General features: G+C 40.0%; 4 protein-coding genes across 8 annotated transcripts; 3 read left to right on the forward strand and 1 right to left on the reverse strand.

The window, feature by feature from the left end:
* The first annotated feature begins 10,687 nt into the window (after window positions 1-10,687).
* On the forward strand, window positions 10,688-45,064 carry bdh1 (3-hydroxybutyrate dehydrogenase, type 1). Its single transcript, XM_069897260.1, has 5 exons — window positions 10,688-10,991; window positions 31,680-31,790; window positions 33,327-33,468; window positions 38,042-38,194; window positions 44,293-45,064. Exons 1-5 carry the CDS (start codon window positions 10,779-10,781, stop codon window positions 44,760-44,762), a joined length of 1,089 nt encoding a protein of 362 aa, XP_069753361.1. The 5' UTR covers window positions 10,688-10,778; the 3' UTR covers window positions 44,763-45,064.
* A 10,600-nt stretch (window positions 45,065-55,664) lies between these two features.
* Window positions 55,665-61,415, reverse strand: LOC138742612 (leucine-rich alpha-2-glycoprotein-like). The gene is made up of 2 exons (XM_069897261.1): window positions 61,269-61,415; window positions 55,665-56,765 (listed from the first exon to the last, which is right to left on the reverse strand). The coding sequence occupies exon 2, from the start codon at window positions 56,758-56,760 to the stop codon at window positions 55,744-55,746; it is 1,017 nt and encodes a 338-aa protein (XP_069753362.1). The 5' UTR covers window positions 56,761-56,765; window positions 61,269-61,415; the 3' UTR covers window positions 55,665-55,743.
* On the forward strand, window positions 60,370-110,128 carry LOC138742613 (apolipoprotein D-like). Of its 5 annotated transcripts, none has more exons than XM_069897266.1 (10): window positions 60,370-60,696; window positions 72,348-72,447; window positions 78,177-78,308; window positions 81,543-81,681; window positions 93,334-93,469; window positions 95,247-95,379; window positions 101,286-101,407; window positions 107,346-107,425; window positions 108,067-108,102; window positions 109,153-110,128. In XM_069897266.1, the coding sequence occupies exons 6-10, from the start codon at window positions 95,266-95,268 to the stop codon at window positions 109,383-109,385; spliced, it is 585 nt and encodes a 194-aa protein (XP_069753367.1). In that variant the 5' UTR covers window positions 60,370-60,696; window positions 72,348-72,447; window positions 78,177-78,308; window positions 81,543-81,681; window positions 93,334-93,469; window positions 95,247-95,265; the 3' UTR covers window positions 109,386-110,128. The 5 variants fall into 5 exon arrangements, with proteins under 5 accessions (XP_069753367.1, XP_069753363.1, XP_069753365.1 ...); XM_069897262.1 differs by having other exon boundaries at window positions 78,177-78,286; XM_069897264.1 differs by having other exon boundaries at window positions 78,191-78,286.
* Window positions 110,129-130,611: 20,483 nt separating this feature from the next.
* LOC138743603 (apolipoprotein D-like) lies at window positions 130,612-140,753 on the forward strand. The gene is made up of 5 exons (XM_069899117.1): window positions 130,612-130,722; window positions 133,689-133,810; window positions 136,180-136,271; window positions 138,722-138,754; window positions 140,518-140,753. The coding sequence occupies exons 1-5, from the start codon at window positions 130,612-130,614 to the stop codon at window positions 140,751-140,753; spliced, it is 594 nt and encodes a 197-aa protein (XP_069755218.1).
* Window positions 140,754-144,179: the final 3,426 nt, after the last annotated feature.

Below are 144,179 nucleotides of genomic sequence, written 5' to 3' on the forward strand. Positions count from 1 at the left end.
AGATTTATGTTGTACCATCCAAACAAAATTCAGTCAAAACATTGCAAAACTTGATAACTAGAATTTTTATATTGACTTTGGTAGCTGAGATACTCATTGTAGATTTGTAATGGAATGGGGAAGGTGGTTTGAAGATGAACATCTGCAGACACTGATTGTAGTAAAAACACATAGAAATGCTGAAGGAACTCAGCTGGTCTCATAGTGTTCATAAGTAAAGATATGTTAGCTACATTTTGGGCCTGAGCTCTTCTTCAAGGTACCTTTCTGTGTGTTTTTGAACTTAACAGAAGCATTTTTTGAGAAAAAAATTACAACAATAATAATAAGGTGTTACCTTCTGATCAATACCTTAACAACAATTTTCTTATAGAACAATTTTTGTTGCCTTGCTTATACCAGGTTGGTGCATTAATTAAACAAAGTCAAATTCTCTGAATGAAATGACATGTCAATAGCCCTGTTAATGTTTGAAAATATCTCAAGGCTTTTTGCAGGATTTACTCAAATATAATATGACATACCAAACTCGACCAAGTTCAATTTTAAATTTATTGTCATGTGTGCTAAGGTATAGTGAGAATGTTTATTTTGTGAGCCGCTCAACTGGTCAACCTATGCATAGTACAGCAGTTAAAACACACCGTACGGAGTGCAGGGTTTCAGAGACAGGTCAGTTAGAACAGATCAAAGACAACATGACTTTGCTTGTCTGAAGTTCATTCAGGAGTCTGATAAGGCAGGAAAGAAACCATCCATGAGTCTTGAAGTGCATGATCTTATCCTCATGAGCTTCTTTCCGAGGGAGAAGAGAGAATGGCCAGGGCAAGATGAGTTCCCTAATATGTTAGCTACTTTTCTGAGTCAGCAAGAAGTGTAGCTGAGCTGAAGTTCTTTTTCTACAATACCTGATACAGTGAGAAGAGTTTTCCATGAGCAAGTCAACTCTCACACGAACACAGCCATACAATATAGAGCAAGAGCACAATTACATAGTATAGAAAAAAAAAAGAGGATGTTTGTGAAATAGTCTGAGCTGTGTTCATAACTCCGCAGCTTCTTGTAGTTTTAGTGGAACAGTTCCTGTACTATAATTTGATGGAGCATCTGTCTGTTGAATTTGCTCAGAGTTTTGAGAAAGTAGAGGTGATGGTTCACTTTCTTGACCATTTCATTGATGTGGTTGGACCAGAGCAGACTATTGTAGATGTTTACCATCAGCTCTCTAGTATCTCCACCTGATCAAAGAGCATTTTAAACGTGGAAAGAATGGCAGATTTAGAGAGGAAATTCCAGAGTTGGGAATTTAAATTAAGATTGCCAGTGGGAGAAGGGTGAAAATCAGAAATGCCAATGAAGGCATAGTAGAAGGAAATATTGTAGACGGAAGGGTATGGAGAAATTAGAAAACATAGGGAGCATCAAGGGTCCTATTTTTAGGAATTTATAATCTGAAGTTATATACATATGTGGTGAACTTTGGAGACTTTTGGCATAATGTGCAGATGAATGAATAATGGAAGTATGTCATTCTCATTTCTACTATTCTGATAATTGTTTATGTCTTGAAATCGTTCTGATTCACGATAAACAACTAAAGAAGATGCTGAAAATTAACCGAGAAAATGCTGGAAATTGGTAGCAAGTATGTCAATAAAAAAAAGATTAGTTAATGTTTCTGATGTAGGCCTTTTTTTGGAACCCAGTCGAATAACATCACAGATGACTCATTTGTTCAGCAAATACATAATATGAGACTGTATTTACTTAGTTAGATTTGGACTCTAGAACTGGCTCAAAGCCTGAATTAACAAGCAATGCAAATGGAACATAAAACAGTACAGCAGAGGACCAGGTTCTTTGGCCCACATATTCACAATGAACGTGATGCCCAAACTAAGGTTCTGGCACTTGGACATAACACATATCCTTCTTCTTCTTTGGCTTGGCTTCACGGATGAAGATTTACGGAGGGGTATGTCCACGTCTGCTGCAGGCTCATTGGTGACTGACAAGTCCGATGTGGGACAGGCAGGCACGGTTGCAAGGGAAAATTGGTGGGTTGGGGTTGGGTGTTTTCTCCTTTGTCTTTTGTCAGTGAGGTGGGCTCTGCGGACTTCTTCAAAGGAGGTTGCTGCCCGCCGAACTGTGAAGCGCCAAGATGCACAATTGGAGGCGATATCAGGCCACTGGCGGTGGTCATTGTGGCAGGCACCAAGAGATTTCTTTAAGCAGTCCTTGTACCTCTTCTTTGGTGCACCTCTGTCTCGGTGGCCAGTGGAGAGCTCGCCATAGAACACGATATTTGGAAGGCGATGGTCCTCCATTCTGGAGACGTGACCCTTCTATTACCTGCATATTCACGTGTCTATTGAGAAGCCTTTTAAATGCTATTCATTATTCTAGTTACCCAACTCTCTCTGTGTGAACAAAAAAACTTGCCTTGCACATCTCCTTTAAGCTTTTCCCTTCTCACGTTAAACAGAAATTATCTAGTATTGACATTTTTTTCCCTGGGAAAATAATGACATCATCAATATCTCTCATACTATAAATTTCTATCAGGTTTCTCCTCAGCTTCTAACACACCAGAGAAAACATCCCAAGTTTGTCTTACTTCTCCCATAGCTTATACCTTCTAATCCAGCTAACATCCTTGTAAATCTCTTCTGTTCCCTTTCTAAAGCCTCCACATCCTTCCTGTAATGGGCAACCAAAATTGTCCACTATATTTCAAGTGCAGCCTAACCAAAGGTTTATATAGCTGCAACATACTTCTATACTCAATGCCTTGTCCATTGAAGGCAAGAATACCAAGCACCTTCTTTACCATGCCCTCTGCTTGTATAGGTACTTTCAAAAATCAATGGATTAGAACCCTCAGATCCCTTTCACATCAATGCTTTTTAAAGTCCTGCTGGTAACTGTACATGATCTCTTTACATTTGTCCTTCCAAAGTGTAACACCTCACATCAGATTGAACACTATCGGTAGCTTTCGCTGAGATTGCAGGGGAAATTATATTTTCTGAGGAACTTAGCAGTTCAAAACACTGAACACCTATTGGTCTAAACTTGACGGTCTAAACTTGACTGTCCTATTGGCAACCTTTTTTATTAAAACTTTGCCAACCATTCTTAGAACAATATGTCTGACTTTGGCCTCATCCATTGGTGAGGACAATGGTAAACTTTTAAAAAAAAATTTATTTTTCACACTATAAACCATATCAATCAAAATATATACAAACATTTCCCTCTTAAATATACACAGTGGCATTTTCTCCCCTTTGGACAATGGTAAACTTGAGGAACAATACATCACATTCCTCAAGGGGAGCCTTGAAGCTAAAGGCATATGCATTAATTTTTCTAATTTCACATAATCTCTATTACACTGTTTCCTTATCTTCTTTATCCAGTCCTCTCTCTCTCTAACTTTTCTTCCTTCCTCCTTTTCTAGTGGTGTCTGCTTCTATCTGTCTCTTCACCTCTTACACATGCTGACATTACCTTGGGGCCTCTCCCCAACCTTCTTTCTCCTTTATAAGCATAACATCACCCCTTCCCTTTAGTCTCAAGAAAGGATCCAGACCAGATACATTGACTGACCATTTCTACCCATAGACGTTGTCTGGCTTTCTGAGTTCCTCCAGCAATTCTATGTTTGCTCAAGATTTCAGCATTTGCAGATTTTGTGTTTCTCTTTTGTGCAGGGGTATCGTTTTGCTTTTGCTAAATTTGAACTTCTTTAGGAAACATTTTTACCTTCCAACTTTTCCAGATGCTTTCAATTCACCCCTCTGAATGGGAAGGAAAGAATGTGTGTAAACCAGAAACACCTTTGCGATCACAGTCTATGATAAGCAAATGGGCAAGATGATTCAAGACGTACCATTTTCTTATCACCCAGATAAAACAGTTCACTTGTGCAACAATGCCCTGTCCAATTTTATGCAAATATGAGAAAAAAGTAACCCCTTATTAAAAATTATCAGAAAAAAACATCCTTTTAGTAAAAAGGCATTAAAGCCAAAATGAATTTCATTCAGTATGGGCGATCATGTCTCTCCATTCAACACAATCTCTGACCCTCCAAATTGTAGTTGTTCTTTCCCCTGTCCTCCTTTGGTGAAGGCTCCTTCTTTGAGCTGAGTTCATGATTATACATCAGAAAAATACTGAGGTGGTTTCCCATTGCCTTCTTCAGTTGCAGTGTCCACACTGGACAAGTAATCCTGGCAGATCCTTCACTTTAAATTGCTTATCGATTTAGAATCAAAAAAGATAGAGATGGCTGATTTACCCAACCTGTGCTGCTTCTTTAAAAGAAGTACTGCTTAATTCCAGTTCTTTTCATAACCTCCTAAGATATTATTTGTTTTTCTTTGGAATTTATTATTGAATCTGTTTCGAATTCCCTTTCAGGCAATGCAATTTGGATTCTAATAATTCATGGAATGGGTAAACACAATTGTTCTCATCTTCCCATGCCAATAATTGGAAATTATTTAAAATTTATCACATCTGATCACTGATCATTATTTATTTTCTTTAATTTAGAAATAAAGCACAGTTATAGACCCTTTCGGCCCACGAGCCCAATTACACCCGATTGACCTACATCCCTTGGTATGTTTTGATTGGGTGGGAGGAAACTGGAGCCCCTAGGGAAAAATAAGAATAAAGTACAAACTTCTTGAGCGCGGACTGTGCAGGATTCGAACTTTGGTCCCAATCGCTGGTGCTGTAATGCTGGTGTGGCATAAACTCCAATGCTAACCGTGGTGTTTCCATCCCTCCAGGTCTAGTACATCAACTTCTACTGGCAATCCAAGAGAAAGCTACAGATTGATTTTTTTTTTATTTATTCCTGCACACACGTTTCTAAAACATGCCTACTTGCTTTACAAATATCACCTTCTATGAGTAAAAGCCAAATTCTTGGTTAGCATCGGGTTTGAAGTAACAAATTATCAAGGCTGGAAAAACTGACAGCTTCTCTTCAAAGCTTTCCATCGTACCTAGTCAACAAAAGCAATACATTACAGAGAATGGAACTATGAAGTAAAAATACTGCAAACATATGCTAGTTCAGATATTTCTGCGGACAAAGAAATCTGTTAGCTTTATTAAGCTAACCAGATCATCACCACATAAACCTTCGAAAACTGCTGGTTGTCCAGAGCAAGCTAGAATGATTTCTTTAGCAATCTGCTGGATAAATTATATCATACATATGAAATTTCTCTTTTATTAAGGGAAAATCAACAGATGGATGTTCATCAAGACTAAGATTTCCTTGATGGGAGTTTAAAGTGGCTACATTTCATTTACAATAAACATTTGTGCTGTCAAGAAAGAAAATCCCCAACACAGAAACACTTTTCTGAACTCTGAATGCATTTTGAATGATGTTGGAAAGGCAAAGGTAGATCAGGAAAGATGAATGAATGAATGCTGGTGCAACATAACTTCTTTTAAAGTAGAAGAGAACAGTAGTTGAATTACTGTGATCATATCAAAGCACCTGAAGGGTCAGCCACCATGGATGAGATAAAGGAAAGGATGGGCAAGAGGCAGAGTTAAGAATGCAGATAGAGGTGAAAAATGATTAGTATTATTGAAGGAGAAAGAGGTTGGACATTCAGTCTACGATGCAAATGCACTAAAATGCTGAATTTGTACAGTTTGGTCCATCAGAGATTATGGTCAAATCCTTGGACTGTCTTTTAGCGTGTTAATTGAATTATTCATGACTAATTTTGAATAGGCAGTTCAACAGAACTGAAGTAATTGTAGAGCAAAGAATAGCAGGTCAGATACCGTCTGCTCAAGATTCCATCATCTGTGGCTTTTGTGTTTCTCTGCAATGGTTGGTGTAGAAAGGGGCAAGTAGTGGAGAGTTTGAATAAATATTTTCAGTACTCATTCAGAACCTATGGATGATGGTACCAATTAGAATAAGGAAAATCATTAGAGACAGTAGCACAGAGAAATTAAATTACAGTGGAAAGGAAATGATAAAATATTAATTATATGAAAAAGGAATAAAACAATATTTAGCAATGAAGGTTTTTAAGATCGAAGAGTAGATTTCTTTCCACTCTTAATTAAAACTCTATATCCGCAGCTGCATTTTCAGATAAAATAAGGATTTGTGATGTTTTAGTCTCAAATTCCTTTTGTTCTTTGGTTTCAAGCAATCAAACGTGTTATAAGAAATCATGCCTTTCTCAGCTGTATTGCCTGTGGAGTTGAGATGTGTTGACAGAATTTCATTCCCCTCTTGTACTTGTTGTTTCACTTCTACTCTTTCATATTTAAAAAAAAATCACGATTGAGAGGGCGCACAAAATCAGTGAACCGGGGCGGACTCAAAAGGCCAACATGGCCTGTTTCTGCTCTGTAAATGGTTATATGGTTTCTCTAAACACAAGACAAATTTTCATAGAACAGTTAATGTTGTCTAAGAAAGAAATATCAAAACAGCAGAGAAGAGAGATTATAAAACCAATAATCAAAAAAAAAATGCAGAAAGAAGGATTAAAGAGCACAGAAAGCACAGAGAAGTAGAGCCATCGATGCAAGGGCAGCAAATAAGCAGCAAAATTCCACCATATGATTTGGTGCTGATAACACAGAATTTGTGATAGATTTTGGAAGGTAATGCAGTATTTTTTGAAAAGTTATGTGTAGATTCATGTGGGTTACATGATATGTGGGAATAAAGCAGCTGGATATTAAAAATTATTTTCTAAAATCTATGGTAGTGAAATGGTTACCTTTACACATACAGACATGTAGCAAGTAAACAGGAGGGCTGAAATATTCAAAGTCCAATTTTTCTTGCCACATTAAAGCATATGCTTCTTTTTACGCAATTTGATGCATTTTGGAGCAGGTCTTCAGAGCACACTTCAGTACCATAAGATATCTTGCAGAGTGTTAAGTTTGGTTTTTGTCCATTCATCTTATTTATGAATCAATAGGAATTTTCCATGGATCATCATCATCTTCAACAGTGGTAGAGCTGGATTCTGCCAGAATTTGCCTTCAGGCCACAAACCTATCACGATGCTTAAGATTTCAGACAAATAGATAGAACTGTGGAAAATTTTATGAAATAGATTATTCCTCATCACACAGATTAATAAGAGAATGACCATGCAGCAACCTGACAGTAAAAACCCATTCCATTTATGTGTAACCTTCTTAACACCACAAAACCTTCAGAGGCACTTCATGGCAGTCAATCAAAATTACACAATTAGTCAGGTAAAGAAATACAAGTCAGGTGACTTGATCAAGGAGGTCTGGGGTGAGTTCATGTGGATCAGGGACATGAAACTCTTCCATAAATCATTCTCCTGTCAAAGAACCACATGCACACAACAATTATTGTCATGCCTACCATGCCTCTCTGAAAACAAATTTTAATCCTTGTGGGCATCCTGAAAGATAAATATTATAACACTAATAAGGACTAGTGGTAACACTGATCAAAGTTGTCCTCGTATACTGTGCAGAAAAGCCCCTTAGAATCAGGCACAGTTTATTTTTTGGTTATACTATTATTTATTTATTTCCTTTTATGTTATGATATACTTGTAGGGTTAACAGTATGGAAATAGCCTGTCTTGTTTATGCTGAACAAGTTATTCCCATTTGCCTTCATCAGCCCATATCATTCTAAAACTTTTTTATCCATATATCTGTCTAAATTTCCCCAGTATTGAGTACATCTACAGGGAACTCTGCCGTCAGAGAGCAGCAGCAATCATCGAAGCCCCATACCACCCAGCACATGCTCTGTTCTTGCTGCTGCCATCAGGAAAGAGATATAGGTGCCACAAGACTCACACTACCAGGTTCAGGAAAAGCTGCTCCCCCTCCTCAACAACGGACTCACTCAGAGACTCGTTTAAGGACTCTTACTTGTGCACTTTATTGATTTTCTTTTGTTCTCTCTGTATTGCATAGTTTGTTTAAATTCATTATCTGCTGACAGTTCTTTGTTTGTTTGCATGTTTTACGCTATGTACAGTTTATATTTTGCACTACCAAAATGTGCTAACTCTGCCGCACTCTCAGGAAAAAGGAATCTCAGGGTTTTATGTGATGTCATGTATGTACTCTGACAATAAATCTGAATGTAGCAATGGTCTCTGCTTCCAATTGGAGTAACAACCCTCCTCTACTCAAGATTGGTCTGGGACTGCAAAATCTGTTCAGTTTGAAATAATAGCCAACTCATCTGTGATGAGACGAAGATTTGTGACAAAAGCCAACAGCAATGGGTTTAACCTTCTCTACATATTGGCCAAGACTGAACTTGAAACCATATTTTGTTAAGGAGTAAAATATGAAAGTCTGCAGACACTGTGGTTGAAGTAAAACCACAATGCTGGAGAAACTCAACAGGTCAAACAGTGTACTTTATATAGCAAAGGTAAAGATACTTAACCAACATTTCAGGCTTGAGGCCTTCATCAAGGTATGGAAAAATATCAGCAGGTGCCCAAACAAAATGGTTGGGGGGGGGGGGTGTGAGGAGGGTTAGGGGGCGGAGCAATAGGGGGAGGAGCAAGGTCCAAAAGCAGGAGGTAATAGGTGGATAAAGTAGGGACGGCACAGCAGCAAGCAGGGATTGTGAAAGAATACACTTTACGAATATACTTAAGAAAGGGTTAATGGATTAGTTAAGGATACAATAACTGCTGCTTGTGCAAATGTGGGAATTGCCTTTTTAACAAGGAAATATAATGGCCTTCTTAACATCTGTGCTGTGGTGAGATAATAGATAACTTCACAAGTATGTCAATAGCCTTGAGTTCAAAGCATACTGACTTTCCCAGAACATTTGTCAACATTACATGGTACCATGTAATAGTAAACACAAAATGCAGGTGTGTGAAACTTGTAAGGGTGTCATGCAGACCCCACCTAAATTGTGTATAAATGTACGACAAATGCTCCAATGCTTTGAGTGTCTGGGACTCAGTCAGAGAACGAGTCACTGAACTTGTTTTTGAATCCCCTCACACCCGCTAGCATCACAAAGGATTAAATAAAGAAGCTGTTGTACTTTTACTTGGTTCTGTTACGTTTCTGCTATTTGTTTTCTGACAGTGCGGGGTGACTTTAACAGGATGGCTCAGTGAATTACAAGGGAAGGGGGTGGCGCTCAGTGAAAGAAAACAAGAGTCGCTTTCAGGTGCATTCTCCGCCAAGAATGCGCCTGCAGGGAGCCTCTCCAAGAGGTGGCAACAAATCTCAGCAAGAAGAACTTCAAGATTCCAAACCGACGTCCCGGTCCGGGGAGGTGGAGAAGCTGCTACCGGCGCCCAGACAACCTACTACAAGTCTGCAGTCGTCTCCTCGCTTTGTCAGTTGGGACCAGTCCAGGCATTGATAAGTATAATTGGGAAGGGCTTGCATGTTGTAGTGTGAATTCAGCTTTAGATTTAGTAATAAAGACTTGTATAAACTGAAAAAAAAAGAATGCGCCTGCAAGAGCGGATGCAGAGCTTTGGAATCGTCATTCAGGTGGCAACCCTGAAAGCACTGCGCTGTCCACCCGAAAGGGACAGCTGCACGGGAGGCGCCTCGGAGCCCACTTCGGCTCCTGTCCACTGTAGCTGGACTCCCGCCCACTGACGTGACGTCGTTTGAAGAGCGACGAAGGAGAAGCAGAAGGAACACAGGATTATGGCGGACCCGGAGCAGGCAAGAGAAATCCTGATGATGGTTTCAGCCTTCCTCAGCATTCAGAATGAAATCCTTGGCAATACCCTGCCTGCACACTGTGTTTCCAAATTCCCGCCAAGCGTCTTGGGCTGACGACGCCACTGCGACATCATCAGCCCGCCTCTTAGCAGCCGCTTTCAGGTGCCTGGGGTGGGGTGGTGGGGAACTTCAGTGCTCTGGCGATTATCCCTCCAGGAGGAGGGTTTGAAAGTGCGCCTCGGAGGCGCCTCAGGCTCTTTCAGGTGGGTTCCCCGAGAGCCGCACGCCCGCCTGAAAGAGCCTAAAAAGAAAGGGATGCCAATGTTAATGCCATCCAGCTGGAGAGTCTCCAACCGAAAATGAAGTGTTGTTCCTCCTCTAACTTTTGTTTGTGACTTTTCTGAAATTGTCACTAGTTTGAAATTCTTGGTTGGTTCTCATTTTTTTTAAATTGGCGAGGTCTGCCACAAGAAACCATTTTAGTTTTCAGGCGTAGTCCGTGATATAGATATTTAAAGCAACAGTAGGTGCAGACAGGACCTCAAACCCCCTTCTGCTTGAAGCCTCATCCCTTCCCGACCTCGTGTGCAAGGAGTCCGCTTCTCACCTTGCTCGTGACGTCAGGCACCCAGGTCCTCGCCGGGTACAGGCGAGCGGATGTGACCTCATTCCACATCCGGGGGGGGGCGGGACGGGCAGACGGAAAGAAACCGGATGATCCCGAGGCGGGCGGGGGAGTAGGACCATTAAGCAGTTCGGCTGGGGCTGTTGGACGCAGGCGAGCGGATGTGACCTCATTCCACATCCGGGGGGGGGGCGGGACGGGCAGACGGAAAGAAACCGGATGATCCCGAGGCGGGCGGGGGAGTAGGACCATTAAGCAGTTCGGCTGGGGCTGTTGGACGCAGGCGAGCGGATGTGACCTCATTCCACATCCGGGGGGGGCGGGACGGGCAGACGGAAAGAAACCGGATGATCTCGAGGCGGGCGGGGGAGTAGGACCATTAAGCAGTTCGGCTGGGGCTGGAGGCTTTGGCGCTGGTCGAACCATGGCCAAGTTCTCTCATTTGCAGGTGGCCGCCATGGTACTCTTTTCTTTCCTGCTGACCTTGAGCTTGGGCTGGTGGTTGCCGGAGATACTTCTGCAGTTGGTCAAGGTGTTCGGATGCCCGGAGGAGTTGGTGTCCCACTGCATCGTGCTGATGTACCTGGTGTTTGTCCTGTGTCTGGTAACGCCTGCTCTACCCCGTGGCTCTGTCAAGGTATGGCTCGCCACAGTAGTCTCACTCAGCACAGCCTTGCTCTGTTTAAACCCCCCCTTCACTCCGTCTCACTCAGCACAGCCTTGCTCTGTTTAAACCCCCCCCACATCACTCCGTCTCACTCAGCACAGCCTTGCTCTGTTTAAACCCCCCCTTCACTCCGTCTCACTCAGCACAGCCTTGCTCTGTTTAAACCCCCCCCCCCACATCACTCCGTCTCACTCAGCACAGCCTTGCTCTGTTTAAACCCCCCCTTCACTCCGTCTCACTCAGCACAGCCTTGCTCTGTTTAAACCCCCCCCTTCACTCCGTCTCACTCAACACAGCCTTGCTCTGTTTAAACTCCCCCCACATCACTGTCTCACTCAGCACAGCCTTGCTGTTTAAACCCCCCCTTCACTCTGTCTCACTCAGCACAGCCTTGCTCTGTTTAAACCCCCTTCACTCTCTCACTCAGCACAGCCTTGCTCTGTTTAAACCCCCCTTCACTCTCTCACTCAACACAGCCTTGCTCTGTTTAAACCCCCCTTCACTCTCTCACTCAGCCTTGCTCTGTTTAAACCTCCCCTTCACTCTGTCTCACTCAGCACAGCCTTGCTCTGTTTAAACCCCCCCCACATCACTCCGTCTCACTCAGCACAGCCTTGCTCTGTTTAAACCCCCCCTTCACTCCGTCTCACTCAGCACAGCCTTGCTCTGTTTAAATCCCCCTTCACTCTATCACTCAACACAGCCTTGCTCTGTTTAAACCCCCCCTTCACTCCGTCTCACTCAGCACAGCCTTGCTCTGTTTAAACCCTCCCTTCATTCTGTCTCACTCAGCACAGCCTTGCTCTGTTTAAATCCCGCTTCACTCTGTCTCACTCAACACAGCCTTGCTCTGTTTAAACCCCCCCCTTCACTCTGTCTCACTCAGCACAGCCTTGCTCTGTTTAAACCCCCCCTTCATTCTGTCTCACTCAGCACAGCCTTGCTCTGTTTAACCCCCCCTTCACTCCATCTCACTCAGCACAGCCTTGCTTTGTTTAAACCCTCTCTTCACTCCGTCTCACTCAGCATAGCCTTGCTCTGTTTAAACCTCCCCTTCACTCCATTTCATTCAGCACAGCCTTGCTCTGTTTAAACCCCCTCTTCACTCCGTCTCACTCAGCACAGCCTTGCTCTGTTTAAACCTCCCCTTCACTCTGTCTCACTCAGCACAGCCTTGCTCTGTTTAAAACCTCCCTCCCTTTCACTCCCTCCTATAAACGAACGTGTCACGTGAAGTGTAATTCAGAGTAGTGACTCGTAGAAGTCCGATTGTTTATCTTACTTTCTGTTCTGCTTTCCCACAGCTGAATTGCTTTGTGAAAATACAATACTGGAGAAACTCAGCAGGCTAAAGATAAAGATATGCCTTTAACAATCAGTTAAAGTACTCTATAAAGTACACTGAGATTTTCCCAGCTTTGTGTTTTCACGTCAACCATGGTGTCTTCAGACTTTCTTGTTCTACTTCTGAATTGCTTTGTTTTGCTCTGGGATGAGGGGGAATCAATAACTCTTTCTTCCCCCCCCCCCCCCCCGAACTTTTAAATATCTGTCATTGGGGTCATTTTCTTCACGTGCCGAATTATGATGCTGAATGGCTTTTTTAAAAATTGCCATTACATTCCCTGGAAGGCCAGTGATTTATTTTAGCATGAGGAATCAATTTAAAATGTTTATTCGACAGTTTGTTATCGTAAAAGGCCCAGCATCTACAGCATTGGGGGAAAGATGATCTTTCCATCGAAATCTACTTTCTGCATTTTAATTTTTTTACTTTCAGAAGCAAAAGGCTAAGTTACTAATCACCCCAAAATGTCTTGAGTCAACAATTTCCCCTGTGTGTAACAACAAAATAAACTAAATGGAAACAAACTATTTGCCTAATATTTATGTTTTACCTTGACAGTCATGATAGCCTTGGAACTTAAGATAAATATATTACTTGTCTTGTTTTAACTTCAAACTATTTTCTTTCATCTCTCCAATTCAATGGAGAATTTGGAGAATAGCCCAAACCACTGGATAAGAATTCCAATGCTTGACTTTCGTGAGTGAAAATGCTTCTAACAATTTCTGAAAGAAATCTACTTTCTGTACTACTTCTTAATTTTAAGGTTTGAAATTTATACTGTTGTAACAAAGGAAAATGTATACAATTTTCAACATTTGTTCTTTCATGTACATTCAAGCTGGTACCCTAGTGAATTTGTATTTTCTTCAAGTTTCAGTTTCTTCCTTGCATCATAGAGCCAAATGATTCATGCATTACTCTGCTATCTTGATAAAGGTCTGTGTAATGCTATCGTTATTTATTGATTATAAAACTTTGTGATGAAATAGAATTTTTTTTAGACATATTAAAGTATTATCTACCTTTTTGAACTTGTTTCTCAAAGTTATAGATGTTAAACTTGGAAGAGGTCCAATAATTTCAATATGTATATGCTGGTCAAAAATGAGCTACCTGAGCTCAATACCTTTTTTCTGTATCGGGTGTAGATGACACTTTCCAGCTTCTAATATTTCTCAATCTCAAAATGTGTTGCCTTCCAAGAGAAGTAGGCCTTTATATTCTGAATTGTATCCTATTCATCCAAATAAATCAAACTTCGTATTTTCAGCTGTAAATAGCTGTAATTTTTCATTGATTAAAGCAAATAAACATTTTCATAGCTTTGCACTTCATAAGATAAAGCATATTGTAAATGATAATGATACTCGACTTCAAACAAATGTAAACAAATTTTTCTCTTTGGCTTGGCTTCACGGACAAAGATTTACGGAGGGGTAATGTCCACGTCAGCTGCAGGCTCGTTTGTGACTGACAAGTCCGATGCTGGACAGGCAGACATGGTTGCAGCGGTTGCAAGGGAAAATTGGTTGGTTGGGGTTGGGTGTTGGGTTTTTCCTCCTTTGTCTTTTGTCAGTGAGGTAGGCTCTGCAGTCTTCTTCAAAGGAGGTTGCTGCCCGCCGAACTGTGAGGCGCCAAGATGCACGGTTTGAGGTGATATCAGCCCACTGGCGGTGGTCAATGTGGCAGGCACCAAGAGATTTCTTTAGGCAGTCCTTGAACCTCTTCTTTGGTGCACCTCTGTCTCGGTGGCCAGTGGAGAGCTCGCCATAGAACATGATCTTGGGAAGATGATGCTCCTCCATTCTGGAGACGTGACCTACCCAGCGCAGTTTGATCTTCAGCAGCATGGATTCGATGCTGTTGGCCTTTGCCATCTCGAGTACTTCGATGTTGGTGATGAAGTCACTCCAATGAATGTTGAGGATGGAGCGGAGACAACGCTGGTGGAAGCGTTCTAGGAGCCGTAGGTGATGCCGGTAGAGGACCCATGATTCGGAGCCGAACAGGAGTGTGGGTATGACAACGGCTCTGTATACGCTAATCTTTGAGGTTTTTCATTTGGTTGTTTTTCCAGACTCTTTTGTGTAGTCTTCCAAAGGCGCTATTTGCCTTGGCGAGTCTGTTGTCTATCTCGTTGTCGATCCTTGCATCCGATGAAATAGTGCAGCCGAGATGGGTAAACTGGTTTACCATTTTGAGTTTTGTGTGCCCGATGGAGATGTGGGGGGGGGGCTGGTCGTCATGGTGGGGTGCTGGCTGATGGAGGACCTCAGTTTTCTTCAGGCTGACTTCCAGGCCAAACAGTTTGGCAGTTTCCGCAAAACAGGATGTCAAGCGCTGAAGAGCTGGCTCTGAATGGGCAACTAAAGCGGCATCGTCTGCAAAGAGTAGTTCACGGACAAGTTGCTCTTGTGCCTTGGTGTGAGCTTGCAGGCACCTCAGATTGAAGAGATTGCCATCTGTGCGGTACCAGATGTAAACAGCGTCTTCATTTCATGGCTTGTTTCAGCATCATGCTGAAGAATAATAAATAATTAATGATAATGAATAATAAGGATAAATTCAAATAAAAAGTTTTTCGAGAACTCACGTTTCTTCCATGGTCATTCCAAGAATGAAAAGAGAACTCCTGGACCGTTTGGATATTACAATGTATGACATCATAGTATGTACAGTAACTCTACAAAAACAATTAATCCGTAAAGAAAAAGTCATAACACAATCATAAATCATAAGCACAAGGTTTAACCCCTACAATGGATCATGTGTAGATCCAAATACATTGAAATATGATGAAGATCTTTGTCATCTTCCTTGCCTTTGAGGGGAAAAACATCTCTTCTTTCTGAAGCCTTATTGATTACTTCAAATTTGTGGCTTCTGGTTAATTGACCACTCTGCAGTAGATAATAATTCCCTTTTTATTGAGGTGCTTTAAAATGCACCCAATTAATTTTCTGCTAAACACCCTTTGTGCCAATGGAAATAACTGTAACTGGAAAATCTGGAAAAGCCACTGCACAATTTACTGGTCCTGGCAACCACAATCTCTTTTGTACTCCCTTAAGTCTTATAATACATATACAAATGTGAAGGCTGAAATTATCTGAAGTACACAAACAGTGGCCTAACTATTGTGTACAATTCTAGCATGGCCTTCCTTCTCTCCTGTTCCATTCGCCATCAAATAAAGAATTGTGTCTTGTCTGTCTTTTTACTCTCTGATTGACTTCTTTGAGGATCTGTGTAGGATTCCCCAACTTCCCCACATTACATGATATCCTTCAACATGTTCAGTTCCTTGATTTGACTCCCCAAATACACTTGTGATTCAATTTCACTTTAAGTTTTGATGCCTAACTCACAATGGCATTTATAACTTCCTGTATATTAAAGGAACATAACCAATTTTTGTATTATCAGTGAACAATTCTTTTTATTGTGACCCCTATTTTTGGGAATTCATTAGAAAAAAGACATGGGTACTAATCCGAGTGAAACCTCGTCTGTTATGACTGATCACAAAAATACTCCAGAGTCCATCTTTGCTCCAGTTTGCCACACTTATTTGGATCCCTTGAAAATTCACTTTTTTGACTCATGTACTTAACATTGAAGGATTTTGTCTAACACCTTGATAAAATCTGTGCAAACTTCATTGAATGTACAGCACTCATTTAATCTTTATTATTTTCTCAAAGAATTTAATTATTCAGACATTTCCCTTGCAAATTCTTGGTGACTGTCTTGATTAATCTATATCGTCTTAATTAAAGGTTTATACAGTTCTGAAAATGGATTCTGACAAGTTACCACCATTGTTTTTAATTGCAGTTTATTCTTCTCTCTTTTTAAAATATATATACAACATTAGATTCCTCCATTCAACTGGAGATAAACAGGAAATCTGCAGATGCTGGACCTGGACTGCCAAAATTCAAGCCTTTGTAGTTTCCTTCCTTTTAACAGCTGGTATGGGCTTAGAAATTAATCATATTTAGATGTCTTAAGCCCCTTAATTCGTACTTCTTAGACACAAGAGTCTGCAGTTGCTGGAATCTAGAGCAAAAAAAAAACTGCTGAGGAACTTGTCAGGTTCGGCAGAGTCCATGGAGGATAATGGACAGTTGACATTTCATTTTGAAATCCTTCAAGACTGAGAAAGACAGGAAATATTGAAGAGGAGGAGGGGTCAGTATGTGAAAGGTGGACCAAGGTGATGGATGATGGGTGAAGCTAGATATGATGGATGGTGATAGTGGAAAAGACAAAGGGAGGAAAAAAGAACAAATGATACTAGGAGGGGAGGTGAAGGTAGAGACAGCTGCTGAAGGAAGGAGATTGGTTGAACTATATAATGAAGGGGAGCAGATGTGATGGGAAGATGAAGTGGAAAATAATTGGTTGATGGGAATATTGTCAATCTAATCATCTGTGTGAGAAGGCCTAGTTGGATTAGAAGACGGGAGGGAAAGGGATTACAAGGGGAGTGGGTTGCTTGAACCTGAAGAATTCAATGTTCACGCTGTTGGGTTGTTGAAGTTCTGCTTCTTCAAACTTGCCTTCTGCCTCACTCTGGCAATGGAAATGGCTGAGGATAAACAGGTCAATGTGGGAATATGGAGTGGAATCAAAATGGCTGGCAATTGGAGCTCCAGTTGGCATGTGAAGACAGCTGTGATGTTTATCATCACTGATGTTTGCACTCAGTTGCATTAGCTACACTATTGCTGCCCCTTCGTGTAGATAATTCCAGAGAATTCATTTCTAAATCTACCTACCCATGTTATTCTTTTTGGTTCCCTTGGTTGTTAACTTCCTCTTTGTGTATTTGCAAAATATCTTGGGTTTTTTATTTGCTTTCCAATGTTTTTTGATATTGTCTCGATGCTTTCCTAATTTCTGTTCTAATTTCACTTCCACATGTTCAAATCTTGCTGCTATATTATGCAATGATGTCTAACACATAGTAGATATCAATTTTCTTTTTCCGACACCCTACTTTTTAGGTAATGTTATCCATTTTGCAGTCATTCGCCACCCCTTTTTGGCAAAGCACATATTGAATCTCCTCGAATGTTTCTTATTGATGTGGGACTGATTAATCTCCAGAAGCGGTTTCAGTCAGCAGACTAATAAATTTGGCAGAATGGCATAGCTAGTCGAGTTGCTGCCTGCACTTCAGTGCCTCAGATTTGATCATGTCCTTTGCTGTTGTCTATGTTCTCTCTGGAACTAAGATGTTCCTGTTGTGGGAACGTAATGTCATCACGCAAGTTACGCGGATGACGGGATTACGTAGGTGACGCGGAAAGGGTGCGGGTTAGTTTTTGTGTGCATTATTTTGTTTGTGAATAAAATACTAACTGCTCCACAAGAAGAGTCTGAATTAATATGGATATGATAAACTGGTGATGAGGATTTTTTAAAAAAATCCAAACTCCAGATGACAGAAGCAACAGGATTTCAGCTAAAAAGAAATCAGAAGTGAAAGAACTTCATCGGAGTTAAGGTCAGAAGATGACTGAAGAAAAGCAAGTATTCAGCAGCAAGACAAAATGGCAGAGGTGTAGCGGCGGCTACTCTGCTTACTGAATAACTCCACAACCAAACAGGTTGAGCTCAGTGAGCAAAAACTTGTCTATTGAGGTCTGCCTGGCTGGTCTTATGCTCCCAGCCCGGACCTGGCTGAGAACTGCGCCGGGGGCCCTGACGTAGACAGGGTGTCACGTGGGCCGCAGAGCACGGGCTTCTGAGCCTGGTGCTGAGGTCGGGAAGAAACCCCTGACGGCGCCATTTTGGCTGGCTGCCACCACAGAGGGATGTTTTGGAGAATATAAGGAGATTGAAGACTGGCTTGATTATGTGGACTGATTTTATATGTACTGTGAGGCCCATGATGTGATTGATACTGAGCTCCATGAGGAAAAAAAAGGCACTATTTTTAAGTGAAGTGGGAAGCAGAACATAGAGTCTGATCAAGACTTTCGTGGCACCAGAAAAACCAAATTCCAAGTCTTGTAAATAATTTTTTGATCTGGTTGGAGAACGTTCACAAGTTAAAAGTGCAGAAGCAGGCCATTAGGCCCATTGAGTATATTCTGTATCTCTACACTAAGCTGAATTATGCTTACACCTAGTTGATACCCTTACTAATGAGATACTATCCATTTCTTGTTTAAATACTCCCACTGATCTGGCCTCCACTGCTTTGTGTGGCAGTGAGTTCCACAGATCCATGACCCTCTGACTAAAGAAGTTCTTCCTCCTCTATCCTAATTGGTCAACTTATAATTTGAAGACTATGTGACCCCTTGTACTCGATTCACCCATCAAGGAAAACATTCACTCTATCAAAACATCTGTAACCAAAACTGTCAGCATTCGCCGAAAGATTCAAATTTTGTACCAAAAGCAAAAATCCAGGGAAACAGTTAGCCAATATCTGGCTGAACTGCAAAATCTATCCAGAACCTGTAATTTTGGTTCATTTTAGGAGGAAGTGTTGAGAGATGTATTTGTGATCAAATTAGGGAAATGGTCAGGCCCAACAAAGTTTGTTAAGTGCAAAGGAAATAGATATCAAGTCCACTTATAACATAGCATTAGGTTTCAAAATTGACCAATATAATACCGAGATTTGGAGTGGGGTGCAGGGGGCTGTGAACACGTGATCAAGAAAATTAACCAATGAGAATGTTTTCGATGTGGAAAGAACAACCATAGCCTTAATGACTTTTTACAAAAATGTTAAATGTTTCTTGTGAGATAAGGTGGGTGGGGCACTCCGGGGCAAGGTGACCAGGACAGAACGGGGAAAAAAAAGCAAGACGACCACATAAGGATGAAACCCCCACCATTGAGGTATAAGAAACGATCTTCCAAGGTTAAAAGCCTTAGGGGAGATGAAAAGAGTGAGCCAGAGTCCCAAGATTAATCTGAAGAAGAAGAAATGGTGTCAGTCAGTTCATTATATTCTCAGTTCAAGTTCATTTATATTGTATGTTTTTCAAATTGCATTGACCAAAATGCTGTTCAAACCAAGACAATCAATTGAAACTAGTACAATTATTTACAGAGCAATGGATTAAGCCATTATAAGTAGACCACAATTGCAGTGAATAGTGCAATGCTGTCTGAGGTTAGGAATGTACAAAGGGTTTCAGATGTTAATCACTAACGACAGAAGGTACATTTTTAAGTAATTGCAAGTCAGGAGTTCTTGTTTGAATGAAAATCAATTATGAACCGTCCACATGGAACTTGACACAGAAGCTCTTGTATCCTTAATGTCAGAAAATCTGAAAGAAAAACTAATGCCAAAGCTTGACATAAAACCATCCAACATTTTTTTCCTCTTGCAATTGTCTTTAAAAGATCAAAGTGCTAGGGAAATGCAAAATAAACATTGAATATGAAGGAAGTACTAAGAAGGGATTAACTCTATATTGTAAGGACAACAGGACCCACATTGTTGGAAAGAGATTGGTTTACATGTTCCACTAGATTGACTAGATTGGAAGGAAATTTGGGCTGTGAAGAAGGTCCAAACATTGGATGACAAGAAATCAAAGTTACAACGAGTGCTTTTGAAATACCAAACTGTGTTTGGGAAAAATTTGGAGTCCAAGTCAAATTACGTAAAACCTGAGGCAAAAGCTATTTTTTTTTTATAAAACCAAGGCCAGTACCTTTTGCAATAAAGAGAGGAATTTAGTTGGAACTTAATAGACTTTAAGCTGAAGGAATAATCGAAAAGCTTCAGTATAATGATGAGGCTGCTCCTATCGTACCGGTCAGAAAACCCAGAGGTGAAATAAGAATTTGTGGTGATTACAAGGCCGTAATAAACCAACTCCTAACAAGTGCCTGGACATCCAATTCCGAGAGCGGAAGAACTATTTCAAGCCCAGAATAAAGGAAAAAAAGTTCATTAAGTTAGACTTATCGCAACCGTACGAACAAGTTGAACTGGATCCGGAATTAACAAAAGATGTGGCTATCAACACACATCTACGATTGTTTACATATATGAGAATGCCATATGGGATATCATCTGCCCCAGTGATATTTCAGTAATTGATGGATAAATTATAAGGAATAAGTGTTGAACTTAGATGACATTATCATTACAGGTCAGGACAACACAGAATACCTAACTACCCTGGAAAAGGTCCTTGTGAGGTTAGAAGGCTAAGGTTTGACTGCGTCAAGATAAGTGTGTCTTTATGGGACCCTAGTAGCCTATTTGGGATTTACAATTGACCACAAAGGGGTCAGAATGGATATTGTGGGCACTGAAGCCATTCGCAGAGCTCCCTGCCCATCAAACCAAGCGGAGTTACTATCATAATTGTAATTACAAGCACATTCCTAATACGTCCACCCTTTGCTGGAATGATGAAACACAAAGCTTTTAATCAGTTGAAGGAACTGTTGACCTCAAGTGATGACGTTCTTGTCCACCATGAGCCATACAAAGAAGTGACTTTAGCTGTCAGTGCTTCACCAGTTGGTCTGGGGGTAGTGTTATCACAAACCACAGAAAAAGGGGAGCAGGCAGTAGCATATGCATTGCACTCCTTAATGGCTTGCAAAAGAAATTATGCATAATTAGAAAAGGAAGGACTGGCCATTATATTTGGCCTTGAATGGTTTCACCAATGCTTATACAGTAGAAAGTTCATTTTGGTGATGAATAACAAAACCACTGAGTTTAATTTTTGGACCAAAGAAAGGTATCCCTGTATTAGCAGCAGCAAGAATCCAAAGGTGGGTGATTGAGCTGGTGGTGTAAAATTAATGATACAAAACATGGCTCTGCAAACAAGAATGGGCATGTGGACACATTATCACGCTTACCTCTGCCTACGTCAGAACAGATGGAAGGAATATCAATTGGACGGCAGATGTCACGGCCATTAACCATCAGTTACCAATCACATCTAAGGCCATCAGCCAAGAAGTAAGAAAGGAGACTACGTTGTCAAAAGTTTATGTACCTCACCTTAAATGGATGGCCAGATGTCAAGTGTCACCCCCGAACTAAGGCCGTTTTACAAAAGGCAAAATGAAATATCCATTGAAGAGGGTTGCCTGTTGTGGGGGACAAGAACGATCATTCCAAAAAAATCGGCAGGAAGCTTTGTTGCAGAAGCTCCACACTCATCATCGTGGAATAGTACGGATCAAGCCGCTGGCACATAAAGCTCCTCCGGTGGGATATTGGAACAGAGGTACAGCAGATACGGAGGAGCATCATTTGTCAAGAAATGCAGCCAAAGGCACCGCAAGCAGAAGTAAATCCATGAAAATGGCTATCGCAACCACCACATAAGATTTGCATTAAGTTTGCTGGGCCATTTATGGGAGAAACCTTCCTAATTATTGTAGATCCATGCTTCTATTGTGTGGTGATACAATCAACAACAAAAGAAAAGACCATTGAGAAAGTTGTGCAATGGGTTCACAGAATATGGGTTGCCGTTACAGCTGGTCTCGGACAATGAAACTCTAATTGTATTGGATGCTTTCAAGTGATTCCTAACAAAACAACAATGTGAAACATTGGCCCATACCACCCTAGTGCCAATGGGAAAGCCAAGCATTTTGTACAGACTTTTAAAAGGACAGTGAAGGCTAGAAAGTCAAATGGAGCACCCTGGAGCCATGACCTTGCAAATTTTCTGCTGTCACATAGAACAACACCGCACTCCACCACAAAACTGATGTTTGGACGGAACTTAAGAACATGACTTAACTGTAGTACACCCAAATATCGGACTCCAGATCCAGCAATCAACGTAATCAAACAAATCAACCAGATCTCGAGAATGAGGAACCAGTAGTTATAAGAGACTACAGACAAAATAAAGAGATTTGGGTAAGAGCTGTGCTCTCTTTTTAAAAAAAAAAACTACGCCCATGTTCATATTCTATACTGGTCGGAGACAACGTGGAAATGACAAAGACCAGCGAAGAGCAGTCAAAGATGACAGTTTCAATTCGGCCCCGGAAGAACTCTTAGACATTCCAGTTTGGACACAGCCAGATTTTGTGGCCCCTTGGAAAGCCTCGGTACCAGTTACAGAAATACCTGCAGGGAAGGCTGTGCCAGGGCAGGAAGCTAGCCAAGCATCCAAAAGCATCCTTGTGCCAAGGAACAAGAAGAATTTAGCTTCTCCGGAAAGATCAGAAACTGTTTGGTGTTCTCCACTCCCAAGGAAATCCCAAAGAGAAAGACACCCCACAGCATATCTTAAGGATTATGTGGAATGATTTAAAAACATAAGGGAGTGAAATATGATGGTAATAATAGTTTTGGTAGAATCACAAAAAAAACTGAACATGAAATTTGGTTAAGTTAATTTAGTTAGACTTGTTATCTATGTACTGGTATTTGTGGGGGTAAAAGTGTTGTGGGAATGCATTACGTCATCACGCAAGTTACATGGGAGATGGGATTGTGCAAGCAGCGTGGTAAAGGCGGGGGTTAGTTTTTGTGTGTGCCATTTTGTTTGAATAAAGTATACCAACTGCTACACAAGAAGAGTCTGAATTAATGTGGATATGACAGTTCTCTCACATAGCAAATCACTAGGTCAATTGACCACTGTAGATCCCCTTGATGGAGAGGTGAGTGGTGGAGTCTGAAAACATTGGGACCATAAAATGGGAATAGTGCAAGCGAGTGAATGATGAGCAGCATGGTGACTGCACAAATGGGACCGATTCCATGTTCTATCTCACTGAGTGCAATTGGTCTTGCCCCACTTTAGAATTTTTACCTCGTGTCTTTTTTTTCTGTAGCAATGTAAAATTTAACTGAATTATGAATCACTGATACTCCTATCTGCCCATTTTAACTTTCCCTGAAGTTAAGTGCAGGGTTAACACCCCTTTCCCTTGTGTGGGGTTGCTGCATTATGTCTTAAAGTGCTTGTGAGAAAATTTTTAAAATTTTCTTGTACTACATCTACTGAAGTAAGGCATTTATTAACATTTCTCTTGTGTAGACATTAAATATTGTAGATTGCATTTGAGATATTTGATGAGACATTATATCCATATGGTAAGCAATCCCTTCCAGCACAGTAAAAATAGAGTTCAGTCCGGATTCCAGTGCCACATCTTGAGACCCACCTTCTACAAGCACCTCTTCCAATTGTTCCTGTGAACTGGCCATGAAAGGTAAGTCTTCTTCTTGTTCCAGCGTTGTCAGGGCATTTCCCGTCCGGCTGCGGGTCTGGATACCCGACGACGGCACCCCAACCACATCAGGGCGCTGCCGCTCGGGGCACCCCCCCCCCCCCAAGACCACACACACTCCAATAAATTGCGGACACTAGAAGCACTGCACATGCCTGGCAGGGCCAGGGGCTGCGCAGGGGCGATCTCCAGCACCTTCCTGCGTGCCCCCGACGGCAGCGCGGGCCCAACGGCTCTTTGGTCGCCCGCGCGCCTGACATCGCGAACACGCGGGTCAACATCGGTCGATTTCGTCAAGAAGCCGGCGCCATCTTGCGGAGACAAGACCGGTGCCGGCGTAATACTTAGCCTAGCTGGGGTTCTCTGTGGCTTGGAAGTTCCCGAAGGCAACTCTGTGGTTCCAAATGAACAGGTAGGCCTCAGTTCTTCAGCACTTTTATAAAGTAGTTTTTTCTGTAGTTGAGTCTTAGGTTTTTTAATATTAGCCGCCATTATAGACAAATAATGTACTTAGAAGCAAAAATAAAATGTTTATATACTTAGATTAAAGTTTAAAAACAGGCGTTTACCTGGCTGGGGAGGATTAGAACCGCAGGTCTGCCCTCTACGCCATCTTGCCACGCCCCCTTTCAACCCATTTCTATACTCACCCACCTGTGTAATCCAGAGATTACTACCTTTTTATGTTTTGCTTTTTAATCTCATTCCTAACTCCTTAAAATGTATCTTTTTATCATTGGTGCAGATGTTGACCACATTCTCTTGCTGCACATTCTTCTCTTCCAAAATATTGTGCAACTGGTCATCAATGACCTTGACCCAAGAGAGGCAGTATATTGTTCTGGAATTATATCTGCAACCATTGATAGATTGTCTGCTCTTTTCACTTGTATCTTTTATAACCGTTATTCTTTTGACTTTGCCTCTTCCTCTCTTTACAGTTGAGCCACCTTTGGTTAAACAGTATTAGTTCTTGGTAAGAGAGAAGATGCCATTGGAGAGGAGTCTCCTGAATGAAATGTCTACCTTTATTCTGTGTGTCATGATCACCCATTCCCTCTCTGACTGCAGTGTTTCAGTTCTGACACCAATTTCCACATGTTGGCTTCTTGGTAGCTTTTTGTCAATTTCTTTTGTCCTCAAAAGACACGAGTTAAATCTAATGTATTTGTTACAGTTCATAATGTATTCATATTGGTCTCTTGCATTGCCAGACTGAGACCACCTGCAAATCAGAGGATCAAAACCACATCATCCTCTGGGAACCCTCCAACCGGGTGGCATCAACTTCTCTGGTTTTCATTAGCAACCCTCCTTCCCCATAGCTCTGTCTATCTCCCTTTTCCCTCTGTCTCCTTTCACACAGACTAAATCGATTCTCATTTCTCCCTTTATCATATCCAGATAACGCTTTTTGTTGATCTGGACTCCTCCCAGCCAGCACTATCTCTTTTCTGAGATATCCTGTTTTTGCTTATTTCTTTAAGAACTCAGGCCCAAAAAGTGAGCAATACACCTTTATGTCCTATGGATGCTGCAAGACCAGCTGTTCCTTCAGCATTTCAGTGCGTTTTTAGTACAAAACAGCGTCTGCTGCAGTCTTTCATGTTCCACTTGTATTAATCCTCCTGACCTCTGAGCCTCTCCTCTCCTCTTTATACTAGTCATTCGTTTTCCCTCTCTACTCTCAGTCCTATGCAAAGCCTCAACCCAAAACTTTGATTATTCCTTCCTTCCTACCCCCCCCCCCCCAGCAAGATGTTGCTCAACATGCTGAATTTCCCCATCAGTTTTATTGATCCGCAGACCAGTATCTGCAATTTCTTGTGTCTCAAATAAATCAAGTGGTATGAGTTTATTTATATATCTGGAAACAAAGAATGCAGTTCATACATTTTGTAAGAAACAAGGAGAAATTATACAAAGATAATCAGCTGTCATTAGTAACAAACAAATCATCATTAAAAAGGAAGTTGCGAATTATTAAGCCACTATGCATGAAATTGAAAAATCTGTAATGACAGAAAGACAGTTACCTACAGACAAGGATTGGAAACTTGAAGTCACAAGAATGTTTGGCAGGAATTGGAGAAGTGTGTGGTTCTGAGAGTTCTAGAGTAATTATCATAATCCATGTTTTCCAAAGCACAATAAAACTTAGCCGAATTCAAAGATATACAATAAATTTGGTAGACATTATCAGGAACAATCTTGAAAACATTTTGGTTGTCACTGTATGTTTTGGAGTGCTGCCGGGCTTATATATAAATGTCTTTTAAAGAGATAGATTGTGGGGGTTTAGTGCAGGTCACCACATCTCATTTAAAATGTAAGAGCTTTGATGAAACTAGACATTCAGGCACCAGTGATTTTGCAAAGACAGTGGAACGGCTTTGGGAAAGAACTTCAGAAGCAGGTGCAAATGAAAAGTCTGGGCTCAAGTGCTGATAAAGATCTTTCAAAGATTGGGTTTGGAGCCCTGAAAGAAGTTTTGGTCTTTACAAGCAGAAGGAGAGGAAAGAACAAACAGGATTCTTGGAGGGAGAGAAGTCAGTTCTACAATAGCAATTGAGGCTGCAACATGGAAAGCTAGCAGCCTTGTTGAAAACCCCATTTTGAAGACTATTGTGATTTTTGAGTTCAGCCTATTCAAAACCCTTGTAGTCCTTTTAAGAGGAAATGTCTGGCTAGAGTGTTTCTCCTGAAATAAGGGAAACAAGAGGAACTCGCTGGTGACCTGGAAGAAGGGGTTATCATTTGGAAAATCCATGATGGGGCAAGTTTCTTCAGCAAGACACTGAAGTGACTGATTGAAGGAAATCATTTTGTGTGTGTCCAACAAGTAACAAATCTCTCTCTGAAACCAACAAGAACCTTCCTGAGCAGTAACCATTTAACTTTAAGCATCAGAGCCTAGTGAAAATTCATAAATGTTAAATTCTGTGCACGGTATAAAAATTGCCTGATACCGGTGAACTTGGAGAAGTGAAAAGCGAATGATTGGATTATGAAACAAAGAACTTTCCATTACATTACATACTTGTGCACTTAGCATTAGAAGGGGGTTAAGTTAATAGTAATAAGTTAAAGTTTGATCCTGTTTTTATGTTTAAAGAAAATTAAAAGCAACCATTGACTTGGTGAATTTCTATTGCTGCTGGGTTTTAGAGTCATCTGGGCTTGTAACAGTTGTAATGGAGTGGGATATTGTTTCGAATTTCAAAGGAAACACTTTTTATTGATGGACAATCTTAATATTAGGAACAGGTAGTAGTTTATTAATTTGGCTAGAGGATAACATGGAGTAGTGATTCATGAGGAACAACCTATGTGGTTTTGTGTGCAGCAAGGATTTGTGCTGGGAATACTTATGTTTATAATTTTCTGTTAATCATTTAGAAGACAGGACAACTTGCATGCTAAGCAACAAAACAGCATGTTCTTCTTTCTTTGGCTTGGCTTCGCGGACGAAGATTTATGGAGGGGGTAAAAAGTCCACGTCAGCTGCAGGCTCGTTTGTGGCTGACAAGTCCGATGCGGGACAGGCAGACACGATTGCAGCGGTTGCAAGGGAAAATTGGTTGGTTGGGGTTGGGTGTTGGGTTTTTCCTCTTTTGCCTTTTGTCAGTGAGGTGGGCTCTGCGGTCTTCTTCAAAGGAGGTTGCTGCCCGCCAAACTGTGAGGCGCCAAGATGCACGGTTTGAGCATGTAAGAGTGAAGTATTTCACAATCAATGGTTCTGAGTGTTGTTCTGCAGTCCTACTATTTTTCGTCAAGATTAACAGTAGGCAACTAAACAGAAAATTGCAGGATGCTGCTCCAAGAAATTCAGCTCAACTATTTATCATCCATTGAATCTATTCTCAATTATCAGTGAAGTCATAGAGGCTGTTGTGACACCTCTCTCATTTTGGATTTTGCCTTGGATGTTTGTTTCCAGATCTCCAGAGTTTTGGGCCAAATATTGATCCAAAAGAATTGAATTCTAGAAGTGAGGCAAGATTGACAACTGAATAATGTTTGACCATGTTGCATCTATGTGCTTTGTTAAACTGAAGTCAATTAAACCTCGTACAATTGAATGGTTATAGTTGTCAATCATCCCACCCAGAGGCAATCAAAGTACAGTAATATTTCACAAAGCAGTGTCTGAGGTTCAACCATTTTCATCTGCTTCATCAAAGACTTTTCTTCCATCATAAAGTCTAAATTGGTGATGTTTGCTGTTGATTGAATGCAGTAGGATTGAGACAAGATTTAGGCATGGGCTCACAAGTGTAAAGAAAAATTATCTTCAACATTTCCCCTAAACTTTCCTCCACTTGCCTTAAAACAGATGTCCTTTGATTCAGATAACTTTTAAAGACCACTCCTGTGAATAACTTTGTAGACTATATTGGAAGATGTAAAAGCTATTTAGAACAGCTGGACTAAATCCTTCACTATAAAAAGATCTGAAGCTATGAAAATAATTTAGCTGTATTGGGATTTTTAAAATTGAGAAGTGATTTAGATCATTAAAGAAGAAATAAAATAGTATTGCCAACTCGATTAACGGTTGTTTCAACTGTGAATGGTGCTTAGAGGGAAATGTGGAAATTTAAGTAAAAACATCAGAAACTTGCCATCGACAAAAGTAACAATAAAAACTGTGAAAACATTCAAATTAAGTTTGTGAACTAGATTGGATCCATTATTGTTGCATTTTCTTTATAAGCTTAATGGGAACTACTTTTAGCTCCTCACTGGTGTTATTGACGAACTGAAACTAACTGAAAGCTCAAACTAGAAGTAGTCTGACTTCTGCTCATCGTGTTCTTCTCCATTATATTTGTGTTGGCACTCTGGATTTAATTTCACCTTAACTAAAGGATAAATACAAAGTAAAATAACTGACCTCCGCAAAGCGGTTATGTGAATGTACTTCAAATCAACTTTGTGTAATGTAGGATAAATGTTACTGTGTGTGAAGGTTTCATCACATTGTCACTTGAGGGGTTTTTAATCAGTCATTAATGTACATTAGGAACATTAGAGGTTGCTACCGTGAATGCCAACAGCCCTCTTTGGTATATTTCCAACCATTAATTCATAGTTTAATTCATGGTAGTGGTTTCTGAATTTCTCTGCCTCTTAATTAATTGAAAGCATGCATGAGGCTAGATATGCTGTTTTCTTTCCAATCCCACTGCTCTCTGATTTGAGTTGTTATAACAACCTTTGTTAAATCCTTAATGAAAAGGAGTATTACTTATAATACTTTTCACTTGAAATTGGAGAATATGTACCATTATTTTTGTTTATAAATTAAATTATTGTTAGGGTAAAAGGTTTGTTCAGATCAGTCTGGATTATTTAAAATGTATTTGTAGATTTTTTTTTACACAAAGCAATTCACTTATTGAGCTTGAAATGGATAATTTGGCAAGAAACTACATTTTCTGAGCTATTTAATTTCCTTGGGAAAAGTTAAAGCGTCGTCTTGCGAAACATTTTATTTGAGGCGTTGGATCTCTTATTTTGATTTGCCTTGTTGATCAGTGACTCTCCAAGTGAAAATGTAACATTATGTAATGCTTCTCTGAAATACAAAAGATTCAGTTTAATGTAATTTCTCAATACTCAGCTGACCAGTACCATGGATCTGAGAGTCTGTAGCACTCATGATAATCAGCAATGCATACATTCTTGAAATGTCGCCACATGACAAAAACAGTCTTCAAGTGAATCAAGGAAGATAAATTCCTGGCAAGTGTAACATTGGATGTTTGGGAAGCTAGGGAAGACATTGCTGGAGTGCAGAAAGAGATGGTTATATCATAATTTGTTAAACTTGAGGATGATCAGTGTTGTGCCTTCATTTAAGAGTGGCAGCCAGGACAAGCTAAACATCAGTGATGGGAAATTTACTGGAAGGGTTACTGAGACAGAAGATCAACCAGCATTTGGAAAGGCAAGGATTGATTGGGGATAGTCTGCATGGTTCTGTCCATGGAAAATTGTCTTCCAAATTTGATTGAGTTATTTTGAAGAGGCTGTGATATCTATAGATATGTTTTTGGGAGATAAATTGGGAAAGGTTTGTTAGAGTAAGTTACATACAAACACTTTAAAACAGATCTTATTTGAAACCCTGGAGCTTGTCGGAGCCGCCTTCTGTCTGGAAGAGAACTGCTGTTCTAAGAGGGTCGTGTGATTTTGCAAGCAGAGAGAGTCAAATAGGCGCACGCACACACGCACCACTTCGACAATGTTACAGTCAGCAACAGCAGCTGGGACTGGAATAGGACAAGCTGGCAAGCTTGTGGAAGACCTCGTATGGAAAACTGATCAAGGCCCTTGTGGTTCATGCAAGAGGAGCAGCCTGGCTGTTTAATGTTTCATTTGGAATAAGAGAAAGAAAAAGGAACTTCGTGGTGACCTGAAAGAAAGAGGTTATCATCTGGAGAACCCTGAGGGGGCAAGTTTCGTCAGCAAGACACTGAAGTGGCTGATTAAAGGGAATCAGTTGTGGATGTCCTGGAACAACAAATCTCTCTGAAAACCAACAAGAACCTTCCTTAGCGATAACCATTTACTTTTCAAGCACCAAAACCTGGTGAATTTCTGTGCACAGTATAAGAATTGCCTGCAACCAGAGAACTTAGAGGAATGAGAAGTGAGATTGGACTGTAAACCAAAGAGCTTTTCTGAATTTACACACACATTACATACACGTGCGCTTAGAATTAGAAGGGGGTTAAGTTAGGTAAAGTAAATCAATAGAGATAAGTTAAAATTTGATTCTATTTTCATGTTTAAACATAATTAAAAGCAACTTTTGTTAAGTAACCATTTGTCTTGGTGAGTATCTATTGCTGCTGGTTGGTGGGGTCCTCTGGGCTCGTTACAAGGTAACCAAGAGGATTGAAGAGAGCAAGGTGGTAGATGTGGCAACATGATTTGACAAAATCATGTTTGCCTTTGAGAAAATCCCTCATTGGTCAGTTAATCCAGAAGGTTAGGTCACATGAGTTCTCAGGTCATTTGCATACTAAATTGGCTTGGTAGTAGTGGAGGGTTTTTTTTTCAGATTTAAGCCTCCAGATAGTGGTGCATTGCAAGGATCAGTCATTTGTGTTAACAACTTGAATTACAATAGAATTAATATGGTTGGTAAATTTGTGGATGACACCTATGGAATTTAACTTGATCATGCACAAGGTATTGCATATTGGTGAGATAAATCAGGACGGGACATGCACAGTAAATGGGAGGGTCCTGAAGATGTTGTACTTGTAGTTCTTTGTTCCACAAGTAAATAGTTCCCTGAAAGTTGTGAAAGAGGGAGAGAAGATGGCGAAGGTGTCTGATGCTTTTACCTTCATTAGTCAGGGCACTGAGTGCAAGAGTTAGGATGTCATATTACCCACTCCTCTTGGAAAATTGTGTGCAATTCTAGTCGTCTAGCAATTGGAAGGAAATCAATACACTGGAAAGTGTTTAGAAAACATTCATTGGCTATTATAGAGATGAGAGTTCTTCCAGAAGAATCTAGATAGGTGGAGGCTTATTTCAGGAAAGACTGGACAGGCTGGGATTCATTTCTTTACATCATAGCACACTGATGGTTGATCATATCAAAGTATATAAAATAATGAGGGGCAGAGATATGATGAATAGTCTGTCCTTTCCTCAAGGTAGGGGTGTTAAAATAAGGAGATGGAAACTTCAGTTGAGAGGAGAAGGAGTTGAGGGGTGGTGACGCAACCTTTTCATGCAGCATTGATGAAATGTGGAGTTACCAGATGAAGTTGTAGAAGTGGGTACAATTAAAATGTTCAAAGTGCATTTAGACAAGACTGCACTGTCTCAAGGATTTGGAGGGATCTTGGCCACGTGGAAGCAGATGGGTCAGGAAGTCAACCCTACCAGCAGGTACAAGTTGGGCTGAAGTGCTTGTTTCTATTCTGTGTAACTCTATAAGTGTCATTACATTTTTTTTGTAGGCAAAAAGATTGTTTTATTGACCTTACTGTCCAATATGCCAAAGGTGAATTATCCATTTTCATGAGGCAATATAAAACAAATACATCAATATTATTTATTATTTCTAGGTTGAGGATAAAACCATCTTGATCACAGGATGTGATACAGGAATTGGCTTTGCTTTGGCCAAGCATCTGCATGCCAAGGGGTTTTCTGTTTTTGCCGGCTGCCTCTTAAAAGTGAGTCTATGATATCTTCTAAACACATTGAATTGAAGATGTTTTGTATTTCCTTATCATCTTTTTCCTTAATCCAGAATTGTGTGGTAATGGAAAAATATAAACCCCTCTAGACTGGAAAGGATGGGGAAAATTTGAACATTTAAATACAAATTGTGAACAAAACTATAGGAATGGATTTTTACATCTATTGAAGTGTCTTGTGAATATTAATACCAATTCAGCTGCCAGAGAGAGAGAGAGAAGCTTTGCAATTGCTCTGATTAGATTTGCACACCAATTGCAAAGAAGGTCTGCATTCCAATACATTTTGATATACAATTTATTTTTTGCCTGTGCATGATTCATTCAGCATATGGGTTTAAAAACAGTTTGTGCTGAAAACGGCATCTGATTAACAGAGCACGTTGATCAACATAACTTGGTTACGAGAAGGTGATTTACTATGTAAACTAGTAACGTCATGTTGAACTCATAAAGTGAGAAACAATGATCTTAGAACGTAATCATGAATTTTATTCAGTTTTCTGCCACATTTAAAATGGACCAGCAAAAAATCTTAAATTTTATGAACATTAAGAAAACTGAAGGTAACCTGTCCATTTTTAAATCTTTATGATCTTTTTAATATGCACTTTGCAAAATATTTTTACAGGAGCAAGGAAGACAGTCGTAGTAGATCTTGTGCCACTATTTCTAATGTCAACTGGAGTAGACAGAAATATGATTGACTGTTGCTGTTGAACTTTATTAAACTTTGGCATCTGTTACCTAAATTGTAAAATTGTTATTATATTTTGGATGCATCGTAAGTGCTCTGGATGAGTAAGGGATACCAATGAGGAAAAGTCATTAGTTTATTTATTTCTAATGACTTGAAGATGCAGAATGGATTATTCATTTTACCGAAGTGCAATTTTTAAAAAGAAAATGGGTCAAATTAGTGTTTATTCATTTAAAAAGAGAAGTTGAAGAATTGCTGGTGTGAAATTTTTAAAGGTAAAATTTTTAAGATGTTTCTCACTTAAGGCAATGTTTGAACAACTAACATAGGCTTCCTGTGCACAGTGAAAATGCAGAATGGTGTTTTTGGAAAAAGTGGACGTTACATACAGCATTTGTACAAAACCATTCAGGTGTAAATCCTCCAAGTAGGATATTTTCATGTGTGGTCTTGATCAGGTATTTTTTTGTATTTTATCCATCTGAACTGTTAAGATAAGCCTAATCCAGTTTAAAACTTCACCTAATGATCATAACCATGTACGTTTTTGCAGGGTCAATGATGCTGTTAGTATGAGTTGGCAATCCATACTAAGAATTCCAAAAGAGCTTTTTGTTTTCTACAATCTTCATCTTGGCATCTCTCAGAACAAATGTTGCATTCCATTGCTGTGCCGGACTGATTGGGTAATGTGATTGGCACCTACTGGAATGCTACTCCTTGGGCTACATTTGTCCATTGATTCATGAGGAGAAATTGTCTTAATTTTGACTGTTATTGGAAAAGTATAGTAATTGTATTTTCTTTGGAAGGATAAAAATGGAGAAGGTGCTCAAATTCTTGAGAAGAATAAATGTGAGCGACTAAAGGTTCTTCAAATGAACACATGCTCAGATGAAGAAGTGCTGCAGGCGGTGGAATTTGTAAGGAGACATTTGAGGGATCCGGAGAAGGGTATGCTGTGGGTTCAAATTTACACTGAACCATGTCAAATCAACAGGATAATTTAACAAAATGTGTTTAAATTAATACTGTTTTTCAACAATTTATACTTTTCCAAAATCCATTTTAAAAACTGGAAAACAAGAAATCTGAAGTAGAAGTAGGAATTGCAGGAAGTGCTCAACAGATCAGGTTGCAACTATGGAGAGACAAACAGATCAACCTTTTGGTTGGTTAAACGCGAGACAATTTTTTTAAAAAGGTTTGCTTCTTGAAAACAAAATCCGGGATTATGGTAGACAGCTTAAAGCTAAACACAAAAAAATTCAGATTTAGTGTATCACATAGGAAGTTGGAGAAATATTAAATGAACTTTTATTGAATTTAATGTGTTTAATTGTGTTATGATAACGTATGGCGTTAGTTCAACTGTGCATGTTTCTCAACAAATGTGAGGAGCCCAGGGTTTGTCTTGGTCACTAATTTTACAACCGAAGTAGAGCTCATAGACTTTCTCAGTAGGTGCAGTCATGCTGCATCTTTGAGCCATAAGCGTATACTCGCCACAAATGTAACAGACTGTATGGTAGCTGCTGTGACATTGATGAGACATTTCTGGTGTATTGCATCTTCTCGAAGACAATAAATGCTATTGTTAAGTACACTCACTCTGCTGTTGCCCAAATAATATGTGTATCAAGTGCATTCAATCTGTATCAGTGTCATGCAGAACATCTGCATATGTGAGCTGCTTTTATGGCCTGTTTGTATCTATCCTGTGAAAGCATGCCCAGCCCTAAGACAACATTATATAGCACCTGCATTGAGTGCATGCTTGGACTGACCAAAACAGCTTGCTTTGTGGGCAATATACTGGTAAAATAAAATATGACAAGAAATTTTAAAGGTTGAATCTAAAAATTAGTGCATGAAGGGAAATTTTTAAGGTGATTTTTGCGATCAACAGCCCAAAATTCATAAAATGTACCCAAAAGTTAATGAAGCAAAATTTTCATTGTCCAGTCTAATCTTCCATCAAAATATGAAATATAAACAATCTGTAATGTATACACATGCTGTTTTCCTGCTGAACATTTTCTGTTTTTGCATGTTTTAATTTTGGAAGTCATTGAGTGGATGATGATATACCCACATAGCCGAGATGATCTCCTTGAATTTTTTTGTACTACTGGAACACCTGTCCTTTTACTTGTTAATCTTGCAACCATTCAGGACTGACCAAGGATTTCCAGATGAAGCAGTTCACTTTCTCAAGTATTGCATTTGGTCTTCACAGTGTTGCACCTTACATTTGAGATCTGGAATGTAAATTTGGTGATTGCTTTGTGGAATGCCTCTATTCAGCTTCCTGCTGCTTGTCACTTTCAATCTTTTTCCCAGTCCTATCTATCTGATCTCCTGCACTGTTGTGAGAAAGATCCACTGTAAACTAAAAGGACCTCATCTTCAATCTGGGTATGTTCCAAGATTCCTTTATTGCCATGTAATAGTACTGGCCTTCTGCCTGCTGTCTATTGCAGCCTTTTAGACTTCTATCAAACTGAGCAATTCTTTTTCTCCTTGTACAAGAACTTGGCCATTTTGGCTCAGTTTTTCCTCTTGTTTCTCTTCCTCTCCATCAATCAGATAACTCCCAACATTTTTCCCCCATTGCAACCCTGCATTCATTCAGATTGAGGTATTTCCTTTTTCCTATCTATTCCTTTTCTTTGCAACTTAACACTAACTTTTTTTTTTCTTTTCTAATTTGGACAGAGTCTTCAATCTGAAACATTCATTCTCTATCTCATTCCACTAATGCACCTTGATCTTCCAGCATTTTCAAGATTTCAGGTTTCCAGAATCTGGAGCTTTTGTATGTTTCACTTCTGTAACTGATAAAGGTTTCTTTAGTTTTCACTAGCTGGTGCATGCTTTGCATAATTTTAACCTCATGTGAGTCTTTTCTCTGCTGAGTCCCATGCTGGGCTGTTGCTATGGTTCTCTACTCTTTAGGATTCTCCTTTTTTAGCAGGGGTGGGTAGGGAGTGTTCTCCCACTATCATATCCAGTGCTAGACTGCTGCTTGCCCAGAGCCCCTCGAGGTTGGAGTTGCTGATTATAGACATCACCATCTTGTGCATGGACCTTCATGGGTTCTTCAAGGTGAAAAATAACAGTGCTGGCCCCATTCTATAAACTTGTACGGGCTCATCAGGCAGGAAGGCTGATGAGTGGGATACTGTGGAGGAGTGCTGAAAAATGTATCTCTGCTCTCTTGCTCTTCCTGGCTTCGCACCAACACTGTCACTTGGCCAGCTGCAGCAGTGCCGCTATTTTAATCTCTTATTGAGGTTGTCGGCTGAGGTGTCATTCCAGAAACTTAAATATGAAACCCTGCACGGACACTCCATTTAAATACTGAGTGGTTCCTGTACTCTTTTAGATGTTAAACCGTGGTTCTATTTTCTCTCTCTGGTGAAAAGTTCCAAAGTTAATATTTATCTTTTAAGTAATATTTCTCAATCTGATTATCTGGACATTATTACATTGCAATTGGTAGAAATTTACCATGAATTTTTCAGTCCAAATGGTGATTATCCTTCAATATAATTAATTGACTTCAATATACAATGGGATATCCTGCAAACAAATGCTGAAGGTGCTTCTTCCATGCAAGCATATATTTCCTTTCATTTTCTATTGAAAAATGTCTGAACTTCACTTGCAGAATAGTCTTTAGTTAGTTGTGAAATCTATAGAGATAGAGATTTACAGGAAGGGGGCATCTTGTAGCTCACTTTGAAACCCTATACAGTTTGCACATGGGCCCTTTTCCTGGAAGTTTGGGGTTGATTATTGGCACATAAAGGGGCAATATTGTGATTACTGCAGTTAATTCATTTGATCCTCGCTCTAATATTTCAAGAAAACATCTCAATGGATGTTTTGAAAATCATGGTGGAATGGAATGGAGATGGATCTTATGAGTTAGGGTCATCTAAATCAGTCTTTGTTGACCTTCTTTTGGCTTTGCCCTCCCCTCCCCCCAGGACTCTCTGCTCAAAGTTTTTGGGCCCCATTTCCTGAGAAGCAGTCGCTTAGTTGGTTTCTTCCATATTTCTCCTACAGGCTGCATAAAAACACATAAAAATATTTTATGATTTCAGTCTGTGGCTCCCTTTGAATGTGATGTGATCCCCATTGAGAATGGCTGTTCTAAACAATTCAATTTCTTTCTGTTTTAATGTGAAATGCAGACATACAGGCACTTTGTGTGGGAGTGGTAAAGTTTGGTAGGTTCAAAGGATAGTGGGCCTGAACACAGGTGAATGCATGGAATTTCCCATTGTGTGGGAGTGGTAAAGTTTGGTAGGTTCAAAGGATAGTGGGCCTGAACACAGGCGAATGCATGGAATTTCCCATTGTGTGGGAGTGGTAAAGTTTTAATGTGAAATGCAGACATACAGGCACTTTTATTTAAAGTTTGGTAGGTTCAAAGGATAGTGGGCCTGAACCCAGGTGAAACAGTGAAATCAGTCACTTCAGTCTTAATGCTACCAATGCCAGCAACTGTCTACACTCTTACAAGCACAGTACAATCCAGTTACGTCAAACTTAATACTACTGATATTATCAACTGCTTATTGCAGGCTTATCACAACCAAGAACTACAATATACTGTACCTTGTCTAACCTGGACATGGCTCAGATGCTATCTAGAATTACAACAGTCCCGATCCCTCTGCATTTGATCTTAGCCAAAAGGCCGAGAAGCGATGATCTCTCTGTAGTGCACACCTTACCGGCAACTCCTCCAGGGTTCATCTCAGGGCCGAAGATCAAAAGAGGAAGATCTCCTGCACGTGGTGGAATTGAGAGTGCAGTGAGCTGGAGGGTCTGTCCCAGGTAATCATTTGGGTGGTTAAAGGGGCTAATGGTCAGGTGTGCACTCACGGGTGGGCAGAGTCCAACCTTAATTGGCAGGTGATGCAACTTCCAACTTGGTTCCAGATGGAAAGGTAATGTGACCTTCCACAGGTCACATTCCCACCAGGTTCTAGACGGAGAGGAGGTCACATGACCCTCTGCAATCCACACTGCAAGAGATCCTTCATGAAATTTTTATCATGTTTGAGAAGTTGAATATTATTGTATTTGAGACAGATGAAAATTCTATTGGTTGTGAAGGAAGGTAATTGGCCCTTAAAAAGAGCATGATAACCAACATTATGGCTTTTCAAGATCCTACTCAAATTGATGCTCAATTTTTCTTTTGCCATAATTTTCCTCTAATTTCAAATTAAGCCTTTATTTGTCTTTAAATTGTAAGCCCCAAGGAATGGAATCCCCGAATATAGTTCAGTAAGTAATGTAAAATTTTCAAATAACCAGAGGTGACATTTTGATTTGATCAGGAAATGGTGAAAATCCGATTCGTTTTTCCTCCAGAAATCTTTAGAAATGGTAGTATCAAGATGTAGGAAGGCGATAGTAATTTTAATTTTTTTTAAATTCCCATTCTTTCATGCATGAAGAATTTGTACATCCGTATTGCACTGATCATGCTGTATCCTTTATTTAGGACTTTGGGGTGTGGTGAACAATGCTGGCATTTCCACTTTTGGAGAGGTGGAATTCACAAGTGTGGCACATTACAAGGAAATTGCAGATGTTAATTTATGGGGGACTATTCGAGCCACTAAGGCCTTCCTCCCACTTATTCGGCGGGCTAATGGTGAGTAAAATTGTTCGAAATCACATAGATATTAACTAGTCTTGCAGGGAAACCCGCACAGTATTCAATTAAAAAATTTAAGCAAGTATTATTTGAAGTAATGAAATCCTGATTTGATTTGATATTTAATTCCAATTGCAGGTGTCTTATTTTCCTAGCACTACTTTACTAATAATGCAGGTTGATGTGCATATATTTTGTAAAACTTAGTGATTTGTTTTTCTCCATTAGAAAATCAGATCTGTAACATTGTCTCACTCCTTTTGCCAAATCTGTATTTTAAAAAAAATTTAAAAAAAAAAGCAGGATTTTCACAAAGTTTTTGGTATTGGTGGATTATTGTTTAATGTTGCAACAACTATTTTGTGAGGCCTAATGTCTCGGCCAGATGCATGAAAAAATATTCAACTAGATAGATACATGTGTCTGCTGGTACTTATTGGTAAGTTGTGGCTGCTTGGCATTCTTCGAAGCTGATGGGCATGACGCTCAGTAAACAGTAACATGTGTGGAAAGCCGTGTAAGTGAACCTCACTTGATGTTAGCATTAAAGCTACTGTCACCTCCAACAACATTTTTTCCAAGTTTCCAGAAACCTGCAGGTGAAGGTACAGACCTGCTGCAACAAGTGTAAGTTGGATTCTGTCAATTTCATTAACTATCATCAAAATGTTAACGATCAGTTTGGTGCTTTCCCTTTACTCAGAACATCATTTCTGTTAATTCAAACAGCCCCACTATCTTCCATTTCCCGGATAAACCAGATACCTGATTGATTTTTCTTCCTTTCAGTCTGAGGCTTTGGCTATCCAACTGCATTTAAAAATACTGACCGATCACTGAATGAAAATGTTGCCCACTGGAGTGCGCCAGGAAATTAAGCTGTCTGTGATATGTTGAGGAATTGGTTTGGTGCTTCGATAAATCAGTAGATCAATGATTGCCCAGGAGACTCCCTCAGTCTAACAACTTTTCAATGTACTGGCAATCTCTGGTACTTCTGATCTGATAGTTGAATGAAGTAACCCATGAATTTTGAGATTCTCTTCAGAGGCCACTCAGCTTAGAACCATGGAACACTACAGCACAGAAAACAGGCCATTTGGCCTGTCTTGTCTGTGCCAAAACATTATTCCACTAATCCCATTGACCTGCACCTAGTTCATTACCCCCCAGACCTCTTCCATCCATGTATCTATTCAATTTATTCTTAAAATTTAAGATTGAGCCTGAATTAACCATGACAGATGACAGCTTATTCCACACTCCAACCACTCTAAATGAAGAAGGTCCCCCTAATGTTCCCGTAAGCCTTTTCCTTTCACCCTAAAGCCATGTGCTCTCGAATTTGTCTCCTCTCATAATTTTGTAAACCTCTATCAAATCTCCACTCATTTCTATGCTTCAAGGAATAAAGTCCTAACTTGTTTAATCATTCCTTGTAACTTAACTCCTGAGACCTGCCAACATCCAAGTAAATCTTTTCTGCACTCTTTCAATCTTACTGATCTCCTTCCTGTAGTTGGATGATCAGAACTGCACATGATATTCCAAATTTGGCTTCACCAATGTCTTGTACAACCTCACCATTACATCCCAACTCCTATACTCAGTACTTTGATTTATGAAGGCCAAGATGACATGACAAAAGCTTTCTTTACAACCCTGTCTACTTGTGACACCACTTTCAGGGAATTATATATCTGTATTCCCAGATCCTTTTCTTCCTCTAAACTCCTCAGTGCCCTACCATTTACTGTGCATGTCCTACCTAGGTTTGTCCTTCCAAAATGCAACACCTCACACTTGTCTGCATTAAATTCCATCTGCCATTCACTGGCTCATTTTTCCACTTGGTCCAGATCCCTCTGCAAGCTTTGAAAGCCTTCCTTGCAATCCACAATGCCTCCATTCTTAGTGTCATCAGCAAACTTGCTGATCCAATTTCCCACATTATCATCCAGATCATTGATAAAGACAACAAACAAATGGTCCTAGCACCAATCCCTGAGCCACACCACGAATCACAGGCCTCTAGTCTGAGAAGCAATCATCCTTTACCACTCTCCGTCTTCTCCCATTCAGCCAATTTTGAATCCATTTTACATCCTCTCAATAGTTACTTAGTGTCTGAACCTTCTGATTTAGCCTCCCATGTGGGACCTTGTCAAAGGCTTTACTAAAGTCCATGTAGACAACATCTACAGCCTTTCCTAATTTCTTGGCAAGTTCCTCAAAAACTCTAAAAATTTGTTAAACATAAATCCATGCTGTCTATTCTTAATCAGCTCTTGGCTGTCCATATACATGTATATCCAATCTCTCAGAATAACCTCCAATAATGAACCTACTATTGACGTCAGGTTCATGAGCCTGTAATTTCCGGTTTACTTTCGGAGTCTTTTTTAAACAACAGAACAACATGAGCTACCCTTCAATCCTCCGGCACCTCACCCATGGCCAAGGACATTTAAGATATTTCTGCCAGGGCCCTTGCAATTTCTACACTAGCCTTCCTCAAGGTCTGAGGGGATATCATGTCAGGCTTGGGGAATTTATCTGTTTATTTGCTGTAAGGCAGCATACACCTCCTCTTTAATTTCTATATGTTCCATGACATTACTGCTTGTTTTCCTTCCTTGCTTGTACACTGTGCCAATTTCCTGAATAAATACTGATGCAACAAAGACTATTTAAGATCTCCCCCATCTCGTGAAACTCTACACATGGACATGCACTCTGATCTCTATGGGAGATCTTAAATACTTGTAGAAACCATAAGGGTTTACCTTCATATTATGTGCCAAAGCAACCTCGTGTCATCTTTTTGCCACCTTGATTTCTTCTTAAGTATTTTTTTACATTTTCCATACTTTTCTAGTACCTCATTTGCTCCTTGTTGCCTTTACCTGCCACACACCTCTCTCTTCTTAACCAGATTGCCAATATCCCATGAAAACCAATGTTCCCTATGCCTGTTAAATTTGCCTTTAATCCTGATAGGAACATGCAAAATCTGCAATTTCAAAATTTCACCTTTGAAGGCCTTCCACTTACTGAACACATTCTTGCCAGAAAACAACTTATCCCAATCCACTCTTCCTAGATCCTTTCTCATTTCTACCAAATAGGCATTTCTCAAGTTTAGGACCAGACCTATCCTTATCCATAATTAACTTGAACTAATGATATTATGGTCACTGGACCCAAAATGTTTGCTGACACATACATCTGTCACCTGACCTGTCTGGTTCTCTAATAGGAGATTAAATATTACGTCTTCTCTCATTGGTAGCTCTATATATTGATTTAGAAAACTTTCCTGAACATATTTGACTAACTCCACGTCATCCAGCCCTTTGACTATATGGGAGTCCCAGTCAATACGTGAGAAGTTAAAAAATCTCCTACTATCACAACTTTCTGTTTCTTACATGATTCTGCTATCTCTCTACAGATTTGCACCTCCAGTTGCAAATTTGTCAGTCTATAATACAAACCTATCAGTGTGGTCACACCTTTCCTGTCCCTCAGCTCCACCCATATGGCCTCTGTAGAGGAATCCTCTGGGCTGTCCTATCTAAGCACACTGATATTTTCCCTGACTAGCAATTCTACTTCTCTCCTTTTCATCCCTCCCCCTCTATCTCGTTTGAAACAATGGAACCCCGGAACATTGAGATGCCAATCCTGAAACCAAATCTCACTAATAGCAATTATGCCAATCCACGCTCTAAGCTTGTCTGCCTTTCTGACAATGCTCCTTGCATTGAAATTGATGCACCTTAGAACATTCCCACCACGTTCAACCCGTTGTCATAACAGTGCATGCAATTTTAACTATCTTTTCCCTCCTCCACTCCTCTATCTATTCTGGCACTCTGGTTCCCTTCCCATTGCAAATCTAGTTTAAATCCACTGGAGCAGCATTAGCAAACCTGCCCGTAAGGATATTTGTCCCCCTCCAGTTCAGATGCAAACTGTCCTGTCAGAACAGGTCCCACCTTCCCTGGAAGAGAGCCCATGTCTTTACTCATGTGTTAAGCTCTTTCTAACCTCACCAGCACAAGGCACTTCTCAGACATGAACCATGAAAGGCCAATGAGTCACCTGGGGTTGTCAAACTGGCAGGAGCTTTTCAGACACTTCTGAGGTTAGTAAGTTTACAGCTGACTTCAAACATTCATGGCAGCATTTCACTCAATATTTCAAATCAGTCTGGAAACTTGGTTAACTTGTGTGGTTAATATATGCAATTGAAGTTCCATAAATTGAATTTGTCTTTAGAAACACTAAAGGATCTATTTTCCTTTGAGTCATCAAGTCTGTAAATTCATATTGAGAGTAGGTTTGTGTACTTGTTGTTTTCACAGCACATTTCTAGCCTCACTACTGTTGACCAGTGTCTGTTTTCCAAGCAATTCAATCAAAAGTCTTGAGCCTTGTCCTTTTGTTCTCATTAGGTGTGATGCAGAAAATATTTGCACATGTCTTGGAATAGTAATACAACCTGTATTAAATTGAAAAGTTTATAATGATGAATACAGCAGAGATTGCAATATTGAATAGTTATGGGACTGTGGTCAGGAAATGTGCAAGGACATTAACGATACACTCTCTCTTATTTCAAAGCTGCCATCGTTATCTGTCCAATCAAAAATTCATCGTCACCAGCTTCCTTCAAAGCAGTAACATGAGTTCATGTCCCAATTAAGGTGGATGGAGAATTTAAATTCAGTTAATTAAATATTATAAATCTTGATTACAGAAACCTTTGGTGTTAATGGTGACCATGAATCCACTGTTATGATTTACCAGTGCCCTAAGATTCTGGATGAATATCAGTTGTTTTTACCCATTCTGATCATTCTGTTGTCCAGACTCTCAGCAATGTAATTACTATTTAATGGTTCTTAATGGCCTCCCATTGGTTATAGGCATCTCAATTATAAACTAAGAGCATTCAATCCCCCATCAATATCTGGAGTGTGTGATGGGAATTGCTATTAACTAGAAATTGAGTTGATATCTGCCCATTGTGACTACGTGGCCAGGCCAGAGCCTGGGTAACCTCTGGCAAGTGACTGGCACCTAACTATCCACAAGGCACGTTAGAATAGTGATTAAATATTGCCCAGTTTGCTGAATGAGTGCAAGTCGATCAGTTGCTAAGAAGCTTAATGCCATTAAGCATAATGCGTCCCTTTTGATTGGCACTCTATTGATTATCCTAATGATCTGTTCAGTCTGTCACGAGAAATATGTGGGTGTACTATGTATCATCTGCAGAAAATTGTCACTATTTTAATGACCGAATATTCCACACCTACAAACCACTCAGGATAAAGTCATCATGCAAATGAAACCTACCACTTAATCTCTTATGTTGCAACTACTTTAACATGGCAGTTGTTCTCTGGTTGGAATTGCCAACCTCACAGCACTGTGAAAATACCTTCCCCACAAAGACATATACAGATCAGGATGATGAAGTCCAACGGTCTCAGCAATGGGCAATAGCAATACTCACAACCAAGGAATGAATATAGAGAAACTAGTTACAACTGGGGAGGGCATAATATTTGAAACAATAATAATGAAAATTTTGCAAAGCTATGACAAAAGAGGTCGAGATGTATTTTGTATCTTCTACCAGTAATATTTAGACAGGCCGCACAGTAACAGCTCAAAGATACCAATTCACTTACATTTTTGAAGGGTGGGAAGAAACTGGAGCACCAGGGCGACTGGGAGAACCTAAAATCTCCTTCCACACAGTGCCGGATTCAAACTTGGGTTGCTGGTGCTGTGGTAGGTTTGAGCTAACATCCATGCTAACCATGCCCTGCACTAACTGCCATCCTGAGATGTTTTGTAATTAGATATCTGAAATATCTGGGCTATTTTGTAATTGTGCAAAATTCTGTGAATAAAATGGGTGCTTCCCAGTAATAATTTTGTAATTCTAGAATGAAATTCAGAACACAACTGTGAGACCATAACTTTGACCGGATTTAATACTGCAACTACAGAAAAAAAATCAATAATTCATCGATCAGTTTAATTCTTTGAATTTAATTTAAATGTTTGTTTCACAGGTCGTATCGTGAATGTGGCCAGCATGTTTGGACGCTTTGGTATCGCTGGCCTGTCTGCATACTGTATTTCAAATTATGGAATGGAGGCTTTCTCAGACTGTCTGCGTTATGAACAACGCCGATGGGGTGTTAAAGTCAGCATAATTGAGCCAGGAAACTATTTAGCTGCCACCGACATCCTTACTCATAGCCACATTGAAAGCACAGCTCACAGACTGTGGAATGAAACTTCTGAAATTGTTAAAGATGATTATGGGAAAGCATATTTTGATCGACAGACAATAACAATGAAATCTTTCAATAGCAGCAGTTCAAAAGATATTTCCCCTATTATTAATGCCATCACTGATGCACTAACTTCCAGATATCCATACTGTCGTTATGAACCAATGGATGCCTATTGGTGGGTTAGATTCCACATTTTGACCTACTTGCCTACTCCAATAGCTGACTGGTTATACAATAATTAACCAACCTGCCAATGTATTACCTGAATGATCTGGATCCAACATATTGTGCCAATTTCTTCATGTGGTTGGCTCTGTTATTTTGTGTCTCTTAACTATTGTCCTCACCCAAAGTTACTTAATGAATTTTATAAAAATTAATATAGCGGTTCGGTACTTTATAGGTTTTATATTGACTTGAATGCAATTATTTTTACATGATGCATTATGCAGCAGAAATAATTTTCAGTTTTGGTGTATTGCAGTTCACTTATAAAATTTGGTTCCAAATGAGGAGCAGATTAAAACTTACTGCCATAATTATACACAGGGTTTTCTTTGATTTGCAAATTTTTGCTATATAGTCATTGACTCTGCAGCATGTCTCGATTATGAAGTTATTTTTTCTACAATAATCATTGTCGAAGTATTCTGTTCATTTGAAAAATTTGTCAGCCTATTTGATCCATGAATTTTTGCCCAAGTTTTCCCCAGATTGCATCCAATTTTGATGTTGAGGAATGACACTGTTTTGGGCAAGCTGTTCAGTTCAATCCTGACTTGCACAGACTCCCTGTGACTGTGTAGGTTTTCCTCAGGTTCCAGTTTTCTTGCATGTGCTGAAGATGTGCAAATTTGATAGATTAATGGGGATCCCCAATGTAGGTGGGTTACAATAAAATTGGACTGGGGGGATGATTATGGTGAAAAGGTTTTTAAAAATATTTATAATTTTTAAAATCATAACATCAATTATAATATTTATACAGAAAGTATATAATTGAATAAACCACCCCCCAATCTCCCTCATCCACCCCACTAACACCCACCCACCTCCCCCTACCACCTACTAAAAGAAGAAAAGAAGTTATGAGCCCAGAGGACCCCAAATCCCAGCAGCAATAGATATTCTCCAAGACAAATGGTTACTTAAACAAAAGTTGCTTTTAATTATGTTTAAACATGAAAATAGAATCAAACTTATCACTATTGACTTACTTTACCTAACTTAACCCCCTTCTAATTCTAAGCGCACGTGTATGTAATGTGTGTAAGTTCAGAAAAGTTCTTTGGTTCACAGTCCAATCTCCCTTCTCATTCCTCCAAGTTCACTGGTTGCAAGCAATTCTTCTACTGTGCACAGAAGTTCACCAGGTTTTGGTGCTTGAAAGGTAAATGGTTACTGCTAAGGAAGGTTCTTGTCTATTTTCAGAGAGAGATTTGTTGTTCACTGGACACTTCAGCGTCTTGCCGAAGAAATTTGCCCCCTCAGGATTCTCCAGATGATGGCCTCTTTCTTTCAGGGCACCACAGAGTTCCTTTTTCTTTCCCTTATTTCAAGTGAAACATTAGACAGTCAGTCCTTTCCTCTTGCATGAACCACAGGGCTTTGACCAGGCTGAACTAAGCACTCACAACCCGTCTTCGAAATGGGGTTTTCCACAAGCTTGCCAGCTTGTCCTGACTAAAACTGCAGAACTGCTCGCTCTCGCTCTTTCTTCTAGGCACTGACATGTCTAGTATGAGCAGAGCTCCAGTATTTTAAATGAGATCTGTTTTAGTGTTTGTATGTCACCTATACTAAAAAAAACCTGCCCCAATTTATCTCCCAAAAACATATCTATATACAATACAAACACAACATAATCTGTCACAAGACCATCACTTAAAACAACAATATTCAACTTTTTAGCTCTGGAAACCAAGACACCACGCTGGAGCGGATTGAGAGATTAAATCTTCAAACCAAATTTTTTTAGATATGGGCTCCATACTTTTACAAAAAAATGATATTTATCCCTCAAATTATACATGATCTTTTCTAAAGGAATACAGGATTTCATTTCAGTATGCTATCATTGCATTCCTAAAACTAAATCAGATTTCCAGGTAATGCCCAAATGTTTTTTTTAGAAACAACCAAAGCTAAATGTAGAAATTCAATTTGATACACAGTCAATCTTAATACTAAAGCAATTGACTTAATATCTCCTAATAAAAACAACATTGGATCAAATGGAAGACTCATTTTAACATTTTCTCCAAAAATATTTAACTTGTATCAGAAAGTCTTAACATTAGAACAGGTCCAATTCAAATATGAAAAAAGTACCTATCCTCCACATCGAAAACACAAATCTGAAGAAATTAAATTAAATGTCTTTAATTTTTCAGGGGTTAAGTATAATTGATTTAGAAAATTATATTGTATTAATCTATATCTTACATTTATAAACTTAGTCATACTGTCCTTACATAAATTTGTCCAAACATTTTCATCTATCTTCCTATTTAAATCAGATTCCCATTTTAATCTTGATTTATGAACATTTAACCTAGACATTTTATTTTGAAATGATTTATCCATTTCAGAAATAAACTTACTTGTTTCTTCCTTAGTAAGTAATAATTCCAAGGAAGATTGTTTAGATAATTTTAAACTATGACACTGGTGTTGATACAGATAGAGCAAGCAGCAAATAAAAAGAAGGAAAGCTCAAGTGGAGTAGCTCAGTGCAGCAGTGGAGATCGGAGGCTTTGGGGAGCAGAAGCTTCGAACATGCTCCAAGCCAGGTAAGATCTTTTCAGATTAACCCTGAGAAAGCAGTAGGAATGGCAACTAGGGCATGATATGCTCTAATTTGAGGATGTGGGAATTCTGGGGACAGCACCAGTGTCCTGGATGACTATATCTACAGGAAGTGCATCCAACTGTGGCACTTTGGGAAAAATGAAGCTGGATGAACTCCGGATCATTCAGGAGGCAGGGTGGATGATTGAGAGGAGCCATAGGGAGATGGTCACACCCAAGAAGTAAGAGGCAAATAAATGGGTAACTGTTAGAAGAGAGGAGGGAAATTGGCGCATAGCGTGGAGCTCCCCTGTGGCTGTTCCCTTCAACGATGTATAGTGTTTTGTATACTGTGGAAGAAGACAATTTACTCAGGGTAAGTTATAGTGGTCATATCTCTGGTACAGAGTCTGGCCCTTGGACTCAAAAGGGAAGGTATGGGTGGGGGGGGGGGGGTGGGTAGAGGAGGAGAACTGTAATGATAGGAGATGTGATTAAGGTTTTGTGGACAAGACTGAGATTCCCGATAGAGTCCACCAGATTCTCAAGTGGGACATGATCAGCCAGATTTCATCGTGCGTGTTGGTACCAATGACACGGAGAGAAAAATGATGAGGTCCTGAAGAGGGGTTTATAGGAAGTTAGGAAGGAACTGAAAACCAGGACTTCAAGTGTGGTAATCTCTGGATTTCAGTGAAGGCAGCAAAAGGAAGTTATGGCAGATGAATACGAGGCTGAAGAGTTGGTGCAGGGGCAGAGATTCAGACTTGAAGATCATTGGGATCTCTTTTGGGGAAGGTATGACATGTATAAAAATGCCAAATTGCACCTGAACTTTGGCGGGGGTGAGGGAGGGGGGGCGGGTGGCAATATCCTGGTGAGCCAGTTTGCTTGAGCTGTTGGGGAGAGTTTAAGCTAGTTTGGCAGAAAGATGGAAATCAGAATGAGATGACAGTGAATAGGGCAGCTGATACACAAGTAGCTGCACTATGAAGTGAGATTGTGAGGAAGGAGAGGTAGTCGATAGGGAAAAATTTCAAGTGTTAGATTAAGGATTTAACTTGTACTTAGGAATACAATTGAAAAGGGTGGTGAATACAGCATTGAAGGTCTCAGCGTGGTGTCCATAGAATAAGAAATAAGGTTGATTAGCGTAGCTGGAAATTGGCAGGTCTGAAGTTGTGGGCATCACTGAGTCATGGCTGAAAGATCATAGCTGGGAACTAAACATCCAAGGATACGCAGTGTATCAAAAGAACAAGCAGGTGGGAAATCGAATGGGGTGAAGGGTGGATGGGGTGGTTCTGTTGGTTTAAAAAAAAATCTTTGGAAAGAGGAGAGAATGGATGGGAAGATACAAAATTCAAAGTTCAGATTTATTATCAGAGTACATACATGACATCACATAATGCTGAGATTCTTTTTTCCTGCGGGCCAGGTGGAATTTCTTATTGATGGTGCAAAAATCTACTAAAAAAATACGTATGCAAAAGAGAAATGTAAACAAACAATGCAATACAGAAAATAAATATTCAATAATAAAAAATGTGCAAAATAAGAGTCCTTAAATGTGTTTCTGGTTGAGTGTGGAAAGGTAGTCTCTGTTCCTGAGAATTAGTCTTGTGGTACTTAGGCCTCTTTCCCGATGGCAGCAAAGAGAACAGAGTGTATCCTGGGTTGTGTGGATCCTTGATTGCTGCTGGTTTCTGACAGCAACATTCCATGTACATTTTCTTGATCATAGGGAGAGTTTTGCCTGTGATATTCTCGGGTGTGTCCACTACCTTTTGCAGGGCTTTCCACTCAGAGGTATTGGTGCCCCCAGACCATTGGTGATGCAGCCTGTCGGCACATTTTCCATTACACATCTGGAGAAGTTTGCCAAGGTTTTCAATGCCTGAGAAAGTAAAGACGCAGATGTGCTTTCTTCATGATAACATTAGTGTTTTGAGTCCAGGGAAGATCCTCTGAAATGGTGACTCCCAGGAATTTAAATTTGCTCATTATCTTCAACTCTGATACCTCCCCCAGGCATGGGGTGCGTCGGGTGGGCGATCAGGTATGCGTCCATGTTGACCACGTTGTCTCATCAATGTGCCATCAGGACCTGGCTGGCCCAAGATGGCGGCGCCCGGCGGATGACCGTGCGTCAGTACGGTCAGGCAACCCAACCGGCTGTGAAGCTGGCAGTGATGTCTTCGGAACTGGTGGTGACGTCTTCAGTGCGGGTGGAACGTGTCTGGGGGGAAAATGGCGGCGCCTGGGGTGACCACACTGCAGCGGTGCTGGTCGGTGGCTGGGCCGAAAGTGAAGTCAGCGGTGCGGGCAGAAGTGGTGGGGTGAGTGATGGCGTCGCCCGGTCCTCGCATGGCAATGTTCGGGAGAGCTCCCAACTGGTCGCAGAAGGCCGCAGTGCTTCTAACGGGTCGCATAGTGGCCTTTCTTCCCACATTGGAAGCAGTACAAGTTCTTCGCTGGACAGGCTTTGTGGGATTGCCTGTCTGTCCCACACCAGGACCTACAGTACTTAGAGGTGTGAGGCGCCGGCAGCAGCGATAGTCTCCTCCTCATAAGGCCCTTTGGCTACGGTGGTCATCTGCATCTGCCAGACCAGAGATTGGGGGAGTCGGGCATCGAAAGCCTCCGCATGAAGAGCTGCAGCCTCCACGGAGCGTATCACCTCCATTTTCCTGGCAAGAGAGGCGATGTTTTCTTCTAGCAATTTCTGCCGGGTGCTCCTTGAGCACAGCCCTCGCACGCAGGCACCCCAGATCAATCTTTCCACTTCCCCTTTGGTCACCCTGGTCTCAGTCAGGCATGGGCAAGTTAGCTCCCGCAGGGCCCCCAGATAGCATCTGCCATCTCACCTGGCTGATGATACCTGATGCTGGGCAGGTACCTGGTGCAGACCATGTTTGTCGGGGGCTCGTACATGCTCTCCAGGATGGCCATTGCAGGTTCATAGTCTGTGTAGTCCTTGATGGCCTGGAATGCTCGTGGGCCCTGCTTGGTGTAGAGCACCATGAGCCGTTTCTGGTTCGTATTGATCACCTCCACTTGTGTTTGGACGATTGCCTCAATCGCATGCCTCCAGATCTTGAAGTGTGTCTGGGTTTCCGTGTGTTGATGGTCGATCTCCAAGCTCCCGATCGACAGGAACTTCTCCAGGGTCATTCTTTAAAATTTTACTGGAATAAATTGTGGTGCACCAAGGTAGCAGCAAGCAAGCACAAAACTTGAAAGACCGTACAACAGGCTTTATTCCAGTAAAAGTCTGAACACCATTTCATGCCTCAGTGGCTCCCGTGTGACTGGCTCAGGAGGGGCCAGCTCGTCTATATTTGGGTCGGTGGAGTCAGCCCCCTAGAGGGTCTATTCAGGTTGGCTGATTGACAACCAGCCAGGTGGAGTCAGCCCCTTAGGTGGTCTTCCTGCAGTTATAAAGATCGCCCCCTGCAGAAGGCTGGTGGTCGTATCACCACATGCATCATAAGCTCTACACTTTGCATTAATTTTCATGTCTATCGGTTTTATTTTTCTCCTCTGAAACAGCATGATAATGATTTGCCTTCCAGTATTTGTAGCTTAATTTCTTCCATGACCTCCTGTCCTGTTTTAAAGTTTAACATTTCAAATGTAAAACAATTTAGGACTGAGATTATGATTCTCAGTAACTGAAGAATCTTACTCTTCTGACATGTGTCTTTTGGGAGATATTGGCAGTGTGGAGTGTGATTTGATATGATTTTTGATGTATCTGCATTTCTAATAGCTTCCTTTTTTAAAGTTGAAATCTAATTGAGTCATACAGCATGGAAACAGGCCCTTTGGCCCAACTTGCCCTCGCTAACCAAGATGTCCCACCCACACTTTCCCCAGCTGCCTGCATTTGGCCCATATCCTTCTCAACCTATCCTATCCATGTATCCATCTAAATTTTTCTAAACATTGCAATAGTTCTTGCCTTAATGACCTCCTCCCACAGTCCTTTCCATGCACTCATCACCATCTGTATAAAAATTCCATCATTTGTTAAAATTGGCATAAAGGAGAATTTTAAAAAGCATTTTTTAAGAAAAAAGAAACATTAAAAAAAAAATTCCACTCTGAGGCGATATTAAATAAATAAATAGAACCACAATTTAGCCGAGAATCAACTTGATTGAATTGACTTGACAGATCCAGTGCTCTTCATTCTTCTACAGTTGGTGTGAAAATTTTATTTCAGAGTTGACCCTCAACCTTTTTAAAGAATCCACATTTAATATATTTTCTATGAGGGTCTGACTTGGTTTTGAATCAGCTTCAAACAAGAGGAGTTATAATCTTTCTAATCATTCACGAATCAGTCAGTAAACAACAGAATTGATTCACTGACTGGAGGAGATGTCTACATACTGAAGGCTACGAGATACAGGTTATTGACTTCTTTTGGGGCTCTAACCTTGAATAGGGTAAAAGTGCACCTCTGCAGATTAGTCATGACATATCTGCTGACATTAGATCAAAGTGAACTGTGAAGTTCAATGATGTACATCAGGGTTTGGTAGTTTACACAAAAAAAAAACAATTTGCACATGATTTGAGGATTTATTTCACAATTCTATTTTTCTAGTACATTGGCAAAATCCATGCAAAATTGTACATCACTTTCTGATGAAAGCATTTTTAAATTGACAAACTGAAGTATGCAGCCTGTACTACTTGCAGACAAGGATACAGTCAAGAAAGTCAGAACTTTTCTCTATATTCCCAACTGGATTTGGATGAAATAAGAATGGAAATTTTGGGAGAGGTTGTGGTTGATTTGGAAAGTCCTCTTAGTTAATTATTCCTTGAAAGTTTGCATACCAGAAATTTTCTCTTCAACTCACTGTTTCTCCTGATATAACCCTTTTCCAATCAAATGGTAATTACTGGGGCTGACATTCCTTTTCTAAAAGCAGTGCACTTTTTAAAATTCTCCCATGCATCTGGATTTATAGATTTAATCATTATGCGGATGCTGTTACTGGAAACTCAAAAGATTTAGCTTTTACTTTTCATCAGGTGATATTTGCCTCGATTCCTTTACCTTCTAATATTATCATTTGTTTTATGATCTCTGGCATTTTGTTCATTTTGTTCCTGGTTAATCTTAAATATTATGACCTCTATTGTACTGGAGTTTTTAATCTACCTGCACTGATTTTTTAAAGAGCCATAACAAAATTTGTTCCCATGACTAAACTGTAATAATACACTTCTCATATTTTTCTGGCTTTCCATTTTTTTGATTGATATCTGAAATCATCCAGGGATAACTTTATGTCAAGATGCCACAAAAAAAAGCAAATTGTTAGTCACCTGTTTTTGTTTAAGTTTGCTGTCTTAGCCTTGCTGGATGCAAGTGGTCAAAATTCCCATGAGATTCACTTTGTCTGCAGGTTATGCAAGTATGAAGTATATTTGTGTTAGGGTGAGGGTGGATGGATAAATGTATATCCGGACCACCCTTTTTTATTATTTTATTTATAAATTTTAAACCACAGCAATAATTGCATTACAATCAATTCAAAAATTATTTCAAAAAATTATGTGATAAATAATTTCCCACCACCTCCCCTCCCCCAACCCCCAAAGGGGGAAAAATAGAAAAAGAAAAACCATAAGAAGCCAAGAGAATAAAACATTTAATCCTTAAAGTCTATATTAGAGGTTTCCAAAAAGTGAGGTCTTCAGAGAGTCTATTAAACATGCAAACCCAGATTTGTAACTCTGAGAGCCATATTTTCCAAAATGCATGATATTTATCTCACAGAATATAAGTAATCTTTTATAATAGTAGACAACTATAAAGTTATGCATGCTGTCTTTCCATACCCAAATCTATTTCTGACTTCCACGATATTGTTATGCATTTCCATAGAATCTGGACCTTGAAAACTCTCAAACTTTTTTAATTTAGCAGGCTTTTGTGTGTGCATGCAGGTGTAAGCATCACAGATGCACAGGGTGATGGAATATTTGGGAATGTTTGATGGAATATTTGGGAATGTTTTTGGGAGATAAATTGGTAAAATTAGAGAAGGTTATACACACACACACACACACACACACACACACACACACCTTATTTGAAATACTGAAGAATTCATATTCCGTGACTTTACAGAAACTATGGAGAATGCTATGCGCATTTCACAAGTAGGTGCTAATTAAAATGATGTCATGAAATGAATGGACTATTGTCTTGGAAGAACAACCAGAGCTAGGTTGTCTCTTTTGGACCTTTTTGCAAGGCTTTTGACCTCTCTGCAAAGTGTTCACTCAGAGGTCATTGAGAGGTTATTACCTTAAACAACAAATGGAGCAGAAGACTAACTCCTATTGGAAATGAATGATTTTTTTTGTACTTTGTATTTTTATAGGAAAATATTTTGTTAATAAACTTTCAAAATTTACCAGTTCATCTCTTCTTTATTCTCAAATTTTAATTTTAAAAGTACTGCCCGAGAATCCAGAAAATACAAATATCCAGACCAACCAATCCACGAGCAGTCTGGGTTTTAGGACTTTTACTGTAACTGCAGCTCTGAAATAATTATAGGGTTGGGTGTAGTCCATGTGGATTTACAAATTTCACAAATTTGTTAAGAATTTTCTTAGGTTCCAACAAGCAAAGTAATTAAGGGCAAAACAGTAGACATTTTAGATATTCTTGAGGCCTTTGATAAGGAGCCACAAAGGAGGTTATCAAACAAAATTAGAGCATGTGGGATAGGACAATATATCCTGTCAATTAAGGCCTCCCCTTTCTAAAGTCCAAAGTAAGTTTTTCAGACTTGTTGATGTTGAGAGCAAGATTGAGAATCTGGTTATGTGATGTCAAAACCACAATCTCCATCCTATATCCTGACTTATCGTATCCTGCTATTCAGACAACCATTTGCCATCAGCAAATTTATAGATTGCTTTGGAACAAAGCAGGGGAAATAAATGTGCAGACTTGAGGTATTGAGCAAGTGAATCTTCAGATGCTGGAGTCAAGTGCAACATGTATATTAAAGGTGCTAGAGGAGCTCAGCAGTTCCTGTGGCATCCAATAGGAAGTAAAAGATAGACAATGATTTGAGCTTGGGCTCTTCATCAGGAATCTGGGAAAAACAGCTAGACACCTGACTTTAAAAGGTGGGGGAGGAGGAGATGCTGGAGCAAGGGTGAAAAGCACAGTATGGCAGTGGAAACGTTAGCATATTTAAGTTTCTGGAAGTCCACATATCAGAGGACTTCTGGAAGCACCTCATATTCCATCTGGACACCCTCCAGTTTATGTTAGCCCCCCTCCCCTCCATGTCGCTTGTAGCTCTTTACCCCAGGTTGCATTCACAGACTAAAACCCCACCCCTTCCCCAAGCACTTCTCACCTTTCCTCTCTCCTGGCCTCTTCTTCATATCAAATGATTACCTTTCATCTGTTGATCTGAATTTCACCCCCAACACTTTATTTTGACACTGCCTGCTTTTTCCGTACCTTGAAAGATGGGCTCAGGCCCAAAACATCAGCAATCTATCTTTACCTACTATGGACTCTATGAGACCTGCTGAGTTCTTCCAGCATTTCTGTGTTTTTACTCTCCTGTCACCAGTACATCGAGGCAACCAGGAAGAAAGCAAACCAGCACTTCAATTTTCCAAGAGATTTGAGACGATTTGGCATGTTGTTGAATACTCCATCAAACTCCCATAGGTATATTGGTGAAAGTAGATTGACTGGTTGAGTTGTGGCCTGGTGTGGTAAGTTCAGTTCCCAGGATCACACAAGGCTGCAAAAAAATGGGGAATCATCCAAATCCATCAGGAATACTGACCTCCCATTCATTGAAAACATTTATGTGTGAGGGTGTCTCAAGAAAGGAGCCAGCATCATAAAGGACTTTCATCACCTTGATCACAACCTCTTCTCATTGCTACCTTTAGGCAGAAGCCTGAAGTCCAACACGTCTGGAGGTGCTTTTTATCCAATAGCTATCAGGCTCTTGATCCTCCCCCTATGATCTTAACCCAAACCACTTTGGAAACACCAAAAGATCTGTCCACACTACTGAGATGCCATGATTTTTTTTCTTTTTGCACTAACGGCAACTATTATTCTTTCATATTTATTATCTCTCTGTCTTGTCATATTGTGGTAATTTGTACTATTGTAGTATCTTGCTTATCTGTTGGGCTGCAGTAAGAAAGAATTTGGTGCATCTTTATACTTTCTTTGTGGGTGTTGGTTGCAATAGTGGTTGTGTTTGGGTAGCAGAGTTCATTTGCAAATTGGACAAATTGTCACAGGATAATCAGGAATTAGAAAATTGGATGCTAGATAAAAGGGAACATTTAAATTTTATTTCTTTTGCATAATTCACATTAAGTACAATTTGAATGTAGTCAGAAGTAATTATTTTAACACATAAGATCATCCTTGGAGAGTGCTGTAATTCCTTTCTCACTGAGTGATTCAGGTTCAACACATACCGTTGTGCTAAGAGAGTACACTTTTTCGGAGTTCACAGTCAGCCAGTTCCACAGATATTGAAGATCACAATTACAAACCCAAGGATTCTGTGAGAGATCTAAACCCTGTTGCCATTTTCCCCCAATTTGCAGGAGATTATCAAATATTCTTGGAGGCAATGATGTTAACTTGTTCTCTGAAAGATCCAGAGTATCTAATTGTAGTAATTTATTGAACAATCCCTCTGGAATCTTCTTAATCTTATTTTTATTAAGAAACAAATATTCTAAATTGATTACATGGTCAAAGGTACCAGGGGCAAACATAGTCAAATGATTTTCTCCCAGGTTTAACCCCTCCAGATTGGGCATTTTGTTAAATAAATTGGCTGATAAAAATCCAAGTTTATTACTGGATAAATCAAGTGTTTGTAGATTGGTCAAATTGTAAAATGAATTGGAAATTAAGGATGTCAACATATTGTTTGATAAATCCAGCCATTTAAGATTCTGAAGCTGAAAAAACCAAGAAGGATCGACTGAATGCAATCTATTTCCCTGTAAAACCAGAGAGGTTAGATTGAAAGCTGTGCTGAATAAATTTGGTGGCAATGTTGTCAGCAAGTTGTTGGTTAAATCCAGTATTTTCAGCTGATGAAGATCCTTTAGAACTCCTGAAGAAATGTTATTCAACAAGTTATTTGAAAGATGAAGTTCTTGAAGTTGGAAAAGTCCATCAAAATCTTGGTCGGTTAGGGCACTGATGTTAGTGAATTCAAACGATATGGTGGTTACCAGAGTTGGAATGTTGTTTGGTATTTTGAAAAGAGTTTCAACTGAAACACAAGTAATGGATGAGATATTGCTGGAGAAGTAGCAGGTGCAATAATTTGGGCAAGTATTCTCAGAAGATGAAGAGGAAAAATAGCTCAGGATCAGCATCAGTCTAATTTTCATTGCATCCATTATACCTGAATTTTGAGAGAAATACAAAAACATTCATATTTATAGTTAGAGTGAAGTACAAAATGACAAGAATTTTTTAATGGGTTATTTTTTTTCTTGAGTCCCTTCATTCTCTCCCCCCCCCCCAACTCCACAAAATATTTTTAAATGAAATATCGCAAGATGTAGGAGTGCAAGTAGACCATTCTAATCATGAGCTGATGCATTCTCTCACTCAGCCCCACTCCCCAGCTTTTCCTCTGTGAACCTTGATACCCTGAGTAATCAAATACCTGTCAATCTCTGCCTTAAATACACCCAACGGTCTCACTTCTACAGCTGCCTGTGGCAACAAATTCCACAGACTTGCGACCATCTGTCTGAAGAATATTGGACGCGTCTCTGTTTTAAGTTGATTCCCTTTTATCCTGAAGTTTTACCCTCTTGTCCTAGCATCCCCTATCATGGGAAACATCCTTTCCACATCTACTTTGTCCAGCATTCAAAATTCTTCTAGGAGGTCCCCCCCTCATCCTCTGTGCTCCAACAAGTACAGTCCAAGAGCTGACAATCGTTCCTCATGTGCTAACCCTTTCATTTTTGGTATCATTCTAGTAAATTTTCTCTGAACCCTCTTCAATGCCAGCATGGCTTTTCTCAAATAAGGTGCCCAAAACTGTACACGGTACTCCAAGTGAGGTCTCAAGAGCTTTATAGAGTCTCAACATGACATCCCTGCTCTTATATGCTATTACTGTAGAAATGAATGCCAATATTGCATTCCCCTTCTTCACCATCGACTCATCCTGGAAGTTGACCTTTAAGGTATCCTGCACAAGGGTTTCCAGTTCCTTTGCACCTTCAAATTTTGAATTTTCTTCCCATCTAAATAATGGACTGTCCATTTATTTCTTCTATCAAAGTGTGTGATCATACACTTTCCAACATTGTTCAGGTATTCCCCAACTTACCACCTATGTGACTTACAACCATCTGTACATACAGCCAAATATTTTTTTTAAATAAAGAAAAAAAACATAAAAATTACGTGTCCTCGGATAAAAGTCAGGCCTATATATGGAAATTAATGCCTCTTGCGAGAGATTGCCAGCGGTGGCCTTGTTGTATTTAATGAATGATAACACGGATACAGTGCACTTCTGACATACGTCCATTGTGAAATATGACCGGTCAGCCAGAACAGAACATGGATGTAAGTTGAGGTGTACCTGTATTTCTTCTGCCACCGCTTTGCCTATTCTCCTAATCTATCTGAGTCTCTCTACAGCCTTTGGTATCCTTAACACCACCTGCCCTACCACCTATTTGGGTATCAGCTGCAAATTTAGCCACAGAGCCATAATCCAAATTATTTATATACAAAGTGAAAAGAAGTGTCCCCAACACCGACCCCTGCAAAACACCACTGGTAACTGTTAGCCAACCAAAGTAAATATCTTCATTCCTACTCTCTGTTTCCTGCCAATAATCTACCCATCTTTCCTATAATTCCATGGGCTCTTGTTTTTCAGCCTTATGTGTGGCACCTTGTCAAAGGCCCTTTGAAAGTCCAAATACACAACATTCACTGCATATTCCCTGTCTGTCCTACTTGTGATCTCTTCAAAAAATTGCAATAGGTTTGTCAGGCATGATTTTCCTTTCAGGAACCATGTTGACTTGGGCCTATCTTTTCATGCACCTCCATTTATTCCATAACCTCAACCTTAACAATAGTAATTGACTCCCAACAGCTTTCCAACCACCAATGTCAGGCTAATAAGACTATAATTTCCTTTCTGTTGCCTCACTCCCTTCTTAAATATTCGTGGTTCTCCAGTGCACCGGATCCATACCAGAATCCATTGATTTCTGGAAGATCATTGCCAATGGCTCCACAATCTCTACAGCTACCTCATTCAGAACCCAAGGGTGCATTCTATCTAAATATTCTGTTGACAAGGGGGATTAACAAAAATCCTCTCAATAAGAGCTTGCATTTTTTTTTAGGTCCCATTCAAACAAGGCATGAGGTTTGTTTGATAAGAATATATCCTGAGAATCAGTCATCGAGATCAGAATGCCTGGTTCAACTATGCCAAGTTGTCAGCAAAATATGAAATGGGCAAGACTACCTTTGTCCCTAGTTCTTGTTGAGTAAAGATTTCTTGTTGTAAATAGCTTCAGAAAATTTATAAATTATAGCATATATTTTAAGTTCAGATATAAGGCATTTTGCCTTAAAAATATCAATCTTAAAAAACCAGTCCAAAGAATTGGACTCCAATTTTTTTTCTGAATTCCCTTGATTCAAACCTAATGCAGATGATCAGTTGGGTTTGAGAATTTAAGAGGTTAAAATGTGGTGGGAGGGTTATGTAGACAGATATATACCTGGATGAAGGTACAAAAAGATTTGAGGATCTCTTGATTATAACTTTTATTTTCTTAATCAAACCTATTATTCTCTCCAGAAAACCATGATAGACCGAGCTCCTCCATGGAATTCGATAATGCTTGTAGCATTGTATGCAGTTTTGGTTGCTCATCTGTGTGAAAGATCTCATCAAACCCGTGTGACAGATTGTTATATTTTATATTATGTATAGATATGGTTTAAAGGAGAAAAATGTGGCAGGTTTTTTTAGTGTAGTTCACATCAAACACTTCAGAACAGATCTCATTTAAAATGCCAGAGCTCTGCTCAAGCCCAGACAGTCCAGGGTCTGAGTGCCTTTGCAAAAACTTTGAAGAATGCCGATAAGGACTTCACAAGTCGGTGTTAATTGGACATGCTGGGGAGTAATGGATTATTGTTTTGGAAAGCAACAGATGAACAAACTTGGAAGATTAGGTCCGGAGCTGTTGTCTGTCTGAGTGCAGTTGGCTGTTCTAAGAGGGTCATGTGGTTTTCTCAGAGAGAGAGAGAATTCAGTTCTACAGTTCAGCAGCAGCAGCTGGGACTGGAACAGGACAAGCTGGCAAACTTGTGGAAAACCCCCATTTTGAAGATGGGTGGTGAATTCCTAGTTCAGCCTGGTCAAAGCCCTTGTGGCCCATACAAGAGGAGATGGCTGGCTTTATAATGTTTCACTTGGAATAAAAGAAACAAAAAGGAACTCTGTGGTGACCTGAAAGAAAGAGGTTATCATCTGGAAAACCCTGATGGGGCAAATTTCTTTGGCAAGACACTGAAGTGGCTGATCAGAAGGAATCAGTTGTGGATGTCCAGCAAACAACAAATCTCTCTCTGAAAACTGACAAGAACCTTCCTGAGCGGCAACCATTTGCCTTTCAAGCTCCAAAGCCTGGTGAAATTCATAAATGTTAAATTCTGTGCACAGTATAAGAATTGTCTGGAACCAGTGAACTTGGAGGGATGAGAAGTGAGATTGGACTGTGAATCAAAGAACTTTTCTGAACTTGTATACACATTACATATGCGTGCGCTTAGAATTTGAAGGGGGTTAAGTAAATAGTAATAAATTAAAGTTTGATCCTGTTTTCATGTTTAAAGATGATTAAAATAAACTTTTAAGTAACCATTTGTCTTAGTGAATTTCTGTGGCTGCTGGGTTTTGGGGTCCTCTGGGCTCATAATACTAGAAAGTATGCAAAAAAAAATGTTACTGGCTTATAAGAAGAAGATGAGTACCCTGGGACTTTGCTCCCCATAGCATTGGAGCTGTATCTTAGAGTTATATTCAGTAATAAAGGGCATAGAAAAGGTCCTAGTATTTTTCTCAAGGTGAGGGAATCTAAAAACTGGAGGGCATAGATACAAGGTGAGAGCAGATATATTTAAGAGGGATCTCAGGGGCACCTTAGTCACACAGAGGGTAGTAGGTATGTACAAGGAGCTGCCAGTGGTGTGACCAATAGCAACGGGTGTAATACAGTCAGACAGGACCACAGATGGAAAAGATTTAGAGGGATACGGGTCAAATGCAGGCATGGGTAAGTTGGGATGAAGGGCCCATTTCTGTGCAATGAAACTTTTAACTCTAACTCAGCATTTTTGTGAATTTGGTTGCTTTATCATGTTTGGAAATAGAGTTACTTTACTTTAAATGTTGTTTAATGGCTTAAATATACACCTGCAGGATGGCAGAGATCAGGGCTCTTCTAGTTTAAGTTTGAAACTAGTTCATTCATAATAAAGCATGATCCAACACAGTATCATTTAATAACATTTTACTCTGTGCCTAGAAGACCTGGTCATGACCAATGCAAGAATAAATTTGTTACTGACTGATTTAAGCTGTCTTTTTCCCTCCCTGAATTTGTATGCATTTCAGCAAGCATTATTGATTATAACCAGTTAATATAAAACATCTTTCATCTTTCTACACCCTCTTGATTGTGTTGGAAAATAACCTTTGTCTGCTGACAGTGAGCCCAATGTACCCACAATGCTTACAGACTTCTGGATAAACCTTGTATTGATAGTAAGAATTTAACTCAGAACCCAAGATAAAGAAGGAAACGGGAAAAAATTAGATCATTTGATTCCATTGGAATGTTCTTACCTTATTGTATAGAATCCAAGTTAACTTTGCTTTGTGAAAGCAGTTGATGTGGAAGATTATTTTAAATTATTCAATAGTTTCTCCCTGTCCAAACAAACAGGTTTACTGTTCCCGTCTAGGAAAGTGAGGTTAAAATACTGGGGCTGGTCATATTTAAAGAGCAGTTACACAATCACAGGAAGGGAAACATTGCTTAGGTCTTTGCAACTTTTATGCAATGTTAGCTGATAATTAATTTGTTCAGAACATGTAGTACTCTTGCAAAGTTTTGTACAAGTAGAACTCATTGAATAAAATGCTGTAAAAATTATAGAAACCCAGAAATACCTAATTTAGTTAACTAAACTGATCTATTGAAAGTGTAAATTTCACTGAGCATGTTTGCTTTAGTAACATGTAACTATTTTGTTTGAGGGGAAAGCTGGAGAATGAAGAAGAAAGATTTTAATAACTAACTTTTTAATTTTTTTAATTTTTCACACTATGAACCATACTGACCAAAATACACACAAACATTTCCCTCTTGAATATACACAGTGTCATTTTCTCCCCTTTTTCCCCTCTCCCTTCCCTCCCTCCTTCACCCCCCCCCCCCCTCCCCACTCACTCAATGTTCAACATATATGATACATTAAACAATGTCATCACACAATGAAAATAAACAAGAAATTTGTGTCCTCCACTTTTACATACTGGGTCAGTTCATTTCGTCTTCTGTCATTTTAGGCGGTGGAGGTCCGCGGTAGGACTCCTCTGTTGTGTTCCAGTAACTAACTGAAGTAAGGGAAAATTGTTGCAGAGTGGGATGTTCTACAATATAGTTAAAAGTGGTAATTCTACACCTTTTGTACCTCTGTACATTCATACAGAGGCCTTGCACATGTGCATGGAATGCCTCGGCTTCCAGCAAAAAAAAATTTCTTGCCGTAGAATTTTGTTAGAACTTTATTACTTTTAGCTATTTGCCAAATGCAACCAGGTGTTCATACTACTATTAGTGCAACCACCTTTTTAGGTCACAGAGTTGTGCAGTATGAAAGCAGACCCTTCATCCCAATTTCTCCATGTTGACTAAGAGAAAGAATGAAATATAGGAATCGAGGGCAACACCATGCCTATTGGAAAAAGCTTCATGAATATAGCTTGCTGAAGACATGACAATTCAAGTAAGCCCCTCATTATCAAAGCACTGCTGCAGATGAAGGCAGTTAACAAGAAGATGACAAGTTGAAGGAAAGAAACTAGGGGAGGGGCTGGGAGAGAGATTGGATTTACACTGTAAATATCAAAGGCCAATACATATAAAGCATTTAAAAACCAATTGAGTGATGTGAGAGGACAAATGTTCATCTTGAGTGAATAAATATGGAAGACTTTTTTAATCCATATTTGTGAACTTCTATATAGGATGCAAGAGGAATAGCAGGGGGCAATAAAATTTTGGAAATAAATGGTAATTTCCCATTTGTTAGGAAGACAAAACATTTGAATTTTGATAAATTACACTTTAAAATGTTATGTTTAGTCATAACACCAGAATGCTGCAGTTTTGTGTGTAGTCCAATCATCTGAATCCAAGCAGTAGTGTTGACCTGATGACAAAATGATAATACTTTGAGAAATGCACTGCTTTTGATAGTGAGGTTAACGTAAAGGACGAACTTGTCATTGAACCATTCCCAACAACATCTGGCAGTAATTGAAAACCAGAAATCCCCTCAAATGTTGATCCTATTGACACAGTGTGACATTGCTGGCATCACAGGAAGGTCACCCTGGAGATGGCGTTCATTTTTTTTTTGTTTAATGTGGGGATGTGGAGAGCAGCATCAGGATGCATCATCTTCCCTGGGTAGGAGGAAGAAGGTGGCGGGGGGTGGGTATAAATAAACAAACGGTGCAGGGCTACGGATGGTGGAAGCGGCTACCTGCTCCAGTTACTGATGACATGAACGCATTGCCTGCAGTGCCCAAAAATGGTATTTTCAAAGAAATAGCCACTCTGATTCCCTCTTAAGAAAAGAGGGCAGCCTCGTGTCCATGAAGGAAAGGTCACTTTGATTAAGAAAGAAGTCATCATGGAAAACAGACTCCATAATTCTTAGGCAAGATAAGAGGGAGTGCGTGAAATCACTCGTATGAAGGAACATTGCTCTGAAAATGGATCTGCAAAGAAAGTTGTGTTTTAGAGGTCTGAAGACATGATGTTTCAAAATGCTTCATAATTATTTCTGAAATTTTAAAAATCTTCAAGTTCAACATAGGATGTTTGATGCTGAAATTTAAAATTGGCTTTTCAGAATTATGCCTAAACTGTAAAAGTCTGTGATTTAAACACGCACTCACACACAATGTATATATTTGTGCCTAGTGGGGTTTAAGATAGAATTAAGTTTAGAGATAAGTAAGAAATGTTATGTTATTAATAGTTTAATAAAAGCTATTACAGTACAATTCTGTTTATCCAAAATGGTTGGGACTTGGCCTATTTTGGATAAACATTTTTTTTGGAGAACTGGTCCTTTTTTTAAAAAAAAATCCCAGTAGCAACAGAAAATCACTTGTAACCAACAAAAGCAAACAACAAGATAAGGCTTTTTAAGCATTAAAATAATGTTTAATTCTCACCCAAAAAAATATACTATCCACCACCGATCGCTGACACTTCCCTACTGAGGCCCCACTCGTGCCACCAAGAGCAGAATGGAAAAGTATTCAGCTCATTGTGCCATTTTGTCCCCTTGTTGGACCTGGTGTTTGTGTAATTAGAGTCAAGACATGGCTTCTTGGTACAGCCACATCAGATGACAGAGCCTTTCTGTGAAGATTTATATATCATGTCTCTATGGAAGCAATCCAGTTTGACTTTCAGATAAAATGGAAGGCACAACTGCTGAAATGTAGAAGCAGGTACGGGCAACACCAAGAGCATCTCATACCTGATAGCAGAGTTTTTATTTCTCCAAGAGGGACCATCAATTCCACAATCCCAGTTTCATCTTCACCTTGCCAAAACACTCTACTCAAAAGAGATCGAGCTCTTGTTTATTATTATCATGCAATTGTAAAGTACAACTGGATGAGTGGCGTTTTTCAACCTTGGTGCAAAAACTTGCAAACACATGTAAAACACAGCTCACATATTTACAAGCAGTTTATACAAAAGACAAAGGAGGAAAAACCCAACACCCAACCCCAACCAACCAATTTTCCCCTGCAACCACTGCAACCATGTCTGCCTGTCCCGCATCGGACTTGTCAGCCACAATCGAGCCTGCAGCTGACGTGGACTTTTACCCCCTCCATAAATCTTCGTCCGCGAAGCCAAGCCAAAGATATATAGTAAAATAATAGATTCTCAGAGGGATTGTATAAGCAGTTCAACTGTTATTCAGCAATCTCACTGCCTGTGGGAAGAAACTGTTTTTCAGCCTGATTGTTCTGGCTCTGGTACATCTGCATCTCCTTCCCGATGGGAGTAGCTGGATGTGTGTTGGAGGCTAGGGGCCTTTAAAGATTTTGTGAGCCCTCTCCAGACAACGATCTCGGTAGATCATGTTGATGGGTGGGGGGGGGGGGGGAATGGAGGAAGGATACCCCAGTGATCATCTCTGCCACTCATATGGTCCTGTGGATTGACCTCTGATCCAATGCTCTACAGCAACTGTACCACAATGTGATGCAGCCAGCCAGGACGGTGGCTGATGGGCCTTGCCTGGCTCTGTCTTCTCAGGAAGTGTAGTTGCTGATGCGCTTTCCTGACATGTGAGGTGATGTGTGTCCAGGATAGGTCACTACCTAAGTGGACTCCAAGCAACTTGATGCTCCCAAATTTCTCCACTCATCTCTATTGCTTCTGAAATCCACAATCATCTCTTTTGTCTTAACCACATTGAGACTCAGGTTGTTATTCTCGCACCATTACATGAGATTGTCCAGCTCTTCTCTGTAGTGCGACCCATTGTTGTTGCTCATGAGGCCGACGACTGTCGTGCCATCTGCAAACGATGCCTCTGTTGGATCTGGATCAGGGTTACAGTCGTGAGTCATCAGTGTGAAGTGGAGCAGGCTGAGCACACGGCCGTGAGGTGTGCCAGTGCTCAGCGTGACGGTGTTCGATGTTCTGCTGTTGACCCGGACAGACTGGTCTTTCTGTTAGGAAGTCCAGAATCCAGTTTCAGAGAGGGGTGATGAGTCTCAGTGAGGACAGCTTCTCCACTAGCCTCTGGAGTATGGTTGTATTATACACTGAGTGGAAGATTGTGAACAGCGTATGAGGCATCAGGTCAGAATGAAGGGACAAGGCTATAGCATCATTTGTGGAGTGGTTTCTTCTATAGGTGAATTGAAATGGGTCAAGCATCTCTGGGAGCTGTGCTTTGATACTTTCCATCACCATATATTTGAAGCATTTCATAATGGTAGAGGTCAAGTGCCACTGTCATTGAGTCATCAGGTCTCTACTTGATACCAGATGCTTTTTTCTCCAAGAGGGATCGTAATTTCCACAATCCCAGTTTCATTTTCACCTTGCCTAAACACTCTCCCCAATGGAGATCTAGCTCCTTCAAGCCAGAGTCCCAACGGAACCTGACAGTGAGGGAACAAAGATGGACATGTTGAAGAATCTTTTGTCTACAGTCTATAGATAGGAAGATCTTTATAGGTTCCAAGGCCATCAAAGTGCTGGAAGTCCTTTGGTCTTTGCATATTTGGAGAACAGCCTATGGCAACACTGTCTGAGAAATTGGTGTCAACTAAAGCCAAATTAGGCAAGTCTTGGTGTTCACATTTCTTAAAAAGAATTAGAATGTGATTGCACAACTCATTTCACATAGAGCTGTTGTAACTCATTAACAATGGAAAGATTTTAGCAGTAAACGTAGAATTGGGATCTACTTCCAAAGATGGAAAGGTTTAACTAATGGCACCTTTCAAAATAGTAAGCGTAAAGCCAAACAAATGTCAAATGATAATTCAGATAAATTATTGGAAAATTTAACTGGATAATTTCTGGTGTAAAATAAACTACAGTTTTTAATTACCTGTATATTGATGAAATTTAGTTGTCATTGTCCAACTTTTTCAATGTCTATACAAACTATATATTCTTCCTCTTATCAATAACCTGTTATTTTCCTCTGTAGGAGTTATTATCCTTTGGTGAAAATATTTTTACAGGTCACTCATCACTGAGCAATTCTTCCTATCCATCAGGTGCTTAGTTGAGTGGCAAAGAAAGCCCGTGTATGTACAGTAAAGTCCCCGTTATCTGGGATTATTGCAACTGGCAAAAAAATTGTGGAAAATAAATAGGTAAAAAATCCGAAAGTTTAAAATTGGCAAATCCTAGCAGTCAGTTCGCCAATCACGCAACGTGCAATCTCAAGCAACCGGCAAATACACTTATCTGGCATCTACCAATCTCCATAAGTGCCAGATGGGGGGGGGGGGGGGGGGAGGGGTTTACTGCACATAGTATCTTTTTTATTGTTCCCCAAATTTATGAGCTCGTGCAAATATCAAAGAGAAGTTAGCAGATTTTCTGAAAGCTGCCAGTCACAGTCTTCAGAAAGTGAAAACTGAAATATATACACAGACTGGCTGTCCTTTTTAACCTGCACCAACAGAATGGACCAAGTTAGGTCCATGTAGTCTCAAAGTTCAAATTAAAGATTATTGTCAAAAATATGTGACACCACATATGTACAGCCCTGAGATTCTTTCTCCTATGGGTGAGGCAGAATTACCACATATTGTTAGTGCAAAAAAATCCTGTACTTAACATACACATGTAAACAAATAAAGAAATGTAAACAAGCTGACTGTGCAATACAATGATCAATTAAGTCCAATGGTTTGGGTCCTTAAATGAGTCCCTGATTGAGTTTGTTGTTGAGTCTGATGATAGAGGGGTAGCAGCTATTCTTGAACCTTGTGATGCGAGTCTTACGGCACCTCTACCTCTTTCCTGATAGCAGCCGTGAGAACAGAGTCTGTGTTGGATGGTGTGGATGATTGCTGCTGCTCTCTGACAGCAGCGTTCCCTATAAATGTTCTCAATAGTGGGGAGGGTTTTGCCTGTGATGTCCTGGGCTATGTCAGAAGTATTGGTATTCCCATACCAGACCATGATGCAGCCAGTCAGTACGCTTTCCACCACACATCTGCAGAAATTTGCCAGGGTTTCTGGTGTCATACCAAACCTCTGCAATAAATAGAACAATTTCACTTTATTCTATACAACAAAGGGTAGGGTTCATGGAGTGGGGTGGGAGGGGGGCAAGGTCAGGGGTGAGATGGGGGAGCCTTACTAAAGCTCAGCCTAGGGCCCGGGTGGTAGTCAATTTGCCACTGCTCAAGCAGTGCCGCTATTTTTTGAGAGAATCATAAATGCAAATCTTCTACCTTGTATGAAAAACAGTATTTAATTTAATCTCTCTGATTTTTGGAGAATATAACACGATTTTCATGACCACAAATTGCGATGTGAAACATGTTCTTCATTGGCTATGTGATCCAGCAGGAAACCAGGAAAATGCTTCTATCAGCATATTTGTTGTGCAATGAAAGTGATGGTTGTAGATTTCACAGGGACTATCTCGTTGCACCACAAACATTTCAAGTGTTTTATTGGGATGTGCAGGACCATGGTGGCAATATGCCTTGCAAGATACCAAAAGACAAGTTAGCCTCTGAATGTAGCTTCTGTTTAAAGATATCTTGTTTGGAAAAATGATGAGACAAAAATAAATATGATGTTGGATATTAAAATTTACATTCAGTTTTACAATAATAATAATTCCCTCAAAGAAGTTCATGACATAGCATTCAGAAATGAACAAATTCAGAAATGCATGACAAACTACTTCTATCAGCATTGGAGTTATAACTCCAAAATTTCACATTTTAGTTTCAGGTTATTGTTTTAATCCCTTGTAGAGATTATTTGGGTCCCTAATTTTACATTAGCCAAGCAAGCTGCATTATTGAGTAGTAATTTGTAAAAAATTATGATGTGGAAATGAGGGTCAATCAATCTATTTGTCTTGGTCTATTTAAAAGAAATGGTTTCAGCATGTTTTATTTTTGGTTTGTAAGATGTCAATTGAAAATGCTGGAAGTCCTCAGGAGGTAAGGCACCATCTGTTCAGAGAACTAAAACCTGAATATTTAACTATTAAGTCATTGCATATGAAGCACACTGAGACTTGCTGAAATTTGTAACCAAGTTTTAGGATTGATTATTTTGTTGAACACCATTATATTTGGTGGCTTTTAATACCTTTGTAATTTATCATCTAGAAATCATTAACCTGTTGTTTCCCAATTAGATCAAATGGAGATCTTCTTTGCTTAATCTGTATTGTATTATATTAATCTTGAGTACATGTTTCCGTGAATTCAGTAATTTATTTTATTTTATTGTCCTCTGCAAGTTAAAATCAGATATCTTTCTGTCTTGCCCCAAGTTATGTATCTGGAATCGACAGAGCTTGTGCATGACCAGTTAAATCAGGCACAATGAACTGCAGGCTGTGGAGTAATCTTTGCACGTTAATCATTAAACCTGAATTCTGGTGAACTTTGATTAATGTTACGTTTTTAACGTAAAAGAGTCAGTTTATGTTTAATATCTTGAAGGTTTGTGGAGCAGATTTGATAAAAGGGGATTTTATGTTTTCTCAAGCCAATTAAAAAGCAGGCATCTGTAACATTGGGAACAAAGAAAATAAACAATTCAAAGGGACACATTTTCAGTTACTCTCTATGTGAAATCTTTTATTAATTGATGGAGCACTTAAGCCATTATATGTTGATATACAGAATGCTATTACCTGTGCTATCATGCTTCAGTTCAAAAAACTGATTGCCAATTAAATAACCAAACATTTTAAAACAAAATATGGGAATGAGAAGGGGAACAAATTTTCTCTGGGAATTTCAATACATAAGGCTTTTTTGAAAGAACAGCTTCTGTTAATCAGGTGCAAGAAAACATAATTAACTTCCATGTTTCTATTTGATGGAATAATTCCAGGATTTTTAAGTCTCTTTTGGCAGATCTCAATGATGCTGCATAAACTTTTATGCTTCCTTTGTAATTATTTCTCTTAGAGGTGTCGGTGCCACAAGACTCGCACCACCAGGTTCAGGAACAGCTGCTACCCCTCTACCATCAGACTCCTCAACCACAAACTCAATCAGAGACTCATTTAAGGACTCTTACTTGTAAAATCCATTGATTTTTTTTTTCTCTTTCTCTGTACTGTACAGTCTATTTACATTTCTTTAATTGTTTACAGGGGTATGTTGAGTACAGTCTTTTTCTTTCTTTCTTCTTTGGCTTGGCTTCGCGGACGAAGATTTATGGAGGGGGTAAAAGTCCGCGTCAGCTGCAGGCTCGATTGTGGCTGACAAGTCCGATGCGGGACAGGCAGACACGGTTGCAGCGGTTGCAATGGAAAATTGGTTGGTTGGGGTTGGGTGTTGGGTTTTTTCTCCTTTGTCTTTTGTCAGTGAGGTGGGCTCTGCGGTCTTCTTCAAAGGAGGTTGCTGCCCGCCGAACTGTGAGGCGCCAAGATGCACGGTTTGAGGCGTTATCAGCCCACTGGCGGTGGTCAATGTGGCAGGCACCAAGAGATTTCTTTAGGCAGTCCTTGTACCTCTTCTTGGGTGCACCTCTGCCACGGTGGCCAGTGGAGAGCTCGCCATATAACACGATCTTGGGAAGGTGTAAGGTAAAAACATCATGAGATGGGACCGGAGAAGGAGTCACCCAGTACTAAGGAGTAACAGAATGCAGATGTGACCTTGTACACTCAAGATAAGCTTTGCACTAACAAGAATGATGTGCAGCAGACTAACAGAGAAGGATAGCAATAGTTTATTCATTGGACAATGTCATGGTATGATAATTTACTAAGTACGTATCCTAAGGTATATAAAAAATTCATGAACAAAGCAGACCTAACAGAAGGCGATGGTCCTCCATTCTGGAGACGTGACCCACCCAGCGCAGCTGGATCTTCAGCAGCGTGGACTCGATGCTGTCGGCCTCTGCCATCTCGAGTACTTCGACGTTAGGGATGAAGTCGCTCCAATGAATGTTGAGGATGGAGCGGAGACAACGCTGGTGGAAGCGTTCTAGGAGCCGTAGGGGATGCCGGTAGAGGACCCATGATTCGGAGCCGAACAGGAGTGTGGGTATGACAACGGCTGTGTATACGCTAATCTTTGTGAGGTCTTTCAGTTGGTTGTTTTTCCAGACTCTTTTGTGTAGTCTTCCAAAGGCGCTATTTGCCTTGCCTGCTGGAAAAAGAATCTTGGGTTGCATGTGATGTCACGTATATGCTTTGACAATAAGTGTGAAATCTAAATCTAAAAATCTAGCATCTGAAAAATGGAGAATCACTGGATGCAAAACTGACTTGGAGTGCATACGTTGATTCTGGAGAGAATGACGGTCTTGTTAATGGCTTCATTAGCAAAGGCTGAAGTAGCTGATATTATGGATTGGGAAATTGGTGAGGATTGTGACAGAGAAAGAATGTTCAGAACATTATCTTTGGTTCAATGGAATCTCAAGATTATGAAAACTCACAGTGGAGCTGAAATAATAACCTGGAATAGAAATTAAATAATTGGGAAATTTTAACTATTTTTACATGAGAGTTGGGAAATAGTGTGTGGGCAAATACGAAGGTTTTAGGCTTTCCATTGATGGGTGAAGAAATTTGTGGTTCAACCAAATCCCAAAGATTAGTCAGTCTAATGGCACAGGGATGATGGGTGGAGAGAATGGATCAATGGAGTGGCAGACTGAGGGAGCGGGACTTGTCAATTTACATGTGTTAATGACATCAAGGATTGAAAGGCGAGAATGGGAAATTGTCAAGAATCTATTCCCTTGGACTCCAGTGATTGATAGGAAACTATTTCTGGTAATGATTTGCTCATTAGCAGGAATTTAATACTGTAGAGGTGAAAAAAAAATGAATAAATCCTCTGGTCTGTTTTTAAATATGAAGTTAAATCTGAACAATATGTGATTTATATAAAAACACACAAGGCTGGAGAAACTCAGCAGATCAAGCAGTGTCCTTTATATAGCAAAGGTAAAAATACATAACCGACGTTTTGGACTTGAGCCCTTCATCAAGGTATTGAAAAATGTCGGCAGTGTCCGAACAATTGAGTAGGGTGAAGGATAGTCCAAAAGGCAGGAGGTGATAGGTGGATCACATGGCCTCCATCTCTTCAATGAAAAATCACATGCCCAGTCCAGATTTTCTGGCTCTCTCCATAACTTCCTCGTGCACTCATCCCTCCCCACCTATCACTCCTGGCACCTTCCCTTGTGGCTGCAGGAGGTGTCACTCTTCCACTCACACCTCCTCCCTCACCACGGTCTGGGGCCCCAAAAAAGGCCTTTCAAGTGAAGCAACACCACTTGTGTATCTGACTCACTTTATCCGGTTCTCCCTTTGTGGGCTTCTCAACGTCGGAGAGACTGGGTGCAGATTGAGAGATTGCTTTGCTGAGCACCTTTGCTCCATCCGCACCAATGATAGAGACCTCCCAGTAGCCAACCATTTTTCAGTTCTGTGTCACACTCCCACACACACATGTCTGTCCATGGTTTTCTGTACAGTCCCACTGAACCACCTGCAAGTTGAAGGAACAACACTTGATTTTCTGTCTGGGGCATTCTCCTGTGAGATAGCATTAACATTGACCTTCCCATTTTCTGCCTACCTGCTCACCTCTTCCCCATCTCCCATTCCCTTTTCCTTTACAGTTCTCCTTTCTCCCTTCCCCCCCTTCTCCTAGCCATTTCCCCCTCTCCCCCACACACTTTTGTTTGGACGCCTGCCGACATTTTTCCACACCTTGAAGGACTTAAGCCCAAAACATTGATGATCTATTTTTACTTTTGCTATATAAAGGACACTGCTTGACCTGCTGAGTTTCTCCAGCTTTGTGCTTTTACTTCATTTATGGTGTCAGCAGATTTTTCGTATTTTACAACATGTAATCTATGTTTAATTATGTATTTTTCTTCATTTGAAAATTCAGATCAAAGCTCATTTGTGTGTTGTTTCTTGCTGCTGTTCTCAACAGTGAGCAGTTGCTGTTTCTTAGTGAGCTGGCGAATACTGTCTACAAGATTTTCTTGGTAAGTAACCTATTTATTATTCATTACCCTTGCAACTGTGAGCATGTGCTTGTTTCTAATCACTTAAGTGCAGGGTAATTAGGATGATTAATTATACCAGAATATATTATAACAGGCATTTAATGTCATGCCATAAAGAGAAAAATCATTAACTCTGCTTTTTTGCATCAACTATTGAGTAGCTGAGGCACAAACAATTAATTTGGTCCCTCTTCTGATCTCAGTCGATATGTCAGGAAGGGTGTGATCACTGATTTCTCCATTATACGACTAGGGTGGTGAAAATCTGTAGGTTCTATTCTTGACCCATTTGCATCAATCTCACTTGTAAATGTACAACTGTTGGATGACTGCAAAAAAAAACAACATTCCCTTGTCAACATTCTCATCCAAAGAGAAGTAACCATGAAAGATGGACCGAGAGATTTTATTGCAGTGATCTTGAGCTTTAATTACTGTGTTTCATTTCAGTCAGTCAATGATGTTGGTGAGAATGATAGATTGGGAAAGGTGGAGGATAAGACCATAGAAGGACTAAAGGAAATGGGGAGCTTTTGGGCTGTAAGTTCCAGTCGAACATGATGGAATGGGGATCAGCACCACTCAGGGAATAAAGGTTTGACTACAAGCAGGGTGCATATTTTGGTCTTTTACAAAGAAGAGATTTATTGTGACTTCTGGACTGTTGATAGTAATTTCAGTAAAAGTAAAGTTGACATTGCATTTAACTTAGAACTATCAAGTTACAGATCTCCTTTTTGTATAAAACACTCACTAGACAACTATATCAATGGACCACTTCAGCTAACATTGTATCTATCTCAGGGTAATCTTCCCTGGATCTCCTTTTCGTTTGTGCTCCAAATTGTCTCAATATTTATAGGTATCTTATGTTCAAGGTTGTTATTATTATTTTATGCGCCAAGTCTGTCTCTGCACTAATGTTTACTTGTTTGTAATGCTGCAGGAAGCTGGTTTCCAGAGAATGATGAGCGATTTATGCATCTTCCATATTTTTGTGGGAACCAATGACATTGTACAATTATTTATTGCACGAACTGGTATTCAAATATGTCTGACTGCTTTCAAGTCACTGGAAGTTGGATACTTTGACCTATACAGACTCTTTATTTTTGAAGCACAATTTCTTACCTTTATGATTGTTACAACGACTTGACTCTCCCACTAAAACATTTATTTTCACTGGATCAACAGTATTACTTAAATCTCTAGATTGTGATGTCCTTTTTAATTTGTGTCCCTTTAAAGTATAAACTTACTAGTATAGTTTAGGGCTTATTTTTCTATTTAATTACTGAATATATAATTCCTATAAAGCAGAAATGTTTAGTTTCTTGCAAACAAGAATTATATTTTAGCTTAATTTGTCTGAATGATGCTTTTAAAAAATTAACAATATTGAGGTGAACCCTTCCCCACAAAGCTGTTGACCACTTTGGAATAGCCATTGAAGATCTGCTCTTGAAATCTAAAAAGAAAATAATCGGTTCATGTGGCACTACTTAAGTGATCCGAAACTAAGGTAAGTAGAGCATAAAAGAACATTTCCTGTAATACAAAGCACCAAGATTGGGGTTTCATCTTGTATTCATATGTGTGAGTTAATTGACAACACATGGATGAAGGAAAAGGTTCTTTACTTTAAAGTTGTTGTAAACAGCACCTATTACAGATCTTACATACTGTGTCTTGCACTGTGTTAGCCCCTGCTGGCAGCCAAGTATAATCAAACAGGAGCTATAATCCTTAAGGCATTGCTAGTTGCATTGCAACCATGATCACTAACATTACATCTCCCTTTCTTAAAACAAAAGTAGCTTACTTTTAACTAACATATTTTCTTTGTATAACTCTGCAATTTTAACTTTACCATCAGGAACTTATTATTATTAACATTGTTAACATTTTTAAAATTTGTTTTGTGTGTGTTCACATTTACATACACCACCACTTGAAGAGTGAATAAGATAGCACTATTTCATTCTAAAACAGGAGTCTTTAAATTTTCTCAATGAGTCTCTTAGGAGGATTCACTTGTCTTGACAATCTCCTGATTGATTGTCCTTGAATCTGAGTTGTTGCCTCAGACGATGTCTTCTCAGATGGGCATTCAGGTTGTTCAACAGTATCCATCTTTCCATCTACTGTGGCTGGTCCCATTTGACGATCGTGACAATTTCTTCGCAGAACAGCACCTTCATCTGTCTGAATTATGTATAATCTTGGCTGGACTTCACTAAGGACAGTTGCCTTCTGAGCCCATAAATTTGTTTTGTCTTTTAGCCTTACTTGGTCACCAGTATGGAGTTCCAGTAGGTTTTTTGTTCCTCTGTCAAAGTAATACTTTTGCTTTTCTTTCTGTTGTTCTTTGAACTTCCTCACTTTCTCCCCCTCTTTTGTTTTTAGGAGGTTCTCTTGAATGGGTAGGTTTGATCTTAGCCCATGTCCCATAAGGAGTTGTGCTGGTGACATACCACACTCGAGCGGTGTTGTGCGGTATCCGAGCATGCTCTGGTAAAAGTCTTTTGCCTTGCTCATCAGTCTTTTCACTGTCTGTAATGGCTTTTCCACTAGATCATTGGACTGTGGAAAATGAGGACTTGACATGGTGTGTACAAAGTCCTACTCTTTGGCAAACTGTCAGAACTTTAAATTGCAAAACTGGGGTCCGTTGTCTGTGAAGACCTTGCTTGCCATGCCATGTCTGGAGAATATGGCTTTTATACCCATTATTACAGCATCTGCAGTGGTGGTGTTCAGTTTACACACCACTGGATACATGGAGTAATAGTCTGTGACGATAAGACATTCCTTCCTTTGACATTCAAATAGGTCAGCACCTACCTTCTGGTAAGGTCTGTATGGTGCTGGGAGTGGCTTTAGTGGTTCTGCAAGATTACTTGCTTGATATTTCCGGCATATTATACACTTCACCCATTCTGTTGGCTCATCTATCTTCTGAATCACGTTCAGGCTTTCCAACCTGTCCAACTCTGCCTTTAGTTGCTGTTGAAGCGCAAATGGAACTTTTCTGCATGAATGTATCATCGGTGGCACATGCTCATCCACTCTGATCATGTGTTCTCCTGGAAGGCAGCCTAAACTCTGAAATAGGTCATTGAACTCTTTCGTGAGTTCATCATAGACTGTCTCTCCTTCACTTTCCACCACAAGGACTCTTTTTATCAGGTTCAGTTTCTCACAAGCCCTTAAACCTCATATGGCTTGTACATCCTTTGGTATCACGATGAATGCTAGCATATGCTCTCTGTCCTTGTGTTTTACTTTGACCATGCACTCTGCTTGCACTAGTAGATCGGTACCTGAATATCCTGTCACCTTCACTTTTGTTCCATACATCGTTCGTCTCAGTCTAATCTTCTTAAAACCAGACTTTGATATTACATTAATTTGTGCTCCAGTGTCCAATTTAACTGAAATGTATATGTCATTCATTTTTAATCTCAACATCCAGTCTCTCTTTCTTATTTTCAGACACAACATCTACATAAAATTCCTCTATCTCCCTTTCATCTACTGCATGAATCTTACTTTGTTGCACTTTGTTCCTATAGCAACGGGAATAATAGTTGCTTTAGTTGCATATATAGCATGTTTTACCATATGCTGGACAAGTACCGCATCGACAACATGGCTTTCGATTGTCCCTTTCATTTTTGTTCGCCAGCCATGCCTCTCTTATCATTTTGCCATGCTTTTTGTTAAATGGTTTATGTCTGTCCTTGCTCACTACATCTAGTTTAACTGAACAGCTCTTTTGCCTGCATTTTTACAGTTTCTGTAGCCCTACAGAGTGCTATGGCTTTTTCCAGCTCTAGATGTTGCTCTCTTGGCAGTCTTTTCCTTAGACTATTATCTGGAATACCACACACAAGTCTGTCTTTTATCAGCGAGTTGGTCAGTCCATCAAATTCAAACATTTTGCTTCTGTTTCTCAATTCAATCACATACTGATCAGTACTTTCTTCCATTTTCTGTGCACATGTGAAAAATCTGCCTCTCAAACGTCACGCTACGTTTAGGTATGCAGTATACCTCTGTTGGGTGCTATCGGTAGCCCCAATAATGACGCAGACGGAAGACTGAGGGGAACAATAGGCTTTATTGAGCAAGAGACTGTTGGTCTGGGTCCAGGCTAGGAAAATGAGCGGGAAGGAGAGGGGACTCGACCTTTATGGCCCAGGGTCACATGGGTAGGATCAAGTGAGGAGCTAAGGCAGGGAGACACCCAGAGGGCGGACCAGCCAGTATAAACAGCCATAACACCACAGCCTCAAACTGTTTCATTATATTTTCCAATTTCATTTAGTCTCCTTCAGCAACAAATGTGAAGTTATTATACACCTGCAGGGCTTGATCACCCACGACATATAAGAAAACTGATGCTTTCACTTTATCATTTTTCTTGTCTGCTCCGACTGCCACAAAATACAATCCTAAATGCTGTTTAAATCTGTTCAAATTTTCAGCCACATTACCTGTCAGTTGAAGTTTCGCTGGTGGGTATAACCCTTCCATTTTTCTCTTTGTTAGCTTCTCTTCACTGATCAGTTTCTAACTTTAATGTAAAGAACCTTTTCCTTCATCCCTGTGTTGTCTAAGAACTCACACATACGAATACAAGATGAAACATGGTGTCAGAAGTGGGACGAAGAAAATACTTTAAAAGGTAAAATCTAAAGTTGATATAAATAGCACATGAGGAATGTCATGAGGCTGCAAGCCTCCATTACAGATCTAACATACTGTGTGTCAGCCCCCTGCTGGCAGCCAAGTCAAATCAAACAGGAACTATAATCAAGGTCTTGCTAGTGGACATGCAAACATGATCACTATCATTACAATGAGTAACTCATTGGTGAATCTACACACTGCCTGATATACCTTAGATTCTGCCTTGGTGATGGTACTTATGGATCTTGTCTCACTGCCTGTGAGTGCAAACCCAGATCCACAGATCTGATTTATTTTCAGTTCGGTAAAATGCCTTTTTTGTTTGAATGGATGAGGCTGTGGCACCCCAGAGTTTTTGGAGTTTCTTTTCCATCTAATTCCCACACACATAGAACTTCTTGTGTTTAAAAACACAACCCTTAACTGAAACTAAAAGAGTGAAGGGAAGAACTCACTAAACTTATGGAAATGGTAACTCTTGAATGTTATTTCAGTCAAACTTAAAAATAGGATAAGTAACATCAGATTGGAACTATTAGTAATTGCAATTTCCATAAAATAGGGACTTAACAGGTAGCGTAGTTGAGGTGAAAACTATGAATAATTAAATTCCCCAAAATATTAAGGAACCTAACATATTCTGTGATTTTATATCACAGTTTTACCACATGGTTTGCAATTACCAGTAAGTCAAATTAAAAGTAATGATAAAATAAGAAGTAATGTCTGAAGTAATTAAGTAAAAACACAACGCTGGAGAAACTCAGCAGTCAAACAGTGTACCTTATGCAGCAAATATAAAGATACATAACCTATATTTCAGGCTAAAGCCCTTCATCATACACCTTGATGATACATCTTTATCTTTGTAATATAAAGTACACTGTTTGACTTGGTGAATTTCTCCAGCATGTGTTTTTACTTAAACCACAGTGTCTGTAGATTTTTGTGTTTTGCTGTTGTGTGCTCCACAGTAAATAAATGAATAATTAACGTGTAATATATTCACACAGAGTTAAATACACAGGTTTATTCAAAATGGAGGCTACAGATTCCAAGACCTCACAACCAGCCCTCAGTGGAGATTCCACTCCCATTCACAAGGTGGAGCTAGAAGATGGAGGTATTACAACTTATTAAATAAGGTAGTTTATATTTTAACACAAGGTTGAGAACCACTGTTTTAATGAAAAGTTGCAGGGAATAGAATTTGTTGCAGGCTGAAGTGGTACTCTCAAGGACCCAAACATCTAAGAAAGTGCCTGGTTGAAGAGTCATGTGAAAGGAGGAAGATAATCCATACCCCCCCCCCCCCAATTAGGATAGGGGGTTGATGGGAGAAGACAGAGTGATGATGACACTCAGTAAGAGATGGATAAGCTGTTAAATAGCAGCAACATTACACTGAGGAACTGACCGAATATGAGTTTTAATGACCTGACTTATAACTACAGGTAGACTTCTACTTACGATGGTGCTCCATTCCGGGATTCACAGTGTAAGTTGAAATTATCGTAAATTGAAACCGGGCAAAATAATGCAATATTTGCAGGAGAAAAACGAGATTGCCAAAAAAACGCGAGATTTTGCTTAAAAATGCCAGATTTCACCAAAACAAATGCCAGAACATCATTAGTAGGGGTCTATCTCTATCGTTAAATCCACCTGTAAATGACCTCTGGACATTAACTTCTCAGATTGATACGATTAATTGTATTGAACTTAGAAGGTCCTTGCAATGATTTCATGGTTTCCAAAAATGGTCTTTGTTAAATATAAACCACCTACAGGTGTCAGCCTTGTCTCAATGATAAGTCTTGTGCATTTGAACATCACTCCAGGTATAATGGAGCAGATTCAGCAGTGCCCATATTAAATCCCAACTATTCTCTGGTGAACATGAAAGATCACATGATATATTCTGAAGCAAAGTTGCAGTGATCTTTCATGGGGGTGACCTCCGCACGCCAGGAAGGCAGGGAACTCTGGCGAGAACGCCGATCAATCTGAGGCTGGCGCTCTGATGACGTGGGGCCCTGATGTCAGTGCCTGGGGCCTATATAAGCGCAATGGCCAGAGCAATAAACCAGTCTTGTTTTCCAAGGCTTTGGTGTGCGTGTCATTCTTCTCCACGCTCACGTAGCGTGAATGCTGCAGTACAATATTTTGGCCTTTGTTTTGCACCCAAAAGGCAGACCAAGTTCAAAGCCAATAAAAGCCATTGATTAACACCAAACCACCAATGTTCATATGAACCAAAGCATTGTGGCACATTTTCAGAGATCTTAGCAGTTAAGATCATGAGATCAAAACTACCATCTAGTCTAGGGGTCTCCAAAGTAGTTGGTCGACCCCTGGGGGTTAATGGGACTATACAAGGGGTCGAAAAATGGCAAGGGGTAGAAAGAGGGTCGATAAACGCCAGGGGGGGGGGATCAATTGAACTTTTGGGGTCAAAAGAATTGAGTAGGTCCCCGCTCCTGCCTGGGAGCCCAATGTCCTTATTCCTGCCCAGGAGCTGGAGGCGACTTCTTCAATGCAGACGGCACCGCACCCGATGTGGAGAATGGAGTCACCGTCGCCAATGCTGAAGACTTGGACCCAGCTCCATTTGGCATCTTCCCAGCCAGAAGCAAAGAATTTTTTTCTGTTATTGTAATCACTTACTTGCTTGTTATAAAGCTTTGTTGTAAATCCTTAGTTTTATTTTCAAGTGTATAATGAAAAGCTACTTAATTATTATTATTTATTTTTGTACATGCCTGGGGATCAAGGATTCCATGAAGGGGTCAATGGTCAATGGTCTAAAATGTTTGGGGACCCCTGATCTAGTCCTAAGATTTAAAACTGCCACTCCTAATGTGCAATTTTGTACAGGTCTTTGTCCAAAGAGACGATGAAAAAATTTTGTTTAGTGAAAATGCCACCTTACTTTCTGTAACTTTGCTAATCTAAACCTTCCATAGATATAAACAAATCTTTTTCAGGCAAATGTTTCTTGATGAGATGAGCGATTTTTCTACATTTATTAACAATTGCCTTTACATTGATGAAAGAGTGTGTCCCTCCTTGAAAATTGCATTGTCAACTTACGAAGTGTTTTGGGTTTTTTTCTGGCATGGTCTGTGGCTTCCATTGGATGTGGTCAACCGTGGATACTGCACCTCTGGTAGTCACTGTGGAGTGGCCTCTTCAGGGTGCAAGTCAGGGCAAAATTGATATGGAGATCTGTATGCAATGGGAACGCCCCTCTCCATGCTAATGAAAAGTCCAAAGGACCGATGAAAGTTGATACCGTTTGGTGCCAGCAGCATTGCAGGAGTGGCTGTGCCAGTGCTGGGTACAGCTGTCAGTGCGTTCAGGGCTCCAATTCTGGATTTTTCCTCTGGATTTACTCCCAAAGCCTTTCCCATGAACGGTGAGCGGGAATAGCCACAAGGCAGCGGAAGTTTGAAATCGGAGCTCTCCCTCTCCTGGATGAGTTACCATCCGTGGTTAATGAGCCCATCTGCCCGAAGCAATTGGTTTCAAGGCGCCCACTTTGCCCCTTCACCTGTCAGTGAGAACCACTCCACTGGACATTAGAACTATTCCACATGTGAAGGCCAGGAGTTGGACTCGGTCGTCAGAGGCTGTTTGCGTCGCATGCCCTGAAGAGCATTTGTGCAGCAGTGACCACCCTTTGGCTATAAAGAGTCCCCATGACCACCCTTTGGCTATAAAGAGTCCCCATGACCACCCTTTGGCTATAAAGAGTCCCCATGACCACCCTTTGGCTATAAAGAGTCCCCATGACCACCCTTTGGCTATAAAGAGTCCCCATGACCACCCTTTGGCTATAAAGTGTCCCCATGACCACCCTTTGGCTATAAAGAGTCCCCATGACCACCCTTTGGCTATAAAGAGTCCCCATGACCACCCTTTGGCTATAAAGAGTCCCCATGACCACCCTTTGGCTATAAAGAGTCCCCATGACCACCCTTTGGCTATAAAGAGTCCCCATGACCACCCTTTGGCTATAAAGAGTCCCCATGACCACCCTTTGGCTATAAAGAGTCCCCATGACCACCCTTTGGCTATAAAGAGTCCCCATGACCACCCTTTGGCTATAAAGAGTCCCCATGACCACCCTTTGGCTATAAAGAGTCCCCATGACCACCCTTTGGCTATAAAGAGTCCCCATGACCACCCTTTGGCTATAAAGAGTCCCCATGACCACCCTTTGGCTATAAAGAGTCCCCATGACCACCCTTTACCTATAACAACTTTTAGAGCCACGGTACCACAGAACTAAAAATAATATTGCACTTGTCAACATTCTGGATTACATAATGCTTTTGAGATGAGGGCTATAACAAACATTTTATCTTTTGTTTCAGGCATTTGCATTTGCAACTAACAATCTGAACGCCATGAAGTCTAAGCCCTGCACAAAGGTCATTAACAACATGAAAGTCCACATCTAAAGAGCTTGCAGCTAAGGGAAGAGTTGCAACAATCCATCCACTTGGATTCCGAGTAATTAGCCATTTGGCAATTTTTAATGTCATTGAATTCTTGGTGCATGTTGTAATAAAGTTGTTGTATCCCCTTGAACAGGAGTAATACATAATGCAAATACAAGTCAAAGGTTATTTTGCAAAATTAAATTCTGCAGTACTTCCATTTTTGTTTGCTTTCATCAGAAGAATGTATTTACCCTTTCCTAATTTTAATGTAGACATACAGCACAGTAACAGGCCCTTTCGGCCCACAAGCCCGTGCCGCCCAATTACACCCAATTTTTGATCAGTGGGAAGAAACTCGAGAACCCAGAGGAAACCCACGCAGATACGGGGAGAATGTACAAATTCTTTACAGACAGTGGGGGATATGAACTCAGGTCCTGATCGCTGGTGTTGCAACACCATTATACTAAACACAACGCTAACCCTGCCGCTCTTTTGAAGAGTTTTATTTTCAGCCTGGATCAGTGATTGATTTTGTTTTCTTGGAGAACCTGAGGACTCAGGAATTTCTGCAAAATTGAATCTTTAAGATCTCTAATTGAAGCACTTGTCCATGTTATTCATAAGTCATTATGACTTATCACAAGAATTAGCACAGAAACGAGAACTTTCAGTTCACCTTACCCCTGCTTATTGTGATAAACCGAAACGTATCTAACCTTGATGAAGGGCTCAAGCCCAAAACATTGGTTATATATCTTTATCTTTACTGTATAAAGTAAACCATTTGGCCAGCTGAGTTTCTCCAGCATTGTCTTTTAACTAATGATAAAATAGTCAGAGACAACAATTATATCATGTTTACACAAAAATGCTGAAGTAACTCAACAAGTCTCACAGCATTCTTTGTGATTTTACTGTGATAATCCTTTTTGCTTGCTTTAGGCCTGTATCCTTCCATGCTTTTCCTTCCCAACTTGCACCCAAATATCTTTTAAATATTGTAATTGTATCTTCCTCCACCGCCTACTTAGGCAGATCATTCCAAATATTTACTGCCCTCTTAGAAAAAAAGAAATGACATCTCGTATCTCCTTTCATTTTATTCCCTCTCACTTTAACCCAGTTCTCACCCTGGAAAGAGATTATGACTATCTATCCTATCTATGCTCCTAATTTTATAAACCTTCACAAGGTCATCTCTCAACCTCTACCTTCCAGTGAGAATTCTTTGGCTTGGCTTCGCGGACGAAGATTTATGGAGGGGGTAAAAGTCCACGTCAGCTGCAGGCTCGTTTGTGGCTGACAAGTCCGATGCGGGACAGGCAGACACGGTTGCAGCGGCTGCAGGGGAAAATTGGTTGGTTGGGGTTGGGTGTTGGGTTTTTCCTCCTTTGCCTTTTGTCAGTGAGGTGAGAATAAACCCAGGCAAACCAATCTCGCCTTATAACTACAGTCTCCATTCTAGACATCATACCGGAGAGTCTCTTCTGGAAGCTCATTATTGCTACCCATTGATGAAACTTTTTGATGCTGGAGTATTTAGAATAATAAAATTGTTGAAGCTGAGAGGTTAAGTGAAATCCTGCATATTCAGATATCTCGTTCAGCAGCATTTTTGGAGGATGATGTTTGCAAAATTGTGTCAGATGTGCTTGTACTAGGTTTGATGTCATTTAATCCTCTTGAGGATATCTCAGAGCCACCTGTTATTCTTTTATGCAGTAAACCATTACCATGGTATTAAAGAAACTAAGGCATGTTTTGACAAGTACTGCAGCTTTATATTTAGGATCAGATGCTTGACAAATATATTTAATGAGACCCAAGGGTACAAATTTATCCATTTGATTTTTTAAAATTGTGTTTGTGAAGGGAACTTTGCTCAGCTTTATCAGTCAGCCATTATCAGTCAGCATTTATTGTTTCTGTGAAAAATATTTCTTCAACTATTTGATATCTCACACAATAAAAGTGTTCTGGAGTGGAAGATTTTTTGCAACATCACAGTGCCAGACGAAGGTGAATGTAACTTAAACTACTCCAGTCCCATAGCCTTCTATTTTAATCTGCTGCTAAGAAATAGCAGGTAAAGGCATGGGCCAGTATTGGTTTGGTACTTGAAATTTACAGGTTAGGGTCGGAAGATGGCATACTATTTAAACAGGTGCTTGTGCAAGAGGTCAGATATATAGGATGTGAAAAATGTTTGTGTCCAGAAGATGCCCAAAGAGGAATGGATGGCAGTAAAAACACAATGCTGGAAAACTCAGCAGGTCAATCAGTATATTTTATGTAGCAAAGATAAAGATACATAAGCAACGTCTCGGCCTTGAACCCTTCATCAAGGTATGAACAAGATCTCAGCAGGCGCCCAAACAAAATGTTTAGGGGTGGCAGGGGAGGAGCACACTTGCACAGACAGGAGGTAATAGGTAGACAAAGGAGGAAGGGCACACCAGCAAACAAGGGGAGGTGGGATGACTCTGTGAATGGAGAGGGAAGAGGGTGGAGAGCTGGAAGAAAGAAGAGGGATGGAGAAGAGAGAGGAAGGATGGAGAGTAGGCTAGCAGAAACTGGAGAATCCCATTCTGCTCCTGAGATCCCATTCCTAAATTAAACCAGCCACACTTTCCATCTGAATTCGGACAGGTATACACTGGGTCCTGAAATAAAACCTAGGAGCTTGACCCAAGCAGCTGCATGCATATCCTGATATTGATGACGGCTTTTCTAATAAGGTTATAAGAGCTTCATGTTACATTTTTTAAATACTTGGATAAAGGAAATATGATTCCCTGAATTTCAAGAAAAAATAATGTTTATTTAAAAAGAAATATTATTCATTTATTTGATGGAGAAAGGGCAGATTTGTAAAATGACTTGTTTCTGCCTTAATTTTTCTATTTTGAAATTGCCTTTAATGGAAAGCATATTAATTTGGCAGCAATGTGGCAAATCATTGTTCACTGGAAATATTTGCCTCTTGAGGAACTTGATTGTACTGTTTGTCAGATCAGTGCTGTTTTTCTGATGCCTCTTTATTGCCACACTGCCTTCACGATAAGACAGAATCATGTGAATTTCACTTGAATTAGAGTTGTATGTTTTAAAAACAACTTCATGATTGACATCATCAAATATCTACTGCAGCAATTATTTTCAATGAAAAAAGTTTGGAATTGGACTTAAAAATTACCTAGGATGTATAACGCAAATGGCTTTCATTCTTAGTGTAGGAGTGATGTTTATCTCCTCTTGGAGAGCATTTGCTCCTTTAACTGTGGATTCACTTCATACAGTGTTAAAACCCTATTTCTAGTGCCTGTTAGCATGACCTGCTTTTGAATTTGTCACCAGGCATTCCTTCCAACTAAGAATCTGAGATCTTATATGAAGTGTATTCTACAGTATTGAAGATTGTCTGGAGTAGATCAGAGAATACGCTGAGTATATTTAAGATTATTTGCAATGAAGATCAGAACTATATTGGATATATTTATTTTGGATACAAGTGAGAAATGTAGTACGTTGAACATTATTAATTCATGAGGGGTGTGTGGTCAAATATAACAAAAATATACTATTCGCAGAATCTCAAAGTAAGCACAATATATTTGTGAATGATCAAACAGATTAATATTTAAATAGAGAAAGAACTGAATAAATCTAGCACAAAAGGAATTGGGAGGTTTGGGGGTGGGGAGGCTTGTACATGAAACAAAGAAAACGAGCATACCTTGGGAAGGTTGATGGTGTACATTTATTTCAATGGGGCTGCAATATCATCATGAAAATCCATACTGCAACTGCACAGCCATTTATGAATTTATATTTGATCCACATGTTCAAGATATTATACATTGGAGACAGTGCAGAGAAATTGCTCTATGATAAACCATGAGTATGCAGAGATTACTTTTTAAGAAAAGGTTGAGCCTGTACTCTGCAGTTGGGAAGAATGAGGTGAACTTATTAAAACAGTAGGAATATTTGGAGGTTTGACAGGGAGATGGTCGGACCAGGGTATTTGGAATTTGTTTCCCCAAGAAGCTGTGGACACTGTATTCTTTCTATGGGTGTAAGATGGGAATGTGGACTTGAAGGAAATTGCATCAGTCATTTTCTATTCAATGTCAGAACTGGTTTAAGATGACAGGTTGTTTATCCCCAATCCGATTATTTTTTTCTGCGCATAGGCAAATGGAGCTAACATATGCCATCATTTTACTTGGAGTGAATGAATTGAAGTTTTCTTGTTGATTTTGCAAATTATCAAATGGACAGAGAATGAAGGAGTTTAACAAAAATAAAAAGAGATGTGGGAGGTTCAAAGTTCCAATTTATTGTCAGAGCGCATGCTGGACAGATAGTCTACTCCAGACATAAATGCGTGCCACCCAAAGATACTTTTTCCTGCAAGCAGGCTGAATTTCCAATTACTGTTCCAGTAAGTGTAAACTGCCCTCAAGAAGAAAGATGTATACGAGAGCGAGAAATATAAGAAAAAGAAAGAAATGGAAACAAACTGTGGAAATACAGATTATAAATATTCACTCATAAATAACATTGGACAACATTTTTCAAAAGGTTTGCTTCCTGAGAAAAATATTGGGGATTAGGATAGTCAACTTCAAGCTGAACACAAAGATAATTTCAGATTTGCTCTATCATGTAGGAAGTTGGAGAAACATTAAATTCACTTTTATTGAATTGAGCGTGTTTAATCACGTAATGATGCTGACATGTTGCATTAGTTCAACCGACCTAAAAATGTTTTGCCGCTGATTATAATCAGAAAAGGAAGAGTCCTTAAATGATTCTCTGAATGGGTCTTTTGTTCAGGAGTCTGATGGTTGAGGGGTAGCACCTATTCCTGAACCTGGAGGTGTGAGTCTTGTGATGGTAGCTCTCTCCTGATGGTAGCAATGAGAATGGAGCATGTCCTGGGTGGTATGGATCCTTGATGATTGCTGCTGCTCTCCAATGGCAGTGTTCCATATAGATGTTCTCAATGAAATGATAGGGAAAGTTATGCTATGTCCACTAACTTTTGCAGGGTTTTTGCTCAGAGGTATTGGTGCCCCCATACCAGGGGTTGATGCAGCCAATTAGAAAACCTTCTACTACACATCTGTAGAGTTTTGCCAAGGTTTTTGATGTCATACCAAACCTCTGCAATCGACCGAGGAAGTTGAGACGCTGACATCATTTTTTTCATGATAACATTCGTATGTTGGGTCCAGGAAAGGTCCTCCGAGAAAGTAACTTCCAGAAATTTTAATTTGCCTATCCCCTCCACCTCTGATCCCCTAACGATCACTGCATCGTACGCTTCTGCTTTTCCTTTCCTAAAGTCTACAAGCAGCTACTTGGTCTTGGTGATATTGAGTGTGAAGTTGTTGGTGCACCATTCAGCTAGGTTTTCAATCTCCCTCCTGTGTACTAACTCTTCACCCTTTTTTATACAGCCTTCTACAGTTGTATTGTCAGCAAATGTGTATATGGTATTGTTGCTGTACTAAGCCACATAGTCATAAGTGCAGAACAAATAGAGTAGGGGGCTAAGTACGCAGTCCTGTAGTGCCCTGTTGCTAATAGAGATTATCGAGGAGATGTTCTTGCCAATCTGCGTTGATTGGGATCTGGAGGTGAGGAAATACAGGATCAAATTACACAGTGGGGTACTGAAGTCCACCTGGACATGATCTTTTTTTCTGAAAAGAAAATGTATTTATGGTGGCACGGTTAGTATAGCGGTTAGCACCAGCCAACAACCTGGGTTCGCAACTGGTGCAGTCTGTAAGGAGATTGTACATTCTCCCCGTGTCTATGTGGGTTTCCTCCGGGTGTTCCAGTTTCCTCCCACCCTTCAAAAGTTACACGGGTTGTCGGCTAATCTGTGTGGGACAAGGTCATGGGCCGGAATGGCCTGTTACCATTCTGTAAGTCGAAGAAGTCAAAGAACAAAAAATTATGAAAGGTTCTGACAGAGTAAGTACACCGAGAGCGGCTTCATCTGTAGGGAAGAGCAAAACTAGAGGCCAACAATTCAATATTCAAGTGCGAATTTCTTTTTCCCAGAGAGTGATTAGAATTGGAAAGTTGTTTTTACAGAGGTTTTCCTGAAGGTTATGAGGATGAAGTTGGCATAGAAAATTGGGCGCAGGTTGGAACAGAATGTACGCACTAGTCTGTTTCTGTGTTGAATATTCTTAATGAAGAGTTATCTCCTTTGTGAATTGTTTGACATTTGATACAACAAATATTTATAATTACAATGACAAGCAATTAACAAATATTTTACAAAAATTGAATGGATATAGCAATCATAAGACTTTTCTTCTAATCATGTTTCAAGCTACAAATTATTTGCAAATTTGTTTGTGTTCTGTGGAGATCACACAGTCATAGGACTGGCTGAAATGTGACAAAAAACATTCCAATTTATTTCATTATCAAGAACATTGCCATGAAGTCAGTCAGTACTTGGGAATAACCAGGATATTCTCAAAAACCAGATCCCTAGCAAAAGGCGTAATTTTAATCCTTCTGCTGATTCCATTCTGGATCTTCACATGTTTTTAGATGAAGGATTTATGAGCTGAGATTTGAATGTATTGTTTTTGTTGGATAAGTGGCGAATGTTAGTTTTAAATCGGAGCCAAGTCCAGATTTAATTTCAGGTCTAAGGTCAAAGCTCAGTTAAGTCTATTCATGACCCAGGAGGGCTCTCTTCAACTTCCTCAGTCCCTGAATTACAGTCATAGACCTTTCAAACATGGATGCAGGGCCTTTGGCCCAATTTGTCCATGCTGACCAAGAGGTCTACTCAAGCTAGACTTGAGTTTGACCCATATCCCTCTAGACAAGTGGTTCTCAACCTTTTTATTTCCACTCACACACCGCATTAAGTGTTCCCTCTTCTATGGGTGTTCTGTGATTAGTAAGGGAATGTGGGTGGAAAGGAAAAGGTTGAAAACCACTGTTTTAATCGTACCTAATTGACTCGTTAGGTGCACGGATTCAGAACTCCAAAGGAAATGGGCCAATGAGAATTTTTCTCAAGCAAAATATTTCAGTAACATTTAGGTCTAGAGCAGTGATTCTCAACCTTCCCTTCCCACTCACATACCTCCTTAAGCAATCCCTTACTAATCACTGAGCACCGATGGCATAAGGATTACTTTAAGTGGTATGTGAGTGGAAAGAAAAAGGATGAGAACCACTGCACTAAGCCCATCCTATCCACGTACCTGGCTGAAGTCTTTTAAATATTGCTTGTATCCACCTCTGGCTTATTCTGACAGCTCATTCTACATGCCCACCACCCTCTATGTGAAAAGGTGTTTCCTCGGGTTCCTTTTAAATCTTGCCTTAAATCTATGGTTTCTAGTTTTAGACTCCCTTACCCTGAGAAAAAAAAGCACTTGTGTTCATTCACCTTATCTTTGCCTTTTTCTTGTATACCTCTATAGAAGTTCCTGCCTCAGCCTCCTCTGCTCCAAGGGGGAAAAAAGGTGCAGCCTATTCGGCTTTTCCTTTTGACTCAAGCCCACTCGTTCTGATAACATTCTTGTGCACATTTTCTACATTTTGTATTCTTTTCAGCTTCATCACATCTTTCCAAAAGATGGGTGACCAGAACTTCAAGCAATACTCTAGATGTGGTCCCACCAAAGTCATGTTCAGGTGGGACAATGTCCTGACTTCTGTACTCAATGCCCTAACCAAAATGCCTTCTTCACCTCCCTGTCAACTTGTGTAGCAACTTTCAGGGAAATATGTATCTGTACCCCTTGGCATCCCTGTTCGACAACACTCTCCAAGATCCTCTTATTTACTCTACAAGTCCTGTGATTAAAATCCAACAGCTTGCACTTCTCTGAGTTAAATTTCATCAACCATTCCTTGCGCCACATTCCCAGATCTCAGATCTCCTTTTTCATTGTTCTTTTTTTTAATGGTGCTAGCAATCATTAGTGGCTTACAGCGGGATGTAGAGACCCCTACTTTGAACTTCTGAACTATGCCAACAATTGTGATATTATCTGCAATCGTACTGACCGTGCTAAGATTGTCATGCAAATCATTCTTATAGATGGGCTTTTTTTTACTGAGGGTAGGTGAGATACAAACTAAAGAAATGGGGTAAGGGTCAAAAGGGAAAACTTTAGCAGGAACCTCTTCACACAGTGGGAGGGTGGAATGAGCTGCCAGCTAAAGTAGTGAATGCTAACTTAATTTTAACTTTTAAGAAGAATTTGGACAGGTACATGGATGTGAGAGGTATGGAAGACTATGGACTTGGTGCAGGTCAGAGGGACTAGGCAGAAAAATGGATCAGCACAGACTATAAGGCTGGGGGCTTGTTTCTGTGCTGTAATGTTCTATGAAACTAAAATCTTCTCACTCGACTGGACAACAAAGATTTTTCTTCCTGAACACTTTTGGGTGTATTTTACGTATTTTGGGCTGCTGATCGTGAAAACAACCTTAAAGTTTTCCTATCACAGTATGCTTTTTAGATATGTTATTTTTGTGATTTCTTGTCATATTTGAAAATTCATTTTTTTGCGTTCGCTCTTGAACTACTTCCCTGCTGATCTCGGTGCAATCAGTGCTGGACATGGTGAAAGGTTTCACCAGGACATTGCGACCATATAAAAGTGATAAGAGGGCAACTGGAATCCATCAATGCTGGCCAATTATTGTTGGACACTGATACGAGAGGCATCAGATGCTGAGTACAAACGAAAGTCAGCGGTAAAACATTTTTAGGTCAGTTGAACGAACACAATGTGTCAGCATCATTATGGGATTAAACATGCTAAATTCAATAAAAGTTAATTTAACGTTTCTCCAACTTCCTACATGATACAGCAAATCTGAAACTATCTTTGTTTTCAGCTTGAAGTTGTCTATCATAATCTCCAATTCTTTTTCAGGAAGCAAACTTTCTGAAAAAAAATGATTGTCCAGTGTAATAGTACAACTTGGGATAGTATAGTGGCAGTTAGTAGTGCTGTTGTCTCATCGGTCCAGTGATCTGGATTCATTTTGAACCCCTGGTGTTGTCTTTGTGGTGTTTTCAAATTCTCTCTGTGCTCATGTGGCTTCACTCCATCATCCCCCCAAGATGTGCTGAGAGAGTGATTGGCCATTGGCCTGGTGTGTCGGTGAGTGGTAAAACCTTGGGGTCCGGATGGGGAGATGGACATTAATAGGAATGTATGTAGAATAAAATGGAATCAGTGTAAGTGGTGCTCGATGTTCAGTATGAACTTAATGGGCCGAAGGGCTGATTTCCATGCTGTCTGAGTTTATGATTATTTTAAAGGTTTTCTAAGAACTAAAGGACTTGAGCTATGTGAACACAAATCCAGAAAGTGGTAGAGCCCGTTCATGAGTTAGTTGACCCTCTTTGTTAAACAGTAAGATTTAAAATAAAAATAAAGTAATTCCCTACCTTTACAAATCATGTATCAGATCTCAGCAGTTGTGATGACAAACTCATTTGGGAAGGATGTTATAATTTTGAGATCGGACATAGAAGTTACCAGAGATGACCCTCCAGCTTCTCCCCGTTCACTCAAGATTCCAGCAAATGCAGTTTTTAGGTTTCTCTAGGAAATCAGAAATTAGGCCTTTTATTATTAGACAGTCCAGTTGGGAATAGGTTGGCTTGTTGTCGCTCAGGTTTTAGTGTTTCAAAGTAATGGATGAGCCAATTGGGAACTGTAAAAGACTCCTGCACAGATGGGTTAGCTCATGCCTTATGGTGCATTTAATAATGATAATGGGTTTATTGTTACCTACTGTACATTATTACAGCGTACTTATGCACCAAAATTCTTACTTGCTGCAATCAAATAGGTTTTTTGTAAAAAAATATAGTACAAAAAACAACTAAGAAACAACTACAATAGTATACTTAATCGCATTCATAAAAGATAATAAATATTCACACATCCTAGTGCCAAAAAGTGACAACAAACTATTTTGTGGCATGGGAGCAGTTCATGATTTATGAACCAAAGGGAGGTTTAAGAGCCTGAGAGCGTTTGGAATGAAACTGTTCTTGAACCAAGAGATGCTGGCTGTTTGGTAGCTTGTTGGATGGTACCCTCCTCCTGCCACTGAGGTTTTGTGTATGGACTCATTGTTTTCAATATCCATCTTCATTTGAGCAATCGTGGGGCAGGGATTTCCTTGTGTTTGCAAGAATGTTCCAATTTCTTTTTAGATGAACATCCCTACATAGAGGGACATGAAGTCGAGGCACAATCTGATCCCACAGAAAGCCTATTGTGAAGATAATTAATATGAATGTGAAGATAATATGAATGTAATGTATAGTCAAACTATAATCTTGGCATCGAAACATCTGGGGAGGGACCAAAATGATTGATGCATTTACGTTTTCTGATGTAAATTACTCCAGGTCCCAATAGGAGTCAGGACAGACAAGAAGTACCCCTTACACATATTATTAGAATAGCTAAATATTCCAGGAAGGTGCCTAGTGTCCATTGCTGAGCTCTGCCTTGAGGTAGCCATCATCGCTGCTGACACCTTCCAGGGAGAAAATCTAGTTTTAAAAGACAAACTCCTGATCATAAACAGTTTGAAACATAACTTCCTCCTCATCCAGAGCAATCATCTTTGTCCTTGACCTTGCTCTAAGGGACCAATCCCCAATGCCTCACAACATATTTGAGTCCCCAAGAACACAGCTGACATCCTGGCAGTGCCCCCAAGGTCTGCAAACAACTTATCCTTTGCCTTCCCACTAGATTTAACCCTGCCCACCAATGTTCCTGAGATTTTCAATCGACTCACCCATTCCTGGCTCTATCTCCCCAGACAATGATCCTGAGACCTGTGATCTCTTGACTAACCAACTCCTCAAACAGTAACCTTGGGTTTGCATTCTCTCATCAATACCATGAGATCATCAATCTTCCTACCAAATCTTCCACTGAATCCAAATTAAAAGGCAATTTACTTATCCCACATGCTCCTGCCATTTAACCCAGATCTGAAAGTGCTCACCTCAATAGGCTTCTGCTCTATTGCCATCTGCATTAAGATGAGGTGTGTGGTCCAAAATCCTTCAGTTCCTTCGATATGTTGGAATGCACATTTTGTGAAGAGGATACCCGAAATTAGATGCTCGCTAAATTTGTTCAAAACGAACAGCTGAAGCCTTTGGTGTTTTGATTATTTTTGGGAAATATTTTAGGTCCTCCATGATTTTATTTGATACCAGACCCAAAAAAAAAAACTCGAAGCAAAATGAAAATGCTGGAAACACTCAGCAAAACAGGTAACATTTGCAGAGAGAGGAAAACTTTTAACATTTAAGCTAGATAACCCACCAATTATAATAAATTTCGGTTTCACTTTCTATTAATATTAACAATGCTGTTATTTATGCTGTCGACTAATTATTTTGCCTGAATAGCGAATAGCTGATATTTAACCCTTGAAATGTTTCTCACCTCAAATAAAGTTGAAGGCTATACCTTTGGGTGAAAATATCGAACAAACTTGGAAAAGAAATGCTGTTTGATGGGAAACTATCACATTATGAATTAAATAATGCTTCAATTTGCCAAATATTATTAAGATATATAGTACAAAGTTAAATATTTTAGGAACTGATGGATATACATAGACCGATATGCAAATCACTGGTTTTTTCCCCCTTGGGCATCAGTCAGATCACCTGTCATATTACCTGGATCTGGTTGCTCTGGTGGTGCTCACCTGGATATAAGGATTGTTGTTGGGCGGTGTCCTACATTCATCAACTGCTCCAGAGAACACCATACATTCTTCCTTCTTGCTCTGAGGTAAGCTGCAGGGGGTTTCTTGTGATTTGGGGAGAGGGATATATAAAGGTGTGCAATAGGAAGATTGCACACACCCGCGTTGTTGAAATTGACATTTGGCCAGATTTTTGCTATGCTCATTTTGATTGAAGGCGAATGAACCAAATGCCTGCTTTATTGCCAGTCTGAGTGGGAGTCCCCCCCCAATAACGAAATAGTTCCCCCCCCGGAGAGTTTGTCAGTCCGTGGAAGGAACAGAGTTGCCTTGTTGGGAAATGCAATTTGGAAAATAGATCGGATTCCCTTTTTTTTTAGGCTGTATAACAACAGAATCCCCCGATCACACGTGGCGGGGACTGAAAAGCTGACCATCCACTCGTGGTTTGCTTCCCGCTCTGGGAAGGTTACACCGCGAAATGTATCAGGTTAAAACCACACTCCGCCCCTCCCTAGAATGTTGAAAGTGGAATAAATAATTCCGACTCGTGTATGTTTCAAACCAGTGGCTCAAAAAGTATGGAAATCCCCCAGTTCACACTGTAAATCTTTCCTACTTAATGAAAAGCAATCATGGGAAGGTGACAAAAATCTCTTGATATTTTCATCAACGTTTTCTATAGATTCAACGAACATGTTTGGAAGGAACTTCGCAATACGTCCGGATGTTAGAGGAATCCTTTTCTCTTGGAAAATGTTATTTATTAATCGTGATAAATCATACAACAGAATACATACATGATATTTTTATGTCAATAATACCCCTTACAATCCCCTCCCCACCCCCCCTCTAAACTACCCCCAAAAAAGAAGAGAAAGAGGAGATCACATAACATAAAACTCATCAATGAGTTGCCATGGTTAGGAACAACACTAATGTGTGGAAAGGGTATTAATAATTCAACCCCATATAATCCAAATACGGGCTCCGAGTTTTAACAAAAAAAGAATAATTATTATGGAAATTATATGTTATCTTTTCCAATGGAATACAAGATCTCATTTCCAAATGCCATCTCTGAATACTCAAGTTTGTCCCGTTTTTCCAAGTAATTGCCAAACATTTTCTAGCTGCAGCTAATGCCAATCTCAAAAAAAATGTTTGAAATTTATTTAATTTTAACTCCAAACTCAATCTCTTAATATAACCCAACACAAATACTAAAGGATCAAGTGGAACCTTCAATTTAAAAATATCTTCTAAATGTTCCTTAAATCTATTCCAGGAAACCTTTCTTTCATAGAGCTTCAAGCCAATGGACCTCCGATAAGGCACACTTCCACTGAAGGGAATGGAAGGGGCAAAAATGTTATGCTGGTGGAACCTCAAGGTGACATTGTTGTATTCTAACAGCAGGTCAGCTGAGGCCCATTGCTTCCAAGAAAGAAATGTAAATAAGAAAAGAACAAAGAGAGGGTGACTTTGCACAACAGGGATATCGCTAAACGGGGGAAAAAGTACTGGGCAGGAGAAAGAATCTGTCTGATCCATTCATCTGAGAACAGAAGTGAGGAGCAAATTTAAAAAAAAATTCTGCATATTAAAATCACACGTGCCCGAACCACATCATACCCACACGCTAACCATATCACTCACACACACACACACACCACACACAAACACACCACATCACACATACACATAAGCACATCACTCACACGCACACACACACACACCCCTACCTCTGAAGCTACTGGCCTTTGTGTAAAAATACCTCAATTTCTTTCCATTTATTTTCAGTTTCCTCCTTTTTTGCACCCAAGGTATCCGAGTGATGAGCTGACAAATTTTATTTTCCAGGTGTCTCCGAAAAGTGAACATGCAGAGAGCTCTGCTGATGCTCGTTGTTTCTGCCTTCTGCTTCACTGGAGTGAAGTCTTCCAAACATAGATGTTCCGAAATACAAGTGCAAGCGAATTTCAGTCTAAAACAGGTTAGTCATTAACTGTATGGCGAGATGAGATTTCTGAATTTGTTATGCAAAGAAGTAGCATAATAGATGTAAGGAACCAACTTACTGAAGGAACTGAGACATCAGATCTAGATACCAGACCAAGTGACATCGGTCCTTTCTACTTCACCTCTTTAATTCTCCTTATCCTGATTAAATTGATCCTCTTGTCTGTAAATAAAAGGTTTTTAAATCATGTACATTTATCATGAAACAAATGCATTATTCACCTTTAGATTTAGATTTCAGATTTATTGTCAGAGTACTATCAAAGAGGACCAGTAGATTCATGTATTGTGGACAATGGATTCAGATAACTACAGAAGAAACCTTTTCATTTACTTATGGGGAAATATTTGAGGAAGGTTTATTCCATTTTTTAAAAATTATTTTCAGTGATGTAGGCATCAGTTGAAGAGATTTATTGCTGATCTTAAATTGCCCTTGAGAAAGTGGTGGCGAGCTGTCTTATTGCGGCACTGAGGTGCTGCTGGTAAATGTACATCCACGTTGGTATTGCAAAGGGAGTCCCAGGATTTTAGACCTAGTGAAGATGACCAGTGATGTTGATATATTTCTAAATTAGACCATAAGATGTTGGAACAGAAACAAGCTTTTCGGTCCATCGAGTCTAATCATGAGCTGATCCATTTTCCCACTCAGCCCCACTACCCAACCTTTTGATTCCCTGCCTCAGTAAGAACCCATTAATTTCAGTCCTAAATACACCCAGTGACCTGTCCTCTACAACTGCCTGTGGCAAAAAATTCCACATATTTACCACTCTCTGGCTGAAGAAACTCCTACACATCTGTGTTCTAAGCGGACTCTCTCAATCCTGAAGTTGTGCCCTTTTGCCCTGGACTTTCCCACCACGGGAATCAGTCTGTAGAGCGCGTTGAAAGAACCAAAGACTTGTTGATCCAAACCAAGGCTTTTATTAACTAAAAGACTGGAGCATATCACAAGTAAGTCGACCAGTCCACAATGACTTGGTCTGGCTAGGAGCAATCCTTTAAGACCTGCCAGTAGGTGTGGCTACGCTCTCAGCCAATCACAGTCATCCTACACTACAATCTGTACATATACACATTGGTGATAGAATCTGTACAGTCTCTCTACCTCTACTCTGTCCATGCCTTTCAACATTCAAAATGTTTCAATGAGACCCCCCCCCCCTTCATTCTTCTAAATTTCAATGAATACAGGGCAAGAGGTATCGAACGCTTCTCAAACAATTACCCTTTCATTCCCATAATCATCCTAGTGAACCTCCTTTGAACCAACTCTCCAACTTCAGCACATAAGTATCACTGGTAAGAGAGGACTTTCAGGTAAAGTGTCTTCCTTGGTGGGAGAGATCACAGGATTGTGAGACTTTTGTTGCAGTAGTTTGGCTTATAACTGCAGTATATTTTGTAGATGATACAGCACTATATCACCCTAAAGGACATTGCAGTCAATGCATATCTATTTAAAATTAAATTAAATTTAGACATACAGCATGATAACAGGCTCTTCTGGCCCACATGCGTGTTCCACCCAAACACCCTAATTAACCTCCAATCCTGGTACTTTTTGAAAGAGCACCTGGAGGATACCCACGCAGACACGGGGAGATAATACAAACTTCTTATAGACAGCACTGGATTTGAACTCAGGTTGTAGGCGAACTGCTTTGCTTACTGTGCCACCCCAATGAATGTGGTTGTTGCAGCTGACCAAGGTTTTTGTGTCACGGTGATTGATAACCATTTGATTAGCAGACTCTGGAAATGGTCAACTTGAAGACCACTCCATTTATACAAGAAATGTAGAAAAAAATTGTTAAGCACATTATTAATATTCACATAGAACATTACAGCTAAGAAAACTAGTGGTTCTCAACCTTTTTCTTTCCACGCATATAGCACTTTAAGTAATCCCTATGCCCCATAAGTGTTCTGTGATTAGTAAGGGATTGGTTAAGGTGGTATGTGTGTGGGAAGAAGAAGTTTTAAAACCACTGTTTTAACCATATAACAATTACAGCAAGAAAACAGTCATTTTGGCCCTTCTAGTCCACACTGAACTAAATACTGTTCTCTACTCCCACCAACCTGCACCCTGCCCATAACCCTCCATTCCCGTCCCATCCATATACCTATCCAATTTTTCCTTAAATGACAAAATTGACCCTACTTCTCCTGGAAGCTCATTCCACACAGCCACCACTCTCTGAGTAAAGAAGTTCCCTCTCATGTTACTTCTAAATTTTTGTCCCTTAACTCTTAACTCATGACCTCTTGTTTTAATCTCTCCTACTCTCAATCTATCCCTCTCATAATCTTAAATACCTCTATTAAATCCCCCTCTCAACCTTCTATGCTCCAAAGAATAAAAACCTAATTTGTTCAATCTTTCTTTATAATCTGCGTGCTGAAACCCAGCTAACATTTTTGTAAATCTTCTCTGCACTCTCTCTACCTTGTTGATGTCCTTCCTACAATTCAGTGGCCAGAACTGCACAAAGTACTCTAAATTTGGCCTCACCAATGCCTTGCACAGTTTCACCATCACTTCCCGATTCCTGTATTCTATGCATTGATTTATAAAGGCCAGCATACTAAAAGCCTTCTTCACCACCCTATCCATATGAGAATTGACTCATTATATGCATTGTTTAATAACTCCAGAGGAAATGGGGCAATGACAATTTTTCTCAAGCAGAATATTTCAGTATCAATTCGATCTAGAGCAGTGATTCTCAACCTTCCCTTCCCACTCACATACCACCTTAAGCAATCCCTTACTAATCACAGAGCACCGGTGGTTTGTGAGTGGAAAGATAAAGGTTGAGAATCACTGGAATTGGCCCTTCAACTCATAATGTCTGCTCTGAACATAATGCCCAAATTAAATTATATCTCTGCTGCTTGTACATGAAATATATCTCTCTATTCCCCACATATTCATGTCAATCTAAAAGCCAGTTAAACGCTAATATCATAGACAAAATTCTTAAACACTACCACAAATTTTGAGCTTCTATTTAAACAGAAAATAGATCCACAATAGGCAATTCTACTGTTTATTTTAGTCAAAAGCTGAATCCAGAAATAATTAACAATTGTGATAATAAATTTCAAAACACTCCCATGTCATTAGACTACAATTTTAAGAGAGAGATTATTCAATGAAATATATGTGCTAGTATATTGCACTAAGGTGACAGAAAAGACAGTAGATGCTGGAATCTGGACCATAAAGCAAACTACTGGAGGGATTAGCAGCATCTCTGGGAGGTGGGGTGGGGAAGAAATTGTTTTAGGTTGAGCCCCTGGATCAGAACTGAGAGTAGAGAGGGAAGATAGGCAGATAGAAAGTATAAAGAGAGGGCAGGCAGTGAGACAGGATCCAGTAGGTGACAGGTAAACCAAGGAGTGGTGAAGGATGATGGGCAGATAGCGCTAGGTGAGGGAGGGTGGAATTGAGGGACAGAGACAAGATAATAATTGGTAGAAGCAGACATTAAAAAAAAAAATAATGGCAGGCGGTGGAAAGGGGGTGAACGGTGAAGACGTCTTCTGGAGGGTAATAAGCGAGGATCAGGGGTATAGTGCTGTGAAAGTTCATCGGTGTACCGCTCCAGCTTCTCATGGCCCTGCTCAGGGGGGGCGATGATGGCGGCAGCATCCCCCCACTGAGCACTATTCTCTATTCTGGACATGCCTGTTTCTTCCATGACCGGTCATCCTACTTCGTAGTCCTACAGTTCGCTGTCAATTATACAGTGCCAAATTCAACATTGCGGCCACCAAGGCCAGGTCTTGCAAGACCTCCTTGTCACCAATTTTGGTGAGCTCAGGCACTTAAAAACTTACCACTGCACTCCTGGCTACCAGTGCTTGAATCTGATGTCAGGAAGGTGATAATAGGAACATGTATAGGAGAGAAGAAGAGCAGAAAGAACCAGATGGGGGAGGAAATCTGGTGGATGAAAAATGTGGGATGATGAGACCAGAAGTGGGGTGAATATGGGAGACAGGGGAATGGGAAAAGGAAACAAAGTGGGAGGATCGGATGTGGATTTCCTTGGTTTGATCTTTGTTCGACACTTGCCCCTGCAATCACAGGTAATGCACTACATACCCTATCCCCCCTTCCCTTTCTGCTGTCCAGTGACTCATACTGTTTTCCCAGGTCTTCCCTGTTCTGATAACGAAGCTTTGACTTTAAACCTTGACTCTGTTTCTTGTCGCACAGATAAGATCTGATCTGAGTATTTCCAGCATTTTTTTTTTTGCTTTTATTTTCGATATCCAGCATCCTCATGGTTAGAGTGTTGGCAGATTCAGTGGAGAATTGGGTCACTTTCCCAACAATGATAGATGGAGACTGACATTTCTGACAGGAATAGGAAACAGATATAGATAAGTTCCTGAAATGATGCTTTGTCACTGTTAAATTCATTCAAAGGGGCTGTTTTGCAAGTGATCTCAGCAACACTGAAAGGTACAGCTGCAATAATATCCAAAGTATGTTTCATCATTTCTAAAATTAATCTTAAAGTATATATTAAAAAAAAATTTGGACATACAGCACGGTAACAGTCCATTTCGGCCCGTCAGTGCCACCCAGTTTACACCCAATTACCTCTGGTACATTTCAAATGGTGGGAGGAAACTGGAACCACTGGAGAAAACCAGAAAACCCACGGGGAGAACGTACAAACTCCTTAAAGATAGTGCGGGATTCGAACCCTGGTTCCGATTGCTGCCGCTGTAAAGGCATTGCGCTAATGGCTACGCTAACTGTGCTGCCAACTTACTTTTCCTTTATAGTAAGGAATCAAGCCTTTTGACTCTGCATGGGTTTCGGATGGGACAGTAATGACATAACCACAAGGCAGACTTATTGATTTTTTTTTTCTATTGTCAACTTTGATTTTTTTTAAATCTAGACAGACAACACAGTCACAGGCCCTTCCGGCCCATGAGCCTCTGTCACCCAAACACTCAAATCAACCTGCGACCTCGGTACATTTTGATGGGTAAAAGGAAACCAAAGCAAATGGAGGAAACTCACTCAGACACAGGGAAAATGTATAAACTCCTTACATACAGCACTGGATTCGAAGTTAGGTTGCTGACATTGTGATAGCGTTGGGCAAACCTCTGAGGACAGAACATTAAATTTTCAAGTAATTTCTGTGCACATCTTCTTCTTTGCCACTTCAGCACAGACGTGACAGAGCACTGTGTTGTACAAAGAACAGTATTTTGGATGAAGTGATATTCCAAAAATGGAGTAAAAACACACAATGCTGGAAAAGCTCAGCAAGTCAAACCGGGTCCTTTATGTAGCAAAGGCAGAGATACAGAACCGACGTTTCGGGCTTGAGCCCTTCGTCAAAGTATGAGAAAATGCCGGTGAGCTCGTACTTTGAGCTCATCATCGTGCATTGATGAAGGGGCTCGAGCCCAAAACGTCAGTTCTGTATCTTTGCCTTTGTTGCATAAAGGTCTCTGTTTGACCTGCTGAGCTTTTCCAGCATTGTGTGTTTTTACTTCAACCATGGTGTCCACTGAATTCTGTGCTTTACCCCCTCCAAAAATTGTGCTGCCATTTAGGCGCACAGATTGCAAGGAAAATTTTTAAGGACGAACTGTGAAGTTTTACTTTTTCCAGTATATTCCCTTATAACTATTAACATGATCATCAAATGTTCGAGACTTTGCTGTAGATGAAAACAATGATAATGACTGGACATTATAACTTGGGGTAATTTATAAAAAAAAGGGTTCTAAAAGGCTACATTTTTTTTGGCCTTTATTTGAGTTATTCTCCAGCACTGTCATGTATGTACTCAGACAAAATAAACTATTAATTTATTTTTTTTTCCATAGTTTATGGGAAAATGGTATGAAATTGAATCGCTTCCTTCACCATTTGTTTCCGGTAAATGCATTGTACAAACATTCATCCCAAAAGATAATGGCTGGGTAGATCTCAACACTGACATGATACTGTAAGTATTCCACAAATAAATGCAAAGAACAATTTTGAAAGTCCAAAGCCCAAATATTCTATCTAATATTGTAAACACAATGTGAGTGCTTTTTGAATTTGTGAAGAATATGTTTATAAGATAAAGAGAGCTAAAGACATCCTTGTAGCTGGCTTGGATCCTCTTTGAACAGATTCAAAGCAGTTTTTGTGTGGTTCATGTCTAGATCTTATTGGTCAGTGCACGTCTGTCAAAGCCCAACACCTGCATCTAAAGTTCTGAGTAAAACTTCACAACAAGGCTATGTTACATAAGTTGCATGTCAGTTGCCAGCAGTCACAGCTAAGGCATATTTATATGATGTATTTAACATAGTAAAATGATCTAAATATCTCCACAGAAACAAAATAAGGCAAAAATCAAAAACCAGTGAAAGGAGAACATAGCAATACTATGGTAAGATTGGATAGTGCAAAAGCTAAATGCTTCCATAGGCTGGGCATAGAAATGGGATGTTTAGTTTCATCTTTACAAAGCACTAGTAACGCCTGTGGTTATGGTTGTCACATAGAGCAGAGAACACAGACTTTACCACACAGTACATATATCAGCCTACTCAAAAAACTATCTTGCATCCATGCGCCAAAGAGACTTTTAAATGTCTCTATTGTACCAGCTTCCACCACCACTCCTGGTAATGCAATCCAGACACCCGCTTCTCTCTGTGTTTATAAAAAAAAATCTTCCACTCACCTTGTTCAGATTCCCTCTGGTATTCGCTTGTCTTGCCCTGGGATAAAGGTGTTTAGCTGTCAACCCTATTAAATCCTCATAATCTTATAGACCTCAATGAAGTCTCCTTCATCCTTTATCCTTCTCTGCTCCAACGAGAAAAGCCATAGCTCTATCAACCTTGCCTCATGAGACATGTTCTGCAATCCAGACAATATCCTGGTAAATCTCCATAGCTTCCACACCGTTCTTTTCATGAGGCATCCAGAACGGAACACAATATTCTAAGTGTGATCCCAGCAGGCTTTATAGAGCTAAATGACTTGTGAACTCAATCCCCTGACTAATGAAGCCCAGCATTCCATAGGCTTTCTTAACTACCCTATCAACCTGCATGGCTGCCTTGAGAGATCAATGGATTTGGACCCCACACTGTTCTTCTACACTATTAAGAATCCTGCCATTAAACATGTACTCTGCCTTCAAGTTTAACCTTATTCGAATTGAACTCCATCTGCCACTTTTCTGCCCAACTCTGCATCCTGTCCCTATCCTGTGGTAACCCACAGCAACCTTCAACACTATCCAGAGCACTTCCAACCTTTGTGTCATTTGCGTCTACACAATTTGAAGGATATGATTGCACTGGAGAAAGAGCAGAGGAGATTCACCCCCATGTTACCTAAATTGGAGGACTTTACGCTCTCTCTCTCTCTCTCTAGCTATTCTATCATGTTTTTCCAGTGGTAGGGATATTAAATACATAATGACAGATGTTTAATTTCAGGGGTAATGAATTTCAAAGGGGATCTGAGGGGAAGGTTATCTTTTACACAGAGTATGTTTGATATATGGAACACACTACCAGACGAGATGTTGGAATTAGTACAATCACTACATTTAAGAGGGATTTCGAAAGACACAAATAGGTAATGCATAGATGGTTCTAATGTGGCCAAATGCGATTAGTGTAAATGGGCAAAAATGTTGGCTGTATAATGCCATATAATTCTAAGACACTGACTAGCTACGAAATTAAATATTTGGAACTGTATTTTAAGAAGGGTTCCCAGGCACCAGAGAAGGTGCAAAGAATATTTAATTAAATGGTAATGGATGGTTCAGATGAAGCACTTGGGTAATTTGGGAATATTTGAGCATGTGTGGCTTCTTCAAGCAGAAATGTTAAGATTTGATAAAGGAAAAGATATATATATTTGGTGAGACTAGATTTTGAGTATTGTATGCAGTATACTGAGCTACTCTAGACATCAGTGTACACGTTGTGGAATCACTGTACATGTTGTCAAGTTGATGTATTCGCGGGGAAGTCAATGTACATGCTGTTGAGTCCAGTGCAAGACTGACACATGGACCGGAAATGATATCAACAGTGATGTCATCAGCCCAGATTAAAAACCTGTGATGGATGCAGGTCAATTTCCATAGCATGTCTGCCATTTGGGAGCCGGTTTTCTTGCTGGTAAGTGGGTTGCCACATGAATTCTCTTCCACCCCCCCCCTCACCCCCACCCCACCAGAACCAGCAATCTTGCTGCAGACCCCTTTTTTTTTTCGTTTGGAAAGCCTTCCTCTTCGCCGAGGCGCCTGAACCACGACTGGCCCGTCCAGATCCAGATGGGCAGATTTGAGGTGGTCAATTGCAAAAGCTTCCTTTTTACCTCTGATGTCCAAAACGTACATCAAACCATCTTAGTAGCTCGAAGGGATCCTCATGTGTACACTGGAACAGTGCTCAGTGTGCTCCTTTCTATACGAAAATGTCCTTGCCCTCCTCTGGAGAGTGCTGCAGAAAATCAGAAACCTGACATGCCACCTCTTTATCCAGGGCACTTACAACGTAGTATCACCGCGTGGAATCAGATGTTATCTGCCTCGACTGGAAATGGGCTTCTGCCATACACGTGGTTGTAAAGTCCAAAACATTGGTAGTTTCAGAGCTACGGACTGTCAAGGTCACCAATGTAGCAAAGTATGCTATCCTGAGCTACTATAGACATCAGTGAACACATTGTGGAATCATACATGTTGTCAAGTTGATGTAGTCATTGGGAAGTCTGACACCTCCAGGCTTACATGCTGGGCTTAAAAACGTCACTGTTTCTGTCACATGGATAGGAAGTTGCATCATCAGTGATGTCATCAGACAGATAGAAACCTGTGTTGGATGCAGGTCAATTTCTCGCGTTTTCCACAGCACATCTGCCATTTTAGGAGCCGGTTTGCTTGCTGGTAAGTGGGTCGTCACAAGATATTATTAAGCCGGAAAGGGTGCAGAAAAGATTCACAGGAATGTTACCAGGATTGGTGGGCTTAAAAGTGAAGGAGAAGCTGAAAAGGCTGGGACTTTTCTCTATAGAGTGTTGAAGGTGGGAGGGGAGAAGCAGTTCCTTGTAAGAGTGTGAAATCATGAGGGGCACGAATAATTGTCAGGGTATGGGATTCTAGAGAGCACCGGATTTATTGTGACAGAGGAAAAAAATTAACAGGAATATGAGGGGCACCTTTACTAATCATAGGGTAGTAGATCTGGGGAACAAGCTGCCTGAGGCACTGGCAGAGGTGGATACAAAACACATAAAGGGAGACAGGTACACAGATTGGAAAGGTTTAGAAGGATATGGGCCAAATGCAGGAAAATGGGACTAGTTTAGGTATACAACTTGCTCAGTATGGACTAGTTGAACAGAAGGGCTGGTTTCTGTGCTGTAAAACTCTGACTGTATGGATTCCAATTACAGAGGAATTTAAGTGAAGTGCATAACGCATTTTTAAGTCAAGTTTATTTTCATCTGATTACACAAGTAGAACCCGACGAAACAGTGTTCTCTCCTTCTTGGTGCAAAACATGCAGACACATAGCCAGACATAACAAACATACAAATAATTAATACATATGCAGGAGAAGTATTTCATCTTCACAAATAAATAAATATTGTTTCATGAATATGAGAATCTCAGATAGATAGTACAAGCAGTTCCTTTGGTCATTCAGCTTTCTCACTGCCTGTGGGAAGAAGCTGTTTCTCAGCCTGGAGGTGCGAGTTTTGATACACATGTATCTATTTTCTGATGGGATCATCCTCAATAATTTTGGATGCCCTCCAGTCAACGATCCTGGTAGATCACGTCAATTGAGGGGGCGGGGGTGGGTAGGAGGGAGACTTCAGTGATCCTCTTTGCCACTCTTGTAGATTGACCTCCAATCCATTTCTCTGCAGCAACCATACAATGCTGTGATGCAGCCGGCCAGGACACGTTTGATAGGGATCCTATAGAAGATTGACATTTGGGTGCTCGCCTTGGTTGCTTCATTCTTCTCAGGAAGTGCAGTGGCTGTTGCGCCTTCCTGACAAGTGAGGAAATGTTGGGTGTCCGCGATCTGTCGCTAGTTAAGTGAACTCCAAGGAACTGGGTGCTCTCCACAACAGAGTGGTTGATGCGTAGTAGAGGCGCTACTCAGTTTGTTTCTCTTGCAGCATATCACAAGATTTTCCACCTTTTTTTTGTGGCTGATGATCAGATGACTTTGTTGGAGCTGGATGTGGTGATGAAGTCGTGGGTCAGTAGCGTGAAAAAGGGCAGGCTGGGCATCTAGCCCTGACATGCATCAGTGCTCAGCATAATGATGCTTAAGACATTCTGCAATGGGCAAAACAGGAAAGTGAAGGGAAATACCACTATTCAGCAGGTTACTATAATTTGAAGTGTTTGAATGGAATGGCATGAGATCAGATAAAAGTATTTTGGTTCAAGACATGGACATAAATTTTAATCAACTGGCACAATGACAAGCACCATATGCATTATTAAGGGTTGTGACATGAGACTCTACGCAAGTTCCTTTTGAGTACATCTTGAGTGGAAAAGGATCACTTTATTTAATGCACGTTGAGTCGCAACGGCTGGATGATCTCTTTTTATCATCTTTCAAGTTTTCACCAGTCAAAGGCAAGTGCGACTGCTGAGAGTGGAACGGTATTATGTTAATTTTGTGAGGTCTGGATTATTTCAACTGCTTGAATTCATCTGTACAATCTGACAATGACAAGAAGCTCGAGCCTGCCAGTGCATGGGAGCAGAATGAATGGGTGGCAATAGGTACTGGTCAGAAACATAGGAAAGGTTATTGGCATTTGGATAATGGTTGAGAAGCACTTTCATTTGGGGAGAGAGGGGTGGCCTGACCACACATAAAAGCTCTGAATTTTTATTTTGGGTTAGATATGCAACCTATGTTCTTCCAACCACCACCCCCCCCCCCCCCCATGAGGAAGCATTTTAAAACCTACCCAAGTTGCCTATTTTACCACTCATCCTTATTTCTACTCACTTAATCCATTGGGAAAACTAAATTATATACCCACTGCGCTCACTGGTTATAATGGTAGCTGGGTCTTGAAGGCGCAATCTGATTATGCAAAGCAGGACCCTCCAATTTCAGACCATTGTCCTTGCTATACATTCAGGGGAGCTAATATCAGTTACTAATTAAATGAAGGGAATAGAATTTGTTGAGTTGATCTTGCTCCTGGTTTTAACTCCTCACCTATCTTGTTTCTGCTGGGAACAGTTATATAGTGTGTAAAGGAATCGATTTAAATGGAAGGTCTGGATAAACTGGAAACTTATTTAAAAAAAAAATGGATACACTCATGTCACTTGTTTTGTTGTGTCGATGGTGAGCTGGCAGAACACAAAAGAGCTGAAAATGCAACTGCTTACAATGTTGCACAGATATTTCTATGGGTCGCTGTAAGATTACACTGGGAAGTTGATGCAATTTAGAATTTCCTCATTGCATGTTGAACACTTGAGTTCAAAGCAGTTTTTGGATATTTGAGCTGATAAGATATGGTATACAATTGATAATGATTATAATGAACTATTCTGCATGTACAAAATCATGGTGTTAAGAAAAATTTCTCATTTACCACATGCATCTTTTCCTTAGTGTAAATGTGGTGGGGAATCGTTACCCAAATTGAGGTAAATTTGCTCTACCTTTATTCCATAGAAGATGTTCAGAACATTTTATCCTTCAGCCAGCGATTGAAATGAATCCTACAATTGAATGGTGAATGAGTTTTCCAGTCACCTAATCTCTGCTGATTGACTTTCTTGTTCACCTGCTGTACTTGACACCTCAAAAAAACTAGAAAGAATATTTATTTTATTCCAAACCAAATGTATGTGTCCTTTGCAGGAAGAATGGTTCTTTGCTGCAATCTGTCGGAATCTTAGTTCCAGCAAATTTGAACATAACAGCTACACTTCAATATAGATGTAAGTGTGCGAAGACCGGTGAAAGCTACCTCTTATGGTGTACTGTCATTATCAAGTTTCTCTTTTACATTAATCACCTTTCTATCTTCTCATCTGCTACTTTCAAAGTTAAAAATAAAGTAATTTGGTACAGACCCTTCAGCCCAACTTACCCATGCCAATCAATTTTGGGAATTCTGCTTCAAATATGCAGATCTTGAAATTTTAAGGTTTCTTTTTGAAAATATATTGTTTGGCTATATCCACTGCTTGGTAAGTTGCCTTTTTCTCGGCTTTATTTAGAGATGATGAGAGATTGGCATTCATTTATATTTTTTATTTTTAAATTTAGACATACAGCACAGTAACAGGCCCTTTTAGCCCACGAGCCTGTGCTCCCGAATTTACGAACCCCGGTATGTTTTGAAGGGTTGGAGAAAACCCACACAGACGTGGGAAGCATTTACAAACTCACTCTAGACAATGTGGGCTTTGAACTCCAATCCCGATCACTAGTCCTGTAACAGCTTTGCGCTAACTGCTACGCTAACATTGCCACCTAATTCTGATTTTCAATCCTCTAACTTTTTAAAAAAACAGGATTGTTACTTCTAATTTTGCTTATTGCTGAGGCTAATGTACCTTTTGTTTTGCTAATTTAGCTGGACTTCCATTGCAACATTTCCCAACTTTTGGAGGTATGTCCTGTAATTGTACATTTCATTCAGTTAAAATGTTATACCTTATGCTGGTGTTGAACCTCTGATAATGGGAAGGGACAGCGTGAAGAGCCAGATGTGGCATCTACTGTGGATGCACCATTCACAGATCTAAGCATTCTTTCCAGTTGTGCCAGATAGTGTATTTGGTGTTCATTAAGTGGAGAAACCAAGTGCAAATTGGATAATCACTGTGCAACAAATATGTTCATTCCTCTGGTTGCTTGTCATTCCAATTCCCCATTCACTTCTGACTTGTATACTCTTTGACTTCCTACAATGTTACAGTTAGGCCTGATGCAAGTTTGAGGAATAACACCTTAATATCTCGGCACATTACAGGCTTACTATCAACATTTTCAACCTTTTCTTTATGCCTCTCAACATTTTAACTCAGTTTTACTCTTTAACATAATCTGGCCTTCTGGCTCTGCTCCACAGCTTTGACAACACGTTACACCGATAAAGAATGATGGGTTTTTGACACCATTTGAGTCAGAAATATTCCTACTGTTCTGCCCACTTTCCTTCCCCCACCCCCCAACCCCAGCTGTTCTGCTACTGAAAACTAACTTGTTTCCTTCTTTCCCAGCCCAGTTCTAATGAAGGGACTTGGAAATGAAATGTTCAGTTTGATTCTCTTTCTACAGATGCTGCCTTACCCGTTGACTGCTTCCAGCTTTATTGATTTCAAGCATCTGCAGTTTAGTTTTACTTTAATTCCTATTCTCTTCTGTTGTTACTAGCCTTACCTCTCCATAAACAACAGTTTAGAATAATTTATTTTCTCTGTTACCTGTTTCTTCCATGGTTCTTATGGTATTTTAACAATAGAGCTACTGGACACTATTAAATATATAAAGCCAACCAATTAATTTGCAGATTTTAATCTCTTAAGTCCACATTTATCTCATGTAAATAATTTTATATGATATTGTTTGCCATTTATTCTAATTTTACATGTCACCAGTACAATGGAAGCAGCTTGCTTTCACCCAGATTAACGTTTTGTGTGGTCTGTTTCTGCAGAGCTTTCCTTTGTGCCATACCAAATCTTGTCCACTGACTACACAAGTTATTCATTGGTATACTCCTGCTTCCAAAGAAGTATTATTTCCCAGGGTTATGCAGAGCACGCTTCAATTTTGTCAAGACAGCGGAACCTTCCAGAAAACATCACTCAACACCTGTATGAGACCATGAATATATTCAAGATTCCAACTGAAAAACTAATTAAAATTAATCAAGAAGGTTGCTCTTGAAATACATAGTGGTGATCAGAATACATTCAAATTCAACAAATTAATCTGCAAAACTATTAATTAATCTTGTTTTCATGACTGTGTTAGTGTATCTGGGGTTATAACATTTGTGCAGAAATCCCAGTGTTGAGCATTAAGTGAACCCACCTTCCTTTTACTGGGCAGTTGTTTATGTTTGGCTCCTTTCAGATCTGTGGTGATTTTGAAATTCTAATTATTCCATCACTACATTTACTGACCTACAGTACATATACAAGAATGATTTCACAAATTTCAAAGGAACTTTGCTCTCAGCATGTTGGCATAAGCAGATAATGAACATCAGCAGTAAAAATAATACATTTCATCATTTCAGATTGCACAGGCAATCTCATCATTTGGAGTTAGAGCCTAAATCAGTTGGTCTTTGCTATGGGATGTATTTGCAACTTGTATTCAGGTATAAAGGTGCCACAGGCCTGTCTCAAATTTCCATAATTTAAGACATTATGACAAGGCAGCTTTTGCATCTGGTAACCCATCCTGAACAGTCATCTTACACATTGGTGGCAAAAAGAAAATGCAGCCCTGTGTGATTCAGTCAATAACTTGCTTTTACTTTTCAGCTATTCTGCAACACCTGGCAAACAAAGTGCAGAGTTCATGAATTTATTTGTTGAGGATCATCTTGAATACTGTACTGTGGCAATGCAGAAACTTGTAGTATTGTGTTATAAACATGGCAATAAAAATATAAAACTAAAGTTTTGTATCAATAAAGAAGTCTCTTGGTGCCTGCCACATTGACCACCGCCAGTGGGCTGATATCGCCTCAAACCATGCATCTTGGCGCCTCACAGTTCGGCGGGCAGCAACCTCCTTTGAAGAAGACCGCAGAGCCCACCTCACTGACAAAAGACAAAGGAGGAAAAACCCAACCCCAACCAACCAATTTTCCCTTGCAACCGCTTCAACCATGTCTGCCTGTCCCGCATCGGACTTGTCAGCCACAAACGAGCCTGCAGCTGACGTGGACATTACCCCTCCATAAATCTTCGTCCGCGAAGCCAAGCCAAAGGAAGGAAAGGATTGAATACTAATGAACATTTTTTTTGTCCACTGTTAACAGGTGACAAAAGGTAAATGTCAAAATGGATGAGGTCTGTGTGGAAAAACTAAATCCATTTTCTAATTGACTATTTGTAAGCCCTCTTCATCAGAAAATGTTACATTTTAATAGTGTTAGATGACTGACAAAGTATAATTCATACATAGTGGTGATCAGAATACATTCAAAATCAACAAATTCAAACATCTACGTTTGATATTAATATGATCACTGAAAAAGGCATATCATACCATCTAATGTTCAGAATGATAGTTTGAAACAAAATCTTGAGTCAATCTTGTTTTGCATAATTTCGGCACCACATAACATGATGAGAAAGCTGGACTTTATCTTCCTTAGAGTTGCTTACTGATAATATCAGTTGATGCTGTCATGGGCAGATGCATCACCACAGATAAGTTATTGATGACAAAGTCAAATACTTCCTTTTTGGACTGCACTAGATATAGCTTGAAAACTGTCCTTCAGGACTTCACTGGCTCAGTCAATAGTGGTATGATAGCACAGGAACAGGCCCATTGGCTTGCTTGTGTATGCCAAACATGATATCTAAATCAAACTAAAACTCTACAGTTTCCACCTGATAGATATCCTTCCATCCTCTTCATATTAATTTGTCTACCTTGAAGCTTCTTAAATGCTACAACTGTAACTGCTTCCACCACTTCTGCTGGAAGTCTATTCCAGGCACCCACCACTCTGTAAAATATTTGCTTCGCACATCTCCCTTAACTTCCTCCCTTCATCTTAAATGCAGAGATCACTACCCACAGGGCTCTTCAATCCTCGATGTTGTGCCGACCCATATATTCCTTAAAAAAAGTACTAAACTCGCTGTACCCCGTAACTCTCTATTTTTCTTTCATCCACGTGCCTGTCTGAGTTTCTTAAATGTTCCTAATGTTTTAGTCTCCACCACCATCCCTGGCAAGGCATTCCAGGCATCCACAACTCTGTGTAAAAAAAAAAAAACCATGATGTCTCCCCTAAACTTCCTTCCCTTAACTTTGCACATATGTCCTCAAGTATTTGCTATTCCTGCCCTGGGAGACAGGTTCTGGCTGTCCACCCCATCTATGCCTCTCATAATCTTGTAGACCTCTATCAAGTTTTCGATTATACTTGTACACTCCAAAGAGAAAATTTACAGCTCTGCAAACTTTGCCCAATAAGACTTTTTTTTCCAATCCGGGCAACATCCTGATAAATCTCCCCTGCACCATTTCCATAGCTTCCACATCTTTCCTAAAATGAAGTGACCAGAATTGAACATAATACTCTTAAGTGTGGCCTTACCAGAGATTTGTGGAGTTGCAACTTGACATCTCTGCTCCTGAACTCAATCCCCTATTAACGAAGCCTAGCATCCTATAGGCCTTCTTAACTATTCTATCAACCTGTGCAGCGGCCATGAGGGATGTATGGATTTAAACCCAAGGTCCCTCTGTTCCTCCACACTTAAATAACCAACGATTAACTCTGTACTCAGCCTTCTTGTTTGTCCTTCCAAAATGCATCACTTTCCACTTATCTGGATTGAATTCCACTGCCACTTTGCTGGCTAACTCTGCACCCTGTCTATATCCTTTTGTAACCTTAAAGAACTTTCAGCTCCATCCACAACTCCTGCAACCTTTGTGTCATCCACAAACTTACTCACACATCCTTCTGCCTCTTCACCCAGGTCATTTATAAAAATCACAAAGAGCAGGGGTCTCAGAACAGATCCTTGCGGCACTTCACTAATCACTGACCTCCAGGCAGAATACTTTCCTTCCACTACTTCTCTGCTTTTCTCCTGCAAGCTCATTTTTCTTATCCACACAACCAAGGTGTCAATAATCCCATGCCTCATGACTTTCTGGATGAGTCTCTCATGGGGAACCTTGTCAAATGCCTTGCTAAAATCCCTGTAGATCACATCTTCCACCCTACCCTCATTAATGTTTTTTGTTACCTTCTTAAAAAACTCAATTAGGCTCATGAGGTATGACCTTCCTTTCACAAAGCCATGCTGACTATCCTTGAGTAGACTGGACTTCTCCAGATGCTCATAGATCCTATCCTTAAGAATCCTCTTCAATAGTTTGCACACCACTGACATAAGACTCTATAATTACCAGGATTCTCCCTATTACCTTTTTTTAAACAAAGGGACTACATAACCCATTCCTCCAATCCTCCGGCACCTCCCCTGCAACCAAAGCAGTATCAAAGATCATAGCTACTGCTCTAGCTATCTCTTCTCTCACTTCCCACAGGAACCTGAGGTATATCATGTCTGGCCCCAGGGACATCACTCTTGATGTTTTTAAGAAGATCCAACACTTCCTCAATCTCCACAATATCCAGCACAATCCTGTTCTATTTCGACCTCACCCTGATCCAGGTCCTTTTCTCTCATGAATATTGACACAAGATTTTCATTTAGGACCTCCCCAACCTCTTTGCCTCCAGGCACATGTGGCCTCCTTTATCCTTTAATGACCCCACCTTCATTCTTGTCATCCTTCTGTTCTTCACATACGCATAGAATGCCTTGGGGTTCTCCTTAATCCTACACGCCAAGGCCTTCTCATGTCCCCTTTGAGCTCTCCTGTCTTAAGCTTCTTCCTGACTACCATATACTTCTTATGAGCCCTTCCTGTTTCCTATATCTAAAGCATGCTTCCTTCTTCCTTTTGACTTGTTGCATGACCTTTTTTGTTAGCTACAGTACCCTTTTCGTCCCATCTTTTCCTTGTCCCAGTGGGATAAACCTTTCTTGAACCCTACACATGGTCCCTAAACTTCCTCCACATTACTCCTGTGCTTTCACCTTTAAACGTGTTTCCAATTTACTTTTGCTATTTCCTGTCTCATCCATTCATAATTAGCCCTTCCCCAGTTAAGCACTTTCCCATTTTGGCTTTTTATCCATAGCTATGTTGAAACTAAGGGAGTTGTGGTCACTGTTAGGTCTGCTTTGTTCATGAATGAGTGAGTCAAACACCAGACTGAGTCGAAATCAAGGTTCTTTGTTCTTTATTGCCGGATTGTAACACTTGCAACTAACAGTGTTAGTTGGAGAAGGCGCATTCTGCCGTTATCAGCAAGTGGTGTTTTTTATATACCTTAGGATACGTACTTAGTAAATTATCATACCATGACATTGTCCAATGAATAAACTGTTGCTATCCTTCTCTGCTAGTTTCCTGCACATCAATTTGTCAACCCCACTCTTATCTTGAGAGTACAAGGTCACAACTGCATCTTGTTACGGCCCAGCACTGGGTGACTCCTTCTACATTCCCAGCTCATGATGTTTTTACCTAACATCACATTCACCAAAATTCTCCCCCACCAAAAGATCCGCCACCTGACCAGATTCATACCCCAGAGCTAGATCCAGTGTGGCCTCTCCTCTTGTTGGCTGGTCCACATACTGTGTCAGGAATCCTTCTTGAACACACCTGACAAATTCAGCCCCATCTATTCCCTCTTACAGTCAGGAGGTGCCAGTCAATATTAGGAAAGTTGAAATCACCCAAAATGACAATCCTATATTTCTTGCACCATTCCAAAATTTGCCTGCTTATCTGCTCCTAGGTGTTCCCAAGGGCTATTTGGGGGCCTATAGACTATTTCCAGCACAATGATTGCTCCCTTCCTATTTCTGACTTCCACTCACAATGACTCAGTGGACACTCCCTCTGCAGCGTCTTTCCTTTCTATAGTCGTGATACTATTCCCTAACCAGTAATTCTACCCCGCTCCCTCTTTTCTACCTCCCATCCTATTCCTTTTAAAACATTTAAATCCCGGTACCTGCATCAGGTAATCCTGCCCTTTCTCCAGTGAAGCTTCAGTAACGGTCACAACATCGTCGTTCCACATGTTCCATGCTCTGAGTTTATCCCCTTTAATCCTAATAATCCTAGCATTGAAACAGATACATTTCAAACCCTCTCATTGGCTACATTTATGTCTTTCCTCTGCCTGTCCTTCCTCACTCCTCAGAACACATAGCATCATGTTTTTGTCCTTCTACCCTAATCTCCTCACACACATTCTGATTCCCATCCCCCTGCCAAACTAGTTTAAACGCTCCACGAGGGACTTCCTGCTGGCCATTGATAAGAGTAACATCTTTTTGAAGTTGCTCCAATTTACCTTACTGTTTCCAACCATTTAAAATCCTTATACTTAAACTCCACATTACTTACTGAATTTAACTGTAACGGTTTTTAACATGGTGACAAGGAGTAAAGCTACTAAAAAAGAAGAGGACCCTCCTGCATCTTTGGATTCTATCATGGATTTGCTTTGGCAACATAGAAAAGAATCCTCTGTGAATTACACCAATTCAGAAATGAATTTAAGCAGATGGATGCTAAACTGGATTCTTTTCAAAAAACCTTAGAAGAACATGATAAACATATTGAAGATAATGAAGCAATTGCGACTGTTTTGGATAGAAGAATGGATGATATGCAAATGCTCTGTAAAAACTTATCAAAGACTATTGAAAAAAATAACCCAGAAAATTATTAACCTAGAAAACAGAAGCAAAAGAAATAACTTACAAATTCTGTGCTTGGATGAGTCAACTGAGGGTTGCAAGTTTTCTGTCAGAATAGTTCGGATCTGAAGTTCTGCTGACGCTCCCTGCGATAGATCGTGCACATAGATTGCTGGCTCCTAATCCAGCTCCCAGTCAGAGGTCTTGATTGGTTAGAGTGGGTTTCATGAATTTCAACTAAGCTGTTATTAAGTGGAGCTCGTCGCAGAGGAATAATTGATTACAAAGGTCAGAAGATTGGTATCGTCGAGGATTATTCACCCAAGGATATGAGTGAATGTGTTAAATACAAGAAGATCGTGTCGGAATTCTACAATCAAGATGTTAAGGCTACTCTGCTTTTCCCAGTATGCCTTCAGGTTACACTGAAGGACAATCCTAAGAAGTGGTTCCATGCTGTTGAAATTCTTGGAAGAACAACTGCCATCTATTATCTCTCCATCTAAGTAACTGTTTCTCTAATGTAGCTGACTGACTTCTTGATAATTTTTAGTGCTTATTAATAGAATAAGGTCTCAACGAGTTAAATCGTTAGTGTTTATACATTCTGATTAGATTTTATTTTGATATTTAAATAATTTATCTTATAAAATATTAAGCTCTGATTCTGAATCAACTTAAAATTAATATTTTAATATTTGTGTGTTCTTTACTTTAAGGTTTTCTCCCTAGTTAATAATGGTAATGAAAACATGATAGTTATCTCAGTGTCTGTCCTTGGCATTAACTGCACTAGTTCCATCAAAATATCCATCAATGAACAGATCCTTAAAAATATGAAAACCCTCTCTATACCATCTCTGAAAAATAGCATCATGCAAAGAAGGTTGAAAGAAGTGATCAGATACAATAGGGCTTGAAAGAGAGAAATTATGAAAAGCAAAATTTTTTCTAAACTGTGCCCAATTTCTCACGGAATGTTCAACAATGGGTTTGCCTATTAACTTAGTTGGAAATGGAACTGAAGAGCTGAGAAGTGCTGAATTGGAAAAAGAAAATTGGGGTAATTCAGCTCCATTGATAGCCATAATGGAAAGTCAGAATGATTATGAAGAAAAGACCAAAATGTAAGACATCATATATTGACTGCCCAATAGTAAAATCTACAATTAGGCAGAGCCATACCACCATCTCTCAGTAGATCTCTGCAGAAGAACTTTATTAAGGCAAGGATATATAAGATGATATAGCTGAATCAAGTAAGTAAACAAAAAATAGAAACAAAAATGGAAACAGATTGAAAATATATAAAAGTTTAGGTAAGATAATCATAGAATTTATACGGCCAATTAAAATTGTAGACAAATGTGACCATTGAGTCAGGGAATGCATCACTTGTTTAAACATAGCAAGATATTTCTCTTTAAAATTATGTTTATGATTCTTTGTAATTGTAATACCAAGATAAGTAAATTGATTTTTAATGACTTTAAAAGGAAAACCGTCATACATTGATACAGGAGAATTCAATGGGAGAAGTTTACGTTTATGTAAATTCAATTTATATTCTGAAAATTGGCTGAATTGTGAAAGTAATGACATCATATCTGGGAGGGAGGAAACTGGATCTGAAATGAAAAGTAAGAGATTATCTGCATAAAGGGAGACCTTGTGTTTAATCCCTTTCCTCCATATCCCCAAGATGTCTTTCCACTCACAAAAAGCAATTGCTAATGGTTCAATTGCCAGATAAAATAATAAAAGATTTAGAGGGCATCCTTGATGAGTGCTATGTTGCAGATTGAAAGGCTGAGATTGTTGTAAATTAGTTAGAATTGTGGCAGATAGAAGTGAATACAATAAATTAACCCATGTAATAAAATAGGAAACAAAATTTAAATTTTCAAGAGTTGTGAACAGATATACCCATTCTATTTGATCAAATGCATTTTCTGTATAAAATAAAAGAATACAGGGGTTTTCCCAGAGGACAAATACATAATATTCATGATGTGATGTATATTAAAATAGGAATATCAGTTTTTAATAAACTGCCTCAGATCTTCAGAAATAACTGACGGTAGAATTTTTTCCATCCTATCAGCCAAAATTTTAGCATCAACATTTACTAAAGAAATCAGATGTGTTTTTACCTTTCTTTGTAATTAAAGATATGCATGCTTCACTAAATGAATTTGGAAGTTTATCCTGTTAAAATAAATCTGCAAACACCACACTCAAGTAAGGTGTGAGCAATTGAGAAAATAATTAGAAAAATTCCACAGGAAACCCATTGGGTTCAAGGGCCTTCCCAGATTGTAATGAAGAAATAGCAACCGTTATTTCCTCTTCCGTGATAGATTCATCCAATCTAATTTGACTATCTGAAGAAATCTTGGGGATATACAATCAGTCAAGAAAATTTTTAATCAAATCGCTGTCATTCGCACATTCAGAAGAATTTAGTTTGGAATAGAATCTTTTAAATGTATAATTTAACCCAGAATGATCTGAAGTCATTATACCATTATCTTTATGAACCTTGATATTATCCCACTTAGCCCCAAATCCTCTTAATTGGTTAGCCAAAAAACTTACTAGATGTATCATCATGAATGTAAAATTGACTTTTAGATTTCAAAAGTTGGCATTCAACTAGATATGTTGAGAGATTAACAAATTTAGCTTTAAGTTCAATTTGTTTTTTGTATGCATTTGAATTTTTCATTTGAACGTATTGTTGATCTTCTGTTTAATTTGTTTAATTAATCAGATCTTTATTAGTCTTCCTTTTTGTATTAACAGTATATGAAATGATTTGCCCTCTAAGAAAAGCTTTCAAAGTATCCCATATAACTAAGCTCGAAGTTTCTGAAGACACATTAGTATCAAAAAAGAAAATGATCTGTTCTTCCATAAATTTAACAAAGTCCTTTATGTTAATAATACTGAATTAAAATGCCAGTGTCTTTTATCTTGAGAAAAATTATGAAGAGTCAATGATAATGTAACAGGGGCGTGATTAGATGTTACAATACTGTGGTATGCACAAGAATAAGTTAATGGAATTAATTGATTATTAATAAAATAGTAATCAATACATGAGTAAGTGTGATGAACATGGAAAAAGAAAGAATACTCTGTATTAGTAGGATAAAAAAAAGTGCCAGACATCTGAAATGCAATAAGAATCTATTAATAAGGCAGATTTGTTTAATGTGACTGGGTTAGAAGATGAATGATCTAAGATAGGGTCCAATCAATAGTTGAAATCCTCACCCAAAATAAGCAAAAATAAACTAAATCTGGCAAATAAGTTTTTAAAAATTCAAAAAACACCTAATCAACATTAGAAACATAAACATTTGTTAAAACCAGCATTTTATCATGTAATTTCCCTGAAATAATAACAAAACGACCTTCAGAATCTGAAACAATATGCATACTAAAAGGAATATTCTGATTGTTAAGGATCAATACCCCTCTAGATTTAGCTTGAAAGGAAGAATGAAATTGCTGCCCCTTCCACCACAACATCAGGCACCAAACATCAATTCCACAAATATGTGTCTCCTCTAAAAATATAATTACATCTTTAAGTTGTTTTAAATGTGAAGCCACTTTCCTTCATTTTGATGGATGATTTAGACCTTTCACATTCCAACTGAGGAACTTAATAGGATTTGCTATGATCACTCAGTTATAAAAAGTAAATACTAACAGTAATACTAATTTCAAAAATTCTAGTTTGCAGGTGCAGAGCTGAGTTTGTACAGCATACACAATGATCTCTGGCCTGCAGGTGGCCCTGTTAAACCAGGAAGTACAACTTCAAAAGCTGGATGATAATGTAGAGAATATGATTTATTGGTTTGCCCACAAATCAAAAATCATTGAACCATAGAAGACTAAAGCACATAAAACAGGCCATTTGGTCCTTCTAGTCTGTGCCAAAAAACATCATTCTGCTAGTCCCACTGACCAGCATCCATTCCATAACCCTCCAGACCTCTTCCATCCATGTAATTATCCAGTTTATTTTTAAAACTTAAGAGTGAACCCGCATTTACCACACTCTTGCCATATTCTGAGTGAAAAAGTTCCCCCTAATGTTCTCCCTTTCACCCTAAAGCCATGTCCTTTACTGTGTACAACTCATTGCAGTTGTAGACGGTAAATAAGATTGTTTTTAAATGTTATGGATATAGCTCAGCTGTGAAGAGAGGCAGATGGAACTTAATCCAAGAATTTAATCCAAGGTAAGGCACTTTGGAAGGTCAAATTCTGGTGAGATATTTAAAGTAAATGGCAGGGGCCCTCTGAGCATTGATGCACAGATAGACCTTGGTGGGTGAATCTGTAGGTTCTCAAAGGAGGTGATACAGGTGGAGAGTGTGGTGGAAAAAAAGATTTGGGTGTGATTTCCTTCATGGGCTAAGGCAATAAGTATAAGAATTGAGAGGCTATATTTCAGCAGTAGTAAATATTGCTTAGGCCACTCTTATCAGAGCATAAGATCTTCTTCTTTGGCTTGGCTTCGCGGACGAAGATTTATGGAGGGGGTAAATGTCCACGTCAGCTGCAGGCTCGATTGTGGCTGACAAGTCTGATGCGGGACAGGCAGACACGGTTGCAGCGGTTGCAGGGGAAAATTGGTGGGTTGGTGTTGGGTGTTGGGTTTTTCCTCCTTTGTCTTTTGTCAGTGAGGTGGGCTCTGCGGTCTTCTTCAAAGGAGGTTGCTGCCCGCCGAACTGTGAGGCGCCAAGATGCACGGTTTGAGGCGATATCAGCCCACTGGTGGTGGTCAATGTGGCAGGCACCAAGAGATTTCTTTAGGCAGTCCTTGTACCTCTTCTTTGGTGCACCTCTGTCACGGTGGCCAGTGGAGAGCTCGCCATATAACACGATCTTGGGAAGGCAATGGTCCTCCATTCTGGAAACGTGACCCACCCAGCGCAGCTGGATCTTCAGCAGCGTGGACTCGATGCTGTTGGCCTCTGCCATCTCGAGTACTTCGAAGTTGGTGATGAAGTCACTCCAATGAATGTTGAGGATGGAGCGGAGACAACGCTGGTGGAAGCGTTCTAGGAGTCATAGGTGATGCCGGTAGAGGACCCATGATTCGGAGCCGAACAGGAGTGTGGGTATGACGACGGCTCTGCATACGCTTATCTTTGTGAGGTTTTTCAGTTGGTTGTTTTTCCAGACTCTTTTGTGTAGTCTTCCAAAGGCGCTATTTGCCTTGGCGAGTCTGTTGTCTATCTCGTTGTCGATCCTTGCATCTGATGAAATGGTGCAGCCGAGATAGGTAAACTGGTTGACCGTTTTGAGTTTTGTGTGCCCGATGGAGTCATGGTGGGGAGCTGGCTGATGGAGGACCTCCGTTTTCTTCAGGCTGACTTCCAGGCCAAACATTTTGGCAGTTTCCGCAAAACAGGACGTCAAGTTCTTGTAACCACATGACAGAAAGGGTGTAGAGGCACTGGAGAGGATGCAGAAGAGATTCACCAGGATATTGCCTGGAATGGAGAGCTACAGTTATAAGGAAAGATTGGATAGGTTTTATTCTCACTGGAATTTATAAGGCTGAGGGGTGGCCTTTTAGAAGTTTACAAAATTATAAGGAATCTTGGGAGGACAGAGAGGCGCTGTGATAGTAGTACTACGGCAATGCACAAAACAGCAGGTCACATAGCATCTGTAGGAAGCAAAGGGTAACCAATGTATCAGGCCTGAGGCATTCATCAAGATACGAATCTTGTTTCCAGGTCGGCAGAGTTTAAAACTAGAGGATGCAGGTTTGTGACAGTGATCTGAGGGATCCATTTATCACATAGGGGATGGTGAAAACTTGGGAATGAGCTACCAGAGGAGGTGGTTGAGGCAAGATACAATTACAATGGTTAAAAGGTACTTGGATGTATATTTGGATAAGAAAGGCATAGAGAGATTATAGAGGCCTAATGCATGCAAGCATGGATTGCAGATCCTCTGATTCTACAAACATTTATTTATTTTTCAATCTTTTCATTAAACGTATTATAGTAAACTATGCACGAGGAGAATAGAATCCAGAATCGAATAGTAAAAACAGAAACATCAATATATTGCAAAACATAATACAAGGTATAACATTATTTCACAGTCTTTATAGAGGTGATTGAAAGACTCCCTTTATCACTTTGAAGGGCATACTGAATGAAAGGGAATGAAAACAGATTTTGGAGTGCATATTTGTGCATTTTTGTGGGGAAAACAGATTTGTACTTACAGAGCACCATTTCAAAATGGCAGTTTGCCATGGATAATTCCACTGCTTTTTCCTTTAAATAGTACTATTTGACTGTTAAAAGTGATATTCCATACAACTTGGAATCAAAATGCCCTCAAACAATGCAGCCCTCTTTTAGCAGGAAAGCTAGCCAATTTGAATGGAATTGAATTGTTTATTGTCAGAACATAGCGTTACAAGGACAATGTGCAGCATATAGAGAAAAATACAATTAATCAGTGCAGGGGCATTGTTTACCAATGAGAGGTTCATAACAGCAGATAATTCAATAAAACAATGTTGGTAATGCTGGTAGTGTCAGGGAAAATACAGAAAACTAGAATAATTTTAATCAGTGCAAAGGGAACATCTGCTAAGAACAGCTTGTAAAAGGTTATGGTGCTCTAGCACCATTTCTTTTTAATAACATCTTGTGTTACAGTCCCTTGAAACCACAATCTTCTGACTCAGTATACTCTCAGGTGATCCTTTCCTGACAAAGGGCGAGGCTCAAAACATTGGTTACCCTTTACTGCCTATGGATGCTGTATGACTCCTGAGCTTCTCCAACACATTTGTGCATTGTACTTGATGCCAGCATCTCCAGGCTCTCTTGTTTTGATCCACAGGTGACACTTGAAAATGGTGCTGCATTAGCAACAGTGGAATGACTGTCCATCAATGTCTGCAGGTTCACATTCTGGCATATCCTACACAAGTATCACCATCAATTCAAGAGAACACAAATCATTCCTTATTGAGGCTCAGCAGTCGAGAAGGTCAAGAACTCCAAATTCTTGGGAGTCAACATCTTGGAGGATTTGCCCTGGAGCTTCCGTGTCAAGGCAATCATGAAGAAAGCTCGCCAGTGGCTATATTTTGTGAGGTGTCTGAGGAGATATGGTATGTCACCAAAAATCTCAAAAACCTCTACAGGTGATCCATTGAGAGCATCTGTCTGGTTACATCACTGTCTGGTATGGAGGTGCCAATGTTCAGGATAGGAAAAAAAACTAGAGGGTTGTTAACTCAGCCTGTGACATCATGGGCACCAGTCTTCTCTCCATCGAGGATATCCACAAGAGGCAGTGTTTAGGAAATCAGCCTCTATCCTCAAGGACCACCACATCCGAAGCCATGCCCTCTTCACTCTGCTACCATCGGGAAAAAGATGCAGGAGTCTAAAGACGAGAACTCAGTGGCACAAGGACAGTTTCTTTCCCGCCATCAGATTTGTGAATGAACAGTGAACAACAGACACTACCTCACTTTGTCTTTTTCTTTTTCTTGCACTAATTTTCTTTATTTTGCAACGGGGTTTATAGAAATGTTTTCACTAGCCACTTTCGGGTGGCCAAAACACCTGACTGTAAAACCGCCTATTGTACTCCAATGCAGCTGTCGGGTGCCCACCTGAAAGAGGAGAACCCAGCCAGGAGGAGCACTTACCTAACCCTCGTCCTGTAGGTATAATCTCCGGCTCGGTGAATCCCCCCCCCCCCCCAGTTACACCTGAAAGTAGCAGTGGGACTACAGCCACAGTCCACAGGAGCCGGCGTTCACTCGGACGTGTCTCTCATTCAGCTGGCACATTCAGGTGTCAGAAAGGCATCCCCTCTGCGGCCACCTGAACGCCCCAGCTGCGTCTGCTGGCACATTATCTGCGTCCAAGCACCTGAAAGCGGCTATTATGATTCTGCCACAAAAACAAGGAATTTCCTCATGTTCATGATTCTGATTTTTAAGATTCAAGAATTTTTTTTATTGACGTAATAAAATAGAAAATGTGATATTACGTGAAATTTCCTTCAGTCTTCAGTAATGCTGACAAAACATTGCTATCTTTTGCTCTCAAGTGAGGTGACTGACATTAGTTCAGGAGAGCAAATGACCAGAGCAGAGGCAAAACTAAGAGTGGACAACAAAGTGGTGGATCTAATCAAGTGCTGCCTCACAACACCAGGGATCCAGGGTTAATCGTCATCCTCTGTCTGGACTTTACATGTTCTCACTCTGACCACGTGGGTTTCCTCCCACATCCTAAATACGTTCAGGTTGATAGATTAATTGTAAGTTAATCTCTGCTGCGTAGGTGATCAATTGAATGGGGTGGGGGGGGGGAAGGGAATGAGAATATGGGGGAATTAAAAAATGATATTAATGTTGGGTCAGTGTACATGGTTAATAGAGATTGACACGGAGTTGATGAATCACTTTCCATAATGTCTCTTTGTGACTTGATTAAACACTGTCACAGCCAAAACTACAATTATATAAGGATTATGTTCCAGTATGATTTCAGGACAATTTGGCATGGTTAATACATTATACTTTGACAAATAGCCTCTATGTCCAATGGGGTGGGGGGGGGGGGGGAGGGGGAAGATCTCAAACCATATGTTTTATCTCTTTCTCGATATGTAGCATGTAAAGCAATGAGACTGAGGGAAGAAGTTACCAGATCATTGAACTCACTGTCCTTTGCTCCAAGTCTTCAGAGGACTATCTCAGGCACACCTTCCTCGATGATTTGGAAAATATTGTACTTGCTTATAAACAGAATTGAAATATGCAACAGCAGGTGATGAAAGCACGTGATGAATAGGCAGCCCGCTTTCTGGCGTGTTATCCTGTCTTTCTCCTCACTCATTGAGGACAAGATTCCAAACCTCCAGAGGCTTGTTTTTGAAGCTACCGAAGAGGGCTGCAAGCAAGTGCCTTTTGAGATTTTGTTGATAATGGCTAGCAACAAAACTATCATCTGCATTTGCACAAAAGTCATCGGCCTGAAATGTTAATGCTGTTTTTCACAGTAGTGATGCCATTTAAACTTGCTGAGTTTTTACACTAAATTTACAATAGTTATTATCCACGGACCTGGAAATGATCTCCTGCAGATAGCCAAGTATCAATTGCATTTGGGCTTTGAAAGCATGTTAGCTTGTGTGGTTTACAAATTCATGTTACTGCAGGTGCATGGAAGGCCTCCGTGCTGGATCATGTCAGAATGAATCTTGAAATCTGGAATAAATATGATAGCCCACGATGCTGTTGCAAAGCTCTGTGGGGACAGTCGTTAGTTATGGCAAACATTCAAGACATCTGCTTAGCACATGTGTTTTTTTGTGCATAATTGATGTTACTGAGGTCCCCCGTGAGAAGTTGTAATAAACCTAAAGTGTAATAGTTCAAGCAGTAGCAACCTTGACAGTTACACCTGATTTGGAGTCTAAGAAGAGGTGGCTTGCAATAGAAATCTTTCCGTCTCCCTGGTGAATCTTCCCCAGACCTTCTCTCATCATTTCAGAATGTGCAATTTTCTGATCTGTATAATTAGAAAGGTGATGGCAGGTCTTCACACTCTTCCTCCCTGACATGGTAAGAATGCCTTCCAATTTCTCCATGGAACAAAATAAAGAGTGATCCCGACAGGGCCATTTTTTTCTGGCTTCTGTTTTACTTCCCATCCCTTAGAAGCACTAATACTAAAATAGAATATATAGCCGAGCAGCTCATGAACAAGGACACCATATTTAGTTTGCCACATTTATTAACTGATCTCATGCCCCTTGCTTCTCAGGAAGATGTTTTAGGATAATACTAATAAAGTTTGGAATTGAATGATCATATTAAATGGCAAATAAAGAAAAGAAAGCCACTGTTTGATAAATGTTTACAATAACTGTTTCATTTATGCTCTGGCGAGTGGAAAATTAAGAAATGTACCTCCCTTTGAGATCTCAGCAATGACTATTTATGATATAGCCTTCATAAGTTAAGTTATATAATCACACTACAAAGGCTCCAGATCAAACTCAGTGGTTTACAGAGTAGAAATTCCATCCAAAGCTGTAGTCAATACCAGGCAGAAATTGAGCTCAATAAATATTATAATCTAATTATATCTGAACAATTTGATGTTTTAATTGAGAGCATTGGTTCCTCTCTCAGACAACTGACCAACTGAACAATTTGTTTTGACATTGAGATGACCAAAGGGAAAAAAAATGAATCACTTATGAAAATAAAATGTGATTCTCCTTTAAAAAGCTGTTCATGTGGAAACTGATGTTTTTGTTTACATAACTACATCTCCTGCTCCCTGTATATCTACATATTAAGTGACATTTGGAGATATGGCTTGTTTTGTTGGCAGGTATGAAAAGAAGCCTCCTGTTGTTGATTCAGTAGGATATAAATATAACCCAGAGAAGTGTTTTGGTGCTTGAGTAACAAATGATCCATGTACATGGAACTCAGGCAATGAAGAGGTATTTATATATATATATATATATATATATATATATATATACACATAGGTAGGTATTTATATATATATTTTTTTATATATATTGAAAACTTGTTGGCTGAAAAGAACTGTGCATAGTTCTTCAGCTACTATTTTCATTTAACTTTTATCTTATCTAATTATATGATTGAGAAGAGGAACTTGAATTAAATGATTTTATTCTCTCTGTAAAGGAGCTGCATGTGATTTGGAAAAGTTTACCAAATGTGTTACTATGAGAGAAATGACTGGGCACTGCCCTTTGAATTTGACCGACAATGGATGGTTCTCAACCTCATGTTCTTCATTATTTAAGAATATGCTTGCTATAGAGGATTGCTGGAAAAATTCCAAGGATGAAGGGTCATTTTTGAGGGTAGAGTGAATAATTATGCCTACACCTTTAGGAGTTGAGAAGAATGAGAATGAACAATTTTAAAACACAGAGACAGGGAGCTTAGCAGAATGGATATTAGGAGGGTGTTTCACCTTTCAGGTAGAACCAATGATCATTATCTGATGGGATGTAGTGGGGTCACTTCTGCTACAGCCAGGTTATAGCTCACAGTTGTAGCTCTTGGGCTGTGGCTCGAAATTTGCAGAGGAAAGAAGACACGCACGTCAGTAGAATGTTTTCGACATTGAGTTTATTCAGGGGCAGCTCTGCCTTTTGTAGTGAGCTTGGCTGCATCACCACTAAGCCGAGGCTTGAGCGGGCCGACCACTGATTGGTCGGTTCCAGCATCTGGGCCCCGAATGGGCCCCCTGTGATTTGCCGGCAGTGGTTGGCCAGCTTCACCGTTAAACCAGTGGCCTACGGAAACGGGCGTCTCAGCCCGTGCAAGGTCATGTTAGATGGCCATTTCCGGCGTTGGCCCAAGGCGCTACTGAGTAATCATATAATACTGAGAAGAGCAGAAGTTTATTCTCAGAGATCCATGAATCTTTGTATTTCTGTAGCCCAGTGATCTGTGGAGGCGGAATCATTAAATATATTCAAACGATTTTGCACTCTAGTTAGGGAAATCAAGTAGTTTTGGAGATAAGGCAGGAAGATGAGGCAATGGCTCAATAACTGAAGCAGCCATATAGCCTATTCTCAATATTTGTATTGACCAAATGGATTCTGTCTACCTTGCAAATAGAAAGGCTATAACCTAAAGGATTATAGTTTTGTTTCCATACAGGTGCATTGGGCAATAAAGTTTTACAAAACTAACAGCAATAGGCTGTGCATGCCACAAAAGAACATAACCTGGGACCAAGGGACTGCTATACTGTCTCCAAGGCAGCCCCTGAAATGCAAACCCAAAGCCTCCAGAGGCTGGCTAAGGAGGGCGACTAAAGATCTAATGGTTTTAACCAGAACAAGTGCAGCGTATCCTGCCAGGGCCCTCTGCAACGTTAATGCCATATCGAAAAAGGGTATTTTTTGCTCATTCAACTCCCGCTGCTGTCGTCTGATTATCTACGCCTCAGAACTTAGTCCCAAATGAATGGCTTCGGAACATTTTAATTTTCAATAAGAAAGCAAGATTAACATTAAATTCTTCTTCACAGCCAGGATGTTCTTGAAGTTTGGCTGGTGACACAAGTTCCTTTAATCCAGTTTTTAAACATTTGATGACACATGAATACGATTCGCTAAAAAAAAAACATACAGGGAAGAACGATGAATTGAATTCAGGGCATTTTAGAAAGTGTTTGATGAAAGGTGGCACCTTTACCAGTGAAGGTACTCATAGAGGCGTGCCCTAGCATCTCCCGCAGGACTGCGGGCGGGGGGGGTCCCTCCCCTCTGTTCGACCGCGCTGAACTCGTGGTTTCTTGGTTAATGTTGACTTGGATATAAGGATTCGCTGTGGGGTGGGTGGAACAGGTAGTTGCACACATCAGCTGGGGTCAACTCCAGAACACTTCGCCGCCCAGACTGCGACTGGTTCTGGGTTAAGGTATTGGGATTATTGTAACGCGATCCCGGACGAGAGAGGGGTGCTGAACAGGGAAGGGGCATGTGATTTAAGTACGGGAAGGGGTGAGCAGTGAAGGGGTGTGTTATTTAAATGTGGGGGGGGGAAATAAACAGTGAAGGGGTTTGTCATTTGAATGGGGGGGAGATGAATAGTGAAGGGGTTTGTCATTTGAATGGGGGGAGATGAATAGTGAAGGGGTTGTCATTTAAATGGGGGGATGAACAGTGAAGGGGTTTGTCATTTAAATGGGGGGTGGGGTGGTGAGCAGTGAAGCGGTTTGTCATTTAAATTTGGGAGGGGGGAATGAACAGTGAAGGAGTTTGTCATTTGAATGGGGGAGATGAATAGTGAAGGGGGTTGTCATTTAAATGGGGGGATGAACAGTGAAGGGGTTTGTCATTTGAATGTGGGGGAGATGAATAGTGAAGGGGTTTGTCATTTAAATGGGGGGGAGATGAATAGTGAAGGGGGTTGTCATTTGAATGGGGGGGAGATGAATAGTGAAGGGGGTTGTCATTTGAATGGGGGGAGATGAATAGTGAAGGGGGTTGTCATTTAAATGGGGGATGAACAGTGAAGGGGTTTGTCATTTAAATGGGGGGTGGGGTGGTGAGCAGTGAAGCGGTTTGTCATTTAAATTTGGGAGGGGGGAATGAACAGTGAAGGAGTTTGTCATTTGAATGGGGGAGATGAATAGTGAAGGGGGTTGTCATTTAAATGGGGGGAGATGAATAGTGAAGGGGGTTGTCATTTGAATGGGGGAGATGAATAGTGAAGGGGTTTGTCATTTGAATGGTGGGGTGGTGAGCAGTGAAGCGGTTTGTCATTTAAATTTGGGAGGGGGGAATGAACAGTGAAGGAGTTTGTCATTTGAGTGGGGGGGGAGCAGTGAAGGGGTTTGTCATTTAAATGGGGGATGAACAGTGAAGGGGTTTGTCATTTAAATGGGGGATGAACAGTGAAGGGGTTTGTCATTTAAATGGTGGGGTGGTGAGCAGTGAAGCGGTTTGTCATTTAAATTTGGGAGGGGGGAATGAACAGTGAAGGAGTTTGTCATTTGAGTGGGGGGGAGCAGTGAAGGGGTTTGTCATTTAAATGGGGGATGAACAGTGAAGGGGTTTGTCATTTAAATGGGGGATGAACAGTGAAGGGGTTTGTCATTTAAATGGGGGATGAACAGTGAAGGGGTTTGTCATTTAAATGGGGGATGAACAGTGAAGGGGTTTGTCATTTAAATGGGGGATGAACAGTGAAGGGGTTTGTCATTTAAATGGGGGATGAACAGTGAAGGGGTTTGTCATTTAAATGGGGGATGAACAGTGAAGGGGTTTGTCATTTAAATGGGGGATGAACAGTGAAGGGGTTTGTCATTTCAATTGAGGGTGAGCAGTGAAGAGAATTTCAAAGATGCAACCCGGTCCCTCATGAAATCTGATCATATTGCCCAGTGTTGCATCCCTTTCGAATAGTGTTTTGGCGGTATTTGTGAGGAAATCTTCTGGAATAAATTGAATCCACCAGTAAATTAAGAAAATGTTTAAGCAGGTGTAGCAATTTATTGAGACACAGAGTCTGGGCCCGAAACCCTTCCCCTCCACCGAAGCCCGAAACATCGGTGATGCATTTTTATCTTTGCTCCATAAGGACATTGTTTGACCTGCTGAGTTTCTCCAGCATTTGTGTGTGTGTGTCCCCCCCGCCCCCCCCCCCCACTTAACCACAGTGTCAACAGAATCCTGTGTTTTACCTCCTTCGTGGATCTTTCTTGCTCCACGTTCCAGCATCTGCAATCTCTCCTGTCTTTATTGTGGAAATAGAATTGGATTATAAGCTTGTGGAATGTAGCTGTTGCCTCTCGCTTAAAGAGCGACGAGTATCTGTAGATTATTTGCCCGACGCTTAAAAATGAAATGAGTGGAGCTTCGTAAAACTGACAAAGAGCCAAGTTAACTGGCATCGTCCAGAAACGCAGGCGATGCTAACTTTGTCGAACGGAGAGAGTCCAAATGCAAAATTGCGTGTAAAGTGTTTACCGACGAAGGTGAGTGAACGGAAATCAACGAATTAAAAGCATGAGCAGAGTTGGGACTTGGCAGGTCCTGGGTGGGAGAGCCCCCCCACCCCACCCCCCCCCCCGACCGATATCGTCCAGTGTGGAATAACGGCAGGGTGGGGGCACCTGAAGCCGTTCTCTGCAGATTGAGACCCAAAATCTAGTCTCACAAGAGGAAAGATTTTTTCTCTCTCTTTTTTTGTTGCACACACCTGCAAGTTTTGAAGGTCGAAAAGACTCCTGTTTTCCAACCATCAAATCTGATTGAAGTTTACTCTAAATAATAGCAACTCAAAACACAGCTTGTTGGAGCGAGAGCGAAAAAAGGCGTCAATCCTAAAACTGGTGGCAGTGAAAACTAATCACCAGTTGTGCCATTCAAACCAATGAGACCCATCCATGGACTTCCCATGAATTTTGAGTTCCCCGAGTTTGTTCAGAAGGGGGGAACTCGGAGCGTCGCCAAAGTTGGGTTTGTTTAGAAGGGGGGAACTCGGAGCGTCGCCAAAGTTGGGTTTGTTTAGAAGGGGGGAACTCGGAGCGTCGCCAAAGTTGGGTTTGTTTGGAAGGGGGGAACTCGGAGCGTCGCCAAAGTTGGGTTTGTTTAGAAGGGGGGAACTCGGAGCGTCGCCAAAGTTGGGTTTGTTTAGAAGGGGGGAACTCGGAGCGTCGCCAAAGTTGGGTTTGTTTAGAAGGGGGGAACTCGTAGCGTCGCCAAAGTTAAGTTTGTTCAGAAGGGGGAACTCGGAGCGTCGCCAAAGTTGGGTTTGTTTAGAAGGGGGGAACTCGGAGCGTCGCCAAAGTTGGGTTTGTTCAGAAGGGGGGAACTCGTAGCGTCGCCAAAGTCCACTAACAAATAAAAGGCCAGAGGCAGAATTTCAGCAGAAAGGGACAAAGTAGTGGGAGGGGATGGCAAAGGAGCATTTCACGCACTATTTGTGCTTTGAGCTGAATTGGTTGTGGCCGGCAAGGTATCCTGAAGTCAACTTGGAAATCTTGTCTTGTGCTCCAGGCTCGGCTCCGAAAGGCACCATGCGGCGATTGTACCTGACGTTGCTGTTCGCCGCCCATTGCTTGGTCGTCCCTGCGAAATGGGGTGGATGTAGAGATCATCCCGTCCAAGACAATTTCACTTTGTCTTCGGTTAGTGCCAAGATTTCATTCTTCAGCCGCGTGGATCTCCGATCGCGTTGATTTCACGCCGTGTGCAGGGACATTGCGTCCTTGCAACATCGGCTGAGCTGTTCGATGGGGGCTTGGTCGCAGTTCTCAGGCGACGAAGTTTTCTCCCAATCCCACTTGCCTCGAAGTTTTTCCAACTATTTACGTTGTTTCCTAATTTTCAATGAGGCTATAATTTGTGAACCACTCATTTGCATTTCTTAGGCTAAAGGCTCACCCCGGCCCCTAAAACTTTATTCACAATAAATGATTGATCAAGGAAACCCCCGTTCATCGTCTCTTCCCCACCTGTAGCCACGCACTGTAGGTCCGGCACGGAGAGCGCAGCCTTGTTTCAGGGGTTCAAATCGGACACTGTCAGGAGTTTGTACTTTCTCCCCGTGCCCGCGTGGGGTTTCCTGCGGGTGCTCCAGTTACCTCCCACCCTTCAAAACCAATTGGGCAGCACGGGCTGGTGGGCCGAAAGGGCCTGTTATAACCATTTCAGGATGGAAACAGGCCCTATCGGCCCTTCTAGTCCGCACTGATTTAAGTAAAACTCCACCAGTTCCACTTACCTGCTCCCTGCCCATAACCCTCCAACCCCCTCACATCCGTGCACTAGTCCAACCTCCTCTTAAATGACAAAATTGACCCTGCTGCAACCACCTCTTCTGGAAGGTCATTTCACTCAGCCACCACGCTCTGAGTGAAGAAGCTCCCTCTTATGTTACTTCTAAACTTTTGCCCCCTAACCCTTAACTTATGACCTCTCGTTCCAATCTCTCCTACCCTCAAGGTGAAGAGCCTATTCACATCCACTCTATCTGTTCCCCTCATAATTTTATATACCTCTATCAAATCCCCCCTCAACCTTCTATGCTTCAATGAACAAAGACCCATATGAATAAATGACACTGTGTGTCTAAAGTTTAAAAAATAAAATCATTACATTCATTTCTATTTACACCACTGCCCCCACCATGGCACCTGGTTGTTATTTCCCCTCTCTGTTATTTCATCGACCAACATAATGTGGACTTCTAGTTAACATGCAGAGCCATATTGAAGACGCCAAACATTAACACAGTTATCGATATTTCCTTTCCTTTTCTCACCTTTTTTTTTTAACATTTTAGGCTTTCTTACAGGCATCAATCAAATTGAATGTAATTTGTTTCCTTGGGTTGGGTAGTTAGGTCCTCTTCAGACTAGAATTGATACCGGAGTTTCTATCTTTGCCTGAAATCTGATTTTATCCCCCTCCATTTCCTCTCAGTGTAACTGTTTCTCTCTCCCTTCCTTTATTCAATGTCTTTTCACAGCCTAACAAACTGAGCGTTTTTATGCCATCCAGCATTTTTCTTTGCTATTCAACAGTTTTTCAGAAGCTTTTGACAGGCTATTTGTTTATATAAACAGTTAATTCAATTGCTTTTTAAGTCTAAAACTGTTGTTCATTCCTTTTTTTAAATTTCTGGTTAATTCATGACTTCTTGGTAAAATACAGAAAAGCTGGAGGAACTCAGCAGGGTCTCACACTGTCTATAGGAGGTAAAGATATATGACCTTGAAGAAGCCCAACATGTCAGTAATATATCTTTAGCTTCTAGGGACCTGCTGAGATCCTCCAGTATTTCTGCACTTTATACAATCACATCTGCAGACGTTCAAGTTTCACCCCTTGTGTCTTCCTAACGGAGTCTTTAGAATCCAAGACAGGACATGCCCATTTGCTTTTAAATACCAGTGAAAAATTATTAAATTTAACCATTTGCTTATTCAGTCTTGTAAATCATCGAAATCCCACAGAGAAGAATGGCCCTAGATGATTATATGAAATTAATCTTTTCAATGTTTTAAGACAAATTGCCCAGACCACAACTTAATTTTCTAGTAAACAGAACAGGTTGCAATTTGTTCCCATTTTACAGATAGCGCAGCAGTTTGTGCGATGTTATTACAGCACCGGTGACCCGGGTTCAAATCTGCTGCTGTCTGTAAGGAGTTTGTCCAGTCTTCCCATGTCTGTGTGGGTTTTCTCTGGGTGCTCTGGCTCAGATTTTGAATTTATTGTCAGTACGTACATGACATCACATACAACCATGAGATTCTTTTGTCTGCGGGCGTGGCAGGATTACCACTAATTAGAAGTGTGAAAAAAAACTGCACGCACCATATACATGTAAACAAATAAAGAACCGTAAACAGATAATGAATGTAAACAAAGTGCAATACAGAGAGAATAAAAAAGAAAATCAAAAAAGTGCACAAGTAAGAATCCTTAAATGAGTCTATGATTGAGTTTGTCGTTGAGGAGTCTGATGGTGGAGGGGTAGCAGTTGTTCCTGAATCTGCGAGTCTTGTGACACCTAGACCTCTTTCCAGATGGCAGCAGTGAGAACAGAGCGCGTGCTGCGTGGTGTGGGTCTTTGATGATCGCTGCTGCCCTCCGACGGCAGCGTTCCCTGTAGATGTTCTCGGAGGGAGGGTTTTGCCTGTGATATACTGGGCTGTGATCATGACCTTTAGAAGAGCTTTACACTTGGGGGCATTGGTGTCCCCATCCCAGACCATGCAGCATCGGGTCAGCACACCTCCTTCACAACATATGGGGTTCATTGGGGTATTTGGGTGGCATGGGCTCCTAAGCCCGAAGGATCTGTCACTGTGTTGCACATCTAAATTTAAAATAAAATAAAATTTAATACTTTTCAACATTAATAATAGGAGGTTGAGAGTACACCAACACTCTCCATGTTTACCTTGCAACCAAGCAAAGTTGCTAACTGAAATATGAGAAATGTTTGTTGCAAAGTCATCCTTCCAGTGGGCTACTTGTTAACGATTTTGTTTTCAATTATATTGTGAATAATGAATTTTCAGTATCAATTTACCTTGGTTGGCATCATTTGTACAAACTAATTTATTTGTTTTGAATTTCCTAGTTTATGGGAACATGGTTTGAAATTGAACATTCCACTAATTCTGAAAGTGACACCAGATGCATAATGGAAAAATTCATTTTGACAAAAAGCAATAGGGTGGAGATTCTTTCAGAGCATGTTATGTAAGTACCCCAGGGATGTATTTTAATTTGCAGATAAATATTTCTCCAGTTCAACAACAAAGCCATGTGAATTCTTACTCGGCAAATGGTGATGTTATTGAGATCAAATTGCGTATAATAAGAAAACAGTATGCATAGCCAAATACTAGCAGTTTATACTAGCAGTTGTCTTAATTCCATGTTTCTAATCCTTTATTCCCCTTAACAAGTATTGTGTTCTTGTTAACTATCATATCATCTCAGATTGAGTAACTTTAAGTTCTATTTGCCATTTGCCTCATTTTTATCAATGTCCCTGAACAAAAGTAAAACAGAAAAGTCTGCAGACACTCATTGAAGTAAAAAAAAACACCTCCCCACCCTACTTGCTGTTGTGCCCTCCTTCCCTTATCCACCTATAAGCTCCTAACTTTGGGACTGTGCTCCTCCCCCTACCCCTCCCCTTACCATTTTGTTTGGGCCTTTTCATACCTTGATGAAGGTCTCAAGCTGATATGTTGGTTATGTATTTTTATCATTGCTACATAAAGTACACTGTTTGGCCAGCTGAGTTTCTCCAGCATTTTGTTTTTAATACTCCTGAGTAGTTTCATTCAGACTTTTACAAAATAAACCATATCCTATTTTCAACCAGAATCCAAATTACTGTACAACAGAGTGAACAAAACTGGAGGAATATCACTTCCAAATTATTTTATAAAAATGTCCATAACCACTTCACTTTTTGTTCCTGCCTCTTCCAACCATTTGAAAATTCAGTTTGATGTCATCTCCATAATTCCTTGATCCTCTAGCTTCCTACATAATTTTCTGTCTGACACTCCATAAATTTTATTCCCCCTGAAGCCCATGTCCCTATCTACCATCTCCATTATCTCAGCAGTATGCCATACATGACGTGCCTCTGTAAAATCAGTTTCAGCTACCATTGGTTCTTTATTTAGATCTGTGGTACTTTCAATATTAAAAGCTCCTAAATTTGCCACAAGCAAACTGGCTTACGTTTAGCTGGATTAACTTGTCTCCTTTTTCAAAATGGTTGCAGCACTGACTACATCAGTCCTCAAGCACACCAACCACAAAAGAATATTGAAATTTTATTTCTTGGGCTTATTCAAGTTCTCTAGGATCCATCCTATCAATCCCTTGTGCTTTTTTCTGTTATGAATGAAAAAATAAAGTGGCATTTTATAGGCAACATCTCCAGGATTAACCACCTCTGCAATATCCTTTCTTCAGTAACAGTTATTCAGTGGCCCAGTTGTGCTGATCTACTGATGACCTGCAATTGACATGCCCAGCCCTATCACCATGCAAATTCTGTAACCAACCTATTGCAACATTGACCTTGACTTGAGGCTTCAATTTTACAGCTTTATCCTGAAGTGTCACAGGCCTAAACAGTGTCCAGTCTTGCACATCACAGCCTGTGGTCTCAAGCCCAGCAACCACTTCATGGCCTTCTGAAAGCTTATCTTAGTAGAATGCATTTTAAATTATTCCAAATTTCTATGATGACCATTTGGCCAGCAACCAGAAGCAATCCAGCCAACAGCTTTGTTAGTTTTTTGTCATTTACAATTTCCATGAATCTTGCCTCACTTCACAATTAACACTTTTTGATCAAGTGTGTGGGATATGTAACTGTATTTGACAGCACTGATTTGTTTCACTTATCCAATATCTCTTAACTTCTTACTTCATACTCAAAATTAGTATTTTCACTGTTATGTACAGTGTTAAAATGATTCACCAGTTTTTAATTGGTTTCTAAGGAGGGAAATATGAGGAAAAACGATCAATTTGTTGATTTTTGTGGAATATTTTTGATCCATTGTTTTGCACTCTCACTGGCTTTTTGGCCCAGTGTACCAATTTCCCCAACTCCCTAAAGCCATGCTTTACTGTAGCATTTGTACTAACTTTTATCTTTTTTAGTTGCATCTTAAATAAAGTTGGTTCATAAGTCTGCATACTGAATGCTCATCCACTTTAACTTCATCCATTCTTTTGCTCATTGTTGATGCTTGTACTTTCACACAGCTGGTTGAATGAACAAATTCCAGATTTTTTTCCCCGTTAATGTCTGAATAATTAGGGGCAATATCAAGTGGCTGAATAAATTTATTATCCCTAATCCAGTGGACTTTCTGCTCTGGTATTTAATACATTAACGTGGACTTTTTTTTTTCTCTTTAGACACTACCATATCTTGATGTGGTAGGTAGGAGAAATAACCGATTTCTCCAGAGAACTCGCCCCATCCTCCTAGCCTCTGAATGTAACTCATGGGTCTGTCTACAGTTAGCAAACACTTAGCAAAAAGAGTGGTTTCACTTTTAATTACAACTTTATTTTCATTTGGACAGGGAAGATAGTTCTGTGAAAATTCACAGAAAGGAAATGCTGCATGGTGAAGGAGAAAAAAGTCCTGCCAAATTTTACTTCAGATTTTTAAATGGTAAGTGTGCAAAAAAAAGTTTGAAACTGCCTCCTGCCAGATTTCTTAACAGAATTTGGATTTGTAAACAATTGAAGCATCCTACTTATAAAAACAAAAATCCCATAAGTCATGAGGTGAATTTTTTATTTAAAATGGTAATTTTTTACCCAACATCCCCAGTATTAACCACCTCTGCAATATCCTTTCTCCATTAACAGTTATTCAGTGGCCTAGTTGCGCTGGTCTACATGACCTGCAGTTGACATCCCCAACCCCATCTCTGACCCTTCTGTGCTACCCAAATACACATTAACCTAATAACCCTGTATGTTTTTGAAGGGTGGGAGGATACTGAGCACCTGAAGGAAATCCACGCAGACATGGCAAGAATGTACAAACTCATTGCACACAATACCAATTTGAACCAGGTTGTTGGCACTGTAACAGCATTGCACTAACTCCTGTGGAAACCGTGCCACCCCGGTATGATCTGGTAGATAAATATCCTTGTTGACATTTCATTTTATAAGGGTAGCAAGCATAGATTTCATAATTTTCACTGAAAGAATGTATTAAAAATATAGATGCAACAGGGAGGCAGCCACACCATGATTTTACCTCTAATCAGAGATACTTACCGGTAATGTACAAAATCCCTACTACTCACCCACCCCACCCTTCCTTTATTTCATTGACCTCATAGCAAAATTAACACAGAAATAGAAATCAAATTCAGATGTCAGATTTATTGTCAGAGTACATTCATGAAATAACACTCAAACTGTATACAACATACACATGTAAAAAAATTAAGAAATATAAACAAACTGTTCAATACAGTCAAAAAAGTGCAAAAGTAAGAGACCTTAAATTAATTTATTGTTGAGGAGTCTGATGGTGGAGGGGTAGCAGTTATTCAAGTCTTGTGGCACCTACACCTCTTTCCTGATGAACAGAACACACATATCCAGGTACAGAACTCACTGACAGGTTTACTGAATTTTCCTCCATGCTTCGTTGCTGGACCACAGAGACCTTCTGACATTCCCCGGCACTTATTTTGTGAAATGTATTTGTGAATCGTCTGTCATTAGAATTGGCATTGAATATTTAAGAACTCGCTGCTGTCAGTTCGTAGTCTATGAATTTAAGTTTGGTTCCACAAACTTGAGGAAAGGAAGGCTGAGGGATTGCATTCTTGTTTTTATAAGTGAGATGGTATTAGAGAAGGTGAGTAACTTTAAGTTCTTGGGCATCCACATATCAGAGGACCTCTTCTGGGGCCAGCACATTAGAGACAAACATGAAGAAGGTACACCGATGCCTCTACTTTCTAAGGAGTTTGAGGAAATTTGCTGTCATTGAATGCTCTATTGAACGTTGACAGGCGTACTGTGGAAAGTATACTGGCTGGTTATTGTGGTGACATGTAATTACACCACTAGGTCACCAGGGGTCATCCCGGTGACCTTGTATATAAAGCAGTCCAGAGCTACAGTCTAGCCTTCCAGGTTCGTCTTGCAGAGAGGCAAGACCTCTTAGTGTACATATTAGTTTATTAAGGCTGTCTTATACTTGCACTGCTGGTGTGGTTATTGTCAGTACAGTTATATCCCAGGCTGATTTGGAAACTCAGATGCTGCAGGAGGCTACAGAAAGTGGCAAACCTAGCCACATCCATCATGGACACTGACCACCTATCCATGCTGCTTCAAAAAAGACAGCAGGGATTATGAGCATCTTTTCCCTCCCCCTCCCCCCCCCCCCCCCCCAGCAATTTTTAGGCTCTTGAACCTCCCTGTACTATGCCAAATAATCTCAAACCATCGAAAAGATCAGTCTGTACACAATTGTGGCAATATTGGCCAAATATGAATGTTTGTTATTTATTTAATGATCTCTTAATATTTTCTTAATGTGTGAGCAGCTGCTGCAAGTAAGACATCTATTGTATCTGTACATTACATTTTTATATATGAAATTAAACTCTTAGAAACATAAAATATTCACTACATTAGTGAATATAGCGTCAGAGGGTGCTGCCATTTGGGTCTTCTCTTTGAGTGGATATAAAAAGGTCCCAAGGCTAGTGGTAAACAAGAATAGCTTGGATATTATTTAATAATGGGTGGACAAACTGGGCTGAAAGGTCTATTTCTGTGATGTCAGTTGATAAATTCCGATCTCTTGACATAATCCAAGCAGAATCATAGTGAAAATATCCTAAGATGCTTTGAGATATGTCAAGAGATTGGAATTTATCAACTAACAATTTCTTCTCCTGGCAGGAGAAGACAGAATCTGTTTTATGATCATTTGAAGGAACTCGGGCAGAAAAGGCAAACAGCAAGTGTTCAGTACTTTTATGAATGAGTTTTCCTGATGTAATTAGTTTCAATTTTATTCTCTGACATCAAGAAAATAAATGGCTGGTTTTCATAATATAACTTTTTTTGTTAATTCAACAGAAATGGAGTGGTTTCCAATGATGAACCAAATGGGTAAGCTGCCTTAATCATTATATATCCTCATGTAATGAAATCAGATCCTAATTGGAACACTTGGACATGGAGGTCAGAGTGGGGTAGAGAAATACTGTCAGACAAACAAAACTTTGGGACCATGTTTGTCAAGTGAACAAGGTGTTTCAATAGGTAGTCTTATAATCTGTGTTTGACCTCCCTGATGTGGATGAAACTACATCCAATTTATTATTTAATCTCACCCTATCATGGTTTTTCCTTCTGATATTTTTTCTTCTTGCTTATATTCTCCTTTCACTTCATACAAGCTTTGAAACCTTTTTCCATTCTAACATTTGCTACTTTTGCTGAAACACTTTTTTCCAACTTTTTCTTTGTTCTTCCTCAATTCAGCATCATTTTATGATTTCTTTCATCTAAACTGTTTATGCCTGCAGTTCCCCATTGGGAGTGTAGAATCAACATTGTTGTGAAATACTATGTGTCTTGTTGACCTACTTGTGTCAACTGAGTAAATCTTGCTTTCTGGTTTCTTGGGTAATACCAGGAACAACCACCAAACTAATTCAGGATGTGTTTAAATAGAGCCAGGATGAGATGCATTTAAAAATGCCTGATGAATTTGTAGATGCACTCAGTTAAAATGATCTTCATTATGGAGAAAAGAAAACGTAATTTGTCTTTGACAAAAACCATGACATATAGTATGTCAGAACTTAAGTTGTACAATGCCTGGGACCTGTCTCGAAAGAAGCAATAGGGTCGCAGGACTAGTTCTATAAGATTAAATCTGCACTTTCTATGAGAGGGAAAAACAGTAACATGAACCTGAAACCTAACCAGGAAATGCTGGAAAGCGTCAGCAGGGTCAGGTAGCATCTGTGGAAAAAGGAGCCATTCATGTAATCTGTTGAAGGTCCTGAGAAAGGGTATTTGACCCAAAACAGTCACTGTTTTTCAATCTACAGGTGTTGCTGAATGTTTCCACCATTTTCTGCAGCCACCTCCAATTTCCAGTGCAGTGTCTGCATTTTAAAACCTTTTACCAACATGTGTCAGGGTACTTATTCTCCAAAGACAAGTCGCAATGTTTAATTGTGTTAAATTCAAGCCATGTTTAAATTTGCATTCCTGATCAAGTTTTAATGAGACGCTGAATTATTTTCAGCAAAACTCAAGACAGTTAGAAGCCAGAGTAATTTATTATTTTTAATGTCCTTTTTCTTTCAATAAAGTCTTTGGACAGTCATTTTATAACGATTTACTGCTGCTGGGGGCACTTCCTTTGCAAATGAGAAAAATCTTGTACATTATGACTGTTTCTTTTCTGTTACAATGACTCACAAGGCTGCATCAAGGTAATCTTCAATTTAAAATAGTAGATCTCCTGAGGCCTGAAGTGAAGGCCAAGGACCCAGCACCAACAGTGAAAAGTGTAGGAGAACTGGGATCTGGCAGAAGTCAGGAAGCTCTTTGTACTGAGGGGGTTCAGGTTGATTTATAGGACTAGGTATTACAATCCCTGTCATTTCATTTTGGTTAGATTAATCCTGTCTCAGAGATAGTATAGTGGGTTGCCTCAATTACAATAATGGAGGATGACCACCAAGGAATATTATCCGGTATCGGACACATCTTCAGTTGTATTCCCTGGAATCAAAAGTATCTCATATCACTTGTTTGCCAGTTGTGTGCCCTAATATTTCCAAAGCAATTATTTAATCATACTTTGAAAACATAAATATTCTGAGATTAATGCTGTTTATTTTCTCCCTTTGCAGATATGTCCTTTATGCGCTATTGGGTGTTGACCACCGACTATGAAACTTACTCTCTGGTGTACTCGTGTCAAAGCATCTTAGGATGTTTTCACTATGATTCTGCTTGGATTATGTCAAGACATCGGAATTTATCGACTGACAAAATTGAATACTTGCATAAAATCTTGTCCTCAAATGATATCAACATTGATCTACTTAAAACCAATCAGGAGAAGTGCAATGTGAACAACTTGTAAAATAACAGATACTTCAATGTAAAAATAGTCCTTATTTCCATTGTAATTTACATTAGGATTAGTTTAACCAGAATTTTACCAAATCCACTAGGCTCTGAATTAAATGCAATTTATCCATCCCGAACTTCATGAGTTTAAAAAAAAAAGAAATTTAGACATATAGCACAGTAACAGGCCACTTTGGCCAATGAGTCCATGCCATCAAATTTAAGCACAATTAACCTACAGCCCCCAATAGTCCCAGTAACAAACAACTCCAAAACATGCTCATAAGTTTTAGCATCATTCGTATTAAAAGCAGTTCTGAAACTCCAATGTTACTATTCAAAGTGTAACCAAAATTCTAACCCCAGCAATGATGTGGAATAAGCAGAATCACTAACTTAGTCGTGGCGATGACCATGAAAGTGACTTCACCGTGCACACTTGGGCAGAAGAGCGAGTGTTTCCAGTTACTATGTTCCATTGTAGCCCACCTCACCCAATTCATCTCGAGCAGCAGGGAAACCATGCTCTGGAAAGAGCATGCGCAGAAAATTCCTGCACTAATTTATTGACTTTAATGGCTTCCATATTTTGGTTTCCTAGTGATCTGGTTATTTTTGGGGTGGGGGGGGGATTATTTTATCAGACAATGTTTGGCACTTAGATTTGATGCCATTGTATTTCCTGAAAAGTAACAATTCAAAAATGTTTAGCATGAAGTGGTATTTTCAGCAATAAAAATGTAAAACTAATGTTGTGCCTTTCTCCTCTTCCTAATCTTCATGTTACCAATATGCCTTCCCAGATCACTATGATGCTTTGAAACTTCATGTTGTATTCATACTTTAGTTCCCACAGAGAGATCCAGATTGTGTGGTGATTGCTGGGGGTTCTGATTGGCAATGATAGTACTTAGCTGTTGAAACATGTTCTGTGAAATCCAGATTTGTAGGGCTGAATCCAGGTTCATTCTGCTGATCTCTTCCAAGTGTTTGAGGTCAGCACAACATCAAGGGCCAAAGGGCCTCTACTGTGTGGTAATGTTCTATGTCTATATTAATTGATACTGGGTTGAAATCCCAGAACTCCTTCAATAGCACTGTGGGAGTAACTTCAAGAGGACAGTCATGGCACAAGAAGGTGGCTCACCACCTTGTCAAGGACTTTTAGCAGACAGTAATACCCAAGTCCCACTCCCACCTTCCCTAATCAGTTAGATCACATTTGCTATCCTTAATCCACTGAAGCTTCCAGAATTCGGATGGCAAATAAATTGGTTGTCCATGATAATCTTTCTAAAAATATATTCTTGAAATCCAGAGCATTAAATCCTTGGTGAGTTTAAAAAAAAAACAAGGAATGGAAGGAAAGGGAACTAAACAGAGCTGGAGGAAATCAATGGGTCAAGTAGCATCAGTGGGAGAAAAAGAATGGTTGATGTTTCGGGCTGTAGCCTTTCATCTGCTTATAGTTTTAGGTCTGGCAGTTTACCTGCTCCTTTCATAATTAAATGGAGTGTATCTTCATTATAGCTTATTGCAGATTTTTTGTTGATGACACTGGAAACGGCAAGATTAGGGCTTATCAACATCTTGTGACAACCGAAAGAGATATTGAAAATTTCAGATTAATGGTGATTTATGAAGATCCCTTTAATAAAAACTGAATATCAAATGTCATTGGGCTGCAACTAAAAATAAAGGTTTTTTTTACTCTGTCTTGTGGTAAATTTCATCTCTGTTGCAACTGGTTAAAATTTGTCATGTGACTGCTCTATTTTGTGGGCCCAACAAACAAAGTTGTCAGATCTGCAATATCCATCCCTTTAAAAGTGGCCCCCTGATGGACCACTGGGTAGACTATTGGGCAGCTGATTCAATAGATCAGAAAATACTCCATCTACCACAGGACCTCAATTTACCAAATTGGACTTCCAATCAATTTCAGTGACCTGGATGCCTATCCCTTTATTGACACAGTTGGCAATGGCTGCAAAGAACTTTGGGCATCACCTGAGCAACTAAATTACCTTCTCTCAATAAGAAATCCTTTTATCAGAGAAGGCTCCAAAGTTCACATGGCAAATTTGTTTCATGTCATACCAGAAGGACAGTCATTTTTCCTCAATCAAACAATGTACTATATTAACAAGGTTTGATTTATGTGCTCTGATAAGTGTTTGATAAGGTTCTGTTGATAATGTTTCTACTTATAAAGGATATACATCATGTACTATATCTTAATTTAGATCCCCACTTTTGAAAGAACTTGAAGAAAGAAAAGTTAATCCCTGCACAGGCGAAGTCTGATACTGAATTCTTGTTGCATTATCATTTTCCAGGGGATTGCTGGGATTTAATGAGCAGAAATGTTATTATTTAATATTAATTTATTGCTCCCTCTGCCAAAATCATCTTCATAAAATTATTCCAGCTTGTCTAAATATGTTCTGTGTCAAAAGAAAATATTGTGTTAATTTACCCATTTTTAGGATGGGTTAGATAGGTTAGGATTGGGTAGAAAGGTCTCACCAATGTTCATCCTGGTCTTCAGTTTGAATATATGTCTGCCTGTCTATCTGACTATCTGTCTATCTATCTATTTTTACTTGCTACTGCTGTAAGGAAAAACTCTAACAGTAAGCTAATTGAATTAAAGGAGAAGTGATGATAAATACATCAGGTAGATAATAAATATTCACTAAAATCCTATGCAAAAAAAGTAATGCAATAGTGCAGACTGTCCATGATTAGTGTATCAAAGGAATTCAAAAGTCTGATAGCTATTGGAAAGAAACTGTGTTGAACCTAGAGATGCTGATTTTCAGGCTCCTGCACCTTCTGCCCAAAGGTAGCAGTGAAAAGAAGTTGTGACCAGGGCGATGGGTGGCATGATGTTGGCTACCTTCTTGAGGCAGTGTCTCATGCAGATGTCTTCAATGGATGGGAGGTCAGAGGCTCTGATGTATCTGGCTATGCTTGCTACCGTCTGCAGTCTCCCATGTTCCTGGGCAGTCAAATTCCCAAACCAGGCTATGATGCAACCAGTCAGTATACTTTTCATAGTGCACCTGAAGAAGTTTGATAGAGTATTTGATGACATGACAAATGTCCTCAGACTCCATTGAAAGTAGAGGTAATGATTTGTCTTCTTCATAGTTGCCTCAATGTGCTTGTTCCAGGAAAGGTTTACTGAGATTTGGACTCTGAGAAATTTGCAGGTCTGACTCTCCTCACCTCCATCCCATCAATGCACACAGGTGTATGGCCCCTCTATCTCTCCTTTTGAAAATCAACAATAAGTTCCTTGGCCTTGGTGATATTGAGAGCAAGATTGTTGTTCTGGCACCACATAATAAGGTTCTCAAACTCCATCCTGTATTCCAACTAATAATTTTCAGTTATTCAGCCAACAACAGTGATATCATTTGCAAATTTGTAG

Source organism: Narcine bancroftii, chromosome 9, assembly GCF_036971445.1.
Source record: "Narcine bancroftii isolate sNarBan1 chromosome 9, sNarBan1.hap1, whole genome shotgun sequence".
In the NCBI taxonomy this organism is placed as follows: domain Eukaryota; kingdom Metazoa; phylum Chordata; class Chondrichthyes; order Torpediniformes; family Narcinidae; genus Narcine; species Narcine bancroftii.

Coding starts and splice junctions, on each gene's coding strand:
- LOC138742613 (XM_069897266.1), top strand. CDS start 95,266: ATGCAGAGAGCTCTGCTGATGCTCGTTGTTTCTGCCTTCTGCTTCACT. Junction 95,380..101,285: donor CGAATTTCAGTCTAAAACAG/GTTAGTCATTAA, acceptor TTTTTTCCATAG/TTTATGGGAAAATGGTATGA. Junction 101,408..107,345: donor CTCAACACTGACATGATACT/GTAAGTATTCCA, acceptor TGTCCTTTGCAG/GAAGAATGGTTCTTTGCTGC.
- bdh1 (XM_069897260.1), top strand. CDS start 10,779: ATGGCCAAGTTCTCTCATTTGCAGGTGGCCGCCATGGTACTCTTTTCT. Junction 10,992..31,679: donor TACCCCGTGGCTCTGTCAAG/GTATGGCTCGCC, acceptor TATTATTTCTAG/GTTGAGGATAAAACCATCTT. Junction 33,469..38,041: donor TTTGAGGGATCCGGAGAAGG/GTATGCTGTGGG, acceptor TCCTTTATTTAG/GACTTTGGGGTGTGGTGAAC.
- LOC138743603 (XM_069899117.1), top strand. CDS start 130,612: ATGCGGCGATTGTACCTGACGTTGCTGTTCGCCGCCCATTGCTTGGTC. Junction 133,811..136,179: donor ATTCTTTCAGAGCATGTTAT/GTAAGTACCCCA, acceptor TCATTTGGACAG/GGAAGATAGTTCTGTGAAAA. Junction 136,272..138,721: donor TTACTTCAGATTTTTAAATG/GTAAGTGTGCAA, acceptor TTAATTCAACAG/AAATGGAGTGGTTTCCAATG.
- LOC138742612 (XM_069897261.1), bottom strand. CDS start 56,760: ATGGATGCAATGAAAATTAGACTGATGCTGATCCTGAGCTATTTTTCC.